At 47.3% G+C, this 142,861-nt stretch overlaps 5 protein-coding genes across 5 annotated transcripts; 4 read left to right on the top strand and 1 right to left on the bottom strand.

Annotated features, from left to right (window-relative positions):
- The first annotated feature begins 1,067 nt into the window (after positions 1–1,067).
- On the top strand, positions 1,068–14,487 carry LOC120533120 (alcohol dehydrogenase class-3-like). Its single transcript, XM_039759834.1, has 9 exons — positions 1,068–1,152; positions 5,206–5,307; positions 7,423–7,564; positions 8,526–8,613; positions 9,148–9,367; positions 10,130–10,390; positions 11,839–11,971; positions 12,075–12,213; positions 14,292–14,487. The coding sequence occupies exons 1-9, from the start codon at positions 1,135–1,137 to the stop codon at positions 14,314–14,316; spliced, it is 1,128 nt and encodes a 375-aa protein (XP_039615768.1). The 5' UTR covers positions 1,068–1,134; the 3' UTR covers positions 14,317–14,487.
- Positions 14,488–30,530: 16,043 nt separating this feature from the next.
- LOC120533119 (alcohol dehydrogenase class-3-like) lies at positions 30,531–54,684 on the top strand. The gene is made up of 10 exons (XM_039759833.1): positions 30,531–30,669; positions 32,941–33,002; positions 33,264–33,365; positions 37,176–37,317; positions 42,828–42,918; positions 43,218–43,437; positions 50,324–50,584; positions 53,679–53,811; positions 53,891–54,029; positions 54,559–54,684. Exons 2-10 carry the CDS (start codon positions 32,985–32,987, stop codon positions 54,581–54,583), a joined length of 1,131 nt encoding a protein of 376 aa, XP_039615767.1. The 5' UTR covers positions 30,531–30,669; positions 32,941–32,984; the 3' UTR covers positions 54,584–54,684.
- A 3,929-nt stretch (positions 54,685–58,613) lies between these two features.
- LOC120533118 (alcohol dehydrogenase class-3) lies at positions 58,614–79,244 on the top strand. The gene is made up of 9 exons (XM_039759832.1): positions 58,614–58,733; positions 59,988–60,089; positions 60,402–60,543; positions 67,493–67,580; positions 69,132–69,351; positions 73,796–74,056; positions 76,303–76,438; positions 78,836–78,974; positions 79,079–79,244. Exons 1-9 carry the CDS (start codon positions 58,716–58,718, stop codon positions 79,101–79,103), a joined length of 1,131 nt encoding a protein of 376 aa, XP_039615766.1. The 5' UTR covers positions 58,614–58,715; the 3' UTR covers positions 79,104–79,244.
- Positions 79,245–82,712: 3,468 nt separating this feature from the next.
- On the bottom strand, positions 82,713–103,858 carry metap1 (methionyl aminopeptidase 1). The gene is made up of 11 exons (XM_039759831.1): positions 103,692–103,858; positions 94,458–94,509; positions 92,349–92,461; positions 90,774–90,834; positions 89,445–89,536; positions 87,744–87,827; positions 86,812–86,950; positions 85,924–86,055; positions 85,477–85,620; positions 83,395–83,460; positions 82,713–83,299 (listed from the first exon to the last, which is right to left on the bottom strand). The coding sequence occupies exons 1-11, from the start codon at positions 103,803–103,805 to the stop codon at positions 83,133–83,135; spliced, it is 1,164 nt and encodes a 387-aa protein (XP_039615765.1). The 5' UTR covers positions 103,806–103,858; the 3' UTR covers positions 82,713–83,132.
- A 10,259-nt stretch (positions 103,859–114,117) lies between these two features.
- eif4eb (eukaryotic translation initiation factor 4eb) lies at positions 114,118–142,369 on the top strand. Its single transcript, XM_039759830.1, has 7 exons — positions 114,118–114,204; positions 122,030–122,133; positions 127,968–128,063; positions 129,562–129,625; positions 137,990–138,103; positions 141,316–141,455; positions 141,706–142,369. Exons 1-7 carry the CDS (start codon positions 114,187–114,189, stop codon positions 141,818–141,820), a joined length of 651 nt encoding a protein of 216 aa, XP_039615764.1. The 5' UTR covers positions 114,118–114,186; the 3' UTR covers positions 141,821–142,369.
- Positions 142,370–142,861: the final 492 nt, after the last annotated feature.

Genomic DNA, 142,861 nt, shown 5'->3' with positions numbered 1-142,861 from the left:
TCGTTGTCATCGCCCATTAGAATCTCCCTGACGTTTTTCACAATGCTGAAACTCCATATGGAATAACTTTTAAGATGAAGACCCCCAAGAGGATTCCCTCCGGGAATCAACAAGAAGTTTAGCACCAAGAAAAGATAAGAGACGAGACGTAGGGAGGGCCGACCTGAAAGGATTCACAAAAGAGAGCAACTAAGTCAAGGAGTGACATACACGGGCCTAAAGGGACAAAACAGAACAAGTAGATGTGGAGAAGCGTGCCAGGGACCCCCAGTGGCCATAATGTGGCAAAGAGAATTGGGCTCCAGAGCCATCAGCCGGTGCTCATGGAGAGGAGGGGAACGGGAAGTGAAGGGACATTAACTGGTGTGCCGATAAGTCAGACTTTGACGTCGTGGACCGTGGCCACCCGGGCAGTAGGAGTGGCGAGCAGAGAGACGCCTGACGGAGCTGATTAAGGCTTTGGAGGTGTTGGGTTCAAATCCTGCTACTGAATCCGTGTGACCCTGAGTGAGTCACTTCACTGGAAAAACAAAAGAAATGGAAGGAACTGCTGGGACCCCCCTTAGACGGTAAGTCAATGGGGGAGTAACGTCTGTGCGCCAAACTGAGGTCAAGGGGAGCGGCACACGGGCCGAGGCCACAGACGGCACACTTAGATGGGAGAGAAGGATGGAGAAGGACGAGAGAAATGAGACTGCGGAAGATGGAGGGTCTCTTCAGGTGGTCTTCGAAGTGGCCCCGTAGGCACTGTGCCATAACGGACAAGTAGCCTGACTGGTCACTCAACCTGAAAACATTGCACTGAGCCGCTGTCTGCAGGTAAGGCGCTATATAAAAGAGAGAGTGGTGCGTGGTCTTCACTCGCCGTGTGTCAGCTGAAGCCTTAAATCTCAAGCCGATCCCTCATCCCCTCTAATGGACCCCAGAAGATGGAGAGCCGCCCTTAAACGTGGCCTCCGCCTCCACTCCCGTCCCGCAGCTGCCGCTCTGTTGACCCAGGCTGATAGGCAGCGGGCGCCACGCCAGTCTGAGGCTCCGCCTTCTCAGCATCAGCCCGACTCGGTCTGCTCTATAAAATGCCAATGCCCGCCTCCAGTTGCTTTTTCCTTCTCCCACCTTCAGACAGAATTGATCATGGCAACAGCTGGTAAGGTACGTCCCTCTTCTTCCTCTTCCTCTTCTTCTTCTTCTGTTTGTGCCTCAGCCATCCGAGTCTGACAAATGTGCCAGGATCCTCGAGCTGACATTCCGAGTTTGAACACTTTGGGTGTAGGTGAGCAGAGGGGTCTGCGCCTGCTTTCTTCACATTCTTGGGAGACAGGAGGCTCTCGGTGGGCTGCTCTTTTGTTATGAGTGCCCTCCATCAGCAGTTTGTGCCACTGATATGCTGTGCTCAGCATGGGGCACCATGTAAGGGGGAGTCACATCTCTACAACTCTCACGGGGCATCACATACTAGAGAAGAGCAACCAGTGAGCCGTGACATCACGTCCCCCATCCGCAATTATGGTCACGACTTCTTGGCACTGGCACTCATGAGATGTGCCATCTCTGACCAACACAAACAGAGAAGGGAACACAGCTGCAGTCAGGGTGGGCTGTCACCATGATGTCTGCAGCTGCCCGGCCCCTGAGTGTCCCCAGTTCATCTAAATGTCTTTGTGGGGCCAGTGATGCGTCTTTAGGCTTCTTGTCTTAATGTGTGCATTAAGGGTCCACAACGCACAATGGCACCCACACTGGCACCGGGTCAGGTGGACCTGAAATGGCCTGCTGGCTGCTCCTCTGTGGGCTCCAGTGCCCACTGTGTTTGATTTTGTGTGACTCAGCCCCAGAAACCCCTAAGTGACCCTCTTATGCTGACCTCATCTGTAAGTCACTTTGGACAATCAAATTGAGTTTATAAAAGCAGCTTAACAGATAAACCCCAAGACATGCCAGTCCAACATGCCAGTGACAAGGATGAGCAAAAAGAAAACTTTGAATGGGGCAAATTTAAAATGACAGAATAGCAACTTTAAAGAAAGTGGGGGTCACTTTGGATGATGGCGCCCTGTCGTTACCCCAAGGCCATCTCATAAAGCCAGCAGTCAGGCTCGTCTGTCATCTCTCATCATGTAGAGGGCCACACAGAATGGTCACCAAGGAAAGACGGAGAGCTCCATAGAGCCGTCTGTGGATAACTGACGTCACGTTAAGTGTGGCGCATGAACGCTGACTCTGATTGGCTCCTTGGCCGACACACCCACAGTAAGCCCCGATATGGGGGTCTCCTTCTGCTACATCCACGTCTTCAGTAAACACTTCGCACATTCAGCGCATACCTTGCTGTTTGGACCTGAAAGCTGGCACTCAGTCAGTTCTCAGACCCCCTTAAGCATTTCCTCTGCTTACCCACCCACTGCGTGTCTCTTCATGCCATTCCTAAGACGAGTGCTTCACATTTCTTCTTAGCGTGTCCTGCACTCCAAACACTTTATCTACGAAGCTACAGTATATGACCCCTTGATGGGTCCCCATATTCTCTCACACTGGGGGTCTCCAGCTTCCCCGTCACGCTGCTCTGGGTGAAAATGCTCAGATGGATGGACATCAAAAACTGACTCACTTGTCTCCGGTGCGTCTGAATGTCGGACCACCATGTGGCGCACTACAAGCACAGGTCTAATTGGTGGGAGCAGCCAGGGGATTGTGAGGAATAAAAAGACCACTCGAGGTCGAGGTCCAAAAGCACAGCAAGCTTTCCAAGCGAGCAGTAACGTGGAATTTGACGGGAGATGACCGGACACGGGGGCCACAGAGAAAGCGTGAGGAGTGATGTGAGCACGGAGACGTTCTTCAGGTTCATGGAGTTAACATCGGGTGACAAGTGACAGGTCAGAATGTTCAGAGACACTCGAGGGTCCGATGAGCAGACTGGAGCTGACAGGGCGACCATCAGCAGAAGTGGCCTTCACGACGAGGCCTTAGTGTGACCTCGAGGACGGCCATCAATCTTTAAATCTGAAGAAGACTTAGCGTAAGACGTACCGCGGTGTGTGACGTGTGGGTGACGTGTGTGTGACATGATCTCTCCTCAGCTCTTCCATTAACGCTCCTTTACGACAGTCACATACATTCACAGAAGTGTAGGCGGGTGGTCCTGGGCTGGAGGCTCATTCTGGTGAATGTCGGGTCTTCATTGGGGTCCCCACGACTACCCCATTTAAAGATGGGAAATAAAAATCAATCAATCAAAGGTTTCCGAGGTGAGTGAAGTGGACCATCAGGGTCCGTCGATTCTGACCTGTAGAGTAGCAAAGCCTCAGAGTCGCAGCTTCTCAAGTGAACGCCACCTTCTGACTTGATCCGTCATTATAGGGGGAGCTTACATCGTCATCGACCAAGTGACATCACTGTCCTTATGGCTGTCCCTGGTCATGGCTAGAAAAGGAGAAGGAGTCAGTAATGGCAGGAGTGCACGTAACTGTCCCCTCAGCACTTTGAGGTCACACACGTGTGACACGGCAAACCTGAAACAAAGGTGATGTGCATCAAAGGCCAGAAAATGTCCCTTCATCTTCTCTGGTGGCCTTTCACTCCTCTCCTCTGCCCTGGCTTGCTATTTGTCACCTGCTCCTTTCTCTTCAGTGACCCACCTGATGAAAGCCACGCAGCTGAGAAGTTTGAGTCTCCAGCCTTCATTCCTTTTCCTTAAAGCTCGAAGAACTAAAACAGCAGACGTGCAGAGTCAAAGCTCGCTCAGGGCGACAAGAACCTTCTGCAACATCCCTGATGCTCCTCTTCATTTTACAGCCCATAAGAACACAACCTGCTTCATCTGATCCGGGGCCACGTTAAGAGCAGTGAGCCCACCGTTCTGAGCCCACCATGGAGGGCCAGGCCATCGAGATTTGGGTGGACAACTCAAAACCCAGAATGTCTGCCCGGTAGGCTTGTCACCGACACCGACAGGGGGACTTTATTTAGTGAGACAGAAAAGGAACTCGAAGCTCCCCGGCGCTCGGCGTCTGCACATCTTCAGCCTCATCTGCCGGGGTCATGGAACAGAACGGCTGGGCTGGGTGGTCCTGGTGGTGAGCGAGGGTCTCAGAATGTCTGTGTGTTGCTGGGTCTCCATGTGGAGAACATGCAGCATTTCATAAAATATGTGCTGCGCCTCTGGGGTGGTCATGGAAGTGTCAAAGGGGAGGGTCCCTGTTTTCTGCCATAAAAAAGCCCCCCTAAAAACTCCTGTTAGTGACTTCTGGCTTTCACAATTGTGAGGTGGACAGTGAAATGAACGTTTCAGCATCACCGCTGCTGTACCCCGCTGTCCAAATCCTGCCACAGAGTCACTTCTGGGCTGGGGCAGCCTCGTGCCAAATTAACAAAGTTAAAGTGCCAGCAGCCATGCCCTCTGGCATTCTGAGTGCAATTCCTCTGTGGGCACGGTCCCCAATTACCCCATGTAACAAACCAGCCTGAGACTGCAAGCGCCCACTGCTGATAACGCATTCCAGTCAAATGCCACTGTGCCCACCATCTAATTTCAGATTCACTTTGTAAAGGAAGGTGGGGATGGAAGGTGACCCCTTACCCAGCTGGTGCCTGCCTTTGGCGTAGCGCCCATTTAGACACCCAAAGGGCTGCGTGAAGGCGTCTGAAGGAGGCGGTGGGATTTGGTTTGGGGTGTGGGCTGCCCCCTCGTGGTGTAGCTTTACATTTCAAGTGTCCGTTCCTTTGCCAATCAGCCCTGGGCAGCAGTCTTCACGTCCAAGTATCCCGCATGAGAGGTTCAAAGGGGTTCACGGCAATTCCTTCATTTGAGTCCTCCACTCGGACTCTTTCCTTTTAAAGCTGGTGAACGCGTGCCACGTGAGACAAAGCAGCCCGCGAGGCGGTGGCATTAGAATTCTGTAAAGTGCCTCTTCTCGCGGCAGACGCTGCTTTTCCCACACATTCCGGTGGCAGCTGGAAAGGCTCACGTCAGGACAAGTGAACAGTGGCCAAGCGTTTATTAGAAAGAGCAGATTCAGCGCTGGCCACTTTCCAAGCGCAGTCTTTGTCTTTACTTAATCTGATAAATGGCGCTGGCCACAACCTCTGAGCCAACATTCTGTTTGATTAGTAAAATGACCAAAGCTTGTTTTTCACTGACAATCAGGCACAAAGGTGACAGGAGAGTAAAGGACAACATTCATATGGCGCTCTGCTCGCCCACAGGTCATCAAATGCAAGGCGGCCGTAGCCTGGGAGCCGGCCAAACCCCTGAGCATCGAGGAGATCGAGGTGGCACCACCAGAGGCCCATGAAGTTCGCATAAAGGTAACACTTAAGAGATGTGACAAGTGACAGGAGGCCCTCCAGTCCGTCTGTGTAGCTGACAGCTAAGATGGCCTCCTGTCCCTTCAGAGGCTGCTTCATGCGTGTCCGGGATTCTGCTTCCGCTCCATGACTTGCTAGTTTGCTAGTCCCCGATTCCCAGAACTCTTTGTGCTTCCTGCCCTCCATCTTCTCTCCCACTGCTATCCTTGAGTACGTCATTCACCGTTGACTTGTAAGAACTGTGACGACAAAACAGCGTAAAGTGCGCCCGTGACCCTCGCCTGTCCTCAGCACATCAATGTCTACTCGTCTCTACTAAGGTCACCTTTAGGTGTTGCCTTCCCTCCTGTGCTTGTGGGTCTGGAAACCTCTGAATGGGGTCAGGAAGGGCGGCCGGCTGGCCGGCCATGACTCCTGTACGTCCCTGCAGTCTAAGTGGTGAGGTCTTCAGCGAGATGCCATGTGAACGACTCTCTGTCGGGCTTACTGAACTGCAGTCGCCAGTCTGTCTACGCTTGGGTGGTTAGTTACAGTTGGAGGAGTTCAAAGGCTCATGGGAAAGGCGCTACATCAATGAAATGTATTGTTCCTGTTTTTCATTGTGCTGTCTGGTGCCGGGATTCATGACAGACAGATCTGAAAGGCACAAGATAATAGAATCAATGGTCCCATGTACAGAACCCAGTGAAGTTCTGACTCTGCGGTGCCATGATGAAACAGTGAGCAGAACGCCCTGTCCAGATAGACAGACGGGCAGGCACCAAAGGCACCACGCAGGTGACAGGCAGACATGAAAGGCACTATATACGTGACAGTTTGATATGAAAGGCCCTCTCGAGCTCTCTGTTTAGACGATTATACAATCGCGCGTGTGGAGTCGAGTGACAATCTCACATGCTAGTCACACTGAACCAGAGATATCTCTGACTACATCGCCCTCTAGTGGCTGAACTCAGGGTCCCTGTGGCTAATCACCACGCCACGCCATGCCACGCCTCACCTCACCCCCATGTGGCTCGAGGGTTAGTAAGGAGAGGTGCCCTACCTCGATACCGAGAGGCACAAAAGGCGCACTATACAATTGACAGACATTAGAGCTGCAGGTCCTTATTGGGTCGTGTTCAGAGTCCACTGACATTCTGAAATGCACATGTCACACAGTGCCACCCACCATCGTCATCGTCAGTGAGTCCTGAAGTTAGGATTATAATTGCAGAAGAGCACAAGCCTCCATATCCCCCATGTCTACTGCACAGCTAATTCTCAACACACTCCACTTGTCATCCCGCACCGATGGTTCATTGGCTTCTCACTCTCATTTGGAGGTCACTTTGGGCTGCTCTCTGTCACTTCAGGTGCTCCTGCCTGCTCTCGGTTTCTAAGAAACTGAGAGGACGTGTGTGGATGGGCTCTTTCAGATGATCGGGTCCTGCACTCTGATGGTTCTGACAGTCGATGTGGTCACGAGAAGGTGGGCAGCCTCCCTCTCTTTGCATGCACATTCGCTGACAGCCCCCAGAAATCACCAGGAGGGGGCGTTTCTTGTTTTCTGTGGCTGTTGTGGCCAAACTGAAAGCGCTGAAGTCTTTCGTCAGGTCTGCTGCCAGCTTTGCTCTTTGACCCTTTTTGTTCTTTAAGAAATTCCTTCTCCACTGTAATTATTCTCTTGCTATTGTTCTTCATTTCCTTTATTCTATGTGCAATTCTTCAATGTTTGCCTGAGATTCTCAGGACCTCCAGCCTCTCCTAATGGTAGACGGCGCCATATTCTGTCTTCTGAGATTCGTCAGGTCAGGTTGTTCTTCTCCCTAACGATGGCGTCTGAGAATAGCGATGTGTTTCAGGTGAATTCACACATGCAGGTAAGACTTTCACTGGCCTCTGGGCACCTGACAACAAGGACCTGATAAGCCTGGAAGTTCAGCCGCTAGTGAGTGACGCCGTCAAGCTAATTACTTCGGGGAAGGCTGGCACCAGGGAGCGGTGCGGTGTGCCACACACCAGTAAGAATCACGGGATAGTAAGGAGCGGTAAACTTCAATTTATTTTATTTGTGCCTGGGTTAGAAGTGGTCAGTCATGGTCTAATTCAGCTTGTATTTGTTTCACCATTCAGGTCATCGCTACGGGGGTCTGTCACACTGACCTGTACTTCCTGTATGAAGGTGGACCAAAAGGGGGATTCCCAGCAGTTCTGGGACATGAAGGTGCTGGCATCGTGGAGAGCGTTGGACCGGGAGTCACCAAATTCAAACCTGGTGAGTTAGTCAGTCCATCTTCATGGCCAGGCCGGCTTGCTGGACTCTCCTCGGCTGACTTTGGCCACTGGTGCTGTAAGGCCGAGGTTTGTAGGCTCCTCTCCAGCACCCTCTATGGCTTCTGACTTTCCTTAACAAAGATTCGAATGTAGAACCCAATGTGGCCTGCAATCTGAACTTCTCGTTCACTTCTGGAGTTTCTTTCTGCTCTCTGTGTGAAACATCCAGTGCTATGGACACTGCGAGGACGTGTGTATGGAGGAGCTCTCCAGACCTCCAGATCTTTTGCAATGTGCACCTTTTGAGAGTCTGAATGAAATGCCCACCTCTCCTCCTCACTGATTGGCCAAGAGTCCTGTCTTCACTTCTAAAGCTTGCTCCTTAACCAAATGTCTTCACTCTCGCACTCCTACCACCCTGCCAGGTACCGAGCTTCACCACATCTCCTCTTGTGACTCCCGGTAATACGCAGAATACAAGAAGAGGCAGGAGAAATGCGTTGAGTTACAGACAATATTCCCAAGCTATAAAGAAGCGGAGTACGAGGAGTGCCGGGTAAATAATCCAGTTAGCTGTGGGCTCGGCGTGGATCCTGAATGGAGCGAGCGATAACTCGGCCTCCTCCATGGATGGACAATGACAGGGATCGAGACCTGTTTGTGGCCCTGTCTTTACTTTAGTCCAGTTTCCCTGATGTACCTCTGGACCAATGGGGACAAGCCGCCTCCCTGCTTCACACCAATTGCAGTGACCAGTAGTATAAGTCTGCTTGTCCCTCCCTAGGCCACTGGAACATCTCAGACGTCCGTGATCCATCACCCACTCCATTTAAGGAATGAGATGCTTACTACGACTGCACATCCTACACGTGCCAACATGAGCCCAGCGTGACTAGCGTGACTATTGTGTCCAGCACACCATTTCAGCTCCTTCAGCTCATTCCTTTTGTTTCTTTTCCCAGGTGACCATGTCATCCCTCTTTTTGTTTCCCAGTGTGGAGAATGCAAGTTCTGCGTGAACCCCAAAACCAACCTATGTGAGAAGAGCTGGTAAGTCTTCGAGGAGCAGGAGTAGCGGTGATGTTCACGCCTTGGTGAGAAGGCTCACGCCATCATTTCATACTTCACGCCCGAGTCAATAGGCACTTGAGTGCATGGCACCTCTGGTAATGGCAAAGCCGTTCTGAAGGTACAGACGGTTGTGAGGGAGGAGAAGGTCAAGTCAGGTTTAGGTGTGAGCGAGCATGAGGCTGAGATGTGAAGAATGCTGGGTAAATGAAACAGAAGGCCATTGTGGACTGAAAGGTAGGGGAGCAACAGGAGGACACATGGAGAGAGCTCTCAAGATCTGCACAAGGTAAGAAGCCTCACTTCAGAGGTAGCCAGCCAAGGGGTCCTAAGGCCATGACTTTGGTCACAGCACTCGCACGAGTGCGATACTGTGTGTCTGACAAGACAAGGTCAATGCGTAGATGAAGACACCGATGCGCTGTGCCCTCCTATCTTCACAGAAACTCAACTTGCACAGGAGGCAATGACAAAAATGACAAAGAGTAACCGAGGGCTCTTCACTTGTTCCTGCAGGTCTGACGAGCGATACGACGTCATGTCTGACCCCATCACCCGCTTCTCCTGCAAGGGCAAGCCCATCCTTCAGTTCATGGGGACAAGCACTTTCTCCGAGTACACCGTCGTCCAGGAGATCGCCGTCACCAAGATCAGCGACGCAGCTCCTCTTGATAAAGTCTGCCTGTTGGGTTGTGGCATTTCTACTGGATACGGAGCTGCCCTCAACACGGCCAAGGTCAGCGGTCAGTCTTCGTTAACGTGGTTGGAGTGAAAGGTTGGTTTCAGAAGGTCCACTTCATCATTAGCAGATCACACAGGGCCTCATAAAAGTAAGTCCTTAGTAAACCTGATGGACTAAAACGGACGATACTTAGCAAGAGAGAGGAGGCCACTCAGCCCATTTGTCACTTGTTTGTTGAGCTCACAGCTGAAATGTCCCAATGTCTCATCCGCACACTCCTCAGAGTTTGTCAACACCAGCGCTTTGTGCTTCGACCCAAATTCCCACAACTCCTTTTGTAAGGAAGTGCCTCCTGTTTTCAGTCTTCAGTCCTCTGGTGCAGCCTCACCCTTTGGCTGATGCACTCCATTGGCGCCTGTGAGGATTCTGAAGACTTTGATGGGGGGCCCGTCCAGCGTCCTCTGCTTGAGACTCAACATGACATTAGAACAATTGTGTCACTTTCACCAGGGCAGCAGACACAAAACAAGAAAGACGTTTAAGAAGAATAAGGAGGAAGATGAGGCAGGTTAGGTGGATTGGCGATTCTCAATTGGCCCTAGTGTGTGGGTGGGTGTGTTTGTGTGTGTCCTGTGGTGGGTTGGCACCCTGCCCGGGATTGATTCCTGCCTTGTGCCCTGTGTTGGCTGGGATTGGCTCCAGCAGACCCCTGTGACCCTGTGTTCGGATTCAGCGGGTTGGAAAACGGATGGATGGATGGATGAAGGAGCATTCGATGCCATCGCCCTGACTCCTTAATCTCTCCCTCTCCTGCAGGTTGAACCAGGCTCTACCTGTGCCGTGTTTGGCCTTGGTGCCGTGGGCCTGGCGGCCGTCATGGGCTGCAAGGTGGCAGGGGCATCTCGGATCATTGCAGTTGACGTCAACAAGGACAAGTTCAACATAGCAAAGGTTTTTGGAGCGACGGAGTTTGTCAACCCCAAGGATTACGACAAGCCCATCCAGCAGGTGCTGAGTGAGATGACCAATGGAGGGGTGGACTTCTCCTTTGAGTGTGTCGGCAACGTTCAGGTTATGGTGAGTCCAGACAATGGAGGCCTGGGGCGCGGGATGGTGATGTCAGCCTGAACATCCCCTTCATTCCTAGCTAAGTGAGTGGATGAAGAGGCAAATAGAAGGGAAGGAATATCACCATATTGATAAAGCTTTTAATGGCCGTCCGTCTAGATTAACAAATGAATTTAAAGCTTCACTGGCTCAGCCGGGAAGGTAGTTGAAGTGAACATTCAGGGGATTTGTGCTCACCTCTGCATGCGTGATTTGCAGGTTTAAAAGGCACTTCACGTCCTCAGTCCTTCTGCCCCTTCCTGCTGTGATTCTTTCTGCTTTTCCTTTTGGACTTTCAGACTCTCATTGCTTCACATTTGTTTGCTTTTCGCTGCGTCAAATTTCGGTTGGAGTTGGAGATTCTCTTCAGGTCGGAGGACTTCTTTCACGATTTCCTTTGTTACTTTCACTGTTCTTATACGTAGTTTGCTTTTTTTTTTGGACGCAGATTGTAAATCTTTCATGAGTTTTTCAAAGAGAAGCTTACTGTTGTTGCTGCCATTTTGTTTAATTACGATCGCCACCATTTTGCTCCTCTGCCTTCAGGAGCTCATGAACGACTCGGGGTTTGGCCTTGATGGTCGCCTTCTTATCCGAGATTCCTAAACCCTTTTGTCGTTTGTCCCAGAGATGCCCTTTTTTCTAAAGCTGCTCTCTGGTCGCGGCTCTCGCTTGTATTTTTGTATTCTCAGATTTTGGTTACTTTTACGAGCTGCGCACATTTGTTTAGATGATGTGAAATGTTTTATCATCTTGGATTTTTTGAAGTCACGATGCCCTTTATTCACCACTGTCTTCTTTTTACTGCCAGCCTTCCCATGTGCCAGTGACGTCAGTAGCCCTTCTGATATTAGTATGGGGGCAATGAGGCCACGTGTGCCCCCACGTCTGCCTTTTTCTCCTCCAAGTCGTTTGAGGCGACCTCAGGTGTTGGCATCTTCAGTCGATGTTCATGAGCGGCAGGCGGCTGTGAGGCTCTCGCTGTACCCAGGGTGTAAATCTCTATGGTGATGATGAGGACGTCAGAGGGTATACCGATGATCTGATGCCAAGCTAGGCAGAGCGGGCACCATTGCTCGATGGACTTTTTGTAACATGAAAGCTGCGTCAGCCTGCGTGTTGCGTATTGTCTTCAGGCATTTCTGATCGTTTTGTTCCATTCATTTACTTTCTGTCTGCCATTTGTAAAGCTGGTGCAGAAACGACTGGCGAGGTCAGTGAAGGGGAAGATTAGTGGCGTCGTAGAGGAACATTCGGGGGGCCAAATGAGCCAACACGTTTTTACTACCACAAAGCAACAAGACAGCTGATAGTAATCAGGAGACAAAGTGACGACGTCCGAGGTGTTTGTTGCCCACCAGAGAATCCCCGATGCCATGTTTTTGATTTTGCTCTGTTTATCCATGTTGGGTTTGTAGAGAAATGCCCTTGAATCGTGTCACAAAGGCTGGGGGACGGGGATCATTGTGGGCTGGACGGATGTGGCAGATGTTTCCACAAGACCCCTACAACTCATCGCTGGCCGCACCTGGAAGGGGACGTTTTTTGGAGGTAAAGTTTCACGCTGATGTTACTCGCGTCGTCCTTTTCCTGCCATTGGCACTGTAAATAAGAACAGCAGCAGTGAGGAATGAAAACTGCGATTCAATCTTAGGGTGGAAAAGTGTGGAGAGCGTCCCTAAGCTGGTCTTAGACTACATGGCAAAGAAGATCAAGCTGGATGAGTTCATCACACACAACCTCACCTTGGACAAAATCAACGAGGCCTTCACCCTGATGACTGCTGGGAAAAGGTAAGTCACAAAGGAGCCTTCGAGATGACGAGCGAGTGCCAGCGCCTCCTTGTGAACGCCCGTCAACAAGTGACTTGCTGTGTTTTTGTCCCAATGAATGGCTTCAGATCTTTAGAAACAAACGTCACATTAGATAAAAGGAACGAGCGCAAACATACAACCCCGTTTCTAACCCAACACAGTAGATCTCAAGTTAGCCCACGCCAGGATCGGCCGTGTCAGGAGGTGATCACCCCTTAGTTACTCAATCCAATGTGAAACTGTAAACCTGAGCGATGGACGTTAACCAGTAAGACCGTTAATGAGATTCGGTAGCTGCCACCACAACATCGGCACGGGAATGACGGAGAACAGAAAGGTGATTTCCATGGCAGAAACGCACGGAGAGCGGGTTTGAAAGGAGACCTTCAGCCAGCGGTCTCATTAGACTCCCAAGACAGCTAAGATATGAGTAGTCGGACAAAAAGGCGTCCAGGATTGTGTGATATCGGGGATCTGGGGTGGAGAAAGGGTTCACCATCAAAACGCGATAGACAAATGAGCGCCAACAAACTCGCTAACTGGTTTTCGACAAATGTGCTCCAACAAAACCGCGAGAGAGGCCAAGAGAGTGGGACGCGTACGTGCGTATTATGTACACGTTATGTGCCAGGTTATAACTGTATTCAAAGATGCTAATTGCACTGAGTTTCGTTCCTCCGGAAGATGTTGGGGTCTGCTTTCGATGAACTGAGCGAGAGTAGACCCGACAATCTGCAGAATGTTTATGATCACTGGGAGGACAATTACGTTGGTCGATTGAGACGCAATCGATGAGCCAACCCGTTGCTTCCTATCACCATGTGGAACGTGTTGCTGATGGCATGCCGCGAACAAATAGCTCAGTCGAGGGTTGGCATAACGCGTCGCATACAAAGCGGAGTTACCAGCGGTCAGGCAGCCAGCAAGTCTAAATACGCTCAGCTATCAAGACGTCTGGCTGCAGTTCTTCCTACATATGCAGGGCGTGATCTTAAGGACTATCTGCGTGCCGCGTCTCATAATATTGACTTCTAAATGAAACGTTTTAAACTAGTAATTCATATTTAATGAAACTTTCGCCATTTTGACGCCACGTTTTAATGGGCGCTACTCATATGTCTATCACACAAATGACGGGTCACTGGAGAAAAGATATCTGTGGGGACGTTAGAGCAGAGAGGTAATTCCAATAGAACTGACCTTCTACCGATAAACATCTGAAAGGTGAGATAAGTGGCTACCGCAAGGCCCCACAATAACGTCTTCATTCAAGAAGTCACAGAGGATCCCAGAACATCCAGAGGACTGCAGGTCCATGTAGCCTCCGCTAAGGTCAGCGTTCAGGTCTCCACAATGAGAACGAGACTGAGGGGGAAATGGGAGAGGAGCACAGCAGAGTAACATCAGCGCAACAAAACATCGGACGTTTGGATTGATGACTGACGAGTCAAAAGTGGACCTGATTGGACTACGCGAGAGCCCTCGCTTGTCACGTGACAGTAAGAACATCAGACCTGCAGTACAACATGGCGGTGATGGTGTGGGGGGCTTTGAAACACTTGCTGTTACTGAAGGAGCCATGAATTGTGCAGTCCACTCATCTGCGTGTGCCCTAAAGCTGAAGCGTCATTGGCTCATGCAGCAGGACAACACAAAAGCAAACGTTCAAGTTCTGGAGTGAGAGGACCCAAATCAAACAGCTGATGCTCACAAACCTACCAAAGGGGAGTGACAGGAAGGCGCTGTAACCCGGACTTTGTCACATGTTCCCGAAATGATTTAAATGTGTCCCCTCGGGTTCCCTTTCTGTAACGCTGCCTTCTTCCTAAAGGTCTGAGGCCATTCGCTGTGTCAAATGTGCAGAAACAGGGGTGGTTAGGAGGGGGGGGGCACAACCTTTGTGGCACAGCACTAGTAGAACTTGTCTGAGGTGTCCATCTGAGCTTCATGAGAATGGTGGTACGTACACATAAAGCTGGGTCCTCAATGGTGGGCTACCTCTCAGGGGTCTAACGAGGCTCACGTTCTCACGGTGTCTCCTGCTTCTCCTGTTTTAGCATTCGCACAGTGGTGAAGATGTAGAAGCCACAGCCCGACGAGGAGCAGCTCCCGCCCCGGTGGACATGCCTGGTGGCTTCTGCTCCTGCCTGAAGATCTGACTTTTTAAAAGTCAGAAATGAGAAAAGAAAATCTCGAAAGGCCTGGCTGTGTGTCGTGCATCTCAGTCGTGAAATAAACTGGCTGCTTCCCACATGTTTTTCTTGTCTGTTTTCCTTCTGCCCTTTGTTAATATTTTACAGAAATAAAAAGGCTAATGACATTTACGATGGGGTAACAGTTAAGCAAATTACACAAGACTTGGGATTTGACATCAACTTTTACTATTCAGGCGTAGAGGCAGCAGCTGCCACTTGGCAGAGGGACGGATCTTCTAATAAAATATCTGACGGGAGTGCAGAAGTTCAGAGGCACACGTAAAGATGGCCGGCGGCCTCCGCTCAGCCTTTACCAGCACATCGTGAGACAACAGCACACGTCAACGTCCAGAGCGGGGCTCTCCTCAAAGGTCTCATCGGCTTGTAAAGAATCGAATGCCTTTTATTGTCACTGTATTGTCATCTTACCATGAGACTCGAGGCTGCTCCTTCAGTGCAGACATATACTGTGTACTGTGCACTGGATGGAGAACACAACGAGTACATCGACAAAAGTTACAAAGTTACACAAACGTCCTGTAACGCGATTTACAGTGCATCCAGAAAGTTACAGCCTTATTCCAAAATGGATTCAATTCATTTTTTTCCTCAGAATCCTACACACAACACCCCATAATAACAAAGTAAAAAAGTTAACTTGAGGTTTTTGCAAATTTATTAAAAATAAAAAACTGAGAAATCCCATAAGTATTCCAGCCTTTGCTCAGTACTTTGTCGATGCACCTTTGACAGCAATTCCAGCCTCAAGTCTTTTTGAATATGATGCCACCAGCTTGGCACACCTATCCTTGGCCAGTTTCGCCCATTCCTCTTTGCAGCACCTCTCAAGCTCCATCAGGTTGGATGGGAAGCGTCGGTGCACAGCCATTTTAAGATCTCTCCAGAGATGTTCAGTCAGATTCAAGTCTGAGCCACTCAAGGACATTCACAGAGTTGTCCTGAAGCCACTCCTTTGATATCTTGGCTGTGTGCTGAGGGTCGTTGTCCTGCTGAAAGATGAACCGTCGCCCCAGTCTGAGGTCAAGAGCGCTCTGGAGCAGGTTTTCATCCAGGATGTCTCTGTACATTGCTGCAGTCATCTTTCCCTTTATCCTGACTAGTCTCCCAGTTCCTGATGCTGCCACCACCATGCTTCACTGTAGGGATGGTATTGGCCTGGTGATGAGCGGTGCCTGGTGTCGTCCAATGTGGCGTTCACACCAAAGAGTTCAATCTTTGTCTCATCAGACCAGAGAATTTTGTTTCTCATGGTCTGAGAGTCCTTCAGGTGCCTTTTGGCAAACTCCAGGCGGGCTGCCATGTGCCTTTTACTAAGGAGTGGCTTCCGTCTGGCCACTCTACCATACAGGCCTGATTGGTGGATTGCTGCAGAGATGGTTGTCCTTCTGGAAGGTTCTCCTCTCTCCACAGAGGACCTCTGGAGCTCTGACAGAGTGACCATCGGGTTCTTGGTCACCTCCCTGACTAAGGCCCTTCTCCCCCGATCGCTCAGTTTAGATGGCGGCCAGCTCTAGGAAGAGTCCTGGTGGTTTTGAACTTCTTCCACTTACTTATGATGGAGGCCACTGTGCTCATTGGGACCTTCAAAGCAGCAGACATTTTTCTGTAACCTTCCCCAGATTTGTGCCTCGAGACAATCCTGTCTCGGAGGTCTACAGACAATTCCTTTGACTTCATGCTTGGTTTGTGCTCTGACATGAACTGTCAACTGTGGGACCTTCTATAGACAGGTGTGTGCCTTTCCAAATCATGTCACATCAACTGGATTGACCACAGGTGGACTCCAATGAAACATCTCAAGGATGATCAGGGGAAACAGGATGCACCTGAGCTCAATTTGGAGCTTCATGGCAAAGGCTGTGAATACTTATGGACATGTGCTTTCTCAGTTTTTTTTATTTTTAATAAATTTGCAAAAACCTCAAGTAAATTTTTTTCACGTTGTCATTATGGGGTGTTGTGTGTAGAATTCTGAGGGAAAAAATGAATTGAATCGATTTTGGAATAAGACTGTAACATAACAAAATGTGGAGAAAGTGATGAAGCGCTGGGAATACTTTCTGGATGCACCGTAGATATGGACAGACTAATAACTATTGGGTTATTGTCCACAATTTAAATATGGCCCAATGATGATGATGATGATGTGCAGTGAGTAGTGGATGTCGGACCCTGAGAGTAATGATACCATTGAGTAAGTGTACCATTAAGATATTGGATATTCACACTTGATGGACAGAAGGGTTAGACTGTGTAGTCACTGCATGTGTGACTTTAGAATGGCTTTGGCTTTTGGGAAAAAACTCTTCTTGAGTCTGTTTGTCCTGTAGCTCCTCCCTGAGGGCAGAATAAGGCAAGACCTCCAAAAACAAGCTAGGGAGCAGGCTGGAAACCTACCTGGCCTACCCAATGGAGGCAACCTTGACTTCAGCCGGGCCCCCAAGGCTACCTGCTGGCTTCAGTTGGAGCAGGCCCAAAAACGGGCAGCTGACGAGACAACTACAATTGTCCCAAAATGAAGAGAAAACCTCATAAGAGGAAAGAAAACTATAACCCCAGCAACCTGAACAGAAGGGGAAACAAAGAATCTTTATAAGTAAAGGATTTATATAAGAAAGCAATAAACAAATAAATCATCAAATGAGCACAAAGAGGGACACATGAGTTTGTCTAAAAGGCAACCCTAAGCAAACAATCACCCAATAGGGAATCCTAAGAGCAGAATCCTTAAAACAAAACGAGGTAGGACAGAAAACCAGAGAACCCCAACAACAGGAAATACAATACTCAACCAACTCCACCATCGACGAATGATTCCGACTGCTGAGCCTTCTCAGCCTCTTTGAAAATAGCAGAAAGGGGGCTCAAGGGGGGCTCAAGGGGTGATGGCAGGACGACCCGCCTCTTGGAGCTCCAACCTCAAAGAGAAGAGGGAACATAAGCACATTTAAAGTGGCACAACACGATTGGCACATGGCATTTAAAGCCAAAAGAAATAAGACATAGACATCACAAATAATCACTCGAAATGAACAACAATAAAGCCTAAAATACGCATAACATCTACCTGATACATGACAACAGAGTCCTTCTTGCATCAAGCAGAAGAGGAAGAGCGTCAACTGCAAACCCCCTGCAGTCAGTTCGTCAAACCCAAAGTCCATTAATATACGACTCGCGTCTTTATCAGCAGATCAGGGAATGGAAATGACTGCTGCATGAACTGGTGGGCTTCAGACTCGGGTGAACACCTCGACAGCTCGCTCACGTTTGACCAGCTAGTAAGTAAGCAATGCGGGCGCCCATTGTGCTCAATAACGAGCCAAAGTGCCGCAGTGAAGCATTCACTTTATTAGAGTGGCAGGGTGCGTCCTGCAGGGCGCGTTACGTAACCCAGATCTGTACAGATGTAACACAAAAGACTGTGACGCGGCAGTGAGGAATCACGTACTTAACTTTAACGTCGGCTCACCCGGCACAAGACGCTCATAAAAATACACAGGTGGGATATGGAAATAGCAGCAGGGGTGGGCAGCGCTGGTCCTGGAGGGTTTTTGTTCCAATTCAGTTTCTTAGTGAGAAGTCAGTTATTGCTGATGAAGTGACATTTTGATGCTTCATTTCAGTGGTCTCGCTTGTTAAGGTTTCCCCCTCTGAACTGCTAATTTCAGTCTTAATCAGCTGCGTTTCCGGTCTTTAATGGCTCCGAATTCGCAATCAGATGTAAATGGCAAAGGAGCTGGCAGTTTACCATCTAACTTACTTCCATCCACACCTGTGCAGATTCATGGCGGTTTAATAAAACACTAAAGAGAAGGATGTGACGGCCTGAAAACGATCTGCTTTAGGCTCCAAATCATGTGGCCGATGTCCTTGAAAAGGAGAGAATCTACGATCTGAGAAGTTAACATTGCAGACTAACAAGCCATAAAAGGAAATAAAGGCTGAGGTTGGCAAGGATTAGTGTTGGAATGAAAACCTGCAGCCCTCCAGGACTGGCAATGCCCACCCTTGGTCTACCGTGCCCATCCACCCCCTTGAAGTGATCCAGTACTTTGGAGGCGTGCTGGTTGGGTTTAGAGAGACGTTGTGAGGAGTCAATGCTAGTCACTGCGCCCCTGCGGCTTATCCAACCCGCTATACCCTAACTACAGGGTCACGGGGGTCTGCTGGAGTCAACACAGGGTGCAAGGCAGGAAACAAAGCCCAGGCAGGGTGCCAGCCCACCACAGCACTGCGGTTATACGCTGTACATTTATATATTTATATCTCTAAATACTGTAAGTGCCACGTGAGACGGACGGACATGCGACTCGGGCTGGAGACGATTTCCTTACAGGTGGCCGTAAAGGATGGAGTCACAACCCGGCCAGGGTGGTCTTCAGGTTCTGTCCCACTCGGGATGGACGACGGACAAGTGGATCTTGTGAAGAATTCATCGTCTGACCTTCGTGTGTACAGTACATTGGCTAAGGGACAAGTGCGACAGGACGTCTGTATGAGTGGAGATCAGTGTTCTGCTGTTACGGACTATTATGGTGCTTATTTTATTAATTGTGTTTTGGTTTGTTTTTATTTTTTACACCTAAACTGTCATTGCACAAAGTCTCACTGCTACAATGACAATAAAGATTGGGTTCGATTTGACTTAATAAAAGACAAAGTGACTTTGGTGGCGCTGTGCCCGGTCTTCAGGGCTCTGTGGCACCCCCTTGTGGGCACAATATGTACATAGCTGGTGACAAGTCCACTGCTAATCCATTTCATGTATTTGTATAAACCCTGCAGGACACCAAACGATAGACAGAACACAGAAGATAAACCAAAGGAGAATCCCGAAGTTCAAATCAGACAGAGAACTGGGATCAAAGAGAAAACGCCGTCGTAAACAAAGGAGCTTCAGGTTTAGATTTGATTCGATATTTCTGGGCTCAGGTGGTAGTGAGTTCCAGAGCAACTGAATGCTGTGCCCCCCATGGTGGTGAGACGGACCTGAGGGTACAGGAGGGAATGGCAGCATGGAGGAGGTCAGCCAGAGATGGAGGGCGAGGCTGTGGAGAGCCTTAGACGTTAACAGGAGACGTTAGAATTGAATTCAGAAGTGAACTGGGAGCCAATGAAGCTGCTGGAAGGTGGGAGTGATGTGTGAATGAATAGAGGGGGTCTAGTGATGACGAGGGTGGGCAGCTGAATTCTGGACCACTTGAAGCTTAGAAAGAGATTCACGAGAAAGACCAAAGAAAAGGGAACTGCAATAATGGAGACGAGAAGTGACGAGGCTGTGAACGAGGACAGCAGTGGCGTGGGGCGAAGACGATTAACGTTACGCAGGCCGGGAGATGTTACTGATGTGGGACTGAAAGGGTAAAGTCCTGTCAAGGACGACAACCTGTGGGGACGGGTGACAGAGGACTGGTCAACAACAAAGGACGAAGGATCGGCTCTGGGTAACGTGGATTTGTGCCAATGAGGAGAACCTCCATCTTGTGACTTGTTGTTTCATTTGAGGAAGTTTGAAGAAAACCAGGATTTGATTTCTGCTCTGCAATCAGTAAGTGAGGAGGTGGAAAGGAAGCCGTAGGTTCGCTGGTGAGACAGAGCTGGGGGTCACCAGCATAACACCAAGACCCCCAGGTCTGTCTCATGGTGGGTATTTTCATTGTGTGTTTATCGCTCCGATTTGGATTTCCTACGTGTAACCGTTTACCTTCAGTTTCCGCTGCCGATGCCCAAATGCTGTCCGAGTCCTGCTGTAACACTTTAGCCGCTTCTCCATTATCTGCCCTGCCCTGCCCTGCCCGTCCTCCTAGTTTGGTGTCATCTGCAGACATGGCCGGCTCATCGATTATATTCACACAGGACCTGACCTGGTCCAAGCACACTGGCACAACGTCACCTCAGGGACCTTAGGCTGCCCCCCAGATACTACAGAGCTTCTACATGTGTGCCATCAGGAGTACCAGGAGGTATGACCACCTGGTTTGTAAACCACTGCAGAGAGCGGCGTGGAGGTCAGCTGGACGCGTCACCGGGTCTGAACCCCATAACCTCCAGGACATCTGCACCAAGTGACGTTGGACCAGGGCAAAGACAACGCTCAGAGACACCAGCCATGCCAGCAGAAGCCTCTTCACGGTGCCGAGGGAGCACAATGGCCGACTGAAGAGCCGTTCATGGAGGCTGAGGAGAAGCTTCTGTCCACAGTCCATCCACATCCTACATGAGGACAGTGCCGAGAGCAGAAGAGAGAAGATACCCTGCTGCCGATTCTTAGACGAATGTACGTATCTTTGTAAATATTCGTAACACGTACATAGTGATATTTGGACGGCTGTGTATTTATCATTTCTGTCTTCTTCTAATTCACAGTCCACTAAGCACTTCAGAGGGATTTGATAAGAGCTGTGGCCTCAGCACTGACCCCTGCTGGTGAGCACTCTTTAACATTTAGTGCCCTCCGAGTCTGCCAGTCTACACAGTGCCCACTGAGCCCCCACTTCTTTTACTTTAACCCCTGACCTTCCCAAGATAAGGCGTCTCACCCACAGCTCATCTGCTCTTGTCGTCGAGTCCCAGCTGCCCCTGCCATGTCTGATGGACGTGAGGCTTGCTGGTCCGCAGTTACTTGACCAGCACAAGCTCCTTTTGTACACAACTAGATGTGTGATACTCACACTCTTCAGATCTTTGTGACTTCCCCGAGTGTGCAGAGATTTTTGACAAAGTTGTACCAGTTTCCCCTTGGAGATCAACGAGGAAATCAAATGAGATGAAAGGTTCACATACGGCACTCATACACCACTAACCTCCTGACGTCTCCAGTGGCTCCTCCAGAAGCAGCTGCTCTGCCCATATTGCCGACGTCCTCACCCCGCCACGGCACGAGGCACGGGATCCTCATTTCTTTCAGTTGTCACCCAGAGACTGCCACCCTACATGAGGATGGGGACATGGAGTGGAAAGCAAATCCAAAGCTGTCCTCCATGACTGAGCTCCAGTTGTCTCCCAGCATACATGATCGCCCTACAAACTCTAAATGAAGGTCATCCTTCCTTCTGTCAGCAGTAGGCTCTCAAGTTTTACTGATTCTCTTTTGAAAAAGCAGATACTCCCAGCGCCCACTTTGATTTTGAAGTATGACAGAACCCGCTCACGTATGCTGAATTCAGTTCAGGGAGCCCAAGGGAGCACAGGTGCCAGTCCATCACAATGCCCGCCTGTACACAGCTGCCACACCACACTCACATAGGGCCAGTTCATCAGGGAGAAGGTGCAAACGTCACATGAATAATAAGAGGGCACAGAATCTGGAATTGTGAGGCAGCCGCACTAACTACTGAGCCACCGTGCCACCCACAGTGAGGTCCGCACAGTAAACTCATTTGTCACGTCAAGGAAGGTCCTCACACTAAGATGGCTCTCCTTCCCCATCTACTGGTGAAAATAGGGACTGCACTTTGAAAAATGAGTAGGGAGCTGCAATGCTGACCCCCTTAGCAATCTGCCAAGGCGGCGGGCTTTCAGGTTCAGTCCTGGGCCCTGCATCAGTGGCAGAGCTGGGGGGGCAAGGGGGGGGCATCTGTCCTCAGGCGCAGCATCCAGGGGGTGCCAAATTGATGTTACAACAAAATTTTACAATGAAATTAAAATAAATAAAAAACCTTGGCATCCTCAGTCCGTCACTGCATCAGTATGAGGAGATCTTTTCATTTGTGACGACACTAAAGAGGTGGCGCGGTGCGACTGACGTGAGGCCTTCGGGTATCCTTGTCTGTCTACGTTGTCACAAACGCCATTGCTGTGTGCCAAGTGATTTGTGTTCATGTGTTTGACAGAAAATTGATTGGCTGGGGTGAAGAATTCTACGAGATGGCCGAAAAAAAGTCTTGACGTGTCCCCATCATATCTTTGTACGAATACATTGTAACTAATGCAGGGTTTATAAATATATCATTATTTGGCTTTATAATTTGTGTGAGCGCTGAAGTCGGAAAACAACGGAAGAACTTAAACCCAATTAAAGTAAAAATAAATTCTTAATTCTTGGTGAGTAGAGAGAATGTGAGACGACCTCCTCACAACTCGGTCAACTGATTTGGGTTTTAGCAGAATATCAAAAGTAAAAAGTTCTCTCTTTTATATCCTAGAAAAGGAAAACCCCTAGCAGTTCATTCTGAGGTAATACGTGGCTTAGGTTAAATCTTAATTTATCACACACTGGAGTGTCCTAAAACCTGAAACAAACTGCCGTTTGCATCCTAAGGAATACGCCTTCTAATGATACGCACTTTGAATCAATTTAAACTTTCTCACATTCGTCACTGGGTCTCCTGTTAGTATCAGAGGTCAGCCTTCTTATCAATGATCAAAGCTGTGCACACAACCCAACTCCTCTACTGCATAAACCAGAATCAACTCAGATACTGTGGCTCTCTGCAGCACCATCGGGAACTCCACACTCAGTCCTCGATATCTGCGACTTCCATAATAATGGCTTCTCTTCCTCACTTGCTGTACACTTTGTTTCAAATCATTTTTAAATGTGGACAACAAATTTTTTCTTACAAAAACTAATGATGGATTTGGATTTTAAAGAACACAAGGCAGCGTTATCATTGTCGGAGACTTTTTATTTATTAAATGATACAAACTCGTACAAACATTTAACTTTTTAATTACAATAAAATAATCAGGATCTGAGATTAGTAATCGATAAATTTGCAGCAGCAAAGGCTAATGAAGTTAATAATTACATTTAAAGCATTATACATCAAACGATTTGTTTTACTTGATACTAACTTCATTTTCAGGTTATTATATTATTATATCCAATGTAATGTTTAAGTTTTTGCAATGCTATATTTGAATAATATTTTAGAATAATTATATTTTCAAACTGCCATTGTTGTCTTAATTATTTTACTTTGTTCTATTTTTATAAATTTAGCGAAACCGTGAAAATATACGCATAAAAGTGTTTTAAAAATGTAAAACTTTCAAATAAAAAATATGACATTTTTTTTCTTAAAATACTATTATTTTAAATACATTAAACATTTTCTTTCCCTTTCTCATTGCATTTTGGCAAACAGGAGGGGGAGCGAAATCTTCAGTTGTCCTCGGGCGCTGAAAACCCTCACGACGCCTCAGCCCGCATATCTGTAGTTTCAGTTTACCTTGAAATAAATAATCCAATTGTTTCTAGTTGACTTTTTCTTTCTTTTCTTATTTTGCGTTCAGAAATGTGCGCTGGTGTGAGATGCCCTGCATTAGGAATTAGGAATTGTCACAGCTTTAGACGCTTCACTGTTTTGTCATCGACTTTCTAAGTTATGCTTGTCTGTGGCATTTGCTCTCTTCACTGTATCTGAACACTGACAGTCACTGGCCAGCAGGGTGGACACGGGTGCAAATCACACTGAAGGCTAAAAGGCCATCAGATACTTCAGTGTTGTCCACTTGTGTGACTCTCATAGAATAATGTGCAGGTGAATTAAGATATTAACAAAGAATAAAACATGAAACAACACGATAAGCAGAATCACTTCATTCCCAGAAGCTCAAGAGCACACACAGACATATTCATCCATCCATTATCCAACCTGCTATATCCTAACTACAGGGTCATGGGGGGGTCTGCTGGAGCCAATCGCAGCCAACATAGAGTGCCAGGCAGGAAACAAACCCCGGGCAGGGTGCCAGCCCACCACAGGGCACACACACACACATATATATAGAGAGAGAGAGATAAACTATTACAATAAAGACACAGCATTAACCCTCCCAAACACACATAAGAAGGTCTACTGCTGTCAATAGATAGATAGATAGATAGAGTGAAAGGCGCTATATAATAGATAGATAGATAGATAGATAGATAGATAGATAGATAGATAGATAGATAGATAGATAGATGAAAGGCACTGAAAGGCTATATAGATAGATAGATAGATAGATAGATAGAGTGAAAGGCTATATAATAGATAGATAGATAGATAGATAGATAGATAGATAGATAGATAGATAGATGAAAGGCACTATATAATAGATAGATAGATAGATAGATAGATAGATAGATAGATAGATAGATAGATAGATAGATAGATGAAAGGCACTATATAATAGATAGATAGATAGATACTTTATAAATTCCCACACTCCAGCAGCAGTATACTGATAATAACAATATTAAATTAAAGTGATAACAATGCAGGTATAACAGACAATAACTTTGTAGAATGTTAACGTTTACCCCCCGAGTCGCATAGTGTGGGGTCTCCTCAGTCTGTCAGTCTGTCTCTGAAGCTGCTCCTCTGTCTGATGATCCTGTTCAGTGGATTCTCTATGATTTACAGGAGCCTGCTGAGTGCCCGTCGCTCTGCCACGGATGTAAGACTGTCCATCTCCATGCCCACAATAGAGCCTGCCCTCCTCACCAGTTTGTCCCTCTTCTTTATTCTGCCTCCCCAGCACTCCACCGGGTAGAAGATGGTGCTTGTCACAACCTTCTGATAGAACATCTGCAGCATCTTATTACAGATGTTGAAGGACGTCAGCCTTCTAATGAAGTCTAGTCGTCTCTCTCCTCTCTTGCACAGACCATCAGTATTGCCAGTCCAGTCCAGTTTATCATCCAGCTGCACTCCCAGGTATTTCTAGGTCTGCACCCTCTGCACAGTCACCTCTGATGATCACGGGGTCCATGAGAGGCCTGGTCCTCCTAAAATCCACCACCAGCTCCTTGGTCTTGCTGGTGTTCAGGTGTAAGTGGTTTCAGTCGCACCATTTAACAAAGTCCTTGATTAGCTTCCTGTACTCCTCCTCCTGCCCACTCCTGATGCAGCCCATAATAGCAGTGTCGTCACGTGGCAGGACTCCGAGTCGTATTGGACGTCTGATGTATGTTGGCTGAACAGGACCGGTGAAAGTCCAGTCCCCTGCGGTGCTCCTGTGCTGCTGACCACAATGTCAGACCTGCAGTTCCCGAGATGCACATACTGAGGCTTGTAGGTGGCACTGAGATGGTGAGACCCAGCCAGATGCCCCACACATTCCCATTTAAAGGCAGTAACAACAGCATCACCAGTTTGTCACTTGTGGAGCAACACGGCGTAATGAGTCCACTTATTAGAAGTAGACCTGCAGCCAGACGGGTGCCAGGAGTGAAGCTGAAAGCCCAGAGCTAAGGAGCCTCTTGACACTCACAGGGTCAGCTGTTGTCACTAACCAATCATAAGGTAACTGTGTCCAAGCTGGTCACTCGAGTTCAGAGTCTCAGCACTGCTGGACACAATATGAATCATTCAAGCCATCTTTACTCGGTGTCGACCTTTTCATGCCAAATGCTTAAAACCAACAGAGATGAGCTTTGCGGTGTCACCAGGAGCTTCACGTCTCAGACATTTGTGCACTCATGGGACGCTTTGTATGAGTGGGACAGTAAACCAAAATCAAAGAGCTTCTGCACTGGACTCTGATCTCCTCAAACAGATCATGAAGTGCCACGTCAGCTAAGGACAAGTACAGCACAGCACTCATGTCACGCAGTATCGTGTGACTTCCACTAAACCAGCACAGGGACTGGGACAGTACGAAGTAGGAGTGACATTTCTGCACAGATGGCAGACACAACATCTGTCAAAGATTCAGGTGGCTTGGTGAATTTTTAAACAAGCTGGAAATGTGCTTGAAGGGGGTGATGGCCGCACTCCAAGTACCCAGCTCACCAGGCTGTTCCACCGCCTCATTGACAAAACTAGAAAACCAAGTTGACGACAAACACCAGGAGGAGAGGAGCACTGAGGGACGGCTGTAATGAGGCATAACGGCGTTCATGAAGTGAGCAGTTGGCGCCTGCCCAGATGTGACAACTGACTGCCACCCACTGATAAGGAGGGGGCACAGCAGATACGCAGGCGCCACGCAGTGCAATGCGCAGGACATGAACTTCCATTCTCACACCTGGGGCATTTGTCCAGCCCTGGGTGACAGAAGTTCATAAGTCAGGTGTGGAGTAACCAAGATGGAGGCCACAATGGGGGTGTTAGACAAGGTGGTTTTTAAGGAGAAATCGGGAAAACCTAACAAGACACGTAATTAAAGCAGACACCTTGACTACCTTTAGGAAGTACCTGGATGGGATTTTCAGAACCCCGACCTATCAGCTAAGCCAACTGAGCGCTCTCGTCCGGTTTGTGACGTTTCGGATGTTCTCTTCAGCCTGGAGATTGGAACGCGTTCAGTCCATCAGCATTGCCCCCAGAAAGCTTTACTGGGTCAGGCGGAATTCACTGTCACAGGGAGGCCCCCTCCCAATAACTCCCTACCAGAACTACAATCCCAATGCAAATGGGGATGCCAGCCTATCTCTGCCAGGTGCAAAAAAAACGAGGTGATGGCGCCAAAAAAAGGGTGACACTTTGGGCACTTTTGCTGTGTTTTTACATTTTCACTACACGGTGCAAGCTGCATTAATGTGTGCGACCGAACAACACTGCTGAGCGTTACGTGGCACGCGGCTGGGGGTGGTACCCAGCCGGGACGCCCAGGAGGACCACAAAGGGGCGACCGCCCTGGTTACTTTGGGGGCCAATGCCTGGAGAGCCCTGGACCTCAGCACTTCCGCCACACCAGAGGAGCAGGGAGACCCGGAGTGCTTCCGGGGATACAGCCGGCACACTGGGGCGTGTCGGTAGAAGATTGCCGGAGCACACCTGGAGCACATCTGGGGGAACATAAAAGGGGCCGCCTCCCTTCATCCAGAGCTGGAGTCGGGTGGAAGAGGATGAGGTCTGGAGAGAGCGAGAAGAAGGCGGCCTGAAGAGAGGAAAGGCATTGTGGACAGAGGCCTGGCCTGTTGGCGTCACTGGCGCTGCAGCACTGGCTTGTGCACTTAATTAGTATTACAAATAAACGTGTGTTGGACTAAAGATGATGTCCGTCTGTCTGTGTCCGGCTGCTTCTCACAATTAGACATAACGTTTCACTAAACTTCGATATTCAGGGCTCACCTGACGTGACTGCTTATGACTATAACGACCATCAGCACCCCCGGCAAAACACTGCAAGTCCTTACTGGGCTGCGCTGCCACCCAAACCAGCAGCCTCTATCCTGGCATAGCAACTGCGTGGAGTGGGTGGGCATCCCCATCGTTTCACATTTTCAAGCGGGTGTCACCAGAGACTGAAAGAAGTAGAGTTTCAAACCCTTAGAACAAAGTTCTTTACACTACGGGTTGAGTCCTGGAGATATTTGTGATGGGTCACCACATGAACAAGCAGTAAAACAGTAAAGTAGTAAAGTTAAAGAGTGTCAGGTTATATAGCGCCTTGACGTGTGCAGTACAAGTCACAGGAGGGTCTGCTCAGGCTGGTGAGGCCTCATCTGGAGTACGGTAGGCAGTTTGGGTCTCCATAAGGACACAGCAGCACAAGAGAAGGTCCAGAGAAGAGCAACTGGGCTGATTATGGGGGGCTACAGGGGGGAATGAGTGATGAAGATTAGAAGAGCTGAGCCTATACAGTGAGGAAGAGGAGACCTGAGTGGAGTGTTTAAAATGACGAAGATTATTAGTCCAGTGGATCGAGACGGTGACTTTAAAATGAGTTCATCAAGAACACGGGGACACAGCTGGAAACTTGTGAAGGGGAAAATGTCACACAAACATTAGGAAGTTTTATTTTACACAAAGAACGACAGACACTTGGAATAAGCGACCAAGTGGTGTGGTGGACAGCAAGACGTTAGGGACTTGAAATAAGTGCAGAGGACTTGGCTGGGTTGAATGGCCTGTTCTCGTCCAGAGTGTTCGAATGTTCTAAAGTCCAAGCATGACTTCTATGCCACCCTCTGCTGAGCGTGTGACACAATGCTGTTAAGCCATCACAGACAGCTTCCGTTTCTATGGCATGAAAATATAAAAGATATTCCCTCAAAGGAACTGCGGCACAAATTTGAAATATCGAAATGAAATGAACTGGTGAAGCACAGCATGTGACGATGTCCAGAGTGTTACAAAGGGCGAGGGAATACGATTGGTCTAAATACAGTATGTCCATCCATCATCCAACCTGCTATATCCTAACAACAGGGACACGGGGGTCTACTGGAGCCAATCTCAGCCGACACAGGGCGCAAGGCAGGAAACAAACCCCGGGCAGGGCGCCAGCCCACCGCAGATGTACAGCATGTTGTATACTAAGAGCACTTTCAGTGCCCACAGTCGACAGTTCAGTGTGTGCTCAAAGTTCAGGCATACATTTAATCAAAATCTGTACCAGAGGTATCAAGGAAGACTCTGCATTCAGATTAATGTGCCATTACCTGCCAGAGTACCATCTCGCCACACTACCTAAAGTTTCAATCGGCTGGCAGCATGAAGACCACAACTGGACCATTGAAAACCAAAAAAAAAACACCAGAAAATGGCAAAATGTTGAGACACGCTGGCACGATGCCAGTTGGTTAGCATTTATGAGGGGACAGTTCACCAAACTACTTATTAACATTTATACGATCTGACACATAAAATACAAATAGTACCCGCATTTTTAGGAATAATTTAGCCAAATCTTATACTCAATTTAAAACCATTACATGCTGAACTATTTGCCAGCTCATTTAGAAATCCTGTATGTATTGTGAATGGCGGCACTCTTTTGAAAAATGTTCTTTGAGAAAAATACGCTATTTAGGACAAGTTAAACAAAAGGCATTATTTAGGTTTTTGACTCCTTTATTCCTTACCTGGCATCATTATTCAAGTGATTAAAAATCATCAGATCAGCACCCCAAGAATTGCAGCTTTACTAAAACTTACACCTCGGAGTCTCTTCTCTGTTTAGAATAATCATTAACAATATGTTTAGTTAAATGTGAGTAATATGTTGGACGTGCAGGATATAGCGGGTTGGATAAAGGATGGATGGATGAGACAAAATCTGGTACTGTTTACTATTATTATTACTGCTCTATGGCCAATCTTATGTGTCCATTTATGGCACTAGTGTCACTGTGGTAGGCAGACAGAACTTGATTTGTCTCTGGTGGGAAATGTGGCTTTTTACATAGGCGGCTTAAGTGAATACGAATACGAATACCAGTCAGTCCTCTGTGGTACTGATTCTTACTGGCGTCCTCAGATTGAAAAGGTTACGAGGACGATAGAAAGAGAGAGAAATCACGGAAAAGCAGCAAGCTGTTTCATCAAGTACGTGGCAGCAACATGTCAGAGGAAGGGGATAAGAGTGGGAAAGGAGAAGAAGGCAAGGGAAAATGTAGCAACCCCAGTTTTGTAATCTTTGGATTGAAACAGAAACCGGGAAATAGCAGCTTACTTAACTAAAGTAGGAGTTTATTTAAAAGCAGAATTGGTTGGACTGAACCCGAGAGCAGAGAGGCGCTAAAGTAAAGGGGACTGGGGACAAATCGGACAGGACAGAAGAGAATGGACCAGACACGAGGAAATAGGGATAAATAACATTAGGTATTTAATAACCATTTTATTTTAAAAAGTTGGCCTTATATTAACAACACTTTCCATTTTTGATTAAACCGTCTGCAATATAATACATTTAGGTCTAAATAACAATACTCAAGCTTTACTTATTTTTTCCCGATTAGTACAAGGGCGCTGTTAAGGACTTGAGAAAGAGAAGGCATTCACACCGTGGTGTCTCCGCCCCGTTCAAGGATAAGGAAGGTCCGACGGATATCAGTCAGGTTGACGGGGAAGTAAATCCAAGGAAAACGCGATCGTATTCCATGCATTCATATGGCAGGCCGTTTTAACACTATAAGGGGTCGTTACTGGGACCTTGTCAATGGAGAATACTAGAGAAACTTTACCCCGTTTTACCTCTTTTGTTTACTTCGCTTTCGTGTAACTTTTACCGAACTGTCATCGATTAATTCAGCGAGGTGAGCAGCCGCGTCTTCCCGAGGCTCCGCGTCCCGAAGGCGGGCTTTCAGCGGCGAGCTCGCCATAGCGTGACGTCACTCTTTGCGTCTTTTGCGCTGTAGCGCCGCCTACACCCAGTGCAGCGACGCCCCTTCACCGCTCGCCCAATAGCTTGTCGCACTCGATAGTGAGATTTGCATGCAGCCGTACTTGGAAGCGCAACTGCAAGCAGCCTTCGGGTCAGCAGCGGCCGTCTCTTTGCCACTCCACTGGAGTTCTGAGAATCCTCGGCCAGTCTTCTCAAGTTCCACCTTCGGCAGGTGAGTTGAGGTGTGCGTGGGGCGAAACCTCATGGGTGTGTGCGGACATAACATTAACTTCAACGCAGGAATCTAAAACTGCAATTGAAAGAGAGCAATATTACTTTACAAGTGAGTGGCAGTTTTATCACTTGACATTTACAAAATCGTGTACGGTCGTAGTCTTTTAAGCCGGGTCACACAAAAAAGAAGTGCCATATGAAGGCGCACAAGTCTCTGGACCTCCTGGGTCGCGACCAAACGAATGTGTCCGCGGCGTGCGCTCCTGCGCAGATTTGTGAGCGGGGTTACGCGACGCGTGCAGGCCTTCTCGCAGTCGGAGTAGAAATGTGAAAATCTGCGCAGCAAGAAGGCGGGCCTGCCAAAGCCACTTAACACGATCTGCAGGGAGAAGGTTTTCCGTCCACTCTGTAACTCGCTTTATCCAGTTCAGGGCAGTGGAGGCTGGGGCATATCCTGGCAACATTGGGTTTGAGGTAGAAAACAACCCTTGGCAGGGCACTGGTCCATCATGGGAAACACTCATATGATGTACTGGTAAATCATGTGGCACTCACATACCAGTCCAGTGTGATTCTCAGCAATTGCAGGTTAAGGGTCTCGCTCAAGGGCCCAACAGAGCAGAGTCCCTATTGGCATTTACGGGATTCGAACTGGCAACCTTTCCGATTGCCAGTGCAGATCCTTATCCTCAGAGCCACCACTCCGCCGAGTAGTCTTATCAGCCTTCCATACGTGTCAATGAGATGTGCAAGTAAAACCCACACACACACACGATTAGAATATTCAAATTCCACACAGACAGGGTCCAAGACCCTGGAACTGTGAAGCACTAGCAATCATCACCGTGTCACCATGCTGTAGAAGCAATCACATTATTTGGTATTTTATGCCACATAAAGCTGCTCTGAGATGCCAACCACAAAGCACCCAGACGATAACATTTTTTACCTTGACACCACTCATTCCCGCTCTCATGCGTCTTTTGCTATTTGTTCAGACTTGTAGTGTGTCTCCTGGCCAGTCTTACTTCTTTGTCTACGTGGGGCTCATTTTTTAACCACCTCATCTTCACTTCGTCCATCACATCATCTTCGAGGCTTTATTAAGGGTCTTCTGCGACGTAAATCCAGCGAGGTTTGAACGCTAGTCTAGTAATGCAGACTGTTCTTCCAGGTAGGCAGAGTTGAGCACCTGGTGGGCCAGAGATTCAGACGTGGACGGCGTATGTCCATAGGAACCTGAGAGAAGACACAAGGTGAATGGCAGAGACCTGTGGGTAAGACTAGCAAAAAGGAGGAGGATGGCAGCCCCAGAAATAGCTTATAACATGTGAGGCGACCGAGGCACAGGTCAAGTTTGACAGTGTTCTGTTTGTGTTGGCTTTTTTTAGGGTACCTTCCAAAGGTGTAACAGCGGGCACAGTGTGGGCACTTCAATGGAGGTGGTGTTTTCCAACAAACTGTTCTCTTTAGGCCTACTAATGCACTGTTTGAGCTCGTGTGGCCACAGACGCAGGTACCTACGGAGTCAAGAATGTGACAATTGTAACACAGAATTTATGGTGATGTGTGAATGTTGGCCATAAGTGGTATCTTTGACATGTGGTCCTCATTCCATAACACTGAATTAAAAGACTGAAGCAACAATGAATGTGTACTGGCATGGCGCAGTGGTACAGCAGGAGCTCTTGATCCCACCGGCCGCCATCTTTGTGGTGTTTACCGAAAAGTGCAGAACTTTTATGTTTCCTCCCTGAATCCAATTATGCGCTGCTTGGTTCACTGAAACCTCTGAAGTTCTCCAGTGTGTGTGTGTGTGTGTGTAGCATTGGGCTGACGTCCCATATGAGGACAGGTACAACGACAAGAATGGATGGACTGAGGGGCAGCACCCGTGTTTTTATTTGATTTCCTTTGCAGATTTTGTTGTGATGAGAGACATAAAAGTAACATTAAGGTCGGCGCACGTGAAGATTATACCTGTGGCCCTGCTCAGGATACGCTGGTTAGGGAAATTACAGTTAAAAGTTATTAATCACTATTTCTTGTTTATTTCATTAAAAGCTCTGGAGGATTTCAGCAGACCAGTGGTGCGCTGGAACGTTGCCTTGCAGTTCAGGCAGTTTTGCTGAGCCCTACAGCACGGGCAGCACCTGCTTGTGTACCCACCTGCCATAGCAAAGTGCACAGTGGGTGTTGTCACAGTAAATCATTAACAAGACAAAGACCCCTAGGAACTGATCGCCTTCAATTTCCTTCCTCTCCACAGTCCAAGGTGTCACCACGTGAAGGTTTCCGTGTGAAGAAGTGGCAATGCCAACCACCGGGAAGGTAGGGTCTTTATGAGAGCGCCCACGGTAGGCCTGCGTTAAAGTAAATGTATTTAAATTGTTCTATTGTCTATTGTTCGGTGTCCTTGAGTGTTTAGAAAGGCGCCTACAAATAAATAAAATGTATTATTATTATTATTATTATTAAAGGGGCTTGTAAGCAGAAGTAAAAGCTGCTGAGCTCTTCAGTGAGACGGCCGCTCAGAAACTTCTCTGAATGCCTGAAGAACTGGAATTAACCGCTCGTATTTATCACACACAGGTTATTACATGTAAGGCTGCTGTTGCTTGGGAGGATGGGAAGCCCCTCACCATTGAAGAAGTTCAAGTAGCGCCACCTCAGGAACATGAAGTCCGCATTAAGGTACTGGCGAGGAGTGCCATTCCACAAACAAGAAAATGGCTGCCCTTTTTACAGCATTTCCTGTGAAAGTAATCATGACAAGGGTCACAACTGCGCAGAACACTTTAGATAGAATGGAGGAGAGCTGCCATCTACCTCAAATGTGTGCGTCCACGTTAGAGGGGAGGGTCACTTCCTCCAAACCGAAGCCCACCAGGTAAGCTGACACTGAGGGGACAGGAAAAGAATCCCATGGCACCCGATTGTCCTTTTATTTGTCACACAGCCCAGTGGGGCCTCACAGCTCGGTGTCCTGCTCAAGACCTCGGCTTGTGTTCTGCTTGCTGTTTCTCACTTTGTGCTCGAGAGTCTGTTTGGGTTTCTTTCTTTCTTTCTTTCGTTCTTTACAAATATTCCCACATTTCATTCATTTTCTAAAGCCGATGTGGAACACTCAGCTCGGAATGTGTAACCACGGGGAAGGCCCTGAGTGTGTCCGCTTAGTTCAACTGATATTAATGTGAATTCTAGATCTTCTCAGTTTAGTCGTAGGACATTGGGAATTAAAAAGAGTTTCTTTTTATATTCTCAACAATAAAATGACACTGACGGCACTTGGTCAGGAATGTAATAAAAATGATAAAGTGTTCTCACTAAGAATAACAAATGATAAACTAGAATGTATGTCTTATTTTACTGTTTGTCAATTATGACAATTACTGGTCGGTTTAAAAAGCAAAGTGCTATGGGAATATGTGAATAATCGTAATCATGTGTGTATGTATATCGTGACAGTTTAGCATTTTCTCGCACCCTTGTACCCTCAGACCACACGTCAGACAGCAGATAAAAGTCCAATAGTAGGATTTATTCTAATGATAAAGTGCACAAAGCTCACTCCCCTCCACAATTCTCAACAAATAATCCAATCCTCCTCTCCCAGACGCTTAGCCACCCTGCCTACCAACTCAGCTCGTCTGTCTGGGATTTCCCACAGTCCTTTATAGTCCTTGACCCGGAAGCATTTCACCCTCTCTGTCCATGTGACCTGGAACACTTCCGGGTCAGATACAAATCCTTCTTTTCTTCACCCAGGAAGCACATCGTTCCCATTGTCCACGTGACTATGACGTACTTCTTGGGCGTAAGGCAAATAGTCTCTGGGCCTCCCTGCAGCGACTCCTGGCGGCCCCCATGGTATCCAGCAGGGCTGTGCATTAAAAGTCCATTGTCCATAATTCCCTGCTGGCATTCGGGGCACCTCTATGCTGCAAGGAGGGCTCCATCTGGCGGCCTGGGGGTACTGGCCGGGATGAACGGCCCGCCATGCACCACAATATATATAAATCTATATTGTAAAAGGAACAGACTCGACACACGTACAAAAGGTTTGGGGCAGACACCCGTATGATATTCCTAGCTGCAAAGGTTTCTTTGAACTTCAACAGAGTTGTTGATAGTAAAGAGTCCAAGACAGAACTGAAGAAGGTTGGAAAAGATGGCAGTTTTAAGTGGTCAGACAGGAAGTGGTTTTTCTGGCAGCAGCCTGGGTGCCGGAACAGGAAGTGACATTTTTGGTTCAGATAGGTTTTCCCGTGGCTGGTCTGTAGAGATAACAGGAGAAGGTTTAGTGCACCCCGCCCTCCCCTGGCCTGGCATGGAATTACCTTTACTTGGTCCACACAACGTCCCCCTTCTCGCACGTGTGTGACAATATACATATATAAGAAATACATTAGAATTATTAACTTATTTGTCTGCCGCCTTTATCCAAGGTGACTTACAACATCCATCCATCCATTTTCTAACCCGCTGAATCCGAATACAGGGTCACGGGGTCTGCTGGAGCCAATCCCAGCCAACACAGGGCACAAGGCAGGAACCAATCCACCGCAGGACTTACAACATCTGAGATCCAATTGGTTCCATTTCTTTTGTTTTTCCAGTTGTGGCACAGGCTGGTGAAGTGACTTGCTCAGGGTCACACTGTGTGGGCACTATGATATGAACCCACAACATCAGGGCTTGAAGTCCAATGCCTTCACCACTACGTAACACTGCCTGCCGTATGACTCAAATCACATCGTATATTGAGTATATTAAAATAAATTTAAAGAATTAGCTCTCGTTTGCATGTTCTCCCCGTGTCTGCATGGGTTTCCTCCGGGGGCTCCGGTTTCCTCCCACAGTCCAAAGACACGCAGGTTAGGTAGATTGGCGATCTTAAATTGTCCCTAGTGAGTGCATAGTGTGTGTGTGTGCCCTGCGGTAGGATGGCACCCTGCCCGGGGTTTGTTCCTGCCTTGCGCCCTGTCTGTGTTGGCTGGGATTGGCTCTAGCAGACCCCCGTGGCCCTGTAGTTAGGATATAGCGGGTTGGATAATGGATGGATGAATTAGCTTTCTAAAAATATTCCAGTTAAACAAATGATAAATAAAAATAACAAATGTACTTCCGACTCAACGTCTCAGTGCCTCTCTTTAACTCTGCTAATTTTTAAATGTCAGCTAAAATGTGTCCCCGTGCCATTGGCACACCATTGGCACACCATCACCGTTAAGTGCTTGAACCCACGGGCTCTCGCATGCCCAGTCATCAAGTGTTCTGTTCAGAGACTGGACAAGGAGAAATGATGGCTGTAATCAAGACCAGTAAATGAAACACGGTCAAAAGACAAAGAGATGAAAGCCACCAAAGCCTGAAGCACAAGACAATTTTATAGTCAGGACAGGAAAGTAATATTTTCAAGAACCAGAAAAGCAAAAAGAAAATGAAGCATCAGGAGACGTTACTCCGGCCTTTCCTAAAAATGTGCAGAATCTCACGACATCTGATTGGCAGTCGCTGATGTGTTTGTGAGTGGGCCCTGAGCTGGACTGGTGCCCCATCTTGAGCTGTTTTCTGACTCGAGCCTAGTGCTACTACCGTAATTTGGAGTAAGCAGGTTTGATGCTGATGGTGATGAGGCTTTGGGTGCTGTGGTGTCCAGTGAGGGCTGCCACCTCATTCTCTGTACTCGCCACCTGCAACGCCAAGGAAATCTGAATCGATCCCCTGACAATTTTAGGGACTGTAATGGAGCGCTCCATTGCTGTAATTGCAGAAAACGAACATCAGCAGGGGTCATCTCCTAAATGTCACCCAATGCTCTTCTTGCTATTCTGTATTGCCCTTGTTTTGTCCCTTAATCTGCATCTGCTGCACTGTGTTGCTGTGTTGCTGTGATGTTTTTCATGTTGTCTTTGCATGGTGGACGTTTCTACACCAGAGGGGCTCACAGCAAACACAACTCACCGTACTGTTAGGCTCAGCATCATGGCAGGCAATGGAGGTAAACTGAAGACTGCTGTGACTTAACAAGCATTAAGACTGAAAGCTGCTAAGATAATGAAGGTCCTGTGGGTAAGGAAAGTCGAGGTGCTCATTCAGTAAATCGGAAAGTTCTGTTCGATTATTTAGAACTTAAGAAATCTGACAAACAAGGAGAGACCATTCAGTCCATCAAGCTGTCGCAATGTCTCAGTGTTCTTCTGTTAGGTTCTTAAGGTTTCATCTTCAGCTGCATATCTCAGTAGTTTGACCAAATTCCCACAACTCCATACAAAAAGAAGGGTTTACTGGCCGCGGTCCTTAATGCTTAATGCCGTAACTTCCAGAATTATCTTATTATGCTGGATGGAACAATTGTCAATCGAGTAGCATCTTTTCATGACAAAGTACGTCTGTGATCTGGAAAACGAAGAATCCAAAAGTTTAGGCAAATGACTTGGGGTCTCACTTAAGAAGACAGATGGATGGATGGACTTTGGACATAATCTTTTCTTCTTTCAGATTGTTGCTACTGGAGTTTGCCACACAGACCTCCACTTTCTGTACACGTCTCATAGGAAGGGTGGATTCCCGTGTATTTTGGGCCACGAAGGAGCTGGTATTGTGGAGAGCGTTGGACCAGGCGTGACCAAATTCAAACCAGGTGAGACAACACATAAGGCTATTAAATCTAATGTTCCTTTTGAAGTTCTTTTCACTGGAAAGACTCCTCCATCTTTGACATGATGGTGGTTTCTGTGACCCTTCCATGGCCCATGCTCAGCAGCCTGTGCATTTCATCAAACGGTATTGATTGCTGAGGAGTTGTTTCAAAGTGGGACAAGTGAGACACACCCTACCTGAGATGATCAACTACGTGGTTACCTAATCTTTGTCTTTTGGCTGCTCCTGTTAGGGGTCACCTCTGCAGATCATCTCTTTCCATTTCCTCCTGTCCTCGTCATCTTGCTCTGTCACACCCACCACCTTCATGTCTTCTCTCACCACATCCATAAACCTCCCCTTAGGCCTTCCGCTTTTCCTCTTGCCTGAAAGTTCCATCCTTGGCATTATTACCCCAATATATCCAACATTTCTCCTCTGCACATGTCCAAACCAACGCAATCTCGCCTCTCTGACTTTATCTCTAAACTGTCCCACTTGAGCTGACCCTCTAATGTCCTCATCCTGTCCATCCATCGTCACACCCAATGCTCATCTTAACATCTTCAACTCTGCCACCTCCAGCTCGGCCTCCTGTGCCACCGTCTCCAGCCCATATAACACAGCTGGTCTCACTACCATCCTGTAGACCTTCCCTGTCACTCTTGCTGGTACCCGTCTGTCACAAATCACTCCTGACACTCTTCTCCAGCCACTCCACTCTGCCTGCAGACTCTTCTTTACCTCTCTGCCACACTCCCCGTTACTCTGTACTGTTTAAGCTCATCCACCTTCGCCAGCTCTACTCCCCTCATCCTCGCCATTCCACTGACCTCCCTCTCATTCACACCCATGTAATCTGCCTTGGTGGTCCTACTGACCTCACTTGAGCAGATCTCCTCCTCTCCAGGGTCTCCTCAACCTGCTCCCTACTCACAGATCACAATGTCCTCAGCAAACATCACAGTCCAAGTGGACTCCTGTCTAATCTCATCTGTCAACCTGACAATCACCATTGCAAATAAGGAAGGGGTCCGAGCCCACCTCCGATCCTCCTGGCCTTCTTCCCCTCTTGTACGCACAGCCTTCCTTCTCTCCATCATATCCGCCAACTCTCTCCCCTTACCAGTCACACTGCCAGCATTCACAGTCCTTACCGTCACTTCCAGTCTCTTTACCTTCTTCCTCTCCTCCTGCCTCCTGACACGTCTCTCCCCTCCTCTTCTTCTTCTCCTTCTTCCTAAAGGAAGTTTAAAGGACGGTCAGGGTCTTTTGAAGTCATGAAGTGGTGTGGTGCAAATTGCATTGCATATCGTACAGTCGCTTCCTTGTTGTACATTCAAACTAATATGTTAATAATACTAACAATACATTTTATTTATATGGCACCCTTTCCATGCTCGAGGTGCGTCACAGAGGGGACACCAAGGTTAATGTAACATTGGATAAAACATTCATTTTCTGCGTAGAACACTAAAATGTGTAAATACAAGACAGACAGAGCATTAAACAGAATAACAGAAGAAGGAAAAAAGTAAACCAGAGTAAACTCCTAAATTCAGTACTAGAAGAAATCCTGAACGAATCGCATCATTAGTGACATAACGCACACCCCAATCAATACCCCTGAGCCTGTGAACCGAGAGGGGCGACAGAATGTCAGGTGAAGTTGGACGCCTTCCTGAACTGATCTATCGTTTTCAGTTGTTTTTGAAAAGAATGAACGGAGTCAGCTGATCTCATGAATTTCGGGGGGTCATTCCAAAGTCAGGGCGCTATACAGCTGAAGGTTAGTGGGGGGCACAACAAGATTGGCAGAATCTGAGGACCTTGGTGGGCGAACAGGAGCCGAGCGATGAACAAGGTCACTGATGTAGTGCAGTGTGCGGCCATTTGAAGCTTTGTAGGTCATTTTATGTAAGACACGGTGAGCCAGTAGAGGTGAAGCAGGATGGCTGTGATGTGCTCGCTGTTGCTGGGCCGTGTTAGGACTCTTGCAGCGGAGTTTTGAATTAAGTGGAGCTGTGATGTAAGATTAGAAAGGACACCTGCCAGTAGGACGTTACAATAATCGAGGAGCGATGTGATAAAAGCAGGACGAGTGTCTCAGCATTAGAAAAGGAGAGGAAGGAGCGAACACGGGATATGTGATGGAGGTGGAAGTAAGAACGTTTCTTAATGTGGTTATGTGGGTGGAATAAGAAAGGGAGGAATCGCAAATGACACAGAGATTCCTTGAGAAATCATCGTTAAGAGCGATTGATTTGGAGCTCCTATTCTTTAGTTTAATTTGCAGGAGTTCAGTTTTGTTGTAATTTCATTTTAAAGAGTTCTTCTCCATCAGGTTTTAATTTCACTGAGACAAGTTGTGAGCTGAAGGAGCTCTGATGAAGTTTTCCTTTTAACATTGAAGAAGAGTTGAGTATCATCTGAATCAAAATGATAACCCAGTCCATAGCTACGAATGAAATGGCCAAGGAGAAGCCTATCGATACAGAAGAGCAGAGGGCCGAGGACAGAGCCCTGAGGAACCCGTTGCGTGACTGGCGCTGAGAGGGACCTGCTGTGGCCAAGAGTCACATAGGACTTGAACCACTGGAGGGCAGTGCCAGAGATACCCAGCATGTTCTCCATTCTGGACAGTAGAATGTCCTGCCTGACCCGAGTGTCAAATGTGGCACTGAGTTCTAACAGAATGAATATGCTGGTTTGTCCAGCGTCTGCTGCCATAAGCAAATCATTGGCTACCCGAAGCCGAGCAGTTTCACAGCGGTGCAGAGCCCTAAAACCGGACTGAAGTCAGGGCTCCATCAAATTATTAGAGGTTAAGTAACTGGTGAGCTGGGAGGCTACAACACGCTCAAGACATTCGGAGAGAAAAGGCAGTTCAGAGACAGGCCAACAATTGTTAAGATTGTCAGCATCAAGAGCAGCCATTTCAACATTGGGGAGTGTTAAGCAGACACGTCATTTAATGGCCGCTTGTCAAGTCTGTGGCTTGTGTATAACAAACTCGTCTAACACTCCTGAGCCATAATAAATATTCAGATTGTCACTTTCATTTGGATTTGAACGACACAGTGTGACCCATTGGTTCCCAATCCCGATGTTTTCCGCCCAACCATGGCTGCAGGATTTTGTCTCTCAGCTTCCCAATCTCACATTAATCTCATTATTTATTTAGCTGGCCTTTTTGCTCTTATTCTCTGTTTAGAACTGCGGTGGGCTGGCGCCCTGCCCTGGTTTTGTTTCCTGCCTTGTGCCCTCTGTTGGCTGGGATTGGCTGCAGCAGACCCCTGTGCGCTGTAGTTAGAATATAGCGGGTTGGAAAATGACTGACTGACTGACTCTATTTAGAAAAGAGAAGTAGTGTGAGATGTGAAACATTTAGAAATATTCATACATTTGCCCACGTTTTAAGGTTCGTTTTCCATTTTCCTGTATTTTGGAGTTTCTATTCTGAGGAAGGGCCACAGAGCGACACTGGGCGTGCCTGATTGGTGGAGTGTGGGCTGCGCTGTGGTCATTTAGTGTTTTTAATCTGTTCGTTATCACTGTGATGTTCATTGGGCCTTTCCAAGCATTCTGATTATTTAAAACAAATTCTCATGCTAGAAGGTCTGACGCTGAAAGAGCTGCAGCTCATCATTCAGGTTACGTCCACACTACCATGTGTTCTCTTACCAACGGTGTTTTTAAACCAAAATGATCTCCATCCACACTAGTGGTGTATGAAAGTATCTCTGCTGACATTTAAATAAATAAAACTTGTGTGACGCAATCTACGCTGGGTACACATGCCATCCATGGAAACAGGAAGAGGAAGTGCGCTTCATGCTTGGTAGCATTGTTATTGATAGGAACGTGCGAGTGTAAGGTGAGCAAAGAGGCTGAGTGGAACGTAATGAGCAGCATCCAATCAGGGAAGGGCCACGTAATAAGCATGAACCAATCAGAGCCAGTTTAGAGTCGCCATTTTCAAAAGTCTCCCATCTTGTCCACATTTTCAGAAGTGTATGAATCTCGAGTGTCCATTTTCAGGGGTTTGGAATTCTGGGGTATTGTGGACAGAAGATGAAATCGAGGATTAAATGAAATGTTGTAGTGTGGATGTAGCCTCAGCATTCGGTGCCCGTGTCTGCTCCACTCACTGTTTTAGCTGTCGTTAAAAAAGTGAACTTATAGAAATTTCAGTTCAGCTCACTTTGTTTTTCTATTGCGCTCTACACGGAGTGCAGGCACAGACAAAAGAGAGGTAAGAACTGAAAAGTAGGGAAAAAAGTATGGCACAGACCTCCGCGCCATTGTGATGCTCTGGTGGGGCTTTAAGAGGGTTGTGGGTAAGCCTCCGACATCAATGGGCCAGGATTCCACTGACTCAATGTCGGAGAAAACTAAACCCGTTGTAAGGGCCATTTCCCTAGTCCTGCATGAATATTTTACTAGATGACAAGACATAATCTGTGGGAGGTTCCTGTAACCCCGTAAGCAGAATTGTATTGGTCTATCATTGCCATTTCTAACAGCTTTGAGTAAACATTATTCTGCAGTTAGTGACAGCCCTGCCATAAGTAAGGTGTGGAAGGCATACGGTTTTAAACCGTGCCAACTGGCCTACAGGCCTTTTGAGTGTGCGAAATAAATATGTAGAAAAAAGCACTTCATTTATGTGCTGTGCCATATGTTTAAAGCGTACAGAAGAAGAAGCTAAAGTAAAGAAGAAGAAGTAAAGAACTTATACGTATAAAGTTTCTCAAGAAAAGCTAAGTTTAGAGAAGATACATTTTTCCTTTTTTTTTCCTTTTATTCTACGTGTGTAACTATTTTTTTCTTTTACTTTCACTAAATATTTTAAAAGGAACTTTTGGACTGTGCGATTTCTTTCGACGTGTGTTTTTCCCGTGCTTGACAACGCCTTACGCCTTGGCGGCTACACCCGTCAAGGTTATTGTTGCTAAAAGTGCGTCTGCAAGAGTCATGGAGTGCACTTAACTTATCATACATGGCCTCCTCATGTCGACATATTGAATAACTGATGACAAAGTAGAATGTGCCGCGTGTCAGCTAATGTTTTGATTGGTGATGGGTATATTTTTTAACATTTTATTGAACTTACTAAAAGCAAGTAACATTGCATACCAGCAAGTCAAACTTGGTGGTGATCATTTTTAGGACTTGCTGAGGACAACGTGGCGTTAGTTCTATGCTGCTATGAAAAGACATTGAACTGAAAGGGGTGCACTTTCTTTTTCACGTGACTTTCTGGCTGAGATCAGATGCCGAGTACCACAGAGATGCGTCTTAAAGCAGAGGGGAGTCTTCTTACCATCTCGCTTATGAGGACATTTCAGTGCACACAAACCAATGAAGCTTAAAGATTTGTGCTGCAGATTTTAAAAAGCCAACAAACCGTATTACAGAATATGGTGGCCTTTCTGGGACATTAGGTGCCATTATTTACAGCAAAACCTGTTGTGCTACCGACATCTGTCCTGTGATTTGCTTTTCCAGGTGACAAAGTGATTCCTGTGTTTGTATCGCAGTGCGGAGAATGCAAGAACTGCCGGAGTCCGCGGTCCAATCTGTGTGACAACAGCTGGTGGTGAGTTACGTGCTGAGACTTGCATGCCGTCCAGGGCGCTTCTGTCGTGATGCCTTGTGTTTCTGGAATGGCCTCCAGCTGCCCTTAATCCAGATGAACAGATACTGCACATGTGACGGGGACGACCCTCTTCTATAAATGGATATGGAGAGATGAATGGACCTTTTATGCTCGATGTCGTCCTCCATTTGTGCTGTGCTGTCGTGTCCTTCTTTACTCAAGATAAGATAAGAATGCTGCCCGACATTTTCCAGATTTGCTCTTTCACTTTTGTGCTGTTTGTCTCTTTTCAATCTCAGGTCAAAGCAGCAGTACGATGGAAAAACAGAACCCCTCGGTAGAATCACCTGTAAAAGACAGCGAATCATCCAGTTTGAGGGGCTTGGAACCTTTGCAGAGTACTCTGTAGTTTATGACATCGCAGTTGCCAAGATTGCTGATGACGCACCGCTGGATAAAGTATGCCTGCTTGGTTGTGGGGTTTCTACTGGATATGGAGCGGCCCTTAACAGTGCTAAGGTACCCGTATTATCGTGTTACCAGATCACCAGTGACATTCGCCTGACATAACAGTTGCCAATGAACCTCTTAGGCTCCTTTCTACATGGAGAATAGGAAGAAATGCCAAGAGCAGATACTCTATGTAACTGTCACCTGCTCCCTCTTACCTGTCTCACTGTCCATTCTGCATCCTTTGTATTTCACCCTAGGGACCCCTGTGGCGAGCTGGTCACTGACTGGGGCTTTCTTTACATCCACTTTACTTTAGCTCAGTTTACCACCCGTAGAGGGCCTTAAGGGCCTGCAGCAAGACAAGGAATGGGCCATCTAAACCTCGCAGTGACGCCAGTGACGGTCAGATGGAGACACGGGCTTTCACATAGAAAGTGGATTGTTTTGCATCTAAACCAATTACAACAACCGTAAAGTGATACCAAAACAAATTATACAACCTTGTTGGCTGCTCCCAGTCCCACCTGCAACAGCAGGACACAGGTGACATTTTCCCAGATGGTCCAGTTCTGTACGTTCACATCATGTACACTGATGATTTCTATTGCTGCTCTTTGTGCTGTCAAAGCCGCTCCAACCCGCTGACACATGGACTCTACAAGAGTATCCGACACCAAGATGTCAACAGCAGATCCACTGATCCCTGTAACTTGCCGGGTGGAGCCGCTGCTGATTGGACTTCTTGTTCCAGCACATCCCACAGTTGCTCGATTGGATTGAGATTTGTTAAATTTGGATGCCATGGCAGCACCTTGAACTTTTCCTCAAACCATTCCTGAACAATCTGTGCAGTATAGCAGGACACATTATACTTTTTGAAAGTCGTCTCATCCATTGAGCAGTAGCATTGCCATGGAGGGTTCTACCTGGTCTGCAGCGATGTTTAGGTAGATGGTATGTGTCAAATTAACATCCACTTGAATGTCCAGACCCAGAGTTTCCCTCCATTAGTCTGTCTTCTTCTCCCAGTGCATCCTGATGCCATCTCTTTCCCAGATAAATGACGCACCATCCAAATAATGCAACAGAGAACAAGATACATCAAGCCAGGCAACCTTCTTCCAACTCTGACTCTCGCATGGCCATTGTAGATGCTTTTGACAGTGGACAGGGGTTAGCATGGGCTCTCTGACTGGACTGCAGCTCTACAGACCCAGATGCACTGTATGTCGTGGCACAATACTACTGTAACTGTCATTGCAATTCTCTGCGATATGGGCCACAGTAGACCTTCTGTTGGTTTGTACCAGACAGGATAGCCTTCATTGATGAGTCTTGGCCACCCAACGCCCTGTCAGACATTGACCACTGTCAGTATGTACTCACCACGGCTGACCGTGAGCGTCCCACAAGCCTTGCCATTTCAGAAATGCTCTGATATGACCCTTATGGAAGTCACTCAGGTCTTCACACCTGCACGTATCTTCTGCGTTCAACACATCTTAGCAACTGATATGTCCCTGCCCTTGACGTATGCCGTGGTTACATAGTACTCAGCATGTGGGAATGGTCATCATGCTTTGGCTCATCAGTGGATGTCCTCAGTTGAAGAATGAAAAGCATAAGATTTCTTGCCTTGTCCATTTTTCCCGAGCAGCAGTAGTGGACAGTGATGGGTTCCTTGCAGGTGTTCAGTTAACGTTTCAGGACTGAGAGAGCTCCTTTTGCATATCCTCCCTCTTGCCCAAAGTGAGCACACACATGAAACAGGTGGCTTGCTTGCTTTCGTCTCCATTAGTGGAGTGTCTCAACATTTTAGTGTTCTCAGACCACACAGAACATGTTCTAGAATCATTATCACAAGCCCATGGATGTTTTTCCATCCATCCATCCATCCATTGTCTAACCCGCTGAATCCGAATTCAGGGTCACGGGGGTCTGCTGGAGTCAATCCCAGCCAACACAGGGCACAAGGCAGGAACCAATCCTGGGCAGGGTGCCAACCCACCGCAGGACACACACAAACACACCCACACACCAAGCACACACTAGGGCCAATGTAGAATCGCCAATCCACCTAACCTGCATGTCTTTGGACTGTAGGAGGAAACCCACACAGACACGGGGAGAACATGCAAACTCCACACAGGGAGGACCCGGGAAGCGAACCCGGGTCTCCTAACTGCGAGGCGGCAGCGCTACCACTGCACCACCGTGCCGCCCGGATGTTTTTCCATTGGATTCAAATACTTTACAATCTAAGTACGCCGTCCGTCACCTTTCAGCTTCCCAGAATACACTGCACTCCTGTTCAGCTTGACAAGACTTTCAGGTTATATCCTCTATAGAGTACGTGAAGAACTCTTAGTCCTGGTGAGATTCATAAAAATAATTATTTATCAAATATAACAAGGGAAACAGTTTCTAGGCCCGATAGTTGGTGTGTCGATTTAACTGCAGTGCTGTCGGCTGTCAGATTGAACGTTTATTGTCGAAAGTTCTGTTGAATTTTCAGTTACTGTCTTTTGCTTTTGTTGTCAACTCTCTTTTTCTGGAGCCTTCTTCTGTGTCCATTCTTTATTCAGTATAGCACTCTGGACAGGGGTGCGACATAAGGTTTGGCCAATGGAGAACGGCCCACTGTTCCCCAAGTGTGACTGATGGCAGCAGACCTCTGGTGTCGCCCAAGGCTGGATTCCTGTAGCTCCAGTGGTCAGTCCTGTTGAGGGCGACTAGTGGGGGCTCTTGAGATGCTCCCACCTTCCTTGTCCTCGCCCTTCTGGGTGCACGTGTGATGAACTGGGTCAGACTTGAAAAGTGAGCCGCAGTTGTAACTGATGTAAAACTCGCCAGCAAAGGAATGGAGCTGGAAACGGACGAGGAGTGCAGTGTTTGGCTTTACGTGTGCTACAAGTGGACGGAGCCTATGGAGAAGGTTTTTGTGAAAGTAAAATTGTCATTCGGACTCCAGTCGTGTCTTGAGCTTGTGGCTTAGGATGTCCCCGTCGTTCACGTGGTTAACAAATAAACTAAAATCGAGTCCACCCCAGTGCTTAAAGATGGCAGTAGAGTGGGAGATGTGGAGCACCGGTGACAAAACAGAAGGCAGACAGTGCGTGATGTAAGATGGCTCCTGAGCTTATAGATGAACATCTGCAGAAGCCAGAGGAGCAGAGGAAGGGAAGTGCGGTTACAGTACCACAGACGTCACCCAGCTGAGGTCTAGAGGCATGAGGAGCTGAGAGCTGGGCATGGGAGTCATTAGGAGGAAAGCCGAAACTGAAGAACATGCACTATACACAAATATCAGGAACTGCTTTGTGAGTTTTTTGACGGCTCATTCTCTGTATGTCAAGTCGTATTGTCTCAATATTCGGTATAAATAAAAAGACATTCTGCTGCGACAGACTGAAAAGCCTCAGCGAGGAAGGAATAAAGAGCTGGTCGTAGAGCTGATGCCTGAGCTTCTCTCGTCTTCCTTCGCCATTCACAATAAGAGCTCCAACATATTAGTCACGTTAGAACAGCTGACGACAGGCGGGATCCCGTTAATTGATGCCCTGGGGGTCTCACGATGCACACGACTTCCCACAAGTGTCTGTGCTGGTAGGCCTCATAGTTCTAATGATGTCCTTACTTTGAAAATGTTGTCCAGGCAGTCGTAGAAACTAAAATGCATCAGATGCTGTGACCATCAAGAATAAGAAGCACCACAGTGTAACTGAACCCAAAAACGACTTTAAAATGACACTTTTGGAAGACTGTTGATAATTCTTGCGTCGTCTCATACATGCGTTGAATCCTTCAGAAATGAAAATGTGAGTGAAAACAAAAAGGATGGCTTTGTAAATAATGTGCTCCTGTCCTATGTGGTAACCCCACAACATCTCATTATTTGATGGTTTTTCTTGTAAATGTGACGTTTTTATTTTAAGTACACAACTCATGTCGTATCCGATTGACTGCAACACTCTCCAGTAAAGTTGGGACGGTCAAGTGTCTGCCACCGTGTCGCTCCGCCAGCTCTTTAATTAACACTTACTCAGCGTTTGGGTGCTGAAGACACACGTTGGCTTAAGGTCGGCTAACTCGACTTTTCCCATTCGTGCACTGCGCAGGTCTTCGGTTGTACTGGGCCTTCCTTGACGTATTTTGTGCTTCATAGTGCGCCACACAAGTCAGGACAGCAGGCAGGCAGGTAATCGGAACCAAATGTGCTTTGGTGTTGTCCGGCTACAAAGTGCAGGGATGTAACGGGAAAGGCACACATGGCAGCACATGTTGCTCTAAAATCTCGACATGTCTTTCTGCATTAATGGTGTCCGCACAGATGCTGGCTTTAGGACCTGACGCTAATAACCGCTTGGATGGTCCTTTTCCCCTTTGGCCCAGAGAACACAATGGCTGTTTTTTCCTAAAACTCTTTAAAATGTCGGTCCGGACCACAAAGCACAATTCCACTCTGCGACCTTCCATCTCAGATTCTGGACGGTGCCGATTCACGGCTTTTGCTTTGTGTAGCGGTGAATGATGTTGACTGACAAAGGTACAGCGAAGCACTCCAGCGCCCAGGCCGTGACATCCATGACGGATGTATTACAGTGTCTGAGGAGTTTTTGGCCCTGCTCTTTACGCACTGAGGATTGACCGGATTCGGGGACTCTGGATATTATATGGTGTACTGTGGATTCTTGAAATGCCCAAAATCCTGCTGGTTTGTCTGTGGAGATCGTTGTTCTCAAAGTGCTGGATTATTTCTTCAAATCGGTGGGCCTGATTGCCTGTTTTGGAGACCCTAATACACTACAACACACCTGCCTCGCCTGATTCTCGTCACCTTCTTACCCCAACTTGTCCCCTTGTCATTGGTGCCACACCAGCCCCTGTGTGAACCGGTTCAGTCACATCGGTTTCAGAATATCTTCAGAAAACAACGTGGCCTTCGTCTGAATACACGTCAGAGTCCATTTACAGATCACTGCTTTTGGGTTGTGTTTAAGGTACCAGACGGGGCACTTTGTGTGCTTGAAGGGCGATGTGCAGATTACGGGGCTCACATTAGTGAGCAGAGATCTGAAAAGCAGCTGGAACACACAAAGGGTAAGAAGGAAAAGAGAACAAGAGGAGCCACGCGAGTGTGGGCAGCCAAAGTGAAAAATCAGACAGACTTCCAATAAAGGAACGTCTGGGAGCCTCCACGGTGGACTTGTTCATCTGCCATCTACAAGGAGCACCGAGCAGCCAAGACCCCTTTTGGGAGCCAGAATCAGTTATGAGTGTGAAGTGGGTGACTGCGCCCTGTGAAGAAGGGCACTGCGTGTACAGTGGCAGGAACTGCAGCAGGAACAACACGCCATTGTGATTGATTGATTGATTGAAGATGTGAAGAAATGTTGACACACAAGCGAGAGAAACATGAAGTAACACGCAGGCAGCGTATACACATACATACACATCATGCCGTATAGCCAGTAAGTGCGGCCCCCTGCCCCACTAGTCACTTTACATGCCGCCCGTTTGCTACACTTGTCACTACTGTTGCTCTTTAGTATTAGTTTTAATGTTGCTATTGTTTATTAATTATTTATTTATTTACTAGCCGGGACAAAAAACAACCCAACTTGGAGAGGCGTCAGCTCTTAAGAAATACGCAGGGTGGAGGATGTGGACCCACCTGTGCTTGCTGCCCCACTGGCAATGCCCTGTCTTAGTCGTATCGCTGGCATATGAGTCCTATTAATAAATACCCCCCGATAGATGCAGTTTTTAATGAAAGCTCCAAGCCTTGCCCTCCGATGCTGAGGTGTTTGACTTGCACGTTGTTGAGCCGCGGTGTTTGCTTTGTCTTGCCGTTGTCTCTTCATCGGTGTCTTTAGCACGACGTTGTGGTTGCTGCTTACACGTCTTTCGTAGTGAGAGGTGACGTGCGTGAAAAGTGCATGTGGCTGTGGCTGAGCGTGAGCAGAGAGGACTGCGCCACACACACACACGCACACACACACACACGCAGGTGACCAGAATATCCATGTGCTAGTTTGTCACTTTCTCATGGGAGTTTTATGTTGCACCATCCTAACCAAAAAAAACAAACATTTACATTATTAGCTAATATGAGGAGAACTAAATGATGGACGATATCTCACACCTAATATTGTGTGTAAAAAAAGAATCCAATACAAACGTCTTAGTGTATTACAATAGAGCGCTGGTGTCTGTTTTTGCGGTTTGTTAATCAGCCAGCGCCATTATCCGCGGTACCATCAGAATCTGACGAACAGACAAATGCAGTAAAAGAAACTAAACTAAGCCGATGAGCTTGAACACTCACTCTGTACACGTGATAAAGAGTCAAAAGGATGAAGTACAGCCAGCGCAGGATAACGCTACTCGGGGACGCCATTAGGAATAACACGGGACGTGGAAGGGGCCTGCAAGTCTGTGGCCGCACCAGCACCTTTAAATGGTTTCATGGGAAGCACTCGTTGCTCCTCGTTCTTAATATCCACACGTTGAGGTCAAGTTTCTTGTCAGCTGTCATCCGCGCAACTTGTGTATCTCTCAGAACTGTGACGATAATGTGATGGCAAGGAAAGGACAACAAAGAACAGCAGAAATACTAGCGCATACAACAGCCAATGTATATCTGGAGGATTTCTCTCTCTATATAATCTGTCTGTGTGTGTCTGTGTGTGTTTATGATTTTCTTCACTTTCTGACCCACTTAGTCCTGAGCAGGGGGTACAGCAGCCTACCCCAGCTGGCATAGGGCACAAGGCAGGAACAAACCCTGAACCGTCCATCACGGGACGGACACGTGTGTGTGTGTGTGTGTGTGCGCATGTGTGTATATACTGTATATGGACGGTTGTTTTATTGCAATATCTGTTATTATGGTCAGCTGTTCAGCACCTTCTCATATTTAACTGCCCGTCTTGTCACTTCAATGTCACAGGTCCAGCCGGGCTCCACCTGTGCGGTGTTTGGACTCGGCGCCATCGGCCTAGCGGCTGTCATGGGCTGCCAGGCGGCCGGAGCGTCTCGGATCATCGCAGTGGACATCAACAAGGACAAGTTCAGCAAGGCTAAGGAGTTCGGAGCCACCGACTTCGTCAACCCCAACGATCACGACAAGCCCATCCAGGAAGTGCTGAGTGGTTTGACCGATGGAGGTGTTGACTACTCCTTTGAATGCGTGGGCAATGTTGAACTTATGGTGAGGCGCAACCACAATCATTTTTGTTCCTATTAGAATTTTTCTTATTGGATTATGTCTGAAAATAATGGAGGCCAAAACCAGTGGCTGAGTCCAAAGTCTCCAGTATGGGTGTTCACACAACATGTTGACAGAATCAATTAGAGCAGGCCATTGTGTTGTCACTAGTGGACAAAAGTGACACTATGTTCATCTGTGTGCCAAAGCTCATCTCTACGGTCTTCCTGTGTTGTTTTACCAGTCGCTGCGCTGCGAGGCTCCTACGTCCATAATCTCATCTGACAAATCCATGTAATGTCATGGAAGGCGTTTTACGTTTTTAGACTTGAAGGAAGTGACGTAAGGTTGTCAAAGCCCAAATCCCAGCAGCCATCACAGAGCCCACTCACTCACTCACACACACCCTCACCGTGCCAGGGTAGAATCCTCTGTTAGCCCACCTGGCATGGGGTTGAGGATGAGAAAACTGAAGTATGATGAGGAAGGCCACATAGGAGAGGATGAAGCGATTGCAGGTCCATGAGTCACCACACCACACGTAGTCGTCTAATATAAAGAGGTGAATGACGGCCGTCTGACTGAACAGTGGGATGATTGAAGGGGGTCTTGCTCTGACGTAACGTGGTTGTTGGGTGATTGAAGCCTCCCAGATATACAAAGAGTGCCCGCCGCCAAAGTGAGTGAGCTGAAATCTCAGGTGTCGATATGGATCAGTGACGGCAGCCCTTGGCGTGCACAGTTTTACAAGTTAATAGCAGAGTCGTTTCAGTATTGGCCAGGAAGCCAGTGCAGTGATGATGTCCGCGTGTTGACCGGTCAAGTAAAACTCACTTGGATAACGTGGACTAATCTATGAATACGCCTATTAAAGACTCGGGGGCATTTCACAAGATGATTTGTGGTGGAGCGCAGGTTTGGGATAGTTGCTGTCTTTGGAGGCCTATTTCTTTTTTTTGTCTTTGATTTATAGGAGCCATTCATGAGGTAATTGATGAAACTTATATTTGTGGTGCTTCATTTTTAATAAAACAAAATCAGCCACATTAATAATCAGAACAGTAATGAACACCCAACTGGAGTAGCACAGGAGACACAAACATGGCAAACTAACATCGGACGATCGTGACAGCAACGTGACGGTAACTCCAGGTTTGGCATGTGATGTCCCGATGGTCAAATTTAATGTAAAGCATTGGAACAAGCCAAGGGTGAAGAACGAGGAAGAGATTTAGTGAACATCATCAGCAGGAAGCTCTTAAAACCGCCGCCTGCTTCCTTTTCTGCTCTCTAACGCTGCTGCCGCCATTCTGATGTTTTGCAGCTCCTCCCATGTGGCGTCGTGTGCCGTCGTCTGCCTTCTCCACTGCCTGCACGTGCATACCGAGGCCACAGCCGCGAGCTGATCCAAGCCAGATACCTTCCTGCTACTCGCCGATGGCCGCCCACCCAAGCCATTGGACATTGGACTTTAGCAACGCAAATCTGCAGTACACGCTGCGCATGGCCTCCATTCATGGCTCCGTCAGTCTGTCTCAGGCCTGTCTGTACCTGTGGGTGTTACAAATGGACTGGCGACAACGCTTGTCGCGCTCGTCCTCTGCTGTCCAGCACCGTCTACAGACTGATGGATGGCATCCTTCACGGTCACACCCGGCTCGCCAATGGGATTCAGTAGTCGGCTTCTCGCTTGTAAAACTTTGACATTTCATTTAGAGCGCGCTGATGGTGACATTACGCTCTTCACATATGCTGGCGTGGGCACAGTAGGTGGGTATTATATTCTGACTACACCAGATTTTAGGATTATATTGGGCTGGACAGTTCATTTCAAATCGAATCACATTTTTATTGGTCACATACAGTACAAGTTATGTATACAGTACAATATTGCCGTTTAGCTCCACTGACTGTGCCTTTCAAAGGACAATAAGAACAATACACGACTTTATAAAGATCAGAAAGAATGAACAGAATTGTATTTATATGTGTGTGTGTGCGTGTAATAAATGACCCTAAATATCTTAACGTTTCTCCATTCAAACGCGCCTGTGGACTGTATGTGGACAGGAGCTCCTCTCAGTCTTTGTGACTGGACTTCAGATGGCCGTAGCGTTTCTGCTGTGGAGAGGAGACGTCGTGCTGCCGCTTTGACAGGGCGAGTGGCAGTAAAGGACACCTTAGGGACTTGAAATGCCGGCCGTGGACTACGGCAGACTGGACAAAGTCTCCTCTTCGATGCAGAAACTGAAACCTGCCTTTCCACCCTGCAGCTGTGGTGCTGTGAGGCGCCAATCGTGCAAGCTGGTCACCCTCTGAAGCGTGCCTTCTGATTGGCTGGTGACTTTGTCGAAGTTGCTTCCAGTTTCCATTTGCCTTTGGATCGTGTAGGACCCCACGGGACTCGCTGACACTTGGATTTGTTTTTTGCGATTTCATTTGTTAATTGCTGTTTCCTAATATTGTCCACGTGGACTTCAGAGGGCGCAGGAACGCGGTCTGTGCCAACTCTGCATTAAGACACACAGGGGGTTTGTAAGTAATCTACAGAAGGTGGGGCTTCAGGTCCTTTAACTGCTGACGGACATCTGTAGGTTGTAACTCGTTAGTCGTTCCCTGAAGAAGGCCCATTTGTAATTTTCCTTTTTTTTCAATTGTCGCTAAACTTAAACCTCTGCCACTTTACTGCTCACCATTTTAGGTTATTTGTTGCATTCCTGCGGATTAAATGTGAACAAAAGCTGAGATGTTGTAAAACGTTTGGCTGGTAGTGCCCGTCAAACACCACGTCAGTCCGAAAAGGAACGTGTCGTGCTTGAAGTGACATGGGAGAGATTGTCACAGTGCCACCGCTGCCCAGCTCCGGCTCGTTTCACTTCATTCATTGTTGTCAGATTTTGGTTTGTTTTATTGCGTTTTGGTTCATTTCTAGAAGCTGTGCGTGATAAACGCCAAGTATTGGACTGGGCACAGTTTTAGCTCTTTTGGCCTTCCCACCATCACAGGGCCCTAATGTGCTGAACGCACGTCTCTTTAAGCTGCCGACTTACCGTTGGTCGCATTTATCATCGCAGTTCCTCCATTTTCTGATTCCCAGGTCAGCGCTCTGGAGGCCTGTAATAAGAGCTGGGGTGTCAGCGTGATTGTAGGATGGAATAACACTGAGATGATGTCAGTCAGCCCTGCGCAGATGCTCGGTGGACGCAGTTGGACGGGAACTGTCTTTGGAGGTAAGCATTTCCAAAAGTTTCATGATTGTAGTCAGAAAGGAAACGCAGATTTGCCAGAACATCTCCCCGTTTCTTGTAGGGTGGAAGAGCGTGGAAAGCGTCCCCAAGCTGGTGGCAGATTACATGGCAAAGAGGATCAAACTGGATGAGTTCATCACTCACACGCTGCCTTTGGAGGGAGTCAACGACGCATTTGATTTGATGACCGCTGGCAAAAGGTAATTGATGAAAGAGTCTGGAGGATCTGCGGTGGGCCGGCGCCCTGTGTTGGCTCCAGCAGACCCCCGTGACCCTGTAGTTGGGATTTAGATAATGGATGGATGGATGGGAGGATGAATGAGGAAAAGTAAGCGCATTTCTGGAGAATTTCTAATGTCGGGGAGTGTGTGAGCAAAGGAGAGAGAAAGGAAAGCACGACGTTAAAGTGATTGGGCCTGCTTTTACACTTTGAGCGTTATTTCAAGATTGGTCCACGCTCAGTCCTGGGTGACTTCTTGTAGTCCACGCCACAACAACATCCATACTGTCCTGCCAGGGGATACAAAAATTGTCAGAGCACGTGGAGTAAAGGAGAAAGGGGATCACCCAGAAATGACCAGACGACACTCGGGCATTAATCGGCACCTGCGCCCTGATGCCGTCGTCTTCTTTTATGCCCCAGAAGTGCTGCTTGTCCTGGCGTCCTCGTGCCCCGTAGCTCATTGAAGACAGGGAGCTGTAATGTTCTCTTCTGTTTTTCATTGGCAGCATTCGCACAATCCTGAAGATGTGAAATGGAGAGACGGCGCGCCATCCCAGCGGCCTCCTCGTCTTCCTGCTGTTAGCGTGGTGATGTGCTGTGAGGGCACAACGGAAATAAACCCACAGAACTGACTTCTTCATTGCTTGTCTTCTTCTTTAAGTCGCCTTCACGGCACATAAGAAATGTGAAAAACGAGAGGCGACCATTCGGTCCACTTGATGCGCATCTGTCCCGTATCGCGTCCCGATCCTCCTTGAAGGTTGTCGAGGTTTCTGTTTCAGCTCCATGGCTTGGTAGTTTGTTCCTGATTCTGTGAACCCTTTGTGTAAAGGAGAGCCTCCTGCCTTCTGTCTTAAGTATCCACCGGTGTCCTCGAGGACCTGATCTGCCATTTAGGTGAAAGCTGGGCTGGGTTCACTTCCACCCTCTAAACCGCCTTTGACGTGTAACCTCATCACACGTCATGTATGGAAGGTGGGCAGAAACATCAGGAGACGAGCACAGTGTAGGCAAAGCCGGAGCCGTCCTGCAGAAATCCTTGTTGCCAGCGCAAGCTGGCGCCTCACGTCACTTCAGGACGGCCATTGGTCGCAGCTTCGACTTGGCCTGGCACTTCACTACTGGTGGCCGTTTCTGATGTTGTATGCCAGCAGCAGGCTTGTCTGTGCCCACTCCACTTGCTGCTCCATCTTTGTTCTGCTCTCTTTAGATGACTTCTTTTTATCTTCTTTTGTCATTGATTGTTTTCTTTCGTTTCTGACAGCATTGCTCTGTCCGTTTACTGCGTAATCGATTTTGTTTCTATGTGGGTTTTCCTGTTCTTTCGGGAGGGTCCCCGAGATTCAAGGCCTCCTGTCCATCAGCGTTAAGGGACTGCCCCCTAGCCAGTAATGGGGCAGGCTGGGAAGTGAAGCCCCTTGGCGGCTCATTCAGGTGCGCTCCGCGGTCGGAGGTTTTGTAATTTTCCTTCTTTTAATGGTTTATGATTTCATTTTGTCTTTTGACCTTTTCTGCTTTCGATTGTGGATATTCTTATGGATTGTGTTTTTCATTTTGTTTGCTACGAGATTGCCTTTGATTTTTCATTGTTTTCAACATTTTGTTGTCTCTTTTTTTCCATTTCATTCGGTAAATTGACAAGCCCGGGGTTGATGGTGATCCTCTATCTTGTGGGACCTTTGAGTGTGTTTTGGGAACTCTGGTAGTGAAGCACAGAAGCTCAGGCTGCCATTCAGTGCACCTCTTCTGGGCAGGCTGGGGGGATTCTGCCCTGCTTCCCTGGGTATTTTTGAGGGCACTTGTAAGTTTTAATGCCAACAATCTTACATGAAAAGCCGGGGCTGCGCAAAACAAATCCAAACAACTGTGAGGCGGACTCGATGGACTCCTCACTCGTCTTAGGTCTCTGTCTTCTTACGCCTCGTTAAGATTTGCATACAGGTGAGTAAAACCTCAACTTCTGCGTGACCATGATGACAAGGAGTGACCCTATCTGGGGACTGTAATGTCACCCTGGCCGAGGTCAGCAGGGGTTTACAGGTGGAGCAGAAACCAGCTAAGCCGGACCGCGTATTCACAGAGTCCTTACAAAAAATGTCATAGAAACGGCATGTCTGGTACCAACGTAAAAGGAGGAAGAGGACAACACTCGCTACGGAGGAGTGGAAGGAGACGGAGAGCACAGATCTGTTTAATTACACTTGTTATCAATTAAAACGTCACTTTATCTGAACCTGCGACTGTCTGGTGGTCTGGACAATGGGCGGGCGCCCCCTAGTGGTCACAAGTCTATCTGGGTTTGTGTTCTATGGTCCTTTATGATCTATCTGTCCAATAGGTACGGTGACAATCCTGTCTGTCTATCCTTCCGTCTATTTAAAGTGCCTTATGGATCTCATTATATTGTGCCGTTCCTAAATATCCATGTAGGGATGCATTAATGTATGTAGTGTAAGAAAAGGCGCTATATCACGCCGTCCCGACACAGATGGAAACAGAGGCACGTGTAAAATAAAAAGACTTATTTTCTTCAGCTGGAGGGCACGTCTTCCCCATCATCCCTCCTGCCACGTAACAGTCCCAAGCACAGTATAAGAGTCACACCAAGCACTCTTCTTCTCTCTTGCACCACCACTCCTCCTCCTCCTCAACAAGCTTTGTCCTCCTTCCACCCGACTCTGGCCACTGAGTGGTGGTCGCTGGCGTCTTTTATTGGGCACCCGGAAGTGCTCCAGGTGCTTGATTGGCGACATCTGGGTGTGGTGATACCAGTGCCCCCTGGCAGTGCCTGCGGAACCCAACAGAGCTGCACAAAACTCCAACCCCCATGAAGCCCTGGGGGAGTCCGAGGCACCGTTGCAACCCAGGGAGGCTGCCATCTAGCGTCCAAGTGGAGATACTGGGCTTCCCACCCTTGTCCTCCTGGCAGATGTGGTGAAGGGGCATCCCGGCCAGGCATGGGCCCCGGCCATCCATCACAGTAGTTACCTTTGTATTATAATTTGCCTTACCCGTCTAATTTATATAGTATAATTCCAAACTATCTATCTTACTTTTAAAGTGCTGTTCTTGTCTCTCTCCATTTAATATGAATGTCTTTCCCTTCTCTGTCAATCTAATTTCTATTCTGCCATCTTTCACATCTGTCCACCTGTCCATTTACATTGTTGTTTCTGCTGGCACCAGACAGGTGTGACAGGCTGCATGTTGGTCAGACACACAAGTCAATGATTTTACTGAACTCCATACACAGGACAATATGACCGGGTCTTCGTTTTATTTCTCTCATTTGCCAGTTTTATAGTAATGGGTGCCTAGGGCCTACTCCAGCAGCACGAGGCACAAAGCAGGAGCCAAACCCTGGATGGAATGCCAGACCATCACAAGACTCAGCCACTCACCCGCTCCCTCTGGGCCAGTTTAGAGTAGCTGGTCAACCCAACCTTCATGGTCTTGGATGCCAGGCCACACTGACTTGAGAAGAACCAGGCGTGAAAGGCAGAGCCAACCACTGAGCCACCCAGCACCACTGCAGTTACAAAAAGGAGAAAGTCTAAAGATGAAACTGAGAGAACACAATGGCAGAGGACAGGCAGCCAGCTGAGGGCTAGAATGAGTTTAGAGCGCCATCTGTTGGGCAAAACGGCGCTTTAATAATTGAGGCATTCACAAGTTTCACTGGCAAAGCCAACGCAGTACAGTATGTCACTGTCCATGTGTGTGCCAGAATCCTGCCCACGCAGTCTGCTACATGGGCATATCTGGACATGCTGATATTCAGAGTCCACATTCACGGATTTGAGGGGGAGAGCCAGTGTGACTAATGGCACCCCACCACCCTTTCCTGTATTTTGAGCTTTGTGGTGGGCTGCTATTTTGAGTAGTCCACCTCTTTAATTTGGGTTCAACACAACACTTGAAGGAAACAAAGGGTTACAGAAGAAACATTTTTAAGAGAGAATTTTTTTTTTCTTCCCAGAGCACACATTGATGTAGCACAGCTTTTAAAATTTTAAAATGACAAAGTGGCCCACAGCCCTCGACCCTCAGTACTTTGACATTCCAATTTCGGTCCGGAAGAAAAACCCACCCTTCATTTGAAACTGACCTCAGGTCCCCAGAAGCAATCTGAGCAGAACGGTGTCACCTGTGGTGCCAAACGACAGGTTTCTGAAGGACACCACACGATGACACTCACTGTCAAATGCCCAGTGCCAGGGTCCTGCTCCTCGTACTCTGCCCACTCTAACCTGTCCACAGGGCTCTTACCGAAACTATCCTGAACCTCCTGGCTGGGCCCGGCGTCGCGTCCACACCGAGATCTTGCTTTGTGCCCAACGCAATCAGAATGTGAAAAATTCTGAGACAACGGAAAAAAAGCTCCATTTCAAAGAGAGTTTTGTCTTTTGCAGGAGTCTTGAAGTCAGCCAGACACGACGGAGCGTGAAGGCGACCGTAAAGTCATCAGCTCGAAACTGTGTGTTTGCCGCGCACTCAGCCACGTAGAAGCGCTGGACTTGTCAATCATGCTGGCCACGCCTCCCCCTCGTGACCGTTCGAACGGCGCAAGCGCACCGCGTCCTCCTCGAGGTCAAGTACAGGCGCGCTTACACCTCCTCGGTGGGCTGTCGGCTTGTGTGGGAGTTCGGCTCGTGCTCGAGATATGGCGACAGCGGGGCAGGTGAGTCAAGGGTCACGAGAAGAAAGGCACCGCATATGACTGTCGCCTAAATAAGAGCGCTAGCAAGCTACTAAACGGGACGTGTGTCGCACGTGTTTGCGCTTTTGTTCTGAGTCGCGTGGAAAGTTCGCGCCCTGCTCCTCTGGTGGAGTCTGTCGTCATTTTGTCACGAAGTGTAGGAACCTGAGTTCGCTGAGTTCCCGAGCGCTCGTTTCTACAAAGTATTTCTGAGCTCGCGGCCCACAGTAACCGGAGGAGTGGCGCTGCGCCCCCCGAGTTTGATTTGGATTGGATTTTAAACTTTTATTATATTTGATGATCGTCACAGTTCACGTTAGATGAGGAAAACATGTAAATGAAACGTCACGAGTCAAATTGGTGAACGGACTTTTCAGTGGAGCGCGAGGTTCAAGACGCAGTTTTTATAAATGTCGTTTCTAAAGCCCACACACACCACATTTGACGTTAGTAGTGAGGACCGCCGAGCCGCTTTTCAGCCTCACGCGTTTGCGTTCTTTGTGCTGCATTTGCACAGATGTGCGCAGCTGTCGTGGTCGTCGGCCCTCGCGTCTCTAAATGGCCGTTAAAACACTAAACGGGCAGACACGGAGTGCTGCTCGTCGGACTGCCATCGCATTTTAAACGGCACTCCGGGTTACGAAGTTCTCAGTCAGGACTGAAGTTCAGTCGGGTCGATTTACTGGTAAGCTCAGTTGGGATGAGGGCCGCTCATTCAGTGGGACACCAAAGAGGCCACAGCCAATGTTGTCAGACGATCGTGTCGGTGAAATGTGAATGAAATAAAATAAAATAAAAAAGGCGCCCCCCGCCCCGACTGCGACTCTTTGTCAGATTACTGCTCCGCGGGGCTCTGATCAGCCGTTTCGGGGCAGATTTTCATGTCCAGGTCACATTATAATGAAGGAGACCGTCTTGGAGGAAGAGGTTGCCGTTTTTGTTTTTCATGTACGTATTTTTATTTATTTTTTAAAAAGCCCCCTTTTCTACCTGACAGTTCTGCTGGCCAAGGTCTGATATAACAAACTCAGAATTGCTGGGTGCTGAAATATGTGGATGTTGATACAAGTTGGAGTGACCCTGAGAATGTGTGAAAATGTATTCAGTGTTTGAAAATGTGATCTCTGAAATGCGTGTTATTGTCCGTCCCGCCTGTGGATGGTAGGTACCTTGACAGCATTTCGGCATCAATAAATAAAGGAAACCTGATTTTTATGGTTTATGTTTTAATTTTAGGTTATTAAATGTAAGGCAGCAGTTGCCTGGGAAGCAGGAAAGCCGCTGACTATTGAGGAGGTGGAAGTCGCCCCACCAAAGGCTCATGAAGTTCGCATCAAGGTAAGCAGAATGCCAGTTTCAGCTTTACTTCATGTAAGGAAGGGCCAAGCTTATTCAGTGAATTGTTTAACAGGGCGGCCGGTGCTTTTGCAGGTTCTCTCTCTGCACGAGAACCCCGTTGTTAGTGTTTTGTGTTGGTTTTTAATTCTTGTGTTCCTTTTCTTTTTGCTGCAGGCCCTCATTTTATGTGTACTCTAAACGTTAGTGGTGTGGCGTTTTCTTTTTTTCTTTTGTAGACGTGTAGTTTTGAGCACAAACTAAGATGCGTTTTTTTCAGACCTGTGATTCCCAATAACCTTTGTTTGCTGACAGCTTGTTGCGACTGGAGTCTGTCACACCGACGCATACACGCTCAGTGGAGCCGACCCAGAAGGAATTTTCCCTGTCATTCTGGGACATGAAGGAGCTGGGATTGTGGAGAGTGTCGGTGAGGGAGTCACCCGGTTCAAGCCAGGTAAAGCCATTGACTCTGCAGCTGGTCTTGTGTTTTATTACAAAATGAAGTGAGCTGGATTAATATCACGATTATGTCTTCATTATCAAGTCTCCCAAGGGTTTTTAGTCCTTTGGCCTAATGGTTACTGTTACTGGAAAATTGTAACATCTCCGCCAGCCTGACGGTGCAGACAATGAAAGCTTTATGTATACAGAGTTGAAGAACAGTGCAGTGCTGAGCGTATTACATACTTGCTGTGTTTGTTGATATTTTTGAAGTTATTCTTTAAAAAGTATGCTGTAATATTTTTTGTGGTGAATGCATGTTTTGCTTTCTTCCTAATTTGCCAAAGCACCTCTCCCAGAGTCGCTTCCAGTTGAAGCGTGTTGTGCACTAATCCAAACGGAAAGTTTACTGAATATGCCCACTTTGAGGTGACATGGAGTCCCAATTCACGGAGCATTTTCAGGTGCTTTAAAGAGAGATGGAAAAGTTGAAAATAATTCAGTTGCAGATTTTAGCACCATCTGTTTCCGAGGGAAAACAAACACGTGTTCACCGCTCACGACAACGTCAAAGAGCGGCAACAGACAATGGACGTTCCACACTCTGGCAGGGGATCACAGATCTGGAATGCAAATGGCTCGACGGTGCATACGTCGGCCTACTGCTAATGTGAGAGAGTAATGAAACGGCCCGCGTCTACAGAAGCCGTCCGTCGGCTCCTTCACTCCTCCTGACACTTTGAAGCTGTGACTTGTGCCACTTGGATGGAATGGCAGCACCCCACAGAGCCCTAGACCCACCCGTGCAGGGCAGTCGTTGCTTTGCCATTTCTCTCTGTTGTTTGTAAAATATGGCCGGCCGTGAAGTTTTTATAGAGAAGATGGACAGGGGAGCGGCGTCTGTGGGCTTCCATTTAAACGTCTTTGTCGATTTCACAAAAGCCAAGCTAGATGAGCCCTAACTACAAAGATTACGAGGTGCAGGCTTTCGAGGCGACTTAGGCCCCTTCTGCAGGCGAGATGAGCTTTTGTGAGTTGATTTTTTTTTTTTTTGACTCCATTCTGCAGTTTCCTCCGAGTACAGACAGTCCAGGGTGATTTTGGTATTCATTTGAAGTCGAGGCCACTCGGTGTGTGAATTGACAAGGTGACTCTCAGGGTGTCACTTGTGTCTGAACTGACTGACTGAGCAGGCAGCCCTGATGGTCCCTTCAGTTTCCCTTTCCTAAGAATTGTAAAAAGTTGAAATGACTTGATTTAATTAAATTAGAATTATTAGACTTTGGTGTCTTGTAGGAACCTTCAGTCCCAGCCAGTAATATTTTCCTTTATTTCGATAAACCCGCCGTGATGTTTAACTTTTGGGCAGGATTATTGATTTTGGCATTTAAAGCTGTGGCTCGACCTCCACCTCTCGTGCGTCTTTCTTGAAGTTTCCATAGCCACGTAGAGTGCGTTTCTCTGTACGGTTTACTTTCAGCCCAGGTTGTGTAATTCCTGGGATCTCCTGATCCCAAGATGATGATTTGAATTCTTGTTTGTGTATTTTATTCAAAATGCTGTTGGCACCTTGGAGGTTTCATCTTTCATGGGTACTCCTTGTGTTTTCCCGCGTGCAGCGGCCACATGTAATACTTTTCCTCAGACCTTTGTTCTTTCTTTTTTTCCTGTTCAAGTTATCTGTCTTGTTGGTAAAGCGAGTGCTTTTGGTGTAAGAGGCTGACAAACTAAAGCCAGCGTCGTCCTGTCGCCAGGTCTTCGTCCAGGTGGTGTGGTTAGGGTGGCAGGCCCTGTGCTGCTGCTCTCCTCTCTTCATTCTTCGTGGTTGATCATTTATTATATCGGTGGTGGTGTTTGCACTGGTGCCGTTACTCTTGTGTTAATACTGATTCTAATGCTAAGACTTAAGGATTTCGGCCTGTTGGTGCTGGTCTACTGTACGTCACTTGTGTGCTGTTCTTCTAGCAGCTAGTTGAGTAAGGGTGCTGTACTGCTTGGCATGTCGGAGCTCCAGGGCCGGAAACACTTTGATTTTAGCCCCCTGTGTGGTGGGTAAGGTGACAGGTGGGGCTTGTATGCGTTACCTTTAGTGTCTTCATCAGTGTCCTTTGTTCCGGTGTCCTCATGCAGTTAGCAGAACATTACAGGCAGTGGCGGGATGAGACGCTACCGCATGTGAAATCTTAACGCAAGTCAAGTTATTTAAAGACAAGCAATTGGGAGGCGAGCGAATCAGGCTACAAATTCTACGTTTGTGAAGTCCATACTTTCTCTGCAAAGAATTCTTTGTTTTTTGAGGTCCTTGAAATGATTTTGTTATCATGGCACTGATTTGTGCTCTAAACAGACCTTATCGGCCGATGTAATGAAGAGCTTCCTGTTTAAACGGGGCTGCGAGACGTGAACTCAGCTCTTTGGCGCACCTCATTTGATTTTTTCCAGCAAACAGATTTTCAAAACAAACCGTATTTTACGACTCTAATCAGAGTCGGAGTCATAATTATGTTGGGGTGCTCATTTTAGATCTGAGATCGGCTCAAATTTAAACAATGACCGATGTTAATACCCAGCTGTCATTACTCAGCTTGCCAATAGATGTCAGAAGGACGGGTGCCAAAACCGAACTGCCCAAAGATAGATTTCGATGTACCAAGCAAATGGCGATACGTTCTAAATGACGTACGACTCTGGAGATGTCAAAGGGTTTAAGTCAGTCAACGATGTTAGTCCTGCAAAGTACGCCTCACCAAACCAACGTTTCAAAAACCAACCGAACTTACTGTTATCTGCTCGAACCAACAGCGACTTACAATACTCAGCGTCACTGACGCATTCGAACATTCTTAGCCAATCATGCAATACTGCGTCCGCGTTTGCCACGTGATGTTCGAACTACAGAGTCCCATTGGATGGTTCTAACTTGTATGGAGTCGAGGTATTGACGCGAACTCCATACATATGGAGAGTATCAAATTATATAGGAGGACTGTTCATTTTTGCTCCCACATAGGAAATTTAACTCTGGGAATCAAAGCCCATGGAATACTGACAGTTTATAAAAGTTAGGGAGTTCTGATGTCCGAAGTCTCAATCGTGAGTTTAAAAGGAAAACGAGTTCTAACCTCGGAGTTCTGTGAGGTCACACATCCTGTAGTGTTTCTGTAAGAGACGCATCTACTCTTCAGTTTCATTGTTCTTTTGTAAAGGTGACAATGACAATAAAGATCTATCTATCAATCAGTCAAGCAGGCATTAGTTTTATTGAAAGGGGGCACTGGAAGACGCAGGTATGCCATTACAACTTTAACAAGGAGAGACAAAGAGGTGGAATTGTAATCCACAGGACAATAGCTACTGAGACAATAGGGGACCTGAGGGGCACAATACTATGGTGATGGTGGAAATGAAGAAAACTAAAATCGGTCACGTCAAGCATATATGCGCCAGACTTGGAGGATAAACAATTTGTGATTAAAGCTTTGCCATCCATTTTCAACGTGACCTTACATAAGCTCATAATGGCAAGGCTTTAAAATTGTGCACTAGACACTCTTTTAGGTTGGTCAGCAATGGCCGCCACCGCATTACCCAGGTGTCTTGTAGTAGTGGTGTGCTTCATGAAGGATCGTGGACCCTAGGAGACTTCTTATTCAAATCAAAGCGCTATTGCTTCTTTTCTACAGCACGTCGTAATTGTTGGTTTGTGAACTGACAGTTTCGTTCTTGCTGACGGATTTGAGCTCCTAATTAAATCTTGTAAATGTAACCCAGTCGGCCCCTCTGATTGTGCTCGACTTGTTTGGAAATTGAAAGCACCAGACCAGGACAGGCTGGCCATTCCAGAATGACAAATGGGCTCGGCGACAGGTGCCTAATCATAGCCGGGCAGTTGTCACAGGTCTTTCTTACCTCCGTTTACTCCTCCTCAGGTCTGGTTGGTACTCGGTTGTGTCCACTTGAAGCAGCTCTTTGACGTGTGGCAGTAAGAACAGAGCGCTGTTTTGACTTCACTTGATTTAGTTTAGAAAAAAACAGATTGATCCAGACATTGGCATTAGCTTCAGTGCAGCCTGGTTGGCATTGAGGTGTCTGTCTGTGGGCACAATTTCCCAAAACTTTGTGGTTCCTCCTCACAAGACACATTTAAGTCTGTCTGCCTTCAAAAAGTTCAGTCACCTCCAACTGGGACGCTGCTTGATCAGCAACGATGGGGGCTTTCAAACAATCTGAGTCAGGAATGAAAGGGTTGAAGAGGAAAGTGATTTGTGGCCGTTTTTGCTTCAGGTTGGCAGTTGTGCCCTCAAAATGTTGCTGCAGATTTTCAACATGCAATTTGGGGCCTCAGCTGCTCCTCCACTTACCTTTAACAAGGTGGGAAAATGTGCGCGCGCTCTGCCTTTTGAAGATGGACGCGGTCAGGCAGCCTTTTTAACTTCCCTTGCAGATCTGCCTTCAGTTTATTATTCAGGTGGTGCAGCACGTCAACCAGAAAACCCAAATCTGAATTACACTTGGGGTCGTCTAGCTCGGCGTAGTCCTTGGTTTTTCTCTTTAATGGGTTCAAAAAACAAAAAAACAGGAACGCATGTTACGTCCTCACGGTGTAATGAAGAAGCAGATCCCTTGGAGAGTCTTCATCGAGTTCAGCTATCAGGTTTGTGAATTGTCTGTGACCGAGTACGCAAGTCAGAATAAATTCCGCATTTTCTAGGACAAGTTTCATGATGTGGTCCGAGTTCAGCTTTTCCCACACCCGGTGGCCTTGATGGATGAAGCAGTGAAATGTCCAAAAACGTGGGACACGGTCATCAGCTTTGCACAGTCCCACATGTCCATTTGTAGATCCCAACATGGCCGGTCTGTAGCTATTGCTCTTAGTTTTGCTGCCTGCAAATCTGCCTTCCCAACTGCAGTCATGAGTGTCTCTCTTGGGTCGATGCCACAGTCCCGTCCTCCAAACAATGAATGTCAGGCCACTCTTCCTTAATTGTGCCGTCTTCTGACATAAAGTGTACAAATGCTGCCAGTGGTGGCTCATCTTGAACGTCGCAGGACTCCTCCAAAGCAATGCTAAAATACGTCGGTGTGTTTCAGTTAAGTCGTTGATGTCTGATATTCTTATTTCAGCGGTGTGCTGTGACGATAGCTGCAGGTCTGACACACAACACCTCAAGTGGTCAATTTCAGGAGAGAGCATAGCAACACTATCTTGGAGGCAGATCTTCACAAAGATCCCTTCACTGGTTGGCTTCCCAGCACGTGCCATCTTCCATTCCACTTGACGTGATGCCAGCGTAACCGTCCCCGAGTGCTTTGTACATTTTTATAAAAACTGACATTTTAACATGCCTGCTATGTGCTTGTGAAGTTCAGTGCCTTTGGGGAAACTCCTGCGCCATGTTAGCATGGGATGTGATGAAATGAGCTTTAAAATGTGAAAGGGAAGTCTGGCATTCCAAATAGAAGGGATGCCCATTTCATGCCATAAAAAATACAATTCCTCCCATTCAGGTAGGACTGTCCTGCGCTCCTCTTCATATTTGGGCTTTGCTGGCCCTGCCATGGTGATTCGGTCAAGCTAGCCTGCGGATGTGCATGACGTTTCTATCGTTTCATGACAAGAAAATATTTTTTATTACAAATATTGGTAACGTTATTGACAGTATTGTCAAATATTCAAATGCATTTGGCCTTCTCGCTCCGTCCAAAATCCTTCCGCTCACATGCTGTGCCGACGACCAAGAACAAAATGAACTCTGATAGCCCATGGAGCTGCACAGGAGCCAGCAGAGAGCTGCATGCGGCCTACGAGCCCCCGGTTTGCCACCCTGCACCGGACCCTTGTGACACGGCATACTGCTGGCGACTGAACCCTTTCATTTTAGGAGATGACGACGTCATTCATTGTGTCATATCTCAGACTGACTTTTATATGTAGAGGCCAAGGCTAATCCAGACGTACCCAAACGGAACACTTTAGAGATGTTGGCAGCATATCTGAGGGGACAGATGACATAATTCATGTCCAGAGAACTAGAATCTGACCAAAAATCTGCAAGGTCACCCGACAGCACTATAGTGTATTTATATAAAAAAAAAAGTTGTCACTTCAAAAATACATTTTTTGATTAAAGGACAAACAAAGCAATTGATCTTAAAGTCACAGCACTTCTGAGGAAAAGGCAAACGGGATCAGCAAATGCATGAAAAGAAAGTGCAAACAGAATAGCAGAAGTTCAAAATGTAAGAGCACCAAGTGCGGTGAGCGTGAAGCAGTCATTAATACGCTGTGGTTAAGGGACATTTTGAATGTAATGAGTGAGAAATGACTGCCTGCTTGTAGAGGCTCTGGGCAGACCGCTGAGGCGCATTGTAAGGAAGTTGACGGCTCCAGACGGATATCCAGCTGCCCATCTCCTCCCAGTGCCTTCTGTGGAAAACAAAACGGCCGGCTCCCACATCCAGTTCTCATTAACATTCGGGAATTGTTTGGCTTGTAGTGCCGTTCCTATGAATACTTCACTGAGAGGCGCAGAAAGCGGATATTTGTGACAGGCTTTAGGTTGGAAAGTTGAAAACAAGCAGAAGAAAGGACTTGAAACAGCAAGAGTAGGATCATCCTTCACATTTGTCAGGCAAAAGCAGAGCCACAGACCAGCTGCCATAGCCGAGATCCGTGCTGCGCCTCCAGATTTTCTCTTTCATGTGAATTGTGTTTATTTTTATGCGTAGTTGCACAATATAAACACATGCTTTTGTGTTGCTTCATTGTTGACATTTCAGCAATCTTTAAATTGACGCATTTAAATTACGAAATGTTAGCAAGCATCAGGATGAGTTGTCTAAATATAATTTAATTGGTGTGTCCATTGGAAAGCAAAATGAAAATATCGGCACTCAAAAGGGCTTTGCTTTCCAGCTCTTCATTCATCTTTGTGAATTTGTCGTTTTTATCTTTGCAGGGGACAAAGTTATCCCACTTTATATACCACAGTGTGGAGAATGCAAATTCTGCAAAAATCCGAAAACTAATCTTTGCCAGAAGATCAGGTAAATAATAAAAAGGGGGCTGCTGACTTTGTGCTAGTGATTTACATTTTAGGACTTTAGTTGTCTTGTGAGGGGTTTCTTGTATGGAGAACCTCGGGATTTGTTACTCCAAAGGTTCTTGCTGATCTCTGTCTCTTTATATATTTTAAATATATGTAGATAAATCTGCAAGGATTCATTTGTAGGACTGTGAGAATCGCAAATTGTATTGAAACATCCAGCATTTATTTAAGGTGTGCTGCGCTTTCAGGATGCAATAAAGGAGAGTTGTCTCTGATTGTGGTGATCTCAGAAATGACAATGGATGATTTGTTCATCTTCTGATGGTCTGATGATTTGACCAGCCCTCTTCACTTTCAGTGTCTCAAAGCTGCATGAGACAATTTAAACCTAACTTCAATATGGCTGATCACTGGCTAATGTCAAAATGATCCACACAGACACCTGTAAAGGGAAAGGAAGGCGTCGTCTCCTTCATCCTCCAAACGCAATGGATGTGGTAAAACCTTTTCAGGCTTTGAGGTGTGTTTTCTTACCCACTGTCTGCAGCAGGGGGCGCTTGATCCCTGGGATTGTGTTCTTTATTGAAATGCAGGACATACTTGAACCTTTATGTCCCCTTCAGTAAGGAAATAATCGGGCGAAAAGGAGGTGTGTGTGTGTTTCACTTGCTTTAAAATGCAGCTCGCACTCTCCTAATGCAATGTAGTATAATCATTAATACACACATATCCAGGCCAAAGAGAAGCCATTAGAACAGAATAATCCCCTAATTCTTCAGCGGGAATGCTGATGAGGGCACACACAATGTGTGGCGTAGTGCAGGCGCCATTCTCCTTGCAGACGGCTTCTGGCTTCTAAGTGGCTCCTCTCCATTAGAAATACTCGCACATTTTGCATATTCGGTGAGCTTTTTGTGAAGCGTGCCAGGTATGGATGCATGCCATGTTATTCATGGACTGTGCCCTTCCAAGACCCAAACGGCTCCTTTTTCCCCTGTCCATGCACAGTACACCTGCTCCAGTCACTCATGGCCTCTGCGTGAAAGTGATGGCTCAGGCCTGCTTCAGTTAACTAAAATCCCTGCCTGAAAGATCTGCCCCTACATCAGCTGTGCGTTTGCTAAACAGGTAGGCCGGCAGACCAATCACGAGTATCAGACAGTTATACCCACTTAACCAGTTTGGGGCACAAGGATTTGGTGTCAGTCTCGGTAGCCAGTCCTGAATGGGGTGCCACTTCATTAAAGTTCACTGCCAAAGTCGCTTGTATGGGAACAACTTCCTGCCATCAAGAAGCTTAACGTTGCGCACCTTTGGCATGTCAAAGAAAAATCTGAGCAGTTTCTGGGACCATTTGGAAGTTCTGCACATCAAAGGTTTCAGTTAATTTCAGACTTTTTGTTAGTATTGTTAATAAACGTTGAGATATACTGTATATTGATCTTGGCATTCAAATCTGCATGATGCAGAAAGGTGAACTAGAGTAACTGGGCATGTTATATTTCCAGTTGTTGGGCGTTCAGGAATGCTTACTGCTGTGTTTTCACAGGGTGACACAGGGCCAAGGTCTGATGCCAGATAAAACGTCCAGATTCTCATGTAAAGGAAAGCAGATCTACCACTTCATGGGAACCAGTACTTTCTCCGAGTACACTGTTGTAGCCGAGATCTCTGTTGCCAAAGTGGATGATTCAGCCCCCCTTGATAAGGTTTGCCTGCTGGGATGTGGTATTTCCACTGGATATGGAGCGGCCCTCAATACTGCAAAGGTAACCCGATTTGTCCATCCATGCATTTTTTTGCCACTTTTTAGAGTCTGGGTCATGGGGGTTACAGTCCACGTAAAGATTCCAAGACAATCCTTTTCCCTGCCACCTCCTGTAGCTCCTCTGGGGGATACCAAGGCATTCCCAGGCCAACCAAGAAGGAGAGTCTCTCCAGCATGTCCTGATTCTGCCCTGAGGTGCCATACCAGGGTGGTCCAGATCTAATTATGCAACTTTTAGTGCAATGCAGGAAAACAATACAAGACAAGAATTGTTTGAAATATCTTGTAATAAACGAAAATGGACTTGCATTGAATTAATCCACTGATCTTTCCAGGTAATGTCCCACTTGTCCTCCAACTTTTTTGTGAATTCTCTATGTAATAAACTTAAGTTATAGCGTAATGAAAATTGCATAATTAGATCGGGACCACCACATAGAATGAATGCAGTCCTCGCCCTGTCTCTAAGGCTGAGCTCAGACCCCATTTCTGCTTCTTGTATCCACGGTGTCGTTCTTTTACTTACTACCCACCCTCCACATGTGACCATAGGTGGGAGCAGAAACGTAGCTCAAGTGGTAAATCAAGGACTTTGACTTTTGGCTCCGCTCTCTTCACCACTATGATGCTTTGATCCTCCTGTCAATCTCCCACTCCCTTCTTCATTACTTGTGAACAAGACTGTGGGGTATTGAAGCTCCTCTGTTTGAGGCAGCACTTCATCCCTAACCTCCACCCATTTCTTGCTGAGAACAAAGACCCCAGACTTGAAAGTGCTGAGCCTCAAACTTGGCTGCAAACCACTCTGTGCATATCTGTGGTCACCGCGCGATGAAACCAACAGGACCACCTCATCTGCAAAAACCAGAGATGCGATTCTGAGGTCCCCACGCTGCACACCTTCCACTCCTTGGCTGCACTTAGAAGTTTTGTCCATAGGGCAGGGCAGCCCAGATGGAGTCCTAGACCCCCCCCTGTGAACCACTGGTTGTATAAAGAGCAAACAGCCTGGTACCCCCTACTCCTGAAGCCCCCCATGGTATGGGAAAGGCCTCAAAAAGCATTTCGACTGGTTATGCACACTCCCGTCAACCTTCCCAAATCCTTGCAAGTGTAAAAAGCTGGTCCATTTTTGTGCAATTGGGCAGAAATGCACTTCTTTTAATTTTTATTTAATGATTAACTGATTAGCCTTTAAAATGTGAACAGTGGGCCCCCTCATTTAATAATTCTTACCATTTGTCACCTTACAGGTCAGCTGCAGATTCAGCTGCCCCATCATTTTATCCCCCTCCGAAAAACCAAACTGGAATCCATTTTCACAGCAAAGTATGTACTGGGAGGGTCCCACTAGATGAAGGCACAATGGCCTTTGTTTATGCAAATACTAAGAAGCGGAGATAATCGGAAGTAACTGGTTTGCTGCATTAAACTACTGAGCGTTCACACAAACCCTCCCACCCACACTAACTGTGGTCATCATTACTACAAGTAATGAGCCTGGAGCTAGAAATGCGTTTTTATCTCTCCCAGTTGGACAATACTGTAATTATTAGCATTATTATTATTTGGAGGGGCCGTCCTGTGTGGCACACACGGCCTGTTAAATTTAAGTGTATTGAAGTGGAACAACACAAAAAAACAGCAAAATCTGACATCATTTCACACAAAGCTCCAAAAATGGGCCGGGCAAAATTATTGGCACCCACAACTTCCTATAACCATCATCAAGCTTGTTACGCCTCTCAACTGGAGTTTCTGAGCACTCTTCTTTTGCAAACTGCTCAAGGTCACTCAGATTTGAAGGGCGCCTTCTCCCAACAGTAATTTTGAGATCTCGCCATAAGTGTTCAATCGGATTTTGATCCGGACTCATAGCTGGCCACTTCAGAACTCTCCAGCGCTTTCTGGGTGCTGTTAGAGGTTTGTTTGGGGTCTTTGTCCTGCTGGAACACCCATGACTTCTGACACGAGGCCCTACGTTGCGCCCCAATCTCTTTTGGTAGTCTTCAGATTTCATGATGCCTTCCACACGGTCAAGGCCTCCAGTGCCAGAGGCAGCAAAACATCTTCGACCCTCCACCATGTTTGTCTGTAGCTACTGTGGTGTTCTTGTCTTTGTAGGCCTCATTCCGTTTTCTGTAAACGGTAGAATGATGAACTTTACTATAAAGCTCTACCTTGGTCTCATCGGTCCACAAGAAGGATTTTGTCTTCTTCAAGTACATTTTGGCAAACTCCAGTCTGGCTTTTTGATGTTTCTGTGTCAGCAGTGGGGTCCTCCTGGCTCTCCTGCCCTAGCGTTTCATTTTGTTCAGATGTTGACACCGTTGCACCCCGAGTCTGCAAACGGCTTGAATACGTTTTGAAGTTGATTGGGCTGTTTGTCCACCATTCAGACTCTCCTTCACTGCAGTCTTTTATCAATTGTCCTCTTCCATCCATGTCCAGGGAGATCAGCTACAGTGCCATGTGTTGTGAACGTCTTGATTATGTTGTGCTCAGTGGACAGAGGAACATGAAGATCTCTGGAGATGGACTTGGAGCCTTGAGATTGTTGGTATTTTTCCACAATTTTTGTTCTCAAGTCCTCAGACAATTCTCTGCTCTTCTTTCTGTTCTCCATGCTTAGTGTGGCCCACTCAGACACAACAGAAAGGTTCAGTCAACTTGTCTCCATTTTAACTGGCTTCAGGTCTGATTGCTGTATTGCCAGCACCTGTTTCTCACAAACGAGCATCATATGCTTGAAATAAAACGATTTACCCACAATTCTAAAAAGGTGACAATAATTTTGACCTGCCCATTTTTGGAGTTCTGTGTGAAATGATGTCAGATTTGGCTTTTTTTCTCTGTTATTTTTTTTGTGTTGTTCCAATGCACATAAAGGAAATAAACGTGGATACCAAAACAATTGGAATTGCAACAGTTTTCTGGGAGAAATGGTGCATTTTCTGGGAAAATTCCAGGGGGTGCCCATAATTTTGACCATGACTGTAATGCTAAGTGACAACATAATGGCCGTGTTCTGGTACTGCGTGGGGGCACAAAGGCTCCTGAGTAAACACAAGAGAACAATGACAATACAATCGGACTTAATGAACCGTTTGGATCATTGGATCAAAGCGACTTTGTCAGCGAGTCGACTGACACGTTTTGTTTATTAAATGTTTTTGTACCTGCGAGTCGTCATTCAAAAATCAGAGCAACAGTAGAATGTACCTACATTGGTGTCACTTTACAACGCTGTATAGTTGAAGATCGGGCCCGGGGAGGTTTTTGAGTTCTAACATCATTTTCCTAGACAGCAGAATCCAACTCAAGTGATGAAGGAAGTTGCATGAAATGATGTCCTTATTGCTAGTTGTTGGTTGTGAAGATTTAATTCTAATGTTTTTGGAGAAATAGCCAATGCCGATTTATAACTTGTCTTGTCTTAGGCCATCATTTTTGGCAGCAGTGGCCCATAATGTTTAACTGGTCATTCTTGTTGATATCTGCTGATGAATGCAGCCGTCGGGTTGTTTTTAGTGTAATAGAGGTCAAGGGTCACCAGGGCACGGCTAGAGAGCCTGCTTCCTCTTTCATTCATTGCTGCTCAAGTTCAGTTGCTTGCCCTTTTTACGTTTATGGTCATAAATATTCTAGAACTGACCTGCTATAATTCTAAGGGATAGGAGAAGTGAGCTGCTGGGGCTGAGGCTCAAACAGGCACGAGCTGCTGCAGCTCACGTGACTCTGCTGGAGTTTCACTCTTTGGCCATCCGGCGTGTCTGTTGGATGAGTGAAAGACAGAAATCTGTAAAAAGTTGAAGTAACCTCTTTAAAGGTACGTTTGAAACCATAAACTAATCGGCAGTTGAAGTCGCTCAGAATGCTGTTCAGTTGTCGAAAGTGCTTTTCAAAATGAGATACGATGTGAGATCCATCAGTGAAAGCTGAACTTCCCAACAAACCTCCCCAAAGTAAGTGTGCCACTTATTAAGAAAGTGGATCCACTGGAACCGGAGTTGTTTCATGTGCCATGAGAGACAGGCAGTCAAGGTGTAAGAGCAGAGCTGGTCAAGCTGGTGAGTGAAGAGCCCCGCGCCATTGGATAGGTGGGTGAAGTGGCATCTGTGGCTGCCAGTGGTCTCGTTCCTTCTGGATCTGTCACTGTCTCACCGTTTTTAGTTCAGTCGGTGTCTGCCTAGACTGGCCTGTTCAGTTGCATGTGCCAGTTCAGTTTGTCCACTGCCAGCTGCCTTGACGTGTGAGAAGGCTAATAGTTGTCACAGTTACTCCCGTAGGCCACACTTGGCTTTGCTCTCTCCCACTGGCAGCCTTGTTGTCATTGTGTCTCTGTGTGTGTGTGTGTGTGTCTCTGTGTGTGTCTGCGGTCAAGACTGTGGGATGCTGAATGATCACAACCCCTGTTGGCTTCTTTTGTTCATTTCTATGTTCAGGTTGAACCAGGATCCATCTGCGCTGTGTTTGGTCTTGGGGCTGTGGGGCTGGCTGCAATTATGGGATGTAAGGTAGCTGGAGCTGAGCGCATTATCGGTATTGACATCAACCCAACTAAATTTGCCAAGGCAAAAGAGTTTGGAGCTACTGAATGCATCAACCCCCAGGATTACAGCAAACCCATCCAGGAGGCGCTTGTTGACCTGACAGACGGCGGGGTGGACTATTCCTTTGAGTGCATCGGCAATGTCAGCATTATGGTAAGTTTGTTTCAAAAACTAGAGACGATGAAAGTTTGTTATTGTCTCATCGAGTTCATGCTGGTTAACCTTTACTTGCATTTGTCGGCAGTCCTGTGATTGAATTTTCCCTTCCCAGCTGATTTTGTTAAACTATCTTGATGTTCGTCCTCCTCCAGCCCGTACAGGTTAGGTAAGTTGACTGGTGCAGTAAATGATCTCATTCTGCTCTGCTGCTGGCGCACCATGGCTGCCGCTCTTATGTTATCCTTGTTCCTTGTTTGGGGGGCTTGAATTTTAAGGTTTATCTGAGATATTCATCAAGTACAGATGACTAAGGTCCTTGAGTTTAGTTCTGGATTGTTTCTAAGACCCTGCGGCATTAATAATAATACATTTTATTTATATAGCGCCCTTCCCATTCTCAAGGCACATTAATCTCCTACTTTAGCTATGGCATCCAAGATCTGAAACTTCTTCCTCTCTTCGGATGTGTACAGCTGGGAATACAGGAACGGGCCCATCGTGACTCACGGATTCATCCATCGTTTCCACCCGCCGGTTTTCTCCAAACGTTATCAAAGAGTATTTGACGCCACAGCTGATACGTTTGCAGTGACTTTCAGTTCAGAAATGTCGGCGTGATTCCTTTGCTCCTCCTGTATGTTCGGTCTGACTACGCGCTCTCTACCTGAGAAGACTCTTTGGGCCTGTGCAGTTATTTTAGAGAAGGTGAAGAACTCTGCTGCAGCGACGCTCCTCTTGGTGATCCGCACACTATGGCCGAGGCTCCCCTCCATACGTACGTGTGGAGAGCAGGCGAAGGCGGCGTGATTTGAGGTCATCCCTCAACTTCAAGTTGTTACCATCTGATTTGCGGGTTTCCTCTTCTAAGTGTCTTCCTGTCTGTGTTTCCTTTAAGACCGTTGTTGTTTATCAGCCGCCTTTTTCATGAATTTTATTCTTTTATTTACGCATTATGCCTTTCTATAAGCAGGTGCATTCTAATGTCTTCTTTTAGTTTTCTTTCAAGTTATTCTTTCTACTCATGATAGACGAAATTTGGATTTAATTATTGTAAGAAAAGCATACTTGTCTGCTGATTTTGTGGTGTGAGATGTAACTGATAAATCTGAAGAACGTTTCACAGACGCCTCATGAAACTCCAGTCGTCTTCAGTGCAGAGAAGTAAACCGAGGCCTTGACGTGAGGGGCTTTATCAGACAATTGCACCTTTTGTTGTGCTGCGCTGCGCTTCACTTCTCTGTTTACTGAGTTTTATTCATCATGCGGGCTCACAGTTCCATATTTAACTCTATATGGTGATCAATATGGACGCCTTCACTGATCTTGCTATACATTCAGGTTGCTTTAACAAAATGTCAAATTTGCTAGTGTGGGAGCTGAAGATGTTCTGCATTTAAGTGTGGACAAGTCGGGTGTTAAGGGTAGAATCTTGTAGAATATTTTAAAAGCCTGTCTACGTGTTCTGAATCACTGGGTGCCCACAGAGTTTGTTAGGAAAGACTGCAGCAGGCTGCGGGCACAACTGGGAAGTCGCGGGGGATTGGGTAGCAGCAGCCCTTTGGACATCCTTTAATGGAGTGGCAGGGTCCCCAATTCATTCATTTCCTAGGACAGCGTCCGATGAAGCAGTACTGGCGGTTAGACGTGTGTTCTCCTCGAGCCATTGCTCTCGTTGGCCTCTTGGTGTACAAGCCCGTTATACAGTGGCGAGGAGCCGGTGGCAGGGCTACTGAGTGAGAGTCGCTGCTCCACGGGCACAGAGTTGCAGCATTGCAAGTATTTCAATGCCACAGACGTGTCGGCTCTGCGTGATGCTCTTCAGACGTAGAAGGTGTGGAATGGCTTTGTGTATGAAGTGATATTCCCATAATACACGAGTACGGTTCAGAGATCAGCTAATGCTGGAGTACTACTGGGACCCCCGATTCCCATGAGAATTGGTCTTCTGAGTGTGTGGGTGCCAGTGTGTCCGGCACTGAAATGGCAGTATGTCCCAATTACTTTAAGGTATTGGCAAAAGCGAATTGAAAAACTCAGGCCGCCATGTGAGAGTGTGAATGATGGCAGTGGCATATTTCAGTGCTTCTGCATGCGAGTATGAGTAGGTGCCCCCAATCCGGCCTAATATAGCCAGTCTGTACAGTGGCACGGGGCACCAGGCCGGTTCTGTTACACTCACTGGGTTTGAAAAGGAGTCGTTTTACCAGACTGATTTAAAGCATCACAATTGTGCATTTCAGAGAGCTGCCCTTGAAGCTTGTCACAAAGGCTGGGGAACAAGTGTCATCATTGGAGTCGCTGCCTCTGGACAGGAGATCACCACCAGGCCTTTTCAGCTGGTTACCGGTCGTACCTGGAAGGGAACTGCTTTTGGAGGTGAGACAGGGCTGGCAATGGGAAGTGCCTTCAAATAGACACAAGAACCCTGGCAGCCTTAGCCCACTATGCCAGTCACGTAACTTGAGTGACTTGAAATTTGACCTTTTAATACTGAGCTTCAACCTAACATGGACAAGCAGAGAGTGGAGAGACCACATTTAGGACGCCCCATCAGGTCTTGCTGCATTTGTGGTGTTCCCTCTCCGAGCTTGGGTGCACATACTGCTGGTGCTCACGGTGTCACCATGGCTACATTGCATGTGTACAGTGTGGGGAGCAGCCTGGACACACACAGGTAGACCTGATGTTTTCAGCACACACGTGTATCCTCACTAGATTTACAGCTAATAAAGTGCACAACCCAGTGCCGCAGCACCAGTCACCCCTTTAAGTCCTGGCCTTCTCTCAATGCCTCTTCTTCTTCTGACCGCCTCCACTCCTCGCCTCCGAGCTCTGTCTCTCTCCTCTCCTGACTCCAGCCATCGAATGGAGGGAGGCGGCCCCTTGTATACATGTCCGGATGGGCTCCAGGTCTTCCCGACACTCCCCTGTGGGGCAGAAGTGCTGGCTGCGCGCCCGGAAGCACAGCCAGGTATCCCCGGTCCTCTTTCCCCCCCGTCCCCCAGCACTTCCTACACACCCGGAAGGGTCCAGGGCTCCAAAGGCACCGAGGTGCCCCCTGGCAGTGACCACAGGCCCCTACAGGGTTGAGCTTCAAAGCTGTGTACCTGTGGTCCCCAAAGCAACCAGGGTGGTAGCCCCCACATGGTCTGGGGAAGGCGCAAGCTCTCCTCCGGACCGCCTGGGTGTCCCGGCCGGGTCGCCATCTCCAACAACAGGTGTTTATCCTGAATGTGCCTTACATGTGCAGGTTTAATGACACACTTCATCCGAGACCAGCGGGGTGCCTCGTAACGCTGCTTGTAGTTCATGAGGTCTGGGAATTCTTCAGCTTCTTATGCAAAGGAAGAGGAGCAGAAAAGGAAAGGCGGTAGCTGCTGCTGTGAGCGTAGTTGGCATTGTCACCTCTGTACACGGACACCAGTAGACAGGAGAGGGTGGCATGTGGAGGGCTTGAAGCAGAACAGCAGGCCGATTTACTTGTGTCAACGTGGCTCAGGAGTACTGGGAAGACAAATGCTTTCAGACACGTCGCCAGCCAATCTGTATGCCAGTTGCCCTAAACACTTACCAAGTCTGTGAGTTGGCATTCTTTTCTTTCTAATGGAATGTCAAGTCAGTACTATAATCCACCTTTTCATTATTAGATTGTATGTATATAGTGCCTTTCTCATGACAAACCTCCCAATGACGCTGCTGTAAACCGAGGCGTCCCTCGTACAAAGTGGTCTCGGTTTGACCTCAGAAGACCGACAAGTAAAACCCATCAGGACTGCGCTGCCCCCTTCCTGAGGTCGGACTGTTGCTCTTATTGCTAACCTTAGCCGGCGTACGTTTACAACTTGTCCAGCGTCCGTCCTTTTATTAGTTAAACAGACCGATTCTGGCCGTATGCTCAGTGGAGTGCAGAAGTGGGCCGTGCCACTCTTGGGGGGAGTGCATGGCATTTTATTGGCAGAGGACAGTAGAGAAGTGGAGCTAACGATAAACCCACAACCGCTACCTGCTCGCTTCCCAATGACGGGGTCGGGTATTTCTCTCCTTGTAAGACTTGTTCGTTTGCGGCACACGCTCCTTTTAGTAGAGAGCACATTTTGGCCCAGAGTAGCCTGTAAGGACATAAGCGTCATTTTTAACCAATGGTAGGAGACGTCTTAGGTGGCCCAGATGTCCGTCCATCCATCCTTTTTCCAACCCGCTGAACCTGAACACAGGGGTCTGCTGGAGCCAATCCCAGCCAACACAGGGCACAAGGCAGGAACCAATCCTGGGCAGGGTGCCAACCCACCGCAGGACACACACACACACACACCAGGGCCAATTTAGAATCGCCAGTGCACCTGACCTGCATGTCTTTGGACTGTGGGGGGGAGAACATGCAGACTCCACGCAGGGAGGACCCGAGAAGCGAACCCAGACGGGTCTCCTAACTGCCAGGCAGCAGCACCACCACTGTGCCACCGTGCCACCCGGCCCAAATGTCTCATCCAGATAACTTTATTTTAAAGTGTTCATTTCTGCTTGTTGGCCACTAGGGGTGTACGTCACTCTCGAGTTTAACATGTGCGGGTAAAGCTGAGCTGAGGTTTGAAGATGGCAAACTTTTACATGACCCTGTGCCCTTGAGTGACGGCTGGCACCCTGCTCCATTCATAATTTGAAACCCTTGGGGTCCCTAGCCTGCCAGGTCAAGTGGGCAGAGTTGTGTGAAGTGCCCGAGTTCAGAGTAAGTATAAGGGTTCTAAGTAACGAGCGAGCGTCTGTCGTTCACAGGGTGGAAGAGCGTAGACAGTGTGCCAAAGCTGGTGATGGACTACATGGCCAAGAAGATCAAAGTGGACGAGTTCATTACTCACACGCTTCCTTTCAGCCATGTGAATGAGGGGTTTGAGCTGATGCATGCTGGGAAAAGGTAAACACTGCAAACGTCTGGCGCAGGACTAGAGCTACAAATGAATTGGCCTTCCTTCCTTCCCTGGCGTCTGTCACAACTCATTCCTCTTCTTTTCATTGCAGCATTCGAGCAGTTCTGACATTCTGAGGAGCCCAGTCTGCCCAGTTCACAGGTGACCGTCCCCGCCCCGCCGTTACTAATCAACACATTTCAGCAACGGGTAGATTTGAGAGGTTTTGCTTCTTAATCATTTCAAATTTCCAATAAAGCACTTGGGTTCAAAGTTAAGTTGCCTTTTATTTGTTTTCTGCTCTTGTAGTTTAAAATGGACGCTCTTGAGATGAAGACCCCCCGGTGTCCTGGCCAAGGGCCTTGTCTTCAGTCCAAGGGCGTGTGAGGGGGTTTGGGGTCGATACCGACTCTACGTGGATTACGTGACACGAGTAACGGTTGGCTTTTGTTTCCGTGGCCATTTGGGTGTTTTGCTGTTTCCCACGTTAGACGTCCTCCATTTCCATTAAAACAAATAAAAAGACGAGGTTTAAAAAGTCTTGGGTATCTACTTTTAGAAAATGCATTTTTGGGTGGGCTGTTCCTTTAAACCTGCTTTCTTTGCCTGTGTAGAAACACACGCGTCAGAGGTGGGCTTTTGGGGAACCTCGTCCTGCACGGCAAGTAAGTGACGACGGCCTGTTGGGGTCCCTTGAAGGACTTGACCACCCAGGCACTTGCCCAGTGTTGATTGTAGGGACGGCCAGGAGACCACCGGCTTCAGTGGAGGGGGGCTAACATCGAACAGCAGGAGAAAACTAGAAGTCCCTGTTGGGAGCACCGCTGGGAAGGCTGACCTGGGGGGTTATGTGACGATAAAAACGGAATCCCACCAACGGAACTCGCTGCCGTGAAATAAAAAAACGTTTGGTTGGCCTTTGCTTCCTGGCCTCTAGCGCACACACCCTGCATGGGTCCAACTGGCATGAACTTGGCATAAACTGGAAAAGTCCCAGCTCCTGACAGACAGTCTGGGAATTGGGCGCCAGTGGGCCGTGGCTGTCAGTCGTCGCCCGTCACGCTCTTAGGCCATAACCATATGGACTTGTAGAGTTAAGGGGTCTTGAGTCGATGTCACACGTCACTTTTGTCACTACGGGTTACGGTGTCCCGAGTTGATGTCAGGACTTTGCACCCCCTCTTGGAGGAGCTTAGCTTTAGTTTCTTCAGCATCTTAAACTGATCCTGTGACGAGGAGCATTGGGGGCCACCAGAGAGACCCCAACAATGGAGTGGATGTAGCGCTGCAGCGGTGTGGTCGCCCGTCGTGTCTGGGGTCCTCTCTGAAAGCTGACTACTTCAGGGACAGACCCCCTTTGTGTTTGTTACCACACTTTGGCGGTGACTTGCTCAGGTGTCTGGGTGTTCGCCGGTGGGGGTCTCCGCTCTTACCTGCCTACACCTCGATGGCGACAGCCTTGGTTATGAAGTCCCCAAGATGGGGAGCTTGATGGGCTGAGGAGGTCATTCAGCTCGTATTGTAATTTGGGGTTGAGAGAAGGTGATGCGTATCCCAGGTGTGTTTAGCTGCCCCTCGAGACCACCAGGCTGCAGACGTGCTGATTGCAAATGAAGAGAGAGAGGACGGTGGTGTACCTGCTTCTAGACGTTCAGTTAGAAAGAAGGCCACACACTGAAGTGCCAGCTGCCTCCGCCAAATGGGCACAGTGACCTCGGGATGCCTGTGCAGTGTGTCATAAGGGGACTGCCAGCGGCCTCGAGCGTTCACTTGTCACTCTCCTGTCGCTCTCGGGCGTTGGCATCTTTTCTTTTTTATGTTGTCCTTTGGACATGCGTGATGACCTGGACGCTCAGTCTTTTGTCTCCATTTTTTAAATGCCATTTGTTTTGTTTCCAGGTGTAGAGCCGAGCGCCGGCGGGACAGGCCTTGTGGTTGAGGGGTCGTGTAATGTGCACGTTTATGTCCCCGATGCTGTAATCCAGTCATCATTGGGGGTTTGATACGAGTGTTCTTATCCTGCACCAAATGATCGAGACCTCCTTGGCAGAGTGATGGCTGCTGGGATACTTCAGTTCCTTGGGGGGGGTTTGGGGGTCCAGGACAGAGCCAGACTGATGTCACACACAGAAAGACGCCCGATATGTAGAGCCCCCCAAGATGAGGGTGTGTCCCGCGTTTATGACTGGCAGGTAACACTTTGTCACAGTGCCACTCAGGCGGGCCTGGGTCAGGTCCTGACACACTCCAGGGGTCACTCTTGTGTTGTCCCAGTGAAGAGTTGCTGTAGATGCCCACCTGTAACTTCTGGAAGATCCCAGTGAGAGTCGGACATTTCAGTACAAGGCACAGGGTGCCAGCGTACTTGGGGCTTCATTGTGAGGACAGCAGGTAGAGATGAACCGAAGAGCTGGCGCCAAATGAAGCTCGGTGCCCACCACACGATTGTTGAGCGTGGTTTCATTTGACGAGGGTGTGGTGGCAGACTTGTGCTCCGCTGGCACTCTTGGCCTGCACATGGCGTTCATCTGATTACTGGGCCAAGTCACTGAGGCAGTGCCCGTCGTGCCCCACAGCACAAATATTCTGGTCTTTGGGAACCTTCCTCAGTTTCTTCCCACGAATGCCATCCTTTGTATGTTCCACTTCCTACTTATGTGGTGTGTTTGTGTTAAGCAAATCAAACGGTTATGGGGGGCAATTAATAAAATGGCGGCAGCACCTCTGACAAAGGATGGCCACTGGTTGGTGTGCCTGGAAAGTACCTGTACCCCATCTACTGCCACCTGTAGGTGCTGTGCCAGGAGCCTTGGTGCCCCTATGTGTGGTGAAGGTGCCAATGCTCTTTTCAGCCATGTGGTATTACTTGGATGATCTCAGTTGGCATCTGCCCGCCCCATTCTGGTTTCTTTTGAATTTCTTTTCTCGTTTTATTTGCTTCTCCTTAAGCAGCTGCCCATCAAAACGTGAATCGAGTGGTGCCAAGTGGGGTCAGAGCGGCCGAGTGCCCTGCTTGTGTATTCCTGAAGGAGTCGAGTCGTCCACCCCAAGATGACCAGAGCATCAGCAGCCCGTTTGTGGTCCCGGTGCAGTTTAAACGTCCTGAGTCGACGGGGCTGCTGCTCCTGCTGCCTCCACACAGCGTCCTCGTGTCCAAAAGCAGTTTCAGAACGAGAGTGAAATGAGCTCAAAGGCCGCCATTCATTGGCCGAAACGCCAGAGAGCTGCACACACGCGCCAGGCCCTCGGGGTTTCACTCACCTTTCTTTAATTATTCGCACGGCCGACAGGTGGCGTCAGGTAGCCAACGGCAGGCAGGACTCCTGCCCAACGAGGGGAGACGCTTTGTTTAAAGCACATCTGGGACGTTGCAACTGGACGGCTGACATGTGCATTACGAGGTACTGCTTTTTATGGGCATTTTGATGTCGTGTGCCACCCCACTGGCTCAGGAGTCAGGTTTAATGGTTTCTGATTTTCACGACTCGCTAGTGGGTGCCCAGGGTCTGTAATTGTATTCTGTGAACGTCGTCAGCAGAACAAGAACAGAAATCAAACTCCACACAGCAGCTCTTCGGAGCAGAGACCCCAAGTGCTGCGCTCCGTTCCTGGCCAGTGTCCCCGGCCAGTGTCCCCAGAGTGCTACTGGTTTGACCCCCATCTGCTGGTTGTACTTAAAATCCCCAAAGCGTTTGTGGAGAACGTGAAGCCGTGAAAACAAAGAGTGGGCCTGGAGATCACAAGCGGACCCGTCAACTGAAAATATTTTAATTGTGTCCAGAACTTCCCACCATACATATTTTGATATCTCACCAATAAAACACACCACTGATGGATTTACTTTGCTTTTTCGGGGCCCTCAGAACGTGACGTTACACTGAGGGACACGGACAGCGAGCCGACTTGACGTCACCGGACCCCCTGCTGGGGCACAACTACATCATCTCCTCCTCCTCCTCCTCCTCTCCTCCACCAGAACACTTTGACCAGGAACCTGAATTTCCTGAGAATGTCAAGCGGCCCTCGTCCCTGCTGTACAACTGAACTCAAATCAAACCGTGTAGCCAAATCGGTGACCATTTTCAATACAACCCCCCAAAACAAAAAATGAAGTCCCCTGGCGTTTAGTCAGCAGTTTAAGCAAACAGTTCAAGTCTGAAAGCGGCCTACATCTGCGACATGTAGTGGGGTCTGCCGTTGTCTTCCAGGCGTCGGGTGAGGATTTCGCAGCCCCCCTCGGTCACTAGCAGCGTGTGTTCAAACTGGGCAGAGCGCTTCCCGTCTCGGGTCACCGCAGTCCAGCCATCGGGCCACGTCTCGTCCTGCCAGCCACCTGCGGGCACACAACACAAAGCCGGGTGACTGCCAAGCTCCTCTGTTTGGCCGGGGAGGGGGTGGGCAGCTTTGGGGGCGGGGTCAGGGACTTACCTTCACATATCATTGGCTCAATGGTGAACACATGGCCGGGCTTCATCACGCCAACAGCCTTGTTTTCTAAAATTCAAGTCAAAGACACGCAGTTAATACAAATAAGAGACTTCGGCCGCAATTTAACAAAAGGACAAACAATTACTGAGCCTACAGGCTGGGCATTGAGGTGACACGCGTGCCCCCCGCTGGTAAACAACCGCAACTTCAGCTGCAGTCCGCTGAGCTCACTGGTGACGCTAGATTCTCAGGCACCTGGATGTACAAATTTGGCAAAATGTGCGTAAAATCTAAAAGGGTCAGCGAGCAGCACACTACCTAATGGGACACCCATTCCCGTCATTCAAAGGAATCGGTACACCGCGGCACGCCAGGTGACGAGGGACACGTAAGACACGTCTGTAGGCTCTCGTCTTTGGGTTATTAAACGGCAGTGCCTTCAGGACGGTGTGGGCTGCTGTTTGTCAGGAAGTTCGTATGGCTCGGTCGGTTGGTCAGCGGATGGTCTTTCCTGGAGTCAGACGAGGGCGCCACCAGGCCAAACATTTCTATTGAAAGTTAAGTTGCGAGAGTAAAAGAGAACGGTGAGATGAAAGCCATGCACTCATCCTGCTGAAGACGGAAGCCGACTGATCCCAGACCTCCAGCAGGTGTAAATTGTACGCAAAACGAAAGAGGCCACAGTGTGAGAAGGCAACCAGAAGGTGCGACTAAGGAGGAGGAGAGCAGCCCTGAAGATGCGTCTGTGTGTGTGTGTGTGTGTGTGTGCAGGAGAAAGACGGCCCAGAAGAGCTGAAACAAAGCAGGCGTCAGCAGGAACCAAACGCCTGGGACTCAGAGAACTGCAACTCGGGCGTTAGGACAAAGCCAGCGCGGGTATCCTGGTCGAGGGCAACACTGTAACTGAGAAGGTGCGACAGAATCGACTAAAACCTCCTCCATCTTCTTAAATTCAGAGCACCATGTCGATCACCCCCCCCCCACACACACACACAGAGAGAGAGAGGGGCTCTGGGCAGGCAGCAGTAAACCAGTGCAGACCAGCTGTGGGCACATCAACGTCACCTTCACTCGGCTAAGGAACGGCTCCATCTTGACCACATGAATCGACGGATCAGAACTCCTAAGTTATGTGCCTTCTACAGGATGGAAAATAAATTCCACTAGGGGAGCACAAAGTTCTCGTCTGTCTGTGTCCTTCATGTCCATCGCCATCTACAGGAGACCTGCCTGCGTGTGTCCATCAGCCACCCTCATCGTTGGTGTTTGGGTTAGCAGTTGAAAACAGAGAATGTGAAAGTTCATGAACGGAGACGCTCACCAGTTCATGAAGTTTGTTCACAGGCTGCACAGATCGCTCTGGGGTCCTGGCTGATCCCTCACACGTCCTAGGAGACTAAAATGGCCGCAGTGGGATTGGGGCAGGACCCCCTAGTTGATATGTGCTGTTCCTGTCCCACATGAAGACCTTTCTGGGTGAAGATGTCTGCCGTCCCCAATAATCCTCTCACCACTGTGTCTGGAGTTGCAGCAGATGGGAGGGACGAGGCCATCGAGCAATAAACTCACAGCGACTTCCTGTTAGCAGGACAACTCTGTTTTATCACCTGGAAGAATTCGATTGTGGGGGACAACACTTGACATTACTGAAAACGAGATAAACCGAAACGTGGAACTGTGGAGTGAGTCAGCTGGGCGTGTGATCAGCTTTTAGTTCCTCGCTCGGCCCTTCTGCCTCGGGCTGGGGTGCAGTTTTTAATGGGGTTCGTGTGATTCCCTGTACTGACCGATTTTGAATAATATTTGGTTGTGTGTTTGAACTATAAATCTTATTGTAGCGCATACGTTTGTGAGCGGCGTGAGTACAGCCTGCCACCTCACCATCACGTGTAGGTAAGCCGGTAAGACGACGACCAACGTGCCAACTCCGCAGGTCACGACACGTTACACCACTTCGGCCAAACGTACCGCCAGCCAGAGCTTTGGTCAGATGGCCCTCCTCTTCCTCGTGTGCTGTAAGGACAGGCCTGGCAGTGCGCCCGTCACGTGACCCAAATGACATTCATTCTGAAACGCACTTACTGGCATAATGGGGCACGTTAGGAGCCGTGTGAAACAGCTTGTGGATGCCATGTCCGCAGTAGCTCCTCACCACAGAAAACCCATTGGCTTGTGCGTGCTTTTGGATTATGTTGCCCAGCTCTCGGTAACGAACACCCGGCTTTACTGCAAAGGAGAAAACAAACAATAAAATGAAATAAAATAAAAGCCGCCTGGTCAGAACCAAAACGGCTCAGCAGACATTTAGAAGTGCAGCGCGTCACACGGCAAGTCAACATGCAGCTGACAAATGACAAAGTGAGGAGCACACTACTTACTGATTAAATACAGCAGTCTCAGACACAAGTCACATTGGTGACGCGAATGAGTGGCTTAGTGACATCACAACACACTGAGCCCCGGCGACAGCAAAATGACAATCAAAGGACGAGACAGGACAGGACAGGACCGAGCCAAGTGGCATCTCACCAGAATCGATGGCCTGCATCAGGCATTCGTATGTCGTCTGCACAAGCCGCTTTGCCCCCTCGTCGACTTCTCCAATGAAGAACGTCTCGTTGAGATCTCCGTGGTATCCGTTCCGATAGACGGTTATGTCCACTGCACAGAAGGAGACAAGGCGTCGCAAATCAACGAGTGACGACAACACTTTTACAGGTCCTGACGCTCACCTCGGCTCGGCTTCATTTCACTTAAATGGACACACGAGGGCCGAGCAGAAGGGGAACCCACCACCAAAACCCCTGGTCCAAAGAACAAAAGGCTCACCTACTGAATTTGAGTCACCAACTTAACATTTTCAAAAGTAATAAATGACCAAAGTCTTAAGTGAACAAACACACACACACACACACATACTGTACACCCGCAGAGGAAAAGGCAACACAAACACAGAGACAACCACCAAATAAAAGAGAAACGTCAAATAAAGAAAAGGGGGCCGACAGGAGCAACAGCAGCTCAGGTGGCACGAGGCCACTGGCATCACAAAGGTCAATACCAAAGAAAAGAAAATCAAATGTTAGCCGAGCTGGCAGCCATCTGACCAAACTCCCTTTAAAGTGCCAAGTGTGGCAGCACAACACTTACAGGGTCAGACTGCATTGGTGACACCACACATGGCACCGGCGGCTAATCGGTGGCCCCGAGTGAGAAGCGCACTACACGATTGGTCAGGATTTCGCCGCCACCGCCACTGCTCATAAACAACATGACGTGACGGGCACTGAATGCTTGAATGGAGCTCAGCTGGTCAAACGACACAAAGACTTCCAGCCAAACTCCTCCTAGCTGGCAGCCCACGTGTGCCATCCTCAGTTTCTAAAGGCCACAAAGGCTTCAGCTGGGCGTCCTTACCGTTTAAAATGTCTCCTTCCTGCAGTGGTCGCCTGTCGGGGATTCCATGGCAGATGACTTCATTGACTGACGTGCAGCACGACTTGGGGAAGTTGTAGTAGTTTAATGGCGAAGGGTAGCAGTTTCTGGCTGTACAGGCCTGCGAAACACAACAGTCACAAAGGGTGGCAGGGAAACTGGCACAGAGCGACCCACACACACTAAAAGAATCTGGAAGGACACGAGACCCCAAACACAGAAAACACAAAGCTAGGACTTGACCTCTCGTGCTCTTTCAAGGCCGATTTGGTTTTTCTCAGCACTTTTGAAAATTGTGCAAAACAAAGAGATGAGAAGAGTGAAGAGTGAAATGATTTGTGCAAAATGGCGCAGTGAAGGCTGGAGCCTCGCTTTGTAATTCACACTTCCCACCATCTCATCTGCCAACCTTCATTCTGGTGTAAGGCATGGAAAGGGGGGCACAGCTTACGTACCACCCCCCTAACTGGTGAGCGGAGCTGCCTTCACTACGTGTTACTGTGCCACACCAAGAATGAGAGCTGCCCTCCAACATTAGACAGCGGGGATGGCGCCACCTGCTGGTGAAGGTCTGCCTGCTCTTTGTGATTACTACTGTGGCAGATTTGGCAGACGTCCTTATCCTAAACATCATACGAGGTCAGCACACGGTCGGGCATGGGCAGGTTAGCCATGGCGAGGGTCAGAAGCGCCAGCTCATTTCCAGCCACCACACCAGGCCAGTTTTGTTGACCGTTGGCCCTGATCTTCTGCTGTCTGCTAGATGGGACTGGGGAAGGAGTAAAGGGTGTGAGGGATAAGTAAGAACACAAAGGGGACAATAACACTGCCCTGTGGGCACCATCTCTGCTCTCCCTCCTCAGCTTGTCTGTCGCCCCTCATTCTCCACAATTTAAAAGACGTCCCCTCTTTACCAAATGCACAGCGTGGTCAATCTCCTCAGTGGTCACTCCTGGTTTCACCATCAAAGACGCTATATCCAGCACCTCCCTGGCGAGCTGCAACACAGTAAGGACACAGAAAGTCACTGTCAGACCCACGAGAAGGTTGGAATCCCCCCATTGTAGTTTACACAAATTCAAGTACAGGAGCGTCACCAGAACCGCGAGGAGCGTCACCAGAACCGCGAGGTGCGCACCTCCCGCTGCAGTCAGGACGGTTTTAGACCTGCGACAGATCGGAATGAGGCCCAATCTGTTTAATAAACGCGGGCCTCTAAACTACCGACATGACGGGCGTGAAACAGAAGGGGTCAGTACACCGACAAAAATGGGAGAGGCTTCTGGGAAGTGGGCGGGGTCAGAGAGGCGCTGACAGGGGGCGTCGTCTTCAGACCGCCTCGCCTGTGCCGGACTCACACTTGGGTCACGAGGACGAGGACACGGCTAGAAGGGCGTCGGGCGGCGCTCGCCACAGACACATGGCGTAAGTGAGCTAGGAGTGTGGAGGAGAGCAGCGCTTCACCAGCTCACCGACCAGGAGGGCCTCTTCACACCAAGTGAGCAGACGTCAGCATTAACCGGTGACAAGTCTGGCTTTGGTGGCCGATGCTGACGTAGCGTAACGCGCTTCAGGTTTGAGGGTCTCGTCACTTTCGGCTCCGGACTGCTTTTTCTGACGTCTTTGTGAAACGTTTCAAAGTTTCTGACATGTTGGCGACCGCGTCTTACAGGCGGCTGTGCTCGACTGAATCAAACCCAAGTCGCGGATCGTCTGTTCGTGTCAAAAGCGCACAAAGGGTGTGGCACAGATGGCATTTTAAACGGCGTCGAGCCATTTTTTTCCTCTGAACGTAAAGCAGCTTATTGTTCGTCTTTTACTAAGCGCAGTTCCTACAACAATCCGCACGTTCGGTGAACCTCCGCACACTCGTATTCCAAAGCACCTGCACTCTCACAGGTGGTGCAAACCCACGCCAGCCCCACTCATTTTACCAGACTGCTTTAGGCCGAGACCAGCTTAGTGGCAGGAATGGCACAAGGCCAGGACCAACCCCAATGCACACTCGCTCACAGATGGCCAGCTGACCACGGTCCGCAAACCACCTCTGGATTCTGGGGGTCTCTATGCTGACCCACTTAAAGAACTCCACAGAGCCACCTTAGCCTGCCATGTGCAGCCGGAGCAGGACCCCACCGTGACCCGACGCCAAGCCCAGCGACGCAGTGCCAGCTCGGGGGGGGTAAGGTGGGGCTCCCACCTGCTTTGACGGCCCTTTCACACACGCCATTTCTAGAACGGACCCTTCTTTGGTTTTTCTGGGGATTTTACGGTGACGTCCTGTACACAACGGACACCCGGTGACTTTGGGGACTGAACGCGTATTTTATGTCACATGTCTTCATTCACGTTGTATTACGACCTGAACTGACTTTCTTATTTTGTGTTTTCTAAAGGATCTCCCATAAAAAGGCACTGGGGGTCTTGGCCTTCTTCATTCAGTCATCTACCCCAACCCTGATTGGTGGAGAAGTGTCACGGGTCACCCTTCGCAGGTGGCACATAGCGTACAGCAGTCATCAATTAACAACACAGCAGTGAGATTTACGTCTAAACCTGCTATGATTTGAGACATCGACGTAACGCCAAGTGGCCATCTGCTGTTGGCCGAGTACCTTGGAGACGGTTTTCATTCCTTCGATATCCTCTGGTGAAAGGATCTTGATCTGAGAGGTGCCTTTCAAGGCCTGCTCCGACTCCGACATTCCTAAGTGGACAAAATATAAAGGAATCGACTTTATTATTAAACAAGCAGCCATCTTCACATCTCCGACACATCGCAGAACTGAACGGCCTCAAGTAACGTCAGGGCACATCTCGATGAACTCCACCACCGAGCTCATGTCCCAAAAGCGCAAACTCATTTACTGGACCAGAGCCAGAGTCTTACTGCTCAGAACGTGCCCGCTGTGCCACGTGTCACCTCCACTGTAGGCATGGCACACACAAGCGCGAGTGGCCCTCTTCAAGTCCTGTCTGCCCAGCCGTGTGTGACCATGCTGCCCACCTGAGGCCCGAATCAGCTCAGGATGTGACACCAGCGGACCAAGGACAAAGCAAACGTCTCCCCACTTCAGAGCAGAGATGCAAGGGGCAGATGTTTAGTTCTGCCCGAGGTGCCAACTGAGGTCCGCATGTGTAAATGAATGCTTTATGTTTAGTCTACGGACAAGTCACGCGCGGTCAGTCCAACACTTCAACCTCAGCTGACTGCGCCGCGACGCGCTCACTCAACGGCTTCGGCCTCGACACTTCCATTCCAAGGCACGTGTCGCATGTACCGATAAAACGCATTGTGTTTCACTCCAACAGATGGCGCATGCAACCAACACTACCATCTATTAAAGGAGGTTTAAAAAAGAAAAATAAGGGGAATAGAGGAAGTAGTAATCAGCCCACTGCGACCCATGATGCTCATGCTGACGCTCTGACTGTGGGGGTCTCCAACAGGTGGCATACCATAAATGTTAATGCTAACCCTAATCCAACAGAGTAGAACGGCCGGGCACACACAAATCGGCAGGTTTGGTCGACTTTTCCTTCAAGTGTACCCATTGATTTCAGTTACCGTTTACTCGACTGTAGCTGTCAGACATCACAAAGCAAAAGCAGGCTTGTCATCTACTAATTAGAAGCTGCCAAGCTAGGTGCCACCATGGCGCTACGCGTCTACATGGCTTTCTATCAGGCACTACGACTAGGAAGGCCGTCTCGGACTCAACCTTTCCGCTAGATGTGCCGTCTTCAGAGCCCATCAGGACAGTCCTGCAACATTTAAGACACATTTCACTTTTTTATACAAAAGATGCTCAGAAACTTTAAAATCTTGTTGTTGAACTTCCAGGGCACCCAGTTAACGTGGGCGACTTGGGGCCTGCACACAAATCATCAAAGCTCGAGATCGCTGATGTGTAAGAATGTGAAGACAGACATTCAGACTTTACCTAATGGATGGTCGGCGTAGTCTGGCCTCTGTATATAACTTGGCACGGGTCTCATGGGAGTCTAAAATGAGATAAAAAAAAAAAAGGAAGGGCATTAGGGGCACAGGCAGGAACAGCAACATCAAACAGAATCAAATACTTGAAAAACGGCACAGGCTGGGCAGGTGAACTGAGCGAGCGTGAAGACCCCAAAATGGGACTCTGCCAAGTACGTGCCAGGTTAATTACTCAATTGTGGAGTCATTGTAGGCCAGTCAAGTGTGAGCTCTGCTGTCGTACACAAAAGAAGGTCAAATCCTGGCCAGGAACGCCAAGGGACAGCGGTGCCCACAGAGCCAAACCTGCACGACTCCTGCCGTCCTTCCCTCCAAATGAGGAAGAGCTCTGAAGTTGGATTATGAAGGTCAGAGAACGCCACCCAAATGGCGAGCACCAAAGCAAAACCTGCGACCAAGAAGCGAGTCCCGTGAGCAAAGGAAAATGGTGTCAACATAAACGGAGGGGCAGTGGGCAGAGTTTGGTCAGCAAGGCCCAATAAACACGCAGGAAGCAGAGGCCGAACGGTCACCGGGAGCAGACATTAAAACCAGGAAAGCAGCAGCCCAGAACACGGCCAATGCACTGCAGGGTGGCGCTGCCCGGTGGAGGTCAATCGGTGCGACCGAGTGCAGCAGGCGAGAGCCGTGGAGGAAGACGTCGTACGCCTTTTCTGTTTCAACTGCTGAACGATTTCACTGGGAGAGGGAAGTGAAGTGACCTGGGAAGGCAACGGTCTACCAAAGAAGCTCCGAGCTCACTGGGTTTGTGAGCACATTCTGTGGATTGTCGCGGTCTCTGTGCACACACACTGGTGTGGATCCACCAATACAGGGAGACCAAGGGTGGCACACGGGCACTAGGCTGCATTTAGAAACCTAGCAGTTTGGAGAATGGGACAATCTGCAGTGTGGGCATCGTGCTGTTCCTGAGAAGAAACGGAATCCTTTACTGTCCTTGTCTGGAGACCAGCGAGCGCCCTGCACGTGGAGACGCCAGTAGAAATACACGGAACAGGCAGTCAAACCCTCTGAAGCTGTCGGGCGGAAGATTATGTCACCCGTCCGGAAATCCCTTTCAGCCTGGTGACAAAGGATGGCAGACTCCCACACCTTGACGGAGGTAACCGTCAGTAAAGTAAGCTGAAGCAGATCTTTGTCTCTCGTGATCACGATGGGAGGGATGTCGCCTTCTGGGTCACATTTCTATATTTTTCGGTTACTTAACATGTCACAATGTCACAAGAGCACATGCCTGCTAAGGAAACACCAACCGAGGCCGACCTGTGCCGAGCTGAACTGTGCCGTGCTGCCCCGGCCGCTCCATGTCTAGAGTTTGGGCCTACGCCGACCTGAAAGCCTGCATATCGTAATCTGCCCAGTCAGCCAGTAACAAGCGTCACTCTGTTCCACTTCTCACTGCGTCCGCCCACCAGGGGTCAACGGGGTACGCGTGTGTCCCGCTACTGAAACCCGACGTCGTGTCTGGTGAATACGAGCCAAGACGGCTTTTAATGGACAAAGACAAAGGCATACGTACCAGAGGATAGTGTGGTCTTAATTTGCCCGAGTATCGATAGCCAGGCCATGGGTCTGTGTTGGCTTCACTGCTGTTGACGCTCCTCCAGGGATCCTGCTTTGTCTTTTCTTCTTCTGCATTACAAGGAGAGCAAACAGAACATGTCGATGAGGACCTCGACACACACGGCGCCCCACTACGGTATCGGGACAAGTCACAGCCGTGGACGGGACTCAGTGATCAGAAACACAAACAATCAAAAGCGACGTCCCTTCATTATCATCTTCAGAGGGACCCTCGCTCATGTAACAGCCACTCGTGACGGATGCCCAATACGAGTGCCCGACAGGCTTTCACACACAAGCCGCTCATCGCCTGATGCTTGACGTCGGGTAACCAAAAAAAAAAGAACGTTTAAATAAATACGAGAGGAAAGGATTTCCGTGAGTGTGGCTGTGTAGGCCCAACGTGAAGGAAGCACACACGACCTCCATATTGACGTTACACCGACCACAGCCCCGCGGCCTGCACGTTCAGCTGAGCGCCGTCACAGGCCGACAGTCCGGGCTTCGACTCTCCATCGCCGGCCGGCCCCCATAACCAACAACAATCGGTCGAGGCCACCTTGGTGTCACCTGTCTGTGAACGCTGCTGGGCTCCGTTTTGAGGTGCTCGCCACTGTTGTGACGCCAAGACATGTACTGCCAGTGCCATCTTTATGTAAGACGGGAAGCCCCTAAACGCGCCTCACGGTTACGCCACGTGAACATCTTCTAACGTGCTTTGTCGTACCCGTGGCTGAAGTGAATAAGGGAGTAAAAGAAGAGAAACCCACCAGGCCCCGCCGCTCGCTCCCCCCATAACCAGAGCAAAAGGAAAAGGAATGGAGTCTCGTCACATGGCTGAAGAGAGGGGGCAAAATAAAACAAGGTGAGCAGCCTGTAAAATCAGAAGACCACCTCGAGTCTGGACGATTAGAGACCATCGGGATGACGAGTCTCGCCTCATGACAAATGGCCACAATGAGCCAGCATCTGATGGACGGCCAGCGAGCACCACCTGGACAAAGTGCTGCGCGCGAGTCAACGATTCTTATCGTGCACGGCGTCCTCGAGCGGCAACAACGCACTTCAGACGTAAGCAGCAAACAATACAAAGGTGTCTGCCGCCGCTGCAAGTGTGAAAGGCGCTCCTAGATGGCATTTATTTGTCACTTACATATGACAAGAGCATCACCGGGGTCACAAACTGGCACAATGAGGCGCCATAAAGCGCAGAAGTGAACAGGAGCCTCACAGGGCACAGCGACTGTTGTTAGGCTGGACCACCCGGCGGCTGGCGATGCAGACTGTCATCAGCCTCAAGGGGCCGGGAGATGTGCGAGTCTTTCAAAGACCGGAGGGCTAAACGGTAAGCAAAGCCGAAGGAGGAAATGGCAGAAGAAACGAGAAGCAGCGCCAGGACGATAAAATGCAGTGCCGTGGATCGTTCAGCTTTCAATGTGTACAAAGAGCCCGAGTGCCACTCTGGGCGGTTACGGCATGGCACACAGTGTAGGGCAGCGGTGCGGCACGTCCCAGTAGCGGTGCTGAAATCAGACAAGAAAACGTTCACGTCGCTCTTAAGCTCGATTACTTACACCACATGTGAGCGAATTTCTTGGAGCTTAAGCGTCCATAACAGGGCAGCAGAAAGAAACTGGCGACAGCGATTTGTAACAAGGTGTCCCGATTCTTAACACGCGACTTTGATCATTCGTTTCTCCCGTGTAAGGCCTCTCGGTCAAGATGGCTGCACTGCTGTGACATCACAAGGGCAAGAATGACACCCATCAAAGTTCTTATCGAGCGCATTTCAATTGCTGATGCCCGTCAGATGGAGGGTCTGCACAGAGTCAGCGGGCGGGCTCTTTAACAGGACGCCAGTGGTATGTTGGCGAGGTGGTCTCCTCAGATTTCTACCACAGCGGCACACGCAGCGGACACGACGCGTTACTGATAAAAGCCTTATCGCGAGCGGCAGGCCACGTATGCTCCCTACATACCATGTGGTGCCATGCTGCGCTCCAGCGATCCCGCACAGCGTCACGAGGAACATCGATCACTTTTACAAAACGACACTTGAACTCACTTGCTTTTTTGTGCAGTAGTTTGTGGGTGGCCCAGCTTCCCTTGAAACATTCCTGCAAAAAGAAGAAAAAAGGCACTTTAATGGGCACAGCGCACCACCCGGCAGTCACACCCATCACTGTCTGTCACTTGCAGTCACGTTGCACCCTCACATTTGAGTCGGCCCACCGGTACGAGGACGGCGCTCAGACAGATTTGAAATCTCAAATCTTTTTGGTTTTGTTCTTTAGTTCTCGTTTTAGGACTTTCTTAGTTTTTCGCATACCCCTCGGGGTCAGCCATTGTACAGCGAGCGCCCCTGGAGCAATTACAGGTTAAGGGTCTTGCTCAAGGGCCCAGCAGAGTAGGATCTCTTTTGGCAGTGACGGGGATTCGAACCGGCAACCTTTGGGATCCTTAGCCTCAGAGCCACCACTCCGCCCTAACTTTGTGCCACGTCAGTCAAGTGGCAAGAGAGAAAACATTCAGGACCCTTTACTTGTGTGTTTACTCCAGTGATACACGCCACGTACCTGACACTCTGCCACCGAAGAACTCGCCCGGCCACGGAGACTGCGTGTGCCACCACAGGATCAGGTTCACGGGTGCCAGGTCTCTCTGGTTTAAACCTCACACACCGTACGTGGTAAGCACTCATTCACTGCCAGCTCCCAGACACACAGGAGAGGACACGGGCGAGTCGCAGAGTGGGCATGTGGCGGTCACAGGAGTATCCGCACAGCTTTTACATATAAATGGCACAGTGTGAGGAGCTTCGCTGCTGTCTGTCCAAGTGACCGCGACGACCCACCAGACTGACAGCAGACACTGCAAACACAGACATCTTACCAAAGTCCCAGGATCATTCTCATAAAGCTCGTCTATACGGCCACTGCCTTCACGTCCCGCGCCAAGTCCAAGTCTCAAAGGGCGCAGAACTGACAGCTGGATTACAGAGCGATCAGGCCGGTCGAGGCGTCTCACCGAGTGACAGAAGTGTCAGCAGTGCGAGGACGATAACAAACAGTTAGGAATGACTGCGAGGAGGGCAGACATAGAAATCAAATGTCGAGATTGAGGCTCAGGATCACATAAACAATCCGGGGCTTGGGCAGCAGAAACAGACACGACGCTAAATCACTGGTCAGAAAGTCAAACCAAAAAGTCGCATCCGTAGATCTGGACAAAGGAATACGTGAGACGCCACCTTGAAACGCACAGAGGGCGCCACTTGGTGCCAGGGACATGGCCTGGTGACCTGACGTCAAAACTGAAGAGTGCCAGTAACTGAAATGGCGTTGTGACACGATAATCAACTGGAGGAGCTGAGCGTAAATGGAGAAAACTCAACGGAGTATCCACTATGAGATACTGAAGGCTAAAATAACAGAATACAACAACAGAGTCCGTCTGGGGACGCCATCTTGTACCAATCCCAGAGTCGTCCGCTAAACCCACGCCACTCAGTGCAATGCCTCCGACAAACGTCCAGTGGAGCTCTTGCTGTATTTCTGAATCCCAAAATGAATGATGTTACAATCTCCCCAGCACTGATCCTCTTAAACCCCGATACTCCATTTTAAACAATTTCTTCCACCAGGATTGATTTACCTGACTTACGTCAAATCATTCCTCAGCCGAGACCCTCCACCGGCGTCCTTGACCCAATGCCAACAGGTTTCTTCAAAGAGGTATCAGACGTGCTACGTGGTAATATTCTTGACATAGTAAACTCGTCATTAGATATGGGGGTCTTCCCAGACTGTCTTAAGACCACTGCAGTTAAAGCCCTGATCTCCACTCCTCTGCTTTCTTAAGTAAAATCCTAGAGAAGGCCGTCATCATGCAGCTGAATCAGAGCACAGACACTGCACTCGTTAAAGCAGACGTTCTCATCCTCCGAGATCTGAGGGCCGCATGTGACACCATTGATCACAAGATTCTTACAAATCAGTGGGTGGGCCTCTCTGGCAGGGTCTTAAACTGTCAGTTGCTGTAATTATACTTCAAAGACCCCCGATATTCTATATGGTGGTCCACAAGGGTCGTCCGCTGCTCTTTTCGATTTACATGCTTCCATGAGGTCAACTTATCTCAGGGCACAACGTGAGCTACCACAGCTCTGCGGATGACACACAGCGGTATTTATCAATAGTGCCTGATGACCCCGACTCTCTCGATTCACTGACCCCAATGTCTGACTTGTCATTTTCTCAAACTAAAGAGAAAACAGAAATCTTAGTGATTGGCAATAATGGATATACTGAGGTTATTAGAAATCAACTTGATACGTTAGGATTAAACGTCAAGACGGAGGTAAAGAATTGAGTGGTAACTGTGGACTCGGACCTGAATTGTAAATCGCATATTCAGCAGATCACCAGGACACCATTTTTATCACTTAAGAAACATAACAAAAGTTCGACCTCTGATATCACTGAAAGATGCTGAGAAATGAGTTCACGCGTTTGTTTTCAGTCGTCTAGGTTACTGTAACGCTCTCCTCTCAGGACCACCCAAGAAAGACAACGAGTGCAGAATGGAGCTGCTAGAATCCTAACTAGGAAAAGAAAATCCGAGCACATCACCCCAGTCCTGGCGTCACTACACTGGTCACCTGTGTCATTAGAAATCCTGCTGATGGTTCACAAAGCCTTCAATCATCTGCTCCGTCCGATATCTCAGAATGGCCGTCAGCTTCCACTCCAGATCGTAACCTCGGATCTTCAAATGAGGGTCTGCTTAGAATTCCAAGAGCTAAACTTAAAAGAAGCGGTGAGGCGGGCAGGCGGGCGAGTGGCCTTCTGCTGTGACGCACCTCAAATCTGGAATACGAGTTTACCGACAGAATACGGTGGAGCACTTTAACAAACTGATAAAAGCCGTGATCTATTTCAACATGGCGTCCTTTTGGCTTGACCCTGATACTCTGTCTATGCATTCCTGGTGGCTCCACACTCCTACTGGGCCCACTTTCTCTGCTGTTCTTGTTCTGGTTTTCTGACTGACTGAGGTCACTGATGTCAGGTAGAATGCCTAGAGGTGGCCTCGGACCCCCTGCAGATTTTAGGCATCTTTTTCTCCAGCCGTCTCGAGTTTCTTTTTTGTCCTCTATATTCTATATTAATTTTATTTTTAATATTTTGTCTTTTTTCTCTTTCTTCATCCTATAAAGCACTTTGAGTTCCATCAATTGTATGAAAATGTGCGACAGAAATAAATGTTGTTGTGGTTCAAAGGAAACAGAAACAGACTCCTCGATGTTCAAATGCATTTAAAAAACCAGAAGGTGGAAAAAATGAAATAAGAAGCTGACTAAAAGATTACAACAATACAAAAAGAAAGCAAACAATACGCTGAGCAACATTGAACAGAGATGAACAAATGAATGAGCAGAGCGCGACAGACTGGCGAGGCGAGGCAGTGCGGAATGTGCCACGTGAAGCAAACGCGCAGCGAATCCGAGCAGGCGCCCGACAGGTGCAGCTTCGCACCACGAAAACCGATCTCGCCGTCCAGATGGCCAGGAGCCGTCACTGTGCGACTCCGCTGGCAATCTCGGGACTTCTCCTTCAATGAGCCTTCAGCTCTGAGGAGCAAGTCCTGGCGGGTATCAAGCAGAGCACCCGCTGCCCCTGCCTCGAAGTGTCGCAGCTCAGCCGCTATTCACATTGAAATGAAAACTCCTGCAATTTACTGCTCACTGCCCTGACCTCGCCAGCTGTAAATCACTGAGCCAGTCCTGAGTCAGCGCCAACACCCTACAGAGACGCAGTGTGCCCCATGCCAAGGAGAAGGCCCTGGGGAATGAGCAGATACTTCGGTGCACGTCACTTGCTGGTGTCTTGAAGGAGTAAACTGAGGAGATGTGCGTGGGACTTGCTGTTCCATGGAAAGAAATGGCTAATAAATCAGGCTGTGCCTCCTCCATTAGCGCTCAGCCACTACGCCAAACTCTCGTCTCATTCTGAAAAAGTGAAGGCAGACGGCGCCGGATCTTTAAATCAAAGAACGTGCACAACGGCACTTTAGGTCAATAATCAGGCGAAAGACCCCAAACGACGGGCTCAGCATACGTTTAGAGGAGTCCACGCCGCCGCCGCCACCGCCACGTGTGCAAAACGACGCGCTCAATGGACTCGAGCCAAACGCACCGTCAACAGCAAATGATTGAAACTTCCAAGAGAATCCCGCACTTCTTTTGTACCCCATAAATAAATTCAATGGTTCCAAATTTGGTCACATTTTCTGCTGTTTACATTTAGAAACGTAGGAAGTAGCGAACAATTCATTTATGACAGCCAAAGCAGGCATTGAGGCAAACTGGCACAAGACTTTCACTCCCAGTTTGGAAATGCCACATTCAAGGCATCCACAATAGGACGGCAAAATAAACCAATTTTAAAATGAACTATCAACTTTATACCACACACTTTCTGTTAGGAAAAAAAAATAAATAGAAACTCCAATTACCATATTAAAAAACAGTTCACGCTACCCACACAACGTGGCAAAGTGGAGCAGTAGGCTGGCACTGCCAACTCACAGACCTCTGGGCTCAAATTCCTGCCCGTTGTGAATCTTCCTACTTGAGCACTGCTGGGCGCCTCGTGGCTCTTCACTTTGATTGGGTTTATTGGTATTTTTACAACGCCACTTGACGACGGTTTTCAAATGGGCCACCAAGCAGACATTTCGGCACTGGCATGATCCACCACACAAAAACAAAAACCCCACAGTCCAAGGGTCTTCGATTTTAAATATTTTAGTCCAATTCAAAGCAAACGGTTCACACAAAAAAAACACACAGCGAAAAAAGTGAAGCTGATAGTAAAAAAAGAAAAGAGGAATGCTGAATTACCCAGGGTGCATTTCTTCAGGGTTCTGTGCACTGCTCTGTGCTGCTGACGACGTGCCTGTAATATCCGTCTGACCGTTTGTCTGTCCTCCTACACTTCATTTATGGACTTATTTGCTTTGATTTCTTTCTATATGGATTACTTGGGTTGTTACCGACATCTTGTGAAACTTCCACGTCAGAAAAATACTTACTGAGAAAAACGGGACGTCCGTCTAACTTCAATCTCTGGGCTGTCACACGGAGTTACAATCGGGGACATTCCATCTAAATATATGGAAAAGTCAGTGTGTCTGTGTGTCTGTCTGTGTGTCTGTGTGTGCGTCTGTGTGTGCGTCTGTGTGTGCGTCTGTGTGTGTGTGTCAGCGATTTTCATCAAACTTGGTACACGTTTCTCATTGGTCGACTAAAAATACGGTAGGGTGAAATCAACGTCTAACCCACCCCTTCTGGGTTATGGTGGGGGTGAGCTGTATGGATGTTATCATCCAGTTGACACTCGAAATGACCACCAGAGGGCAAACTGGAGGGGACTGCTGGCATTCTGTATGTTTGAGCGCCACCGCCTGCCCGCTGCTTTCGAAATTAAATACAGTTGGCATCGCAACTATTTTTAGGACTCATTCTGGTTAAGTGACTCAAACAGCCATATACATACATACATACATACATAGATAGATACATAGATATAGATATATATGTTAAAATCTTATACTGTATATAAAGCAGACTGTCACAATCTTGCAGTCTTATGTGTCTCTTATCATCCAGTTGACGCTCGGGCCGTTTCTGCTGTGCTCCATAAAAGCAGCTGGCATTTTATGATGAAAAACTTGTAGTGTTATTTGTTTGTCGTTTAATGTTTGCTTTTGGTAAGATTGTAACAAAGTTGTAGTGGTAATATAATTAAATCAACCTAATAATAATATTCCTTTGACTTTTTTTACATCGTCATAAATTCTGCATGTAAAACCGTACACAAACAGAAATGAATCTGTCAAAAACCCTTCGCTTTTCCCATCCTTTTTTACATATTCTGCGATTATATTTTGATTAAAATGGGCTGTTAGATTATATATAAGAGAAGTAAGCAATTTTATTTTTTATCTACCATAAACATCCTACAAGTATTCATTTTGTGGATTCAGCGACTCTCTTTGTGATTTTTGTTTATTCGTTAATGAACTAAACGTCATTTGTTTCGTAACATCGCAGCTAACGTGTTGGTGTCACAATTGTGTCGTAAAAAAGAAATAGGAATTTTTTTATACATTCATAATCAAAAAAGTCATTTAACTAACTTATCAAAATCGAAGGTATAGACCAAATCTAGCTATGATACTTATAATATGTATTTATTTATACAGGTAAAATATCGACTGTAAAAGAATTTCAATTGGAGATTCGCTCTTCTGTCATCGTCTGTTCTCATCCACTTGACACTCAATCACTGAAAACTGCAGGAGTCAATTTGGCCCCAGCCGGCGTCTCGTGTTCAAGGGTGGGCAGGCCTAAGGACCCCTTTATATGAGCGGCTAAAGATGGAAAAACTCTAAACAGTGTACATACTTCAGCAAACAATAGCAGCACATTGTCAGTGAGTCTTCTTTGTTTGCTAATTTATTTTTAAAGTTGTTTTTATCACAATTAACAAAGCCAACACTTTTTTTTCCGCCCAGACAACAGCGGGTATCTCAGCTAGTGTTCTAATAACTTGACATTCCACTCAAGTTCAAGCTAAGCAGACTAAAGAAACGTGCCACTAACTTAAAGGAGTGGCTCCCACCGTGTCGTTGACCGGTCGCGTGGCTCCTGCACCGCCATTTTGGACGTTTGTTTTGCAGCCCCCGTCTCTTACGGCTCCCACCGTGTCGTTGACCGGTTGCTACCACCTCTCGTGGCGACTATCTAAGATGGCGGCGTGACACTCGGTGTATCCTGCCTTCGGCATATTTTCTATAAACGTGTGTGTGTCTCCTTCAGGTCTGTGCTCCCTGACTGCCCTGTTCCAGGATTGTGAATTCGTTTCATCCCCGGGTATTGTTCGCTAGACCTTTTGTTCTTTTGGTGCCGACTCTCGGCCCGTCTGCTTTCTCTCTCTTCACTGGTTTCTCTGATCTAACCTCCTCAAGATGATCATCATCAGCAGGCTGCTCGTCAGGCTCTTCCTAAGACCTCCTGGTTTCACTCTGGGAAACTCGATTTATAACTTAACAGACGCGTGGGGTGGGCTAACGGGTGACATTAAACGGAGTCCTGTCAGGGGGTCCTGTGATGGATTGTTGCCTGCTCCACGACTGCAGACTGTACCTCCAGTTTTCTTTATTTTTAACTAAAGGAGTACATTCAGAAAAATGAATTTACAGAAGGAGAGGCCTGAGGAAATCCCTCAAAAGCAGCAGAGTAAGCCCAACGCCATGAAGAGACGTCTCCTTTACTTGGACGCTTGCTTCAGATACTGCAACAGGAAGCCAGAAAGCACTTTTTAGGCTACGAGTCTAAAAGCAAACTGCCAAGCCACACAGGCGAGAAAGTCCTTGTTCTGTACACACGCGAGAATAAATTTAAACCTGAACCACATTAACTGAAATGGAGGCTGTCACCTGTACTGTGATAATGACCGGGCACGTGTACGAGAAGGGCACCTTATTCATATTTACTTGACGAAAACCACACGAATGCTGAGAAGTTCCTTCACGGTGACTTTCTTTGAAAGTTGACACGTGAGAATTTTTGAACTTCCCTTGGGGTGTAGTGACAAGACAAGCAAAATGACCCCTCGTATTGACGAACTTCAAAGATATGCAAGCTTTGGAGGCAAGTCAGGGTGTGTGAAGTTTATCTAAGCTAATCCAAGAACTCATCGCACTGAACTGGCACCTGCAGGGTGGTGACACCCACAGCCCAGAGGTCTTACCCCCCCACCATCACCAACTACAGGGGGTAAGTAAGCTAAAACAAGCACCGGTTTTGGGTGGGGTAGGCCTTTAAGAAAAGCAAACAGCAGCTGGTCACGGACCCTCCACCAGTAACACACACCAGTCGATGCCCTTTTCACATCCCTTGAACTGGAAATCTGCTGGAATGGAAGCTCCCGAGCCGCCCCAGGCCTGTGTCTGCATGAAGTGTGGCTTTAATGGAGACCACACAGGATTTGGATTCTGTTGTCACCCTTATTTAAAATGATTTACTTAACTGTAACAAAAATACTCAAGAAATAAAAACGTGGTAACTAAATCATGGAAGGTGGAGCTGACCAAACGTGACTTTCCATCCATCCATCATCCATCCCGCTCTGTGCTTTCTGACTTGTTGCTTATCTGACTGCCCTTCAGGATTATTTCAGAATTAAAAACGTTAAGAGAAGGAACCTGACGACGGACCGCACGGCTTTAATTTGGGTCTCCCATTTCATTTCCATTCGGCCCTGGGGATGCCATGTGGAGGAAACGGACAAATTAGGGGCAAGAAATGCAAGAATCACTGAGGTGCCCCCTGGTGTCACCAAGCACTGTGGTGGGTTTTTAGGGGCTTTCAGATCTCTCGTCGAGATTATTCTGGAGAATCGAGGCCGGCAGCTCAGGGCCTACACAACCTGGGTTAGGGTTTTCTGACGAGTCTACGCCCACCTGTGCACACCACCTCGGGGGCACCGGGTTGCTTGCTTTACCTCCAGCCCCACTGCTATGGGCTGCCAGCTCAGTGGCGCCACAAAGACCCCCACGGCACAACGGTCGGGGGCCACTCGGACTGTTGCAATGCGACTCGAGGCCTCACTGCAGGTTACTTAACGTGTACACAAACTGAGGCGGACGTCCCCATTTTGCGGATTACGACCCGCTCCGCGTTAAAAACGCAAAGCCCACTTTTGGCGGGCACAATGTCACTTCCCACCCAAGTTTGCCGTCTGCCTCCATCCCGAGGCGCCGCTCAACGGGCACCGGCAGCCAACTTTGTGACTGAGGCCGGGCTGACGTCACCCCGAAACCACACCCCTTCCCCCCAGACGGCGAGAACACCACGCCCACGGGCCAGGAACCAATGACAAGTTGCACCACAGACGTGCGCTGCCGCCGCCGCCGAGCCAAGCCGAGCAGCTTTAAAGGAATCGTTCAAAATAAAGCGCCGGGTTAGCCTCGCAAGCCTCCCCGAGACGAGCGACTGCCAAGCGGGCGGCCTCAGTGCGAACTGCTCACCGGCCTGTCACCAAGCACGGCGCCTCCCTCTCCCCCCCCACCACCACCTCCTCCTGCGGAAGCAGCAGGTCGCTGGCCGCCGCGCACGCGTACTTTCGGCTTTTCGCCCCTGTGCGGGGTGGTGGAGTCCGTGTGGCGTGCCCGAGTCTCCGTCGCCCGCTCGTCTGCCTCTCTCGGTACGCGTCGGGCAGCCCGGGCTTACCTGTGAGCAGAAGTACGAGCCCTGGATCTCGAGCTTGATGCAAGTGGGGCACTGCAGCTTGGCCTCGCGCTTGCAACCTTCCGTTTCGCATTCTCGGGGCTCAGTGGCCGCCATGCTGACAGTCAGGCGAAGGGAGGGGAGGAGAGTGGGGGGAGGGCGCGAGCAGAGGAGGAGCCCCCGGACGGCACCTGACTCCCCATTCCGCCCTGAGCTGTCAATCATCTCCGGGCGGGCCGGGGGCGTGGTCTCCTCCCTGGCCTCGGATGAATACTGCGCAGAATCGGCTGGCAGTGCGCAGGTTCGAAAGTCGAGTTCCTGCCTGCCTGCCTGTCTTCATTCATTCATTCGTTCATTCATTCAATTCCCCGGGGTATGCGCTCTGGTGCACAATAACATTTTTATTTGCATATCTAACAAAATATCTGGTAAGAGGAGGAGAGCAAATTAATAGTAAACTGGGAAGTTTAAAAAAACAAAAAAGAAAAACACGGAGCTCACTTAGCCTACACGTTCGAGCCGAAGCCTCCTAGCGCAGACGAGCACGACTCACCGAAAACGAAAATCAGAGCATCTAGGGAGTAGACTGGCCTTCTGTCATTTTATACTACGGTATCGGGACGTCCCACCATTAAGAACTGTTAGATGTATTCTTTTTGCTGAATAAGATAGAGTGAAAGGCACTATATAATAGATACTTTATTAATCCCCCACGGGAAATTCCCATACTCCAGCAGCAGCATACTGATAAAAAACAATTTTAAATTAAAGAGTGATAACAATGCAGGTGGAGAGTGCCAGGCAGGTATAACAGACAATATCATTGTATAATGTTAACGTTTAACGGGTGGAAGGACCCCTTCTGTTTGATGATGATGCGTCAAAGTGTAGTTTAATGATCATCAGGTTGCATCAATTGCCCGCATGGCAGTGCTGTTGCACATATGCAAAACTTGGGTGCAGGTTGCTGGGTGGGTGAGATGTTTGAATGTCCCATCTGGATTTCTTCACCTCTCCTTATTTTCATGTTCTTCGTGTATTTACGGTCCAGAGTGTGATGGACATCATCGATGGATTGATGTCGTGACTGGGGTGGATGGGGAGCTCCTTTACCCCGCCGGGAGGCTCTTATAGACCAACAGCATGGATGGATGTTCACCTTGCCAGGATGGATCCCATCCCCTCTCCCAGTGAGAAGTTGACATAATGGATGGACTCTGTCCGCTGGTGGGTGGGGTTCAAATGCCATTTTAATGTCCGTTCAGTTTATTGTCTATGCTTACATTGTTGATTATTCAGTTTCTTGATGTTTATTATGTTTGCTTGTGTTTTGTGTGTCGTCCCCAAGAGGCAGGGCCACCTGCCTGTCACTGTAAGGTGCTGCCTTCGGCCCTGTAAATGCAGGGACAGCCCACAGTCCCTTGCAGTCCACTGGCACGCGCTTGGCAGTTGGTGAGTGTTACTTTGTGTGTTTTGCTACGTTTTTGTGACCTTTTGGATTTCTGACCGTTTTGATGTCTTCTTGACCGCTCTTTGAGTTTCATTTTGGGACTTCGTTCACCTTGAATTGGCTTCGTTGGCGCCTCCTGCACAGAGCTTGCTGTTTTTACTTCTCAGATCCTTTGTCTGTGCTGGACTTTGACAGTAATATCCCCCTCTAGTGGGCATTTTTGGACACTTTGGGAAATACATGACAGGGCCTGGCACAGCCCCTACTTGGACAGCCGCAGGGCCACATGGGAGCTGCCATTGTGTCACATGGGGGCCCTCAGGTGGTGCTTTTGGAAGGAGACTCTTATGTCGCTGACCCAGCACCTCCAGGTGGGGTGGAAATGGAAGAAGTTTACCTGGAGAGGAGCAGAGGAGGAGGAGGAGAACCCAGGAGTGGGCATTTGAGGTTGTTTTTAGGGTTTGGGGCTTTAAGATGTCCCCTACAGGTCCCACTAGTTACTGGAACGTTGTCCTTGGTCTGCCAATAGATGGAATTGTATTTGTGTTTGGCTTTTCACAGAAGTTCAATAAATAAATCTGAATACACACACACAGTACGGTCTGAACACACACACCAGAACGACTGAAAGAGAAGGAAATCAATAAGAGAGAAGAACCTGTGACTCATGAAGTGCAATACGGGCACCTTGCTGTTGGTATGAATGACCCACCTCTGCTGAAGACCTGTGTTATGAGACCACTCCAGCCTGGCATTGATGTGGACCACCAGGCACAGTGAAAGTCCTTGGTTTTGCTGATGCCGAGTTGCAGACAATTCTCCAAGTTCTCCCCCTGACTCCTGTCCTTTTTCTCATCCCACCCCATAAGTGCAGAGTCATCTGAGAACTTCTGACCTGCTGCTCTGTTTCTAGAAGAGCAGACTGGCCTGTTCCTTGTGCTGCTCCAGTGTTTCTCAGACAGTCCTTCAGTCTCTCAAACTGCGGTCTGCCAGACAGATAGTCCATCATCAGGGTACCACCAGCTTGTTCACCTGGGATGGCTGGATGGTACCGAAGGCACTGGACAAATCAAAACACATCATCTTCACAGTGCGGCCAGCTCTGTCCAGTGTCCTCCATGCCAGTCTTTGTCCAACAGGTGGTCTACCACAAGAAGACTCCTATAGTCCAGGACCAGCCTCTGGAGGGTCTTCATGATGTGAGACGTCAGTAGTCCTTAGGAGAAGAGGCCCACCTTACAACGCAGTTTCTTTTCTTCAGCAGTGACACTTTCTGGAGCCATAGGGACAGACTGAACAGGTGACCGAGGACACAACACAGTTGGTCGGCACAGGCCTTAAGACCCCGAGTGCTGACTTCATCTTGTCCTGCAGCTTTTCCTGTCTGTGCCTTCCTTAGCCGTCACTTTACTGAGGATCTTATCGGTGTTAACATCCACGTCATGCTTGATGAAACACAAAATGTGCTGCTGCCTCACGACAAGGGGGCCGGCATTCAGGTGGTCCCTGTGAGAGGTTTCCGTCTTCTTCCTGTGTCTCATTGGGGTTCCTCCCACAGTCCCCCTTGAGTGCGTGTGTGTGTGTGTTCACTCTGTGATGGAGTGGCGTCCCACCCAGGGATTGTTCCTGCCTTGTGCCTAATGCTTGCTGAGATTGGCTTCAGCTTCTCCACGACCCTGATCTTCATAAGCAGGCTTAGAAACTGGATGAATGGATTTGTCCACTTCTGGGTGACAAAGGAGTAGAGGATAATGCAGGACCCCAACCTGTCCAGGCACCCACAAGGTCAGCCTGATCGGAGTGTCCTACACACGCTGCCACACACATAATGATGACCTGACCTGGCATGCGCTGGTACCCACTACACGACGAAACAACTCGGGATCCCGGTTGGCAACCCCCCAGGCAGACACGCGGTCCAGTCCCACCCCTCTGTCTGCCAGTGCCAGGTATTATGTAGGCGACCCCTTGGCCTGGTCCAGCCACTCGGGTGCCCAACAATGAAGATCTTATGAGCTGGATCACCGTCGGGGAAACGCGCCCTCACAATGCAGGTCATGTGACTCATTCGGGACTCCATGAGCAACACAAAGTCAAACCAGCGGCACTCAAGGACCCTCCGAAGAGACACACGTGAAGAAGTCCAGTCTTTGTCTCAGGTCACTGGATAGCCAGGGGGCGCCAGGGGGCGTCAGGGCGCTGAAGACTCGGACCTTCACCCTTTTGCAGATATTGGGAGTGCCACACACCCCTGTCCAGCGACCGCATGACCCCCCGTGCCCTTCCAATCCGTCTAGTGACTTCATAGGACGTGAATGTCACCGCCGAGGTCAGTAAACCTCTCGATGACGAGGTCGACACTCAGACAGACACCCTGCTGACGGCCGTGCCCAGGAGGTCATTAAAGGCCTGGCTCTTTGGTTGTGTCTGGTGCTGTGAGGCAGCAACGCTCCTCTAAAATAAGTGAGCAGTGGTGTGGTGGACTAGACTACCAGCCTGCCAGTCAGCATTGGCCTCTGTGTGCGCGCGTGCTGCCAGTTCAAGCGCAGTTGGCACGCTGATTTGCTGAATCTCATCAATGGCGTCGCTTGCCCCCGTGTACGTATCGCAATCGATTGTCATTTATACTTTTTACAGTTCAGCGGCAGAGTGTCAAATGATCAGTGTTACACTAATTGGGATGCTCTTTGCAGGAAAAGAAATGTGTGCCATTAAAATTTCACTTTTTCTTGGTGAATTGCGACGTTTCCTTAAAAAGTGCAGCAAAACATATTTGGCATCCAGAGGTGCATGAACCCCCCAAGTATGTGGCAGTCGAAGGGTTTTGGGGTGTCCCTCTCCCTCTGTGAGGTTTCTCAGCTTGGCTTCCCTCTTGCTGCTTCTCGGGTTTTTGGGGGGCCAGGGAGGCCCACCTTGAGGTCTGTGCCCCGAACAGGCCTGACTGCCCAACTAGGCCCAGCTCCGGAGGTGAAGCCCCTCTTGAGTGTCGGCACTCACAATAACAGCCGCCCTGCCAAGACGGACATGTGACGGGCCACAAGGGCAAAGTAAGGATGGGTCAGAAGATGAAAATCCAACTCCGAATGTCTAGCAAAGACGAACGTGTTGGCCACAAGCTCAGATCCTAAACACTCCGACCACTTTTGAAAAATCCACAAACTTGGACAACCGCCGATCTGTGAAGCCGCCTTTCCCCCATCACTTCCATGAATCGTTGCCTAGCAACCAGTGAAGGAACCCCCAAAATGGTGGCCTCCATAACTAAAGCAAAAGAGCATTGAGGTTGTTTCAGAACAAATGGCCCACAACTTCTTTAACAACCTAACAATAATTCATAGTAAAGATAAGCAAGTATTTAGAATCAGAAATATGGAAAACTGTAGCAAAAGTTCATTGAGAAAAACGTGCAACACTAACAAAAACTGACAACAAGTGCCATCACATCGACAACGTAATCATCTAATGAATCATTTTAATACGCGTCTCATTACATTCATGACGGGCGCCGCATGTTTGTCTCTCTTTATTAAGTGTGAGGCTGCAACATCTCACTCTAATTGCATGGTGGCACAGCGGACACAGAGCGCTGGTACCCACCTGGCATGTCCTCACCTCTCATTTATTGGGTTTCATCCCACAGCCTGAAGGTAAAACTACGGCTCTGATGAGCAGCCATTTTGAAAAGCCCACGTGTAGTTAAGTGTGCACCGCAATGGAGTGGCACCACCTTCAGGTCAGTGTCAGGCAATCGTGTAAAATGGCTGGCATCACGGGATGAAGTCAGGGTGAACGGTGTGCTGGTCCTCATCAGTGCCTTCAGTTTTCAGCAGATGCCCTCATCCTGTTCCTCTGGAGAAGCCGCGAGAGCTTTCTGAAAATGAACAGGAAGAGAAGTCAGAAACGAAAGCCAAAAAGAGTCGAAAACCAGGAGGTCAGGGGGCAACGCTACCAACTGACGAGACGAAAACAAAATTAGAAATGCTAGTGCCAGCCAAGTCCAGAGAAGACGTTCAGGAAAAGCGTTTGCTTTGAGCAGAAGAGCCATTAAGAAAAAACGGTTTTGGAATCTGCTGAAAGGAAATGCGCCTCTCGGTGACCGCGTCATTGACAAAGGTTACGACCTCCAGGGACACGCCCCCAACGTGGGAAGATTCCTAACGATGGACGCCAATGATGAGGATCATAAAACAACAAAATTAGCAGCCAAAATAAAACCAAGCTGCTAATCCCCAAACTAACTAAAGATAAAACTACATAAAAAAAAACCAAAAGAGTCCAAAACCATCAAAAGGGCACAAAGTATAACGCATTCTAGAAACACGTTGATGATAAGCGGTGCAATCGACAGCCAGTAGGGGGCATTCAAGTAAAGAAGAGCGGGGAAGAGCGGGCAGAGGATGGGCAAACAACAGCAGGCATCGCAGAAATTCATGCCAGCTACTAACAGTAACAGAAGACAGGCAAACTGGGAAGGAGGGACAGTTAGGGACACTAGTTAGAAAGAGGGGACAGCCTGCCATTTACTGACTTGCGGTGCAGAATCTGAATGATGATAACCCGGAGATCAGGAACGTGCCAAGGTCAAAGGTCAAACCGATCTGTCGTCACAAATTTGAACTTCGAGGACCCAAAACCAGAACTAAATTCAAAAGCAGGAAGACAAAGTTCACACGCTTTGTTTGTGTTATTTATTCATTTATTTATTTATTGTTTGTTTGTTTGGTGTCCTTGACTTCTTAGAAAGGTGCCTTGTATAAATAAAATGTAGTATTAGTATTATTATTATTATTAGTATTAGTATTAGTATTATTAGTATTAGTATTATTAGTATTAGTATTATTATTATTAGTAGTAGTATTAGTATTATTATTAGTATTAGTATTATTCTTAGTATTTGTATTATTATTATTATTATTATTTGTATTATTTGCTCGCAGGCTAACACAGAGATGTTTCCTCATTCCTGGACGCTCTAGAAACGCACACGCTGACCTTTACACGGTGGTGTCGGGACATTCCAGGAAATCCTGAGTGGTGTTGCAATGGAAACTCCCAACATGTTTGCTCTGAAATGGCGGCGCCCGCGACAAAACAAAGATGGCCTCGTGGTGAAACGGTAAAAAGTGACTTCCTGTCATAACAAAACGTGTGGGTGTTGTTCTTGATTTCTAGCTTGTGTTTGGAGGTTTCCAACCTTTTGAGAATATCTAAATACTTCTTTTGGTTTCCTCCTGGCACTTGTTTCAGAGATGAGGTTGGTGTGCCACCTGAGTGCAGTGGTTGAGTTGTGCCATCGCCTGACTCCTGATATGCGTGTGGCCACCTTGCAATCTATCCTGGAGAAGAAGCGGTTTATCTTACGTCGACTTGCGTGGCTGACACCTTTATGAAGGCAACATTTCACATCCAATTGCTTTCCTTTCTTTTGACAGGTGAAGTGACCTGCTCAGGGTGACACGGTGGTCTCAGTAGCAGGACTTGAACCCACAACCTCAGGGTCTGCATGCTTCCACTACCAGGTTACTCCCCATAATGATAAGAATGCATTTTATTTATTTATATAGCGCCTTTCCCAGAGTTTAAGAAAGAACAGCAGGGTATCCAGTATATAGCGTTGTACAAACCAGATAAATCAATAAATAAAGAAGAGTAAGACAGTACATTCAGAGACAAAGCCTAACAGACAACGTCACTGATGGCGTGGAACACACACACACACACACACACACACACACACACACACACAGGTGACATGAGCGTCTTGACATGGAGGTAAACTGAGAGAAGGTCATAAAGTCAGGTGCAGCTGAACGTCTTCCTGAACAGATGAGTTTTAAAAGAATTCATGGAGTCAGCTGACCTGATTCATTTCTTGACGTCATTCCAGGGTCTGGGCACTCGCCATACAGCTGAAGGCCCTGCTGTCACCCATGGAGTGTAGATTAGTGTGGGGCACAACAAGATGGCCAGAATCAGAGGACCTTAGTGAGCGGACAGGCACATAGTGATGGAGAAGGCCACTGATGTAGTTTGGCGCAAGTCGTTTAAGGCTTGGTAGGTTATTAATTTCTCAGTATGACGCTTGGTCTCTGATCTGGCATGGCCTGGCATGGAGGGGCAGAGACACAGCTTGGCCTTCTGTGTGTACAGCGCAGCAGAGTCACTGCTTGTGTCTGCAGGCCTCAGTGTGTCCAGCCCTGATGGTCCGTGGCTCACCTCTTAGATCGGTGGGGTGTAACGCATCTCCCAATGACTCACTTCAGGCAGATGCGGCCCCCTTGCTACCCAAGTCCAGCTGCCAGCCACCACAAACCTGTTCATGTTCTTTCATCTCAGCCACCAGCCTCCATTCCTTCCCTGGCCTCTCATTTTGTCCACCTGTCTTCCTCCAGGTTGTCCTACTGGAAGGGGAGGAGGTACCCTGTGTCACAGGAGGCTGGTGAGATTCGGACCCAGCCGGGACGCCTGGAAGGACTGGGAGCTGGCACATGTGTCCTCCGGGCCACGAGTGGGCAACCGCCCTGGATCGGGAGAGGAGCCTGGGAAACGTTCACTTCCGCCACACTTGGGAAGATGGAGGAAGATCCTTCCAGGGACACCCAGAGTGCTTCCGGGTGCAAGGGCAGCACTTCCACCACACCAGGAAGTGCTGCCAGAAGGATATCATCAAGCACCTGGAGTACATCAGGGTGGGAATAAAAGGGGCCGCCTCCATCCAATCAGGGAGCGAGAGTCGGGAGTGGGAGCAGGACAAAGCTCCCGTGGAGAGAGGAAAAGGCAGCCCGAGGACAGTGTGAGAAAGGCCTGTGGTACTGGAGCACTGTGTGCTTTGTGTAAAGATGTGGTCTCAGTCTGGTGGTGTCCGGGCGTGTCTCACACCTGCTTCTGTAGCTTGTCCTTCTTCCAAAGGTTTGTACATAAATTCTACCTGTACAACTAAATCCACACTTCTAATGTCACAGATGGAGTATCAGGACAACAGCCATAACGTGACAAGACCAAACAAAGCGTGGACCAGGGCTTGTGCTGCACACTCCATCAGATACAGTCTGATCTCCCAGATGTTGCACAGAATGAATCTGCAGGACCAAGAGACCGTAGCAACATGGACCTTGAAGGACAGTGTGTCACTGATCAGCACCTCAAGGTCACATGCAGACGTGGCGGATATTAATAGAATTGAGCCAAACTGAGTAGACGGACCAGTTGGCATAACAAGAAGGTCCATCTTTTCCATGTGGAGTTGTATACGGTGGTCAAACATGCAGGTTGCAATATCAGGGAGACTTCTAGAAATTGCAGCTGATACTGTGTGGTGGTCGTCTGGAGGGAACAACTGCATGTCATCTGCGTAGCACTGACATGAGGAACCCTGGGGCAGGATGAGGAGTACAGAGAGAAGGGCAGAGGCCCAGCACCAGTCCTTGGGGGCACCCCAGTGCTTGCCTGCCCTTGACATCTCTCCTCACCAGGACACATGGTCAGATCTGCCCAAGAGGTCAGCCCCAAAGGGCAGTGCCAGTGATGCCAAGGCTAGAGAGGATGGCAAGGAGCATCTTAACGGTGTGAAAGGCGAGGGAGCAATCTGGCAGGATGAGGACAGATGACGTGCTAGTGGCTCTAGTCAGCCATGACGTATCACCAACAGGGAGCAGTCGTCTCAGTGGAATGGCCCCCGTTATTGGGATCAAGAACTCTGTTTTGTAGAAGGAAGGAAGAGTTTTGGTTAAAGACGGCACTGCCAAGGGTTTTGGATCGAAAGGAGAGGAGAGGAGAGGAGAGGGGCTGGTGTGTGATTACCTACTGAAGGGGGTCAAGGGTGGGCTTCTTGAGAAGGGGATTTACGAGGACCAATTCGAACACAGTAGGGCGTGTAACTGCAGAAATGGGTGAAGGAGAAATGGTGTGAGGGGGCGTGAGGGGGTCGAGTGGACAGGTAGTGAAGTCTTGAGAGAGTTTTCTGGAAGTATCTTTGGTTTAGACCACTAAGGATTGTAGAGGCCACCAGAGGATGAGAAACAAAGTGTGACTTTAAGAATATCAAACCATTGAGGAAACATCCCGACTGAAACTGAAAGCCGTGGTGTTTGCATCCATCCATCCATTCTGCAACCCATAATATCTAATTACAGGGTCACGGCGGTCTGCTGGAGCCAATCCCAGCCAACACAGGGTGCAAGGCAGGACACAAACCCCAGGCAGGGCGCCAGCCCACCGCAGTGGTGTTTGCAGTAAGAAGCAAATTTCAGGAAAATTTCAAAACTGAAAAGCGGGCAGATGAGAGCCCTGACAGCACAAAATCTCTTGAAAAAGATGCCCGATAAACAGCCACCTCAGTTCCACCTGCTCGGTTTCTGGACTGGCCTTGGTCCCAATATGTCTGTCAGTCTGTCTAACGCAGAGCACATTCGCATAAAGTCGCATGGCAAGGCCACACGCACACAGCAAGATCATGTGAATTCCACAGGGAAGGCACCCAAACTGGGAATTCAACGCAAAGCACAAAGCTTGGGATATGGCCGTGTGGTCCGGTGTTCCACTGTGACACTATCCATTTCCTGTCCCCTCTTTTCCAAGTTGAGGGCTGTGAGAAGGCCAAGCCAACACCACTATTAGCAGGGACAAGACAAGAACTGACCCGGGCAGTGACACTGATCCACCATGGATGACATTCTCTTGCACCGGGCCAATGTGGACAGGTCTTTGTACTGTGGAGTAAAACTGAATGATTGAAGATGAATGAGTGGAGAGCACCAGAAAGGATTAAACTGGCAGACAAGTGCAGCCACGACATCAAAATAAAACTAACATCACTAACTGCATAAAAACACAACTAAAAGTCGATAATTTTTACTTCACGTATAAAATTAGAGACCGCAATCAACAGGTTTCTTTCCATGAACTTTTCCGTGGAAAAAACTACTTTTCCCAGAAGGACATTCGTGGCCGAGCATGCGCACAACCAGTGGCGTCATTCGGGACTGTTTAAGCCAATGAGCAGCGATGTTCCCTGCGGGAATGCGTGTGTGTAAATCAGATTGATATAAGATGGCGACCGCTGAACCGGTGAGTGTTTGCATTTGCTCTCTTACATCGGAAAGCACGAGTGGACTCCCCTGCCGTCTCATAGAGGTACCGGCGAGCCTGGCGAATTGTACGCGGCGCAGGGCGGCGGTGGCTGGATTGGAGGAGACGGGCGGCCGCCGCGTGAGGAGCCGTTCGCGCGTGTGCGTCTGTGTGGAGAGCGTGGCTGAAGTGCGCGCGCACGCGCGTGTGTGTGTGTGTGTATGTGTGAGTGAGAAGACGCGTCACTGCGGTCGCAGCAGCTCGGGAACGCGTGGACGTGTCCGTCAGTCGACGGGCCTCCGTCTACCAGCTACCCCCCTCTTTCCCCCTCCAGGTCCCCGGTGTTGTCGCTTTAGGGCTTTGACATTTCGCAGCGATGTGGTCAGCCCGGCGGGCGGGATTTTATTAGCAGGGAGGCTGAGGTGAAATGTCAGCGCCGGACGAGCTCCGAAGTGAAACCCGAGCGACGGAGGAGGAGCAGGAGGAGGCGGTGCCCGGCCGATTGGCCGGTGCTGTCTGTGTCCGCGGATGGCATTCTCATTATTCCTTGTCGTAGGCCGAAGAACAGCCCAGTCGGCGACTATCCCCGAGCCGGTCACGTTTACTCGGCGCTGGCCTCGGCTCAGGAGTGAAGTGTCTGGAAGGGTCGCGTAGTGGGCGGGGCGCGGGCTGCGTGGCCTGCGAGTTTGTGGCGTCGGGATGAGCAGGAGCGGCAGTGGTGACGGGTGATGGGGTGCGGCTTTGTGTCAAGGTGACAGCGGCGTGCGCGAGTGACAGGTGTTTCAGTTACTACGGCAAAGTGCACCTCCAGTGTGGCTCAGCCTTTAGGCTGGATTGGCACGGCCTTGGCAGGATTTTATTCGGTTCAGCACGTTTCTGCAAGTTTCCAGATATTGAAATGCGTTGAACAAGACTTCATTTACATACATGAATACACAATAATAGAAGATGGTTTGGTTTTGAGTTTGATTAACGTAGCCACAGGTGGGGAGTATCCCTAATCAGAAATTCTGAAACTGCTGTTGAGAGGCTGAAATATTGGCAGCAATGTTTGTGAACACATGAATTGTGAAATATTAATGTGAAGTCTACAGTGAGTCACACTCTGTCAAACTTCACAGAAGAGCCACAGGAGATGCAGATTTCAGTGCCTAATGACACCATGGACAAGCCCGCACAGCACCCGCCGTCTGACAGATAACTGAAGTGAGTGAACTCCACTGTGTATTTAGAAATGCAGACATGCCAAGCCAGAGCACGGCCACAGCATTTTAGCACACGGTGTATGCATAGACCACAATGCTGTCTGAGCTCTGTTTGCTGTTGTTATGCCATATAGTGATGCAATCGGCAAGATGGCACAAATCTATCATCGCAGATAGAAGCACTTCTCAAGTTAGGTTAATTGGCGATCCTATACTGGCCCTAGTCTGTGGGGTGTGTGTGTGTGTTCACCCTGTGATGGACTTGTTCCTGCCTTGTGCCCTATGCTAGCTGAGGTAGGCTCCAGCTCCCCCTGCCTCCCTGTTCAGGATTAAATGGTTAAAAATGACTGACTGACTGACTGACTGACCACAGCATTAAGTTTGTACAGTAATTGTGAATCGAGGGCTGCTGTATTATCAGTTCTGTCAAATAAAAATATAGTTCTTAATATACAGTAGGTGCCATGCAAAATCTCTTCAAACATTAAGCAGCAGCAGCAACAACAGCATTTATTTCTGTCGCACATTTTCATACAAATAATGTAGCTCAGTGCTTTACATGATGAAGAAAAGAGAGAGATTTTCATTTGATGTTCTAAGCAGTATACGTGGGCTATCGTAGTCTAGAATGGTTTCCTCAGCAGGTCAAAGAAGGAGGTTTTATTTATTTATTTATTTATTTATATCCCTTATCATACTGGCTGTTCATGAACTTGCTGCGCATCAACTCTATTGTTTTCTGTATTATACATTAAGACCATAAAGTGCTATTATTAAACCTGGATGAGTACCTTTAAAACGTGGTCACGTTTGTCCAGAGACCCTTTGTAATCCCGCTTCAAATGATTTAATGCTGTTCTGAATGATTACATTTGAGCAGACCCCCGTGACCCTGTATTCGGATTCAGCGGGTTGGAAAATGGATGGATGGATGGATGGAGTTCTTTGCACTATTCTCAATGTAGAATTGTAGTCTAGGGATTCCATTGTAAGTTGTGATTGTATCTGTGAGGACAGGAACAAGTCAAATGAAATTAAATAATGACCAGAGATAATCTTATTTTGAATTTCAGCACTGTAAGATCTAATGAGTTCTAGTGCAAGATTGTGATAATGATATGGATCTTTACGAATTTGCCAGACTCTCTTGAGTTGAGCAGGCGTATAAAGTAATTGATAAAGTTGTCATTTTGCACATCTTTGTAAATATTAAAATTGCCCATCAGCATTACATGAACTTACTTTATAGCGAGGTCAGATATATAAACTATGAATACGGCATAGATGGCCTATAAATGAGTACTATAACTGTGGTAGATGATGACTTAAAGTCTAATATGAGCATCTCAAATTCACTCTCATTTTCAGAAGTGACGTGTGCTTTGACTGATATTTCTGGATTTACGAGGAAGCTTGAAACCATTTGGTGTGCCGTCCACTAACAGAGTTATCTCTGGTTTACTAATGAAGATGAAGAACTGAAGAGGCAGATTTCAGATTTTGTACTTTTGAATATGTCATAACCAGAATGGCTTTATTTCCCAGTGACTGAATATTTGGCACTGTAAATTACAAAAGTATTTTTGGACTAGTTGTATGTTTTAGCACAATATGAATCACTTTGCTAATACAGTTGTTTGAGTGGAAGATCTCATTTTAATTTGATGTTTGTTTATGTTGTCCGTGTTTTTGGACTCTGTTGGTTTACATTTCACTTCATGAACCAGTTTGTGAAGTGTCCCAGTCCTGAATTTTAAATAGCAGCCACTGAAGAAAGTCTGATGTGATTTAAGAGTGTAAGGCTGCTGATTGGATGGCACTCTTAAGTCAGCCAAGCAATTTTCCAGCCCTGTTTTGTAATACAATAGAAGATCCCCCAACCCCCAGTTAGGATGAACACCGGCTCTGTCTAACTCTCCCCCTGTCTGTCCAGGCTCTTCCCAAATTTCCATTCCAGTTATTTACGAAGACTCTGCTTTTGCATTATAGACCGTTACACCTGCCTCGCACTCTCCACCTTGCAGTTTTTAACTTGCACTGCATTGTTATTACTCTTTAATTAATATTGTTTTTATCAGTATGCTGCTGCTGGAGTATGTGAATTTCCCCTTGGGATTAATAAACTTTATCTATCTATAAACGGTGTGTACACACAACTAACTATGTTGCTGCTTTAGCATTGTTACTCTCACTGCACCACTCGGAGTATTTATCCCACTGTATCTAGGTGTGGAATCACAGCTCTGCAGCAGCTGATCAGATTATCAGGATACAGCATCAAAGCACACACTTCCTCAGCTGTGCTGTCTATTTGAACTTCCCTCATACGACAAACGCTTCAGAGCCTCTTCTGTACGGACCTTGCGGTTCACAAACAGTTTCATCCCAAGAACTCTAAATGCGCTCAATCAGTTCATCAAGTGCTCCGTGTAGACCTGTTGGGACTTATGAGTACAATCACCTCACTGTAAACCTGTAATACAATTATAATATTGCACAATCTGAGCCACTTTATGAAGAGCGTATTTACAGATGATGACAACTGGCTTCTAAGTCGATTTAGATTTCCAAGCGCTATCTTCTTGGAGCTCTTGATATAATTTTTAAGATGAATGTTCCTTAAGAGTTTTGAAGAGTCGGCATTCTCAGCTTACAGAAGACTTGACATCTGTTACAAAGCTGATTGTGTGGTGATTGGGTATTTGGAGAAAGAAAAGTAAGGACAGGATTTGGGAGTTAGTACGTTTGAGAGATACAGCACTGCTGCAAACAATGATTTCGTCAAAGTTTGCGCAGCAAGCATCTTGCGGGAGGCAAGAACAATCTCTGGACGTGGTGCAGGTTCATCACTATCACTGTGCCACCGTGTGCCCATGTTTAATAACATGCTTTAATTCCTATCATCATGGTATACATCTTAATATTTAAATTATTCAGAGAGCTGTAATATCACAAATGTAATGGATTCTGTGCCCTGTTGGAGGAAGAGAAAGCTGTTTTAAGAAGCACGTAGTGATTCACACACGCCGAGCACATAGGAGATCAAATACAAAACAAAGCATTTAACGTGCTACTTTAGTTACAATGGGATTTGAGAAACTAGTAAATTAAATCATTTTAAGATTAAGTTTATGATGTACTTTAATGACAAAATAAACTACATGATTAATGTGGAAATTTCGACATCAAAGTTGACATTTCAAGCGTTTTCCTCCATTGTGTCCCTATTTCATTTTCTTTTCTCTGTACCACTAATACGCTTCCATATGACACTCAGTCTTTTCATGGTGACTTTGATATCTGACAACTTTTTTTTATTTTGGGCACTGTGCAACATGGTGAACTTGAACTTTCTAGTTTCTATGCCACTGTCACTCGATCAACTTCCTTTTGTTATTTATACCACTATTTAAACCAACAAACAGTACGTTCCACTTTGCCTCCACTTGGTATTCGCTGAAATTCTTCTGTTTCTTCCTGTGGTTTTACCATTGTCTTTTCACAGAACGCTGAAGTTAAGGGCTATTTATATTGATTTGCATATTCAAAAAGGTGTAATTCTGAGAGGAGACTGGGTGAGATGACTGGCATGTACACGAGTGTTACATTTCATGCTGACCGGGATTTATGGAGCGGAAGAACGTGGAAGTTGGCGTATGCACAGATTTATGCATCTGGATTTTTTTTTGTGTGTACACACATTTCCATTTTTGTCTATACGCCATGTTTTAATGTGAATTCTACGCATGGTGCTCTACATGAGGCCCCAGGTCTCTAACTGGTAGTGAAGGGAATGCAGTCTGCTACACACCACTTTCCCAATATAATTGTGCTAAAGGTCCAAAGGCTATTAAAGTTTCTTTTAGCTTTGGTGTACATATTTATGAAGTTCCTCTTGAACACCTCAAAGTACTGTAAATAGATATTGTTAGCTCTGACGTGCAGTAAGAATTTGAATACTTTATCATTTCCCAGGGAGCCGAGTTTAGCCTCAGTGATGGAAATCTTGACACCTGGTAGGCATTTTACTTTGCCTGCTTGATGTATTAGTTTGGAGTTCTAACATTTTCTATATTTGCAATTACAAACACTTTCATATTGCCATCCTCAGCAGAAGTGTTGTTGAGTACCACTTCTGGGTCTGAATTGCTGTCCTTAATTCTGAGGGACTAAAGTTTGGGTTTTTAGACCCCTGGCTCACTCTGTCATCCTGTGGTTGAGTGGGGGCTGCTGACATTGGCTGTGCGTGGACTGTGGTGGAAACTGAAGAGAGGCTGAACCCAAATGGGACTCTTCTCAATTATCTGAAAAAACAGGAGCCTATCCAATTTTCACTCTGCCAAATGGGCATCATCTTCCTAATGTGGTCTTCTAGAGCACATATCATTCTTTCCTACATTATTATTGATGTGTTTTTGACAAGAAAAGCTGACTTGCGTTTGAAGTGTGCAGGAAAAGCTGTACGTACTGCAGGATGCATGACACGTAAGCAAAGAGCAAATGGAATCTTACTGTGCGCTCAGCTTGAAGTGCGTCTCCAGCTGCTTCATCATCCTCAGTTGGCTTGTCCTGCTGTCGGTTAAGCACAAAGATGCTCTTGAGGCAGAGAGCCCAAAAAGTGATCTTACTTGACATTGGGTAACTCCATAACATCTTTATCCCTGTTCAGAACAGCAACCAGAAATAATAATTAATCACAACAAATAAAAAGTACTTCAAAATGTAGACAAAGATGAGCAGACCTGCGATCTGATAAGTCCTCCAGTTTAGTGTCCTAGTTGGAATTGAGTAAATGGCCGTCTCTGAAGTGTAGATTGGCCTTTAATACTCACATGGCTTCTTTACAAAGGAGATCTGTGCCTTCATGGAACGAAGAGGAGGACACTTGCTTTATAGGCCTTAACACTCCACATATGAGATGAGCAAACTAATCCAGTGGTTTATTTCTGGTAACTCTGCGTGAGTGCGTTTGATGTCCTTACTAAAGAAGACTCCGTCTTTCTCATGTCTAATATCTGGAGGAGGAAGGGATGTGTGTTTGCTTTTTTACAAAATTAAGAAAATAAATCAGATAGTGTGGGGTGGGCTGGCGCCTTGCCTGGTGTTTGTTTCCTGCCTTGCGCCCTGTGTTGGCTGGGATTGGCTCCAGCAGACTCCCGTGACCCTGTACTTCGGGATATAGCGGGTTGGATAAATGATGGATGTAAACCAAATGGTGACTCTGTCTAACCTCACAGCCCACTGCTTTCCATGCAGCAGGGCCTACCATGTCCCACAGCAAGCCATGACAAAAGTGGAGCAAAGTTCATCCATTTTTTGCCAGCATTGTGATGCCAAGACCAGAAAGACGTGGAGCTGACAGTTGGCACTCAAATAAAATAAAAAATAAATAATGGTGTGCGGTTTTAGCCCAGCTTTCAAACTCCCAAGTTGTTTTTTTGAAATGGGACAGAACTGCAAGAAAGTCATAGAGTGAGTAATGGAGAGATGTGAGATAGAATTGGACAGGATTAGCATGGCTTTTTACTTTTTCTTTTCTTTTTTTGGATTCCCTCAAAATTACTATAAGAAAACAATTCCCGGCTGCTTTTATTCTGCACAGTGTCAAATGGTTTCTTCACGATCCTGGATAATCACATAGTGCATCCCTGCTTCTGTTAGGGTTGAGAAGTACACCCCAAATTTCAAAATGGTACGGTAGCAGCATTTGGGGATTTTCGGTCCCGGAAGTAAATGGCAGCTTTCCTCTCAATGAGCCTCCTCCCTGACCCTCGTTATTGTAGTGGTAGAAATATCTTCCTTTCTTTGAGTTCACGAAACAAACCTGGATGCTCTGACGTGATCAAAAGTTCACAGATACTGCTGAAAACTCCCCTTCATTTCTTTGACTTGATGGGGACTTGACGGATATCAAGAAGGCAGTGACGCGTAGTGCAGCATGATGGCGTGGCGCACCAGGGCGGCTACAGTAAGATGAGGGGATTTAGAGTTATTTGTTATTTGCTTCTGAAGCATTCTGGTACCAGTACTGAGGTTAGAAAACTGGTATCGATACTGGAGTCCAAGTATTAGTACCAATCCAAAACTATTGGTCAAGTGACTTGTTTATTGTGAGGGGCCACCGGATCGTGTAACATGTGAGAAAATTGAAAATTCCAGTTTGCGCCTGCCCTGAAGGCAGCCATGCAAACCTAAGCCTTGACAGCTACAAGCTGGACTGAAGATCACCCAGTGTTGGGCGCTAGTGCTGCCCCCTTGTGTTTGCGGGTGCTGTGAAGCCTTGGAGTGCTAAAATGTGGTCTGCCATGACAGTCCAGTAGAACAGTAGTTTGGTCACAAAGGTACAAAGAGCCTGTCCTCATGTGCGGTGTAGTAAAGGTGGAGTTGTCCATTAAGAATGCTTGGCTAAGACAGTTTATCTTAATGTATAACAATGCAGAGCATTCAGAGTGCGTTGTATGGAAGTTCCTTGTCTGAACAGTGACGTTTATTTCTCTTACAATTTCACATTTGATTTGAGGATTGTTCTGGTTATTTTTGAGCTTCTGTTTATAGAAATGGAATCCAGTGAATGTTTACAGCAATTATCTTGTAAAAAATATTTTTTGCTGTTTTCGTAGGATACTTCTTCAAATCCACCAAGTTCTGAGGAGGACAAGATTGAAACTGCTGGCCAGGAAGTTGTCAGCCCAGAACTGTATGTTAAACATCCACTGCAAAACAGGTAAAGTCACACTCGTCTGATCTGCTCAGACTCTGCTGTTCTGGCACGGTTACTGGTCAGGACATCCTCTCTTCATTAATGGAAACCCCCTAAAAGAAAAATCCCATCGTCAAGTTGCCAGCACATTTCCTGCTTAAGTTTGGCTTTTGTCAAGTTTTTCTTTGTAAATGGTTACCATCTGTCAGGACTTTGATTATAACATGAAATAAAATGAAACAAGAACTGACCCTTCAGCCTGATAAAGCTCGCCAGTCCTGATCACGTCATTTCTCCAAAGTAACATCAAATCGAGGTTTGAGGGTCTGAGATGTCCTCCTGTCTACCACACTACTTGGTCTCTTATTCCAAGTATCTGTGGTTCTCTGTGTGAAGAAAAACTTCCCAACGTTTGTGTGAAATTTCCTCTTTACAAGTTTCCAATGTTGTCCCCGTGTTCTTGTTGAACTCATTTTAAAGTCACCATCTCGCTCCACTGCACTTATTCCCCTCAGAATTTCAAACACTTCAATTTTTCCTCATAATGCACACCTGAAGTCCTGAAACCCACCTATGCTGTATTCTCTAAATATGATACTTGTGTTCATTTTTCTCATAAGTAAATGAGCAGGGGCCTCATGTATAAACGGTGCGTACGCACAAAAATGTTGCGTAAGTCAGTTTCCACGTTCAAATTGTGATGTATAAAACCTAAACTTGGCGTAAAGCTGCACACATCTCCATGGTAGCTCATACCCTGGCATACGCAAGTTCTGTGCTCGGTTTTGCAGACTGGCTATTCTAAATACCATAGCTGCTTTAGCGTTGTTACTCTCACTGCACCTTCTTCTTTCTGCTGCTCCCGTTAGGGGTTCCCTCAGTGAATCTTCTTTTTCCAGATTCCTCTCACTGCACCACTCGTGTACTTATATCACTGTATCTGAGTGGGAATCACAGCTGTACAGCAGCTGATCGGAAAGAGAATTATCTGTATACAGCATCAAGCACACGCTGCCTCAGCCACGGCAAAACGCTTCAGAGCCTTTCCTGTCCGGACCTCGCGGTTCACAAACAGTTTCATCCCAAGAGCTCTAAACGCACTCAGTCAGTCATCAAGTGCTCCTCGTAGACCTGTTAGGACTTATGAGTACAATCACCTCACTGGAAACTTACACGACAGTTATAATATTACACAACCTGAGCCACTTCATAAAGTGCGTATTTACATATGATGACATCATTTTAAGATGAAATGTAGCAAAATATTATACAGATAAAACTTTAACTTCATTTAAATAATCTGTATTGTCAATAATTAAACATGTGACGACACGGTGCCACAGCGCTAGTTCATGGATTGTTCCTGCCTCATGCTGTATACTTGCTGGGACTGGTGTGACACTGGAAGAATAGAATAATTAAACACGTACTACGAAGATATTTGAATGTTCCTTAAAAGTTTTGAAGAATCGGCGTTCTGAGCTTACAGATGGCTTAACTTCCATTACAGAGCTGATTGTGTAGCGATTGGGTATTTGGAGAAAGAAAAGTAAGGACAGGAATTGGAGGTTAGTACGTTTGAGTGAGACAGCACTGCTGCAATAAAGTATTTCATGGAAGGTCGCGCACGGCGCAGCAAGCATCTTGTGTGAGACATGAACAATCACTGCGCCACCGTGTGCCCATGTTTAATAACACACTTTAACTCCTATCATCATGAAAATGATATCACGTATACGTCTCAGTATTTAAATTATTCAGAGAGCTGTAATATCATGAATGTCATGGATTCTGTGTCCTGTTGCAGGAAGAGAAAGCCGGCTTAAGAAGCACGTAGTGATCCACGCACACAGCACATAGAAGATCAAATACAAAACAAAGCATTTAACGTGCGACTTTAGTTACGATGGGATTTGAGAAACTAGTAAGTTTAAACGATTTTAAGATGAAGTTTATGCAAAACGGGGATGTCCACAGTGACTTGTAGTGTGGTCCAGGAAGGAGCTGGCAACACTCGCCCAAAACACTGGTGTACCTTCCCCAGGTCTTTACGATACAAATCCATATTTCTCCTCTGATGACGATGTTTCTTGTAACGACTGAAATCCTGGAACATCCTCCACCTCTAATCTGTTTTTTTGTTTTCTGTATTCATTGTTGCTGCCCTTTGTGTGTAAACATAAGCTGCAAATAAATGCGCAGCGAGCAGGACACTTCCTGTTCCCACTGGGGCGTGTATACCCAGAGTAGGCCAGCGGTGATGTCCTGTGCGTTTCTGCGTGTTTTAGTGTCAGCAGAGGTACTTCCATAAATGGTGTGTGTGGACGGAGATCACTTTCTTCTGGAGACGCCGTTTTTAAATGAAGACCTAGTCGTGTGGATGCAGTTTCCACTCCATACAACGCCGTCTTCTGTCTTGCAGAAGAAAGTCATGTGACTTTGTACTTCTGAGCCACATCGCTTTGAATGGCACTGTTCTCACACACACACACACACACACACGTGTTTCTGTGTGGCTGCCAACTCAACTTCTTGAACCAAAGCAAAACTCTTGTTTGGGATAATTTTCTTACTTTTTAAATGTAACTTTTAGAGCAGAGAACTTTTGTTTTCGGAGCAGACCCCCCACCGGATGGCAGCAGAGCAGCGTGTTGAGGGTAAGACAGGCTTAGCTAAAATGGGGCCGAGTTGGGCTGAAAATGGAAGACTCTGCCTCTTTCTTTAAATAAGCCTGGCAGCCTTTAGTCGTCTTTTGGGGTGTCGTTTGTTAGGGGTCTTGACGGATTGGTTAAAACGTGACGTGTCTCCCACCAGAAAGAATGAAGCAAAACAAGGGAGGCACTGACTCCGTGTGGATGGACGTGTTGCCTCTTCTAACATTTGCAGCAGCGAGTTGAATTATTTCTCATGTCCAGAATGTCCGCTGTTTCCAATGCCGTGCTTGTCCTAATCGTCGCATCCTCTACTTTGCCAGGCAGTGGCTGTTACTCTGCAGTCTCTGGAGGCTGCCAAGTCCTAAGTAGGAAGCTGAGCCTGCTGCTTGCCCCATGGCCTTTTCAGGGTCTTCAAATTCTAAGTCTGTCGGACGTGTGGTGTTAAAGTTGAGGCCTGCTTTTGGCATCTTCATTAGAGGGTGTGCACTGAACACTGAGGGGTCACTGTACCCTCTCTGAGCAGCGCTTGTTCCCAGTGTGTCGAGTCCTTTTGTTTTAAATGAAAGCACATGTGCGCGTCAGAAGATTATACTGATGCCGCTGTGTGCCCCTTTAGAGAAAAAGCAGATTTGCCTGTCTCTGCATCTTTGGTGAGCTCTTCAAGGCGACTTCGTCGTTCTAAGTAAGTGATGACTGCATAGCTGAATTGCATTTTGTAAAACTGACCCTAAAATTCTTTTTACGTGTAAGTTCACAATTTGAAATGCAAACCTCGCTGAGAAAGTGAAAGTATGGAAAGTAAGAAAGGTCACTCCCGGCAGGTTTGCCAGCACCTTGTTTGCCTTTCACTCTTCTCTTTCTTTTGTACCCTTTTGCTAAGTAAATTCAGGGGGTGACGGGAGGGGGTGCCCCAATGTCTGCACAGAAATATGTGGGCCTCAACTGAGCTTCGCCAATGCAGATGTCCATCTATCAGGAAAATGACCTCAAGCTTTCACAGATGGACAAAAAACTGTGGACAAGGTGCAAGTATTTATGGGGAAGTGTCTATATATAAACCTGAACGCTTTTCTGACTGTGTCAGTGGTGTCACTTGTCCTGGCTGTGAAACATCATAATCTCACAGCCCTTGTTGTGCCGTGAACTTCTTTGTTTTTCGTTCCAAATTCATTTTTGTACCAATCACTGGCTCGTCGCTGCTCTCTGCACGCCTTTAATTCCTGCATGTCAACCTCGTCAAGGTGGTGTCTCGGTGGTCCCTCCTGCTTTCATTTGAATTGCAGCCTTTATTAGTCACCGAGCGCCATCTTGTGTCTTTGGTCTTCTACACCCGTGTGTTCCTGCACGTCCCCTCCAGTACCCTAAGCAGTCGGGGTCTTCTTCCCATTTATAGGACTAGAAGGAGGGCTCTGGGTGTCTCGGCTCCAACCTTGTAGGGTGTCCTTCCTCTGACCCTTCAAGAAGTCGTGTTACGTCAATTTTTAAAAATAAACAAAGACACCTCGGTTTGCAGAATGCTTTGTACGACCCGTTTCGTTTTCTTTTACTGCTGACTTTAATAAACTGAAGAGGAGAATTTTGGCTTTGTTAGTTGCAATTTTACCCTATCAAGGCACACATTTAGAAATAAAATAGTTTGAATTTGTGTAAGCCCCCCTAATGCGGGGTTTTCATAAAAATGTCAAGGTTTACTTCTTGGTGTAGAATTACGTAATAAACAAGAATAGTTGTGTCCGATACAGTATCTGAAATATTAAAACGTGTGCTTTAGTTTAAATGTTTAAAGAGTAAATATTCTCACATTTGTCACCTTTGAATGGAGGTCCATAGGGGGCTACATGCCTAGTGAAGGATCAAAAATGAAAAATAACATCAGATTTGTAATCGCTGACCATGAAAATGTTTAAAACGACACCCGACATGCTTAGGTTAGAAATGTATAACTTTCTGAGAGTGACGCTTAGGGGGCTTGGACCACCAGTAAAGAATCAAACTACCTTGAAACAGCATAAAACAACACTCCACACCCCCGACTGCTTTGTATCCCAGTTCAGGGGACTTGGGGGGTGTCGGCTGATGTGGCCTGCACAACTTCAAGGCCCTCTGAAAGTCTTTTTACTCCAAATTTCCTGCACAAAATAATATATTCCAGAAATGGCCTAACAATGAGGGCTTTATGGGTCTAGGTGGCCACAAATATGGGGGAACCCCCCAAAAAACCTGCATAACTGGACTGATCAAGTCAAGTCCGATGGTATATCACATGTGGTGGTTTCCTTGTTCCGGTGAATCGGGAGGCATCTGACGTGATATCCAAGCGTTGTGGCCGATCCTTGTGACCTCGACAGATCGTTCCGTTCCACTCTGACTGCTTGATAATTCGGCCCTTCAGTTGTGAGGTTTTACATTTGAAAACCAACTCCTCGATGAGGGAATGGTGTCTGAGGAGTTTGATGGGTGTGATTGTCTGCTCGTCCTTCTATTTTCTAACCAGTTCAGGTTTATGGGGTGCCCTGGTCTATCACGGCAGCACTAGGTGCCAGGCAGGAACCAACATTAGAAGGGGCACCGCACCCGATTACTGCAGATGTGGAAGGCAATTGAGATAACTGGGTGTGTTGACTGCAGCAGAATCAAATTTCAAACGCCTGGCTAACTGGACTGAGATGTTTGTCACTGCAGTGGAGCGGTGCATCGTGGGCTCGCTCACATTGTACTCCTGCTTCTCGATCTCCCTGCCCACCCCTACGCAGTAAACACAGAGTTGGGTGGAAGGGTCAAAAAAAAAAAAAAAAAGATGAGGGTGCCATTTGCTCGACTTCACTTCATGTGCCAATTTCAAATAAACTTCAAGTAGAACAGCAGGCCGTGTTCAGGTGGCATGGCAGCCCACTTAGCCTGGCTACCTCATGGATCAAGTGCCCTGGGTTCAAAACCCTGCTGCTAGTCACAGCCTGTTCTTCCTGCGTCTGCTGGGGTTTTGCTGCCACATGGCCAGGTTTGCCGAGTGAGTGAGTGTGCGCCCCGTGGTGACTTGTTTTGTGAGTCTTTAGTTCGCGTATGAATGTCGGTCTAAAACAAGTGAGCTGAACACAACCAAAGGAGATGGCATGGAGACTTCACCAACCGCCGCTGGGTTCTGAATTGAACTTTGTATAGTTTAGCTCCTAACCATGCACTAAAATCCTGCTGTTTTAATTCCAGGTGGGCCCTCTGGTTTTTCAAGAACGACAAAAGCAAAACATGGCAAGCAAACCAACGTCTCATTTCCAAGTTTGACACCGTTGAAGATTTTTGGGCGTAAGTTACGGATTGTTGAGGCTTTTAATGCATAAGATCAGCGCTTTAAGTGTTTTCATTGCCATTTTGATAGCCTGGATTGAATGACCAGTTAAGCACGTAACCCTCATGGTCTTCAGATGAGCAGATGCCAGTCTGCATTCAGGGTGGCATCAGATGTGCACCTCCAAAGAGCAAAAAGGTGAAGTTGAATTCCGTTGTGAAATTCATCATCATCATCATCATCATCACCACCAAGAAAGTGAAAAAGCTGAGCGCTAGCAGGCGTTTCCTGGCCTTTCACTCTTGGACCATCTATGTTAGTTTTTGCAGCAGATCAGCTGGCACTGCAGCATGTTTATTAATTACAACCACTACAAGATCATAACGGGCCCATGAAAACAGTTAAAGGTCCTCACCGTCACTGCCGTGGATTTATTCTGCAGTCCGTTCTGTTCATTTTCGGCTGACGCTCCTCCCTGTGACTGCTTTACCAGTCCCTACTTGCATGATGACCCTGCCACTGTCTCTGTGACACTGGCATCTTCTTTTGAGTCATAAAAATCAGTCATTTCCTCTTCTTCTGCCATCTTCATTGTCTTGCATGTAGGCAGGGTGACCCCTAGTGCTTGGGGGTATCCTCTAGCGGTGTGCCTTACAGTCCAGTGTTGGCACCTGCCTTCTTTATGATGGTTGGCCCTGGCGGCTCACTCTGCTTTGGTTTCTGTCTTTTCTCTCTCATTTTCAGTAAAGTTGCTCAAGTCCACTCACTGCCTGCTTGTTGTCCTGCAATAACGTTATGCCAACTCCTTTCTTTTGCTTCATTGTGTGGTGCCCAGTGGACGTTGCTCAGTAGTCATTGATTTACTTCACAAACATCTTTTTAATTTAAGCACATTGTGTACTCGGATCAACTGATCTGTGATGCTGTCATGTCTTGAATGATCTCGGCTTTCCTTTTTTTTCCTGATACTGATTTGCTGATTGAAAAACTAAAATGTAGATGGCATGAGTGCCATGCTGAATGGTCTGGCATCTCGGCTGGGATGGGTGCTGGTTCCTTGCCAGAATGGGAGACCTTTGGGGTCAGGTTAAAGCCCTTCAAAGAAGGTATAATGTTCCCATGCAGCTCCCCCTAGTGGCACCAAAGAGCCCTAACAGAGCTGTCCTACGGGACTGCAGTTGCAAGCCTGCCTTGTGGGCATCCATATGGGGGTTCCACCAGTGGGAAGCTTCCATTGTGTGCATGGTTGGTGGTGCTGTGTTTGGGGAAAGCAGCCAGCCGTCATCCTTCTGAGCAGGCCTCCCATCCTCAAACTGACTGTCATGACGTGGGCGGCTGTTCAACAGACTTAAATGACTTAAAACGGGGACCTCTGCCTGTTCTCTTGCTCTTTGTTTGGTTCTGCACTCAGAAATTGTTATAAACTGACGTCCGCAAGGAATTATTTTAGTGTTTGAATTGTTTTGTTACCCCCCCAAGTTTAAACTGCTGTTTCTTTTCCTCTTTTGTTGACAGTCTTTACAATCACATTCAGCTGTCGAGCAATTTAATGTCGGGATGCGACTACTCGCTGTTCAAGGTAGGCACTCGTCCGTCTGTCCGTCCTCTTTCAGAACTGAAATGTCTCCTCCTTAATCTCCTCCTGCTGTTTTTGGGCATTTCAATGTTGTGTTATTTTCATTTTATTCTGTACTAGCTGTCCCCGTGGCTCTGCCCGCGTAGTAGTGACACGGGAGACAAACTTTAAAAAACAAAAAAAAAATAGTAATTAGTATTGAGAAGAATTTATATTGATGGCTTTCGCATCCGAGGGCCTCTTGATATATAATATTTTTGGTTTTGCTATCAGGGGGGAGAATGTAGCTGTGATCTCTTTGCCAAAAATGTAAAAAAGTTGGCACGGTATCTCTGGCTAAGTGGATGATGGGTACACTCTGACATCAAAAGTTGGCACCGTATGTGATGGTGTACAGCTCTGAAAGGAGAGCGTCGGCCGTGTGGGGAGAAGAACCCTTGGTTGTGATATTTCTGCCAGTCAGGAGATACCCTAAAACAGGCACGTCAAACACGCGGCCCCCGGGCCAGAAATCTGTGCGGCCCGCATGACAGATCCTAGTTAGCACTGAACTTGTACAAAATGATTACTCTGGTTTGTGACTGAATCATTCTGCATCTTCGGCGTTACTTTCCTTCCGTGACTTTTCTTACTACTGCCTTCTGACAAAAGCGTGTTTTCCCACATCATTACGGTACCAGAAACGTCATCTGCTCATATAGCCACCAGCCTTGACCAAAGTTAATGAGCTGCAACGTCACAACTGAAGTGCTAGGCTGCAGCAGCGGGCACCTTAGGTGGCCTTAGGCATGTGCAAACGGTGTACCTGCACAGGGCTGCCACGCCAATATATATTGAATATAAAACAGAAAGAGAAAATAACGACACAGCTGACGGCAATGTGGCCGATAAACGTTGTGTTTCTTGTTAATTAGTTAGTACGCTGTATTTACTAATGTCGCTCGAGTCGGAGCAGTAAGCTATACGTGGTATTCTAACGTTCTGCCGTAATGAGAATAGCATGGGCCGCCACTTGGTTTTTAAGTTACGGACACGCATGTGCACGAGGCGGCTATGCACTGGCCACTGGGCAGAACTGACCATCACCAGTAGTAGTAGCCCGCATATTTTCACGTTTCTTTGCTCAAGTTTTATGTAATTGTGTGCTAATATTGTAATGAACAGGTAGTGCAGACTACAGCTGAAGACCTGAAGCGGACACGAGAAGTTGGCGAGTTGTTTATTAACAGATTTTTGTGATTCTGAGTTTGTAAGATTAGTGCAGGTCAGGGGGCTTATTTTACAATATAAACTTTGAAGTAAACTAAAATTTGATTTTTGGAGGATTTGTTTTCCAACTTGAATTACTGAGCAGTGAATTCAGTGAGCGTTTTTGTGATTTCAGTTCACACGAACAGGACTTTGTGCTGTTCTCTTACAACAGGGGTGCCTACACTTCTTTGGCTTGCGAGCTACTTTTAAAATGACCAGGTCGAAATGATCTACCTACATTAAAAATGATATATACCGAGTATACTTTATACATAAAATGAGTGTTGTCGTACCTTGCATAACTGAATAACCGTTATGGCACAATAACAATTCAATACATTTTTGGTCCCTGCAGTATTTGGTTTCAATAATCTTCATGTGGGCAAAGGCTGACTCGCACAAATAAGTAGAGCCGAATAATTCAGTCAAGGAGCTTTTGAATTCAGCCCAGTGAAAAATGATGGCTGTCAGATTAACTGCGATTTTAGTTCCCTCTCAGTTCTCTTTCTCAGATCGCTTTTTGGAAGGACGTCAGTTTTGTAGTTTTTATGAACAGTTTGAAAGTGCCTTTCCACATTTTCCTTCTTTGAAATAGCAATGACAGATTGACAGATCAGACAAATGCACTTCAATTGTGAGGAAAAAAATCCTCTGCCAATTCCACATCCAGCCCATACCCTCCCCAAACAATTTTTAAAAATTCCTTTCTTTAGTTGATATAAATTGGAAGGCTAACTCGATCACAGCCGGAGTTTTGCAGTAGCTTGCGCGTTTGATCGTGGCCGCCCTGTATGTCAATCAAGTGGCAAATGGCATAGGGAGGATATATGATAGACTTACGTTTAAAAAATTTTTTTTTTGAATGCAACGCGATCTACCTGCACTACCTTTGCAATCGACGCATTGGGCACCCTGTCTTACAACGTTGAGAATGCGCCTGAGAATCTCCAAATGGAGTTGATTGAACTGCAGTCTGATTCTGTTCTGAAGTTGGTGTGCCAGGCTTGTATGCTTACCTGCCACCCTCGTATGTGCAGATCCGTAAGTTGGCATCGAGAGTACTGTCTATGTTCGGAAGCACTTACCTTTGTCAGCAGTTGTTCTCATTAAGGAAAGCTACCAAAACCCCACCTCGCTCAAGACTTCCTGTCCATCACCTGTCATCCCTCATAAAAGTTGCAGCTGCACAAGATTTCAGGCCTGAGATTGACGAACTGGTCACTAACAAGAGATGCCAAGTGTCGGGACAAAAGAAATAAATCTCACACTGTAAGATTCCTATATAAGCAATGAATATAATATAATACTATAAGGACCTAGCTGAGGCTAAGACTCTAATTGTACGCTGTTGTACAGAGATTGCATGGAAATAAATTGCTTTTCTTTAAACTTTAAGTGTTACATTTTTGTAAAGTTTTCAGTATTGGAAAGAAAGCTACAGTAACTTTATATAATAGTATTTCTTACAGTGCGGCCTGCTGACGCACGTATGGCAGTCGAAGTGGCCTACCAATGGTGACATGCTGGCCCTAAAAGACATGTAGCTCTGATGTCTCTTTCAAACGTCAAACGTTACTCCTTAACCATCTCTAGATGATAATGACTGCTGAACAAACAGCGATCGCTAGCTAAGTGGAGGTAAGGTGCGCTCCAACACATGGCGACAGGTAGAGCGACTCAGACAGGGCCTGGCACGTGAGTAAGGAGGACCCCGCCCAGCTCCCTACTCCTAAGGTCCCGCCTCCCCTCCGCCCACAGCCTCCCTCTCTCTCTGAATCAGTGGGTACCACAGGTGAACTCTGATACTTGACGAGATGAGAGAAGTCGCAAAATCAATCAGAATGTTCAAGAAAAAAACTCGCTCTAGTCAAGTAGTTCTCTCATGAAAAGCGGACAGACATTGCATTTTTTATATATATATATATATATATATATATATATATAGAGAGATAACGTTGGTCTCTGCCAAAGTGTGTTTTAGAAGATGCTAGATTCTGACCTTTAACTTCAGTTTACTGCCCACCACTCTTAGGTTGGTTCTTTTTATTTTCTCTTAATTTGTGTTCTTGTTTGACGCTTCTGTTACCAGTGCAGAGGCAGGTACAAAGGTAAGAAAACACTCCTCATTGTCGTGGCTACAGGCATCGCCATCGCAGTGTGGCGTGAACTGTCTGGTCCGTCAGAAGTCAGATGTGCCCGGTCCTGCCAGCCCTTCTTGATAAGACGTCTTATTCTGTCTTCCTGTCAGTTCTCCTATTTTTGTCTGTTGAATGATTTTTTTTTTAAAGTGTAAAAGTTGCATCATTGTGCCTAAAAGCCCTTGCCCTGTGTTGTTGATGTAACTCTTCGTGTGACTTTGGCGGTGAATTCCTGTTCACCTCTTCAGGTCCGTCACCTGTGGCTGCAGTGCACTGGCTACTCCACCGGCCCACTTCTGCCAGCTTGGTGATCGCAGAACACCAGACGTGGTGGGCACCGTCCTGAAGTGCAAACACAATGGTATGAAATAAATGAACATTTGCCCCCACACTTGGCGTGAGTCAATGTGGTGTGTGTGTTTATCTGGACTCCTCTAACTGGAGCTCAATCTGAAGGTCTTCCTGTCCGCGTTCTTCTCTTGATGTAGCTGGAATCAAATGGTGCTCCGTATAATTGTTCCAGAGCAGCAATTCTTTTTAGCTTCCTCTTTGAATGTTCTTGTGTTCTTTCTTTTCTTTTTGAAAAATAACTTAAACATAAAACTTGCCCTGTAAGGACCCGACTGCTATGCCCCCAAGGAATTGATCAAGCACAGGACCTGCCAGCCGCAAGTCCTCTTTTCATGGGATGTTCCCAAGTCGTGGCCACCAGCTGAAGATCTGAATAGCTCTGGTGAGGAGTGATGCAACATGTTGAGATTAACCAACAAATGAGCAGGAAGCCATTAATATTCTCACTTTGGTCCTTTCTGCAAGAGAATTTGCAGGCAGTCTGAGTCGAGGGTCAAGGTTCCTCTTCTGGGTCATTTGTTTTGGTTGTAAGAGGAGTTGACACACTGGTCACTTCAAGTGTGGATGGCATCTGCTCCGGTAGATGGCAGGGTGCACTGGAAGACACTGCAGGTAACCCTTACTGTGTTGTTAAGTGCCTTGTGGGTCGTTCTTGGCCCTGTTCTGACTCCCCATTTTAGGTTTATATTCTGTGACTGGCCTGTGCTGTGGAATCCGATGACGTTTAGGAGGTTTTTATGGGTTGTGGACATATGGGGTGTAAATGAAGTGGAAAATCCATCAGGATCAATGGTAGGTCTGATAGACATGGCAAGATGAATCAAGAAGCTGTACCAGTTATGGGATGTTTATTAGTAGAATAGAATGCCTTTTATTGTCACTGCTCAGAGGTACAACAGAATTTGAATATGAACGGTATAATAAAAATAGAAACTTCAATAGATTCGACATGCTACAACTACACACATGCATTAATGTAAAACAATAAAAAGGTGGAAAATAGGGGAATAACTCCACTTTACAGTAATTGCAATGGGTCTTTTGTGCCATTGATGCCATGGGTGACAGTGGCAGACGCAGTAAACGGTAATTAGTTCCTTGATGGAGTGTGGGTTGAAACTTTTCAGTAGTCTGGACGTCGGCAACACTGTCCAGAAGTAACAATGTGGAGGCCAGGGTGAGATGGGCCCCTAATGATCTATTTGGACCTTTGCAAACCTCAAATTCCGTTCATGTCCTCTAGCGAGGGAAACTGGGTGGTGGTCGTCATTTCTGTGCTGGTTTGGTGACTCTGGAGCAGCCAGCATGGCTTACCAGGATGGGATAGAAGGACACCGACATCTGGCTAGCCTTCCTCGGCATCCTTAAAGTGCTTTACATGATGAAGAAAGAGAACAAAAGACAAAGTAAGAATTAACATATGAGAACATAGAATAAAAGTAAGGTGGTCCGATGGCCAGGGAGGACAGAAAAAACAAAAAAAAAGTCCAGACGGCTGGAGAAAAAATAAAAGCTGCAGGGGGTCCGAGGTCACGAGACCACCCAGCCCCCCTCTAGACATTCTGCCTAACATCAGTGATCAGTCCTCATTGTATTCGGGGTTCTCATGGAAGGACTTGATGATGACGGTCATGTGGACTTCTGGCCTTTAATACATCAATGTAGGACACCACGGTACTTTGATGAGGTGGTGGTGGAGCAGATCGCCACCCACAGAAAACCTGAAGAAGAACAGAAGAGAGAGTTGGGGTTAGTATGGATTTTGGAGCCACCATGAATAGTAATGATGATTAATTGAATATACAGAGCATCAGGCTTAAATTAAAGTGAAGTTATGAGAAAGCCATGTTAAAGTATTGTGGGTTCAGCAGATCTGAGGTGCATAACAGCAGAAGGCCACTCGCCCACCTCACCACTTATTTTAAGTTTAGCTCTTGGAATTCTAAGCAGACACTCATTTGAAGATCTAAGGTTACGATTTGGAATATAAGGTGTCAGACATTCCGATATATAAGATGGAGCAGATGATTGAAGGCTTTATAAACCATCAGCAGGATTTTAAAGTCCATTCTAAACAATGACACAGGTAACCAGTGTAGTGACATCAAAACTGGAGAGATGTGCTCGGATTTTCTTTTCCTAGTTAGGATTCTGACAGCTGCATTCTGCACTCATTGCAGTCGATTGATGTCTTTTTTGGGTGGTCCTGAGAGGAGTGCAGTTACGGTAATCTAGTCGACTGAAAACAAAAGCGTGAACTCATTTGTCAGCATCTTGCAATGTTATAAGAGGTCTAACTTTTGTTATATTTCTTAAGTGAAAAAATGGTGTCCTAGTGATCTGATAAATATGTGCTTGAAAATTCAGGTCAGTGTCAACCTAACAATTACCCCTAAATTCTTTACCTCCGCCTTGACATTTAATCCAAATCCATCAAGTTTATTTCTAATGACCTCATTATTTCCATTATTGCCAATCACAAACATTTCAGTTTTCTCTTTATTTAGCTTGAGAAAATTACTGTTCATCCACTCAGAAACACAAGTAAGACATTGGGGGTCAGTGAATCAACAGAGTCGGGGTCATCGGGTGCAGTTGATAAGTACAGCTGTGTGTCATCAGCATAGCTATGGTAGCTCACGTTGTGCCCCGAGATAATCTGACCTAACGGAAGCATGTAGATTGAAAAGAGCAGCGGTCCAGGATAGAGCCTTGTGGACCACCATATAGAATATCGGGGGTCTTTGAAGTTTAATTACCACAACTAACAAAGAATTTTCTACCTGCCAGGTGGGATTCAAACCAATTTAAGATCCTGCTAGTGATGCCCACCCAGTGATTGAGGTGATTTCTAAGAATATTGTGATCAATGGTGTCAAATGCAGCACTCAGATCTAAGAGGATGAGAACAGATAAATGGCCTCTGTCTGCATTCACCCACAAGTCACTGGCGACTTTAACGAGTGCAGTTTCTGTGCTGTGATTTGTTCTAAAACCGACTGTAATTTATCAAGAATAGCAGGTTTATTGAGGTGGTCATTTAGTTGCGTAATGACTGCCTTCTCTAGGATTTGACTTAAACTCTGGAGTTGACAGTAGTGTCGTTGTTGAAAACACGAATTACATGTCACGCTGCTCACTCAATGCTGTGGACCTTCATCCTCATCCCCATCGTTTACCACATCAGCAAGTACTGCAGCAGCGTTTGAAATCCCATTTAGAGAGGCGGCACAACGTGGGATGACACATTCGAGAGTAACCAACTATAAATGCAGCTGTTTCAGATTTTAAGGCATTTTGACCCACAACACGACTACCAGCAAATCTGAAAATAGAGGAGCCGGAGCTCATAGGGTGCTGGGTAAGGACACACTGGAATTCCACAAGTGGAAGAATTTGAGGTTTTTCCATCAAGTAAAAGAATTTGTCTTTTTTGATTCAAATGTAGTAACGTTTCCCACTGTCACTGTGGAGTAAAGGGTGAGCAATCTGTAAAACGGTTGGGCGATGCTCTGCTATCACCGTCCAGTCCAAAGGGTCTCCACCACGTATGTCATTCTGTGGCAGGGTCTGTGTTTTTAGGTAAAAAGTCATTTATTTTAAATGTATGAAAAGCAGATAAACATTATCAATGACAAACCGTGGATTGTTGAGATGAATTGGGTTCAGATGTCCTCAGTGCGGTCTGTCATGGGTGCCTCTTCAGTGAATACTGTGAAGTCTCTCTGCAAAGGGCACACTATACACTGAATTATTTATTCATCGAATAGATCTGTCGGTGAACTCTCTGTTCTGAATTTCCCACTCCAACTAGACAAAGACATTTGTAAGCTGATATGGACAATGACGAGAAACGACCGCTAAAAGTAGTGAACCATCCTATAGACTGTGGAAAGAACACAAGTTACCATGTGACCCCAGCCTCGCCATCTTTGAGGTCAGGCTAAAGAAAGTCAATCTGTTCTATAATAACAAAGTGTGCAGGAGCCCGTATGAATACCACCCTACCTGGTCGGGGGTCTCTCCTTGAATTGCCTTTTCTGAGATTTCTTTTTTTTTTTTGGTCTTCTCAGAGAGTCCAGGCTGGGGGGCTGTCAAGAAGCAGGGCCTGTTAAAGCCCACTGCGGCACTTCTTGTGTGATTTTGGGTTCCACAAAAATAAATTTTATTGTATAAAACTGGTTTTATGAATCTTATATAGTGTCGTGGAGCTCCGTGCTCATCGGATACGACTCACGACTGAACGTTAACTTTCAGTGTCATTCTTTAAATAGCCTCTGGGCAAAAACCGGAAAGGACGTCACAGTTTGTCTTGAGACTTGTCCTCCAGTCTGTGGATAAAGGAGGAGCAGGCGCTGGTGACCAAGGACCTGTAGTCGCTCTCCATAAGCCGGCCAGGGACAATATATACATAAAAGATTAAGAAGAATATACTAGGTTCAAAAAACACAAGCGGATCAAAGCAGACCACTGACTTCACGAGGATTTGTGTGCATAAAGAGCCTGATACCAGGCAGTGCGTCTGTTTCAGAGATGCTATAAATATTTGAATGTGCTAAAAAATGACTTAAGTGTGTTTTTTTTTTTATTTTTTTGTTTTTTTTTTAATACCTTGTGTTTGCATTAGGATGGAATTGAACCGATGTGGGAGGATGAAAGAAACAAAAAAGGTGGAAGATGGCTCATTACTCTCTCCAAACAACAAAGAAGATCAGACTTGGATCGATTTTGGCTAGAAACGGTTAGTTTCCACACAGACATTCAGCATTGCATTTATGTGAATGTATCGGAATCAAACATCGTCTTTGACATGAGTGGTGCTCAGTGCTTAGACGACTGAAGAGGTTGAGGTCACCAGACTATTGCAGAGTTCTATTAAAGCAAAGCTGGTGAATCGTAGATATGCGACCTCTTCTTGCCGCAAGTGCCATCTGTATAATTAATATTGGCCTTCAGCTTTGATACAGGGGTGTGGAATGCAATTCACAGGAAAATGAATGGCAGGAATTATTAAGGAGAAGATTGAGCAGCACATGGCAAGGACACGAGTTATTCTGAACAGTCAGCGTGGGGTCAGAAGAGGGAGGTCGTGTTTTACCAACAGGCTGGAATTTTACGAGGAGGCAACAAAAGGATACGATCCAAGTGGAGCAGATGAGATTATTGATCTGGACTGGCAGAAAGTATTTGATGAGGTGCCACCTGACAGGGTGGGCATCAAACTAAAAGAAGTGAGAGTTCAGGGTGATGTGCTTAGATGGGTGCAGAATTGGCTCAGACACAGGAATCAGAGGGTGACGTTGTGAGGAACCTCATCAGAATTGGCCGATGTTAAGAGTGGTGACCAGCAGGGGGCAGTGCAGGGGCCGCTGCTATTTTTAATATTTATAAATGATTTAGATAGGAATATAAGGAACAAGCTTATTAATCTTGAGATTAAGTTTGCAGATGATACCAAGATAGGTGGATTAGCAGATAATTTGGAATCCATGTTATCCTCACAGGAGGACTTGGATAGCAGACAGGCTTGGGCAGATTTGTGGCAGCAGATGAAATTTAATGTCAGTAAATGTAAAGAATTACACACAGGAAGTAAAAATGTGAGGTTTGAATACACAATGGGCGGTCAGAAAATCGAGAGTCCACCTTATAAGAAGGATTTAGGGATCATAGTGGAGTCTAAGCTATCGACTTCCTGACAGTGTTGAGAAGCCATTAAGAAGGTTAACAGAATGTTAGGTTATATAGCGCCTTGATGTGTGCAGTACAAGTCACAGGAGGTTCTGCTCAGGCTTTATAACACACTGGTGAGGCCTCATCTTCAGTACTGTTTGCAGTTTGGGTCTCCAGGCTACAAAAAGGACACAGCAGCACAAGAGAAGGTCCAGAGAAGAGTGACGAGGCTGATTATGGGGGGCTACAGGGGTGAGTTATGAGTGAAGATTAAAAGAGCTGAGCCTTTACAGTTTAAGAAAAAGAAGATTAAGAGGTGACCTGAGTGAAGTGTTTAAAATGATGATGGGAATCAGTCCAGTGGACCAAGACGGTGACTTTAAAATGAGTTCATCAAGAACACAGGGACACACTTGGAAACTTGTTAAAGGGAAATGTCACACAAACATTAGGAAGTTTTTCTTTACACAAAAAACGACCGACACTTGGAATAAACGACCAAGTCGTGTGGTAGACAGTAAAACGTTAGGGACTTTGAAAACTCGACTTGATGTTTTCTTGGAAGAAATAAGTGGAGAGGACTGGCAAGCTTTGTTGGGCTGAATGGCCTGTCCTCATCTAGAGTGTTCTAATGTTCTAATGCAAGATATGATTTAATACAAATTCTTAATCCATCGGTTCATATATAATGTTGGAATTAGAATTACAGTAACACAGACCACAGTGTGGAAAACAGGATTAGACAGACCACAGTTTGGTCGACATAATCGGCAAATACCAGTCCAGGTTGGCTTTAGGCTCGATGGTATCACGTGTGTGTATCCAGGTCACAGTTTTATCCAAAGACTTTTTTTTTTTTCCAAGTTCTTCAACTGCCATATGTAAACACTTTTCTTCCATCACTTATTGATCTTGGTTTGGTTGAGGTGAAGACTTTCATCCTTTCTCCATAGCTGTTCTCCTGCAGCAGGTCATCTCTGAGGCCTCCTATATTATCCCAGCGTCCTGCCCCATGCTGTTTAAATGGATGTCCTATTGGGTTTTTCATTTGCTTCAGTACACGGTGGCCTAGTGGAGGTACATGCGATCCCGAGCTGAGATGGTGCAGTACAGGATGTAATGTGGCCACTGAGTCAGGACACTGCTGTGCCCCAGCAGATGTCAATGAGAGAAGATCAAGACATCCAGGCTAAGGACGTCAAGGGTGTTGGTGAGCCCTTTGACAAAAGCAGCCTCCGAGGTATTTCAAGCTGCTCAACTCCATAGCATGCCTTCTGAAATAGATGGAGTGCATTTCAGGTAAATACTTCTTAAACGGGCTAAGATGAGGCTTCCAGCAGCAGTAAATAATCTTTGGTATTCTGTAATGATGTGAAGGCGTCTCAGTGCAGTCAGGAACACAATTTAAAATTGGTGGCACTTGATCATTTAATGCTGTTTCTTAGATGGCGATAACATTCTTGTATTGTGCGTTCTTCACTATAAAATGCACGACACCTTCTCTACCTTCACCTGACTGATCCATAAGGTAGAAGATAAAGGGTCTCGTTGCATTTTTTGAAGAAGCTGAAGACTCAGCAGTTTCTGAGATCCGTTTTTAAAGCCAGTCCTACCCCAAGGTCTAATTAGTTGTGCAGCAGGTGCATGCTGGGTAGAGGATATCGGTCGACTCGGTATTTTGTCTTCACCTTGTCCTCATTTCCTTGCTCACTTTATCCAGTTGAGTCATGCTGGTGGTGTTGGCTGTGGATAACTGACGACAGCGGTAAAGGCCTGGTCCTGAATACCTGATTGGGTGAGGTAGGTGGCTGTGAATAAAAAAAATACAACGAAAAACAGCAAAATGATCAACAACAAGCTCGCAGTCTGTCCGGGACCACCATTTCTTTGCATTATTATTATTATTAATAGAATTTATGTTAATGTTCATTTGGCCAGGCTTTAATGTTGTCTCCAAATGTTTTGAGGTTCCCATGTGTCGTGGAACTACCTGGCTATTGAGGAACAATGTCAGATATCCTCTAAATTATTAAACATAAAAATAAAGCGAGGAGCGTCCACTGGCAGTGCTCGGCTGACGTCTGTGAGGTGCAGGAGCGTCCACTGGCAGTGCTCGGCTGCACTTCGGGGTCGCCGGCCGTTGCTGACTGTCCCCGTGTCCTGAAGCTCCTTTCAAAGTGCATCTTTAGTTCCTTTTCTTGTTCCGTATTCCAGCTGCCGTCTGTTGTGTTTTAGTAGAGAGCGTCATGTGCTTTATTTACCCAGTTCTTCTCTTCACAGCTTCTTTGTCTGATTGGAGAAGCTTTTGATGACTACAGCGATGACGTGTGTGGAGCAGTCGTAAATATAAGAACCAAAGGAGACAAAATAGCAATATGGACAAAAGACTATGAGAACAAGGATGCTGTTACACACATAGGGTGAGTGTGTGAGAGAGGCCGTGGTAAACGTTCAGGGAGCTCACGGGTTAGGCACAAGTGGCATGATGTGCTGTCGATGGCCCTTTAGCACACTGCCTACCAGTTGCCTTTATTTTTCATTGCCACCATCCATCTGCTTTGGTACTCTGGAAAAAGATTCAAGGGCAGCTGGCCGACCCTGGTAAACCTGGAAGATGGCCACTCAAGCGACGATGGTAGTAGTGATTAACTTTTCTTTTTCTTTGTACAGGAGAGTATACAAGGAACGGTTAGGACTGCCAGCGAAGGCAATTATTGGGTACCAGTCTCATGCAGATACCGCAACGAAAAGTGGCTCCACCACAAAAAACAAGTTTGTTGTTTGAAAGAAAAGAACAAAAAGGATAACTGCCTGGGCTTTTCTCATTTCTCGTTTTGCCTTTTCTGATGTGACTGCGTCAAGCAATCAACCTGGAAGTGAAAACCAAAGCTTCTCGTTGGCAGAGTGGACCGCACTCCTGCCATTTCACATCCTTCCGTTCTCGTTCTCCGACTCTTCACCACACGCTACTCTCTCGCTCTTTTTTTTTTTTTTTCTCGGACTGTTTAATCCCCAAAATTTCACTTTTCCAACTGAGGAGACTTCTTAAGCGACATGTTACATCACTGATTAATGGGTTCGATTTTTTTGTTATTAAAGGGAAAGGGGGGGAAAATTCCAGTCTAAATCACAGAATGCTGATTGTTCAGATAATGTTTCTTCAAGATTTGAGTGTGAATTGAATTTACTTTAAACAAAAACGTTGTGTTGAAATTGGAGTTTGGCTGACTGTTGTGGGGTCCGCGTTGAAATCTTCATACTTGTCCTTAGTTTGGTTACAGCAGGTTGCTGTCATCTATGAAGATGCTGCCATTTACATTTAATTTATTTTTCTTTTGAGAAAAGTTTCTTTTTTCATATTCATTTTATAATTCGCAGAAAGCTGTAGTTTAAATATGGTGGAATCTGAAACGTTTGATGCATTTATAGTATATAGCAATTTGTGGAATTTTTTTTTTTTTTAAACTTTAATTACATTTTTTTTTTAATTGAGTTTTTTTTTTTTTTTTTTTAAATATCCTGCAGTTTTACATTCCTCGCTTCAAACAGAAAGAAGTATTATAAATATTTTATGTCACATTGTATTTTAATACATCTACTTATTTCTTAGGACATTATTTGTGTTGGTAAAATGATGCCTCTAAAAGAAAGCAGTCCATTTCATATAAAGATAATGTAAAAAAGAAAATGCTACTGTAAATAAAATGTGTACAGTGATTTGTCTAACAGAGGGCACCGCTCTTCTTTTTTTGCCACCTGCAGCTTCTGATTTTTAAAAGGTACAAACAAACGGCTCGGTTATCAGAGGGCTGGCAGTCAAAGAGGA

This window comes from Polypterus senegalus, chromosome 7 (genome assembly GCF_016835505.1).
Source record: "Polypterus senegalus isolate Bchr_013 chromosome 7, ASM1683550v1, whole genome shotgun sequence".
NCBI classification, from domain to species: Eukaryota; Metazoa; Chordata; class Cladistia; order Polypteriformes; family Polypteridae; genus Polypterus; species Polypterus senegalus.
The sequence above is the reverse complement of the archived record's forward strand: the minus strand, read 5'-3'. Positions and strand labels throughout refer to the sequence as shown.

Bases quoted from the DNA above. Each gene is read 5' to 3' on its own strand.
- LOC120533120 (XM_039759834.1), top strand. The intron at 5,308-7,422 runs GTAACACTTAAG...TTCACCATTCAG, and splicing joins CCCATGAAGTTCGCATAAAG to GTCATCGCTACGGGGGTCTG. The intron at 8,614-9,147 runs GTAAGTCTTCGA...TTGTTCCTGCAG, and splicing joins AACCTATGTGAGAAGAGCTG to GTCTGACGAGCGATACGACG.
- LOC120533119 (XM_039759833.1), top strand. The intron at 33,366-37,175 runs GTACTGGCGAGG...TTCTTCTTTCAG, and splicing joins AACATGAAGTCCGCATTAAG to ATTGTTGCTACTGGAGTTTG. The intron at 53,812-53,890 runs GTAAGCATTTCC...CGTTTCTTGTAG, and splicing joins GACGGGAACTGTCTTTGGAG to GGTGGAAGAGCGTGGAAAGC.
- LOC120533118 (XM_039759832.1), top strand. The intron at 74,057-76,302 runs GTAAGTTTGTTT...TGTGCATTTCAG, and splicing joins TCGGCAATGTCAGCATTATG to AGAGCTGCCCTTGAAGCTTG. The intron at 76,439-78,835 runs GTGAGACAGGGC...TGTCGTTCACAG, and splicing joins GAAGGGAACTGCTTTTGGAG to GGTGGAAGAGCGTAGACAGT.
- metap1 (XM_039759831.1), bottom strand. From the start codon at position 103,805: ATGGCGGCCACTGAGCCCCGAGAATGCGAAACGGAAGGTTGCAAGCGC. The intron at 92,462-94,457 runs GTGAGTTCAAGT...CTTGTAATGCAG, and splicing joins ACTACTGCACAAAAAAGCAA to AAGAAGAAAAGACAAAGCAG. The intron at 87,828-89,444 runs GTACTCGGCCAA...ACTGTGTTGCAG, and splicing joins GAATGAAAACCGTCTCCAAG to CTCGCCAGGGAGGTGCTGGA.
- eif4eb (XM_039759830.1), top strand. The intron at 128,064-129,561 runs GTAAGTTACGGA...TTTTGTTGACAG, and splicing joins ACCGTTGAAGATTTTTGGGC to TCTTTACAATCACATTCAGC. The intron at 129,626-137,989 runs GTAGGCACTCGT...TGTTTGCATTAG, and splicing joins GCGACTACTCGCTGTTCAAG to GATGGAATTGAACCGATGTG.